At 49.8% G+C, this 133,418-nt stretch overlaps 11 protein-coding genes and 2 long non-coding RNA genes across 56 annotated transcripts in view; 7 read left to right on the top strand and 6 right to left on the bottom strand.

Moving 5' to 3' along the window:
- The first annotated feature begins 1,291 nt into the window (after positions 1-1,291).
- On the top strand, positions 1,292-12,134 carry PRICKLE4 (prickle planar cell polarity protein 4). The gene is made up of 9 exons (XM_071450130.1): positions 1,292-1,389; positions 1,667-1,787; positions 5,833-5,967; positions 6,062-6,157; positions 7,096-7,233; positions 7,324-7,524; positions 8,172-8,358; positions 9,044-9,340; positions 11,001-12,134. The coding sequence occupies exons 3-9, from the start codon at positions 5,836-5,838 to the stop codon at positions 11,471-11,473; spliced, it is 1,524 nt and encodes a 507-aa protein (XP_071306231.1). The 5' UTR covers positions 1,292-1,389; positions 1,667-1,787; positions 5,833-5,835; the 3' UTR covers positions 11,474-12,134.
- Positions 12,135-12,184: 50 nt separating this feature from the next.
- LOC139601256 (basic salivary proline-rich protein 1-like) lies at positions 12,185-20,762 on the bottom strand. Of its 8 annotated transcripts, none has more exons than XM_071450113.1 (13): positions 20,395-20,762; positions 19,760-19,834; positions 18,654-19,262; positions 16,723-16,890; positions 16,506-16,582; positions 16,254-16,375; positions 16,020-16,162; positions 15,837-15,935; positions 15,427-15,658; positions 14,341-14,544; positions 14,068-14,226; positions 13,377-13,484; positions 12,185-12,671 (listed from the first exon to the last, which is right to left on the bottom strand). In XM_071450113.1, the coding sequence occupies exons 1-13, from the start codon at positions 20,754-20,756 to the stop codon at positions 12,486-12,488; spliced, it is 2,544 nt and encodes an 847-aa protein (XP_071306214.1). In that variant the 5' UTR covers positions 20,757-20,762; the 3' UTR covers positions 12,185-12,485. The 8 variants fall into 8 exon arrangements, with proteins under 8 accessions (XP_071306214.1, XP_071306215.1, XP_071306218.1 ...); XM_071450114.1 differs by having other exon boundaries at positions 15,427-15,549; positions 19,760-20,020; positions 20,492-20,507; XM_071450117.1 differs by having other exon boundaries at positions 15,427-15,549; positions 15,837-16,162; positions 20,492-20,731.
- Positions 20,763-25,308: 4,546 nt separating this feature from the next.
- LOC139601259 (Fanconi anemia group E protein-like) lies at positions 25,309-34,170 on the top strand. Of its 4 annotated transcripts, none has more exons than XM_071450128.1 (12): positions 25,309-25,418; positions 26,424-26,673; positions 27,122-27,734; positions 27,817-27,861; positions 28,146-28,205; positions 28,285-28,428; positions 28,508-28,631; positions 29,129-29,204; positions 29,317-29,383; positions 29,479-29,604; positions 29,711-29,805; positions 29,957-34,170. In XM_071450128.1, exons 2-12 carry the CDS (start codon positions 26,450-26,452, stop codon positions 29,958-29,960), a joined length of 1,578 nt encoding a protein of 525 aa, XP_071306229.1. In that variant the 5' UTR covers positions 25,309-25,418; positions 26,424-26,449; the 3' UTR covers positions 29,961-34,170. The 4 variants fall into 4 exon arrangements, with proteins under 4 accessions (XP_071306229.1, XP_071306230.1, XP_071306227.1 ...); XM_071450126.1 differs by lacking the exon at positions 25,309-25,418 and adding an exon at positions 25,459-25,574 and having other exon boundaries at positions 28,128-28,205; XM_071450127.1 differs by lacking the exon at positions 25,309-25,418 and adding an exon at positions 25,494-25,623 and having other exon boundaries at positions 28,128-28,205.
- A 5,980-nt stretch (positions 34,171-40,150) lies between these two features.
- TOMM6 (translocase of outer mitochondrial membrane 6) lies at positions 40,151-42,178 on the top strand. Of its 4 annotated transcripts, XR_011682858.1 has the most exons (4): positions 40,152-40,321; positions 40,972-41,073; positions 41,733-41,819; positions 41,881-42,178. XR_011682858.1 is itself a non-coding variant. In XM_071450196.1 (3 exons), exons 1-2 carry the CDS (start codon positions 40,197-40,199, stop codon positions 41,066-41,068), a joined length of 222 nt encoding a protein of 73 aa, XP_071306297.1. In that variant the 5' UTR covers positions 40,151-40,196; the 3' UTR covers positions 41,069-41,073; positions 41,703-42,178. The 4 variants fall into 4 exon arrangements, 3 of the variants coding, with proteins under 3 accessions (XP_071306297.1, XP_071306296.1, XP_071306295.1); XM_071450196.1 differs by having other exon boundaries at positions 40,151-40,321; positions 41,703-42,178; XM_071450195.1 differs by having other exon boundaries at positions 40,151-40,321; positions 41,692-42,178.
- An 861-nt stretch (positions 42,179-43,039) lies between these two features.
- On the bottom strand, positions 43,040-67,873 carry USP49 (ubiquitin specific peptidase 49). Of its 4 annotated transcripts, none has more exons than XM_071450121.1 (7): positions 67,824-67,873; positions 52,875-53,002; positions 49,492-50,866; positions 48,336-48,540; positions 46,098-46,206; positions 44,335-44,540; positions 43,040-43,385 (listed from the first exon to the last, which is right to left on the bottom strand). In XM_071450121.1, the coding sequence occupies exons 3-7, from the start codon at positions 50,836-50,838 to the stop codon at positions 43,219-43,221; spliced, it is 2,034 nt and encodes a 677-aa protein (XP_071306222.1). In that variant the 5' UTR covers positions 50,839-50,866; positions 52,875-53,002; positions 67,824-67,873; the 3' UTR covers positions 43,040-43,218. The 4 variants fall into 4 exon arrangements, with proteins under 4 accessions (XP_071306222.1, XP_071306221.1, XP_071306224.1 ...); XM_071450120.1 differs by lacking the exon at positions 67,824-67,873 and adding an exon at positions 63,087-64,121; XM_071450124.1 differs by lacking the exon at positions 67,824-67,873 and adding an exon at positions 63,087-64,121 and having other exon boundaries at positions 43,212-43,385; positions 44,486-44,540.
- On the top strand, positions 64,553-64,978 carry LOC139601280 (uncharacterized). Its single transcript, XR_011682859.1, has 2 exons — positions 64,553-64,808; positions 64,847-64,978. It is a non-coding gene; the product is annotated as an uncharacterized lncRNA (long non-coding RNA).
- Positions 67,874-70,629: 2,756 nt separating the features above from the next.
- MED20 (mediator complex subunit 20) lies at positions 70,630-76,375 on the bottom strand. Of its 3 annotated transcripts, XR_011682857.1 has the most exons (5): positions 76,287-76,375; positions 75,438-75,589; positions 73,675-73,946; positions 71,309-72,389; positions 70,630-70,744 (listed from the first exon to the last, which is right to left on the bottom strand). XR_011682857.1 is itself a non-coding variant. In XM_071450186.1 (4 exons), exons 1-4 carry the CDS (start codon positions 76,298-76,300, stop codon positions 72,174-72,176), a joined length of 654 nt encoding a protein of 217 aa, XP_071306287.1. In that variant the 5' UTR covers positions 76,301-76,375; the 3' UTR covers positions 70,630-72,173. The 3 variants fall into 3 exon arrangements, 2 of the variants coding, with proteins under 2 accessions (XP_071306287.1, XP_071306286.1); XM_071450186.1 differs by having other exon boundaries at positions 70,630-72,389; XM_071450185.1 differs by having other exon boundaries at positions 70,630-72,389; positions 73,675-73,928.
- Positions 76,376-76,432: 57 nt separating this feature from the next.
- On the top strand, positions 76,433-81,361 carry BYSL (bystin like). The gene is made up of 7 exons (XM_071450136.1): positions 76,433-76,700; positions 77,427-77,583; positions 78,392-78,530; positions 78,645-78,778; positions 78,917-79,077; positions 79,620-79,722; positions 80,625-81,361. Exons 1-7 carry the CDS (start codon positions 76,433-76,435, stop codon positions 80,971-80,973), a joined length of 1,311 nt encoding a protein of 436 aa, XP_071306237.1. The 3' UTR covers positions 80,974-81,361.
- Positions 81,362-82,184: 823 nt separating this feature from the next.
- On the bottom strand, positions 82,185-93,390 carry CCND3 (cyclin D3). Its single transcript, XM_071450182.1, has 5 exons — positions 93,026-93,390; positions 91,399-91,614; positions 87,210-87,369; positions 86,249-86,382; positions 82,185-83,657 (listed from the first exon to the last, which is right to left on the bottom strand). The coding sequence occupies exons 1-5, from the start codon at positions 93,221-93,223 to the stop codon at positions 83,499-83,501; spliced, it is 867 nt and encodes a 288-aa protein (XP_071306283.1). The 5' UTR covers positions 93,224-93,390; the 3' UTR covers positions 82,185-83,498.
- Positions 93,391-97,467: 4,077 nt separating this feature from the next.
- Positions 97,468-100,348, top strand: LOC139601281 (uncharacterized). The gene is made up of 2 exons (XR_011682860.1): positions 97,468-98,981; positions 99,651-100,348. It is a non-coding gene; the product is annotated as an uncharacterized lncRNA (long non-coding RNA).
- Positions 100,349-110,302: 9,954 nt separating this feature from the next.
- TAF8 (TATA-box binding protein associated factor 8) lies at positions 110,303-120,712 on the top strand. 25 transcript variants are annotated; one of them, XM_071450174.1, is made up of 10 exons: positions 110,303-110,404; positions 111,493-111,646; positions 112,583-112,681; positions 113,735-113,797; positions 114,545-114,669; positions 116,311-116,458; positions 117,298-117,440; positions 118,520-118,922; positions 119,080-119,263; positions 119,318-120,712. In XM_071450174.1, the coding sequence occupies exons 1-8, from the start codon at positions 110,303-110,305 to the stop codon at positions 118,661-118,663; spliced, it is 978 nt and encodes a 325-aa protein (XP_071306275.1). In that variant the 3' UTR covers positions 118,664-118,922; positions 119,080-119,263; positions 119,318-120,712. The 25 variants fall into 25 exon arrangements, with proteins under 25 accessions (XP_071306275.1, XP_071306280.1, XP_071306273.1 ...); XM_071450179.1 differs by having other exon boundaries at positions 118,520-119,045; positions 119,238-119,263; positions 119,782-120,712; XM_071450172.1 differs by having other exon boundaries at positions 118,520-119,045; positions 119,238-119,263; positions 119,340-120,712.
- A 926-nt stretch (positions 120,713-121,638) lies between these two features.
- On the bottom strand, positions 121,639-129,126 carry CIMAP3 (ciliary microtubule associated protein 3). 2 transcript variants are annotated; one of them, XM_071450190.1, is made up of 6 exons: positions 129,014-129,126; positions 127,757-127,899; positions 126,272-126,370; positions 125,102-125,247; positions 123,429-123,555; positions 121,639-122,004 (listed from the first exon to the last, which is right to left on the bottom strand). In XM_071450190.1, exons 1-6 carry the CDS (start codon positions 129,036-129,038, stop codon positions 121,936-121,938), a joined length of 609 nt encoding a protein of 202 aa, XP_071306291.1. In that variant the 5' UTR covers positions 129,039-129,126; the 3' UTR covers positions 121,639-121,935. The 2 variants fall into 2 exon arrangements, with proteins under 2 accessions (XP_071306291.1, XP_071306292.1); XM_071450191.1 differs by having other exon boundaries at positions 123,429-123,498.
- A 1,941-nt stretch (positions 129,127-131,067) lies between these two features.
- The window catches only part of LOC139601264 (acidic mammalian chitinase-like), a 4,723-nt gene continuing 2,372 nt past the window's right edge, over positions 131,068-133,418 (bottom strand). Inside the window, exons 5-10 of the mRNA XM_071450137.1 lie at positions 133,196-133,361; positions 132,960-133,084; positions 132,721-132,826; positions 132,461-132,646; positions 131,284-131,403; positions 131,068-131,202 (exon numbers count right to left, since the gene is read on the bottom strand). Coding sequence (XP_071306238.1) covers positions 131,068-131,202; positions 131,284-131,403; positions 132,461-132,646; positions 132,721-132,826; positions 132,960-133,084; positions 133,196-133,361 — 838 coding nt within the window. The remainder of the gene's footprint in view (positions 131,203-131,283; positions 131,404-132,460; positions 132,647-132,720; positions 132,827-132,959; positions 133,085-133,195; positions 133,362-133,418) is intronic.

Genomic DNA, 133,418 nt, shown 5'->3' with positions numbered 1-133,418 from the left:
GGGACCTCACGGGGACCCCGGGCAGTGCCAGCCCCGCTGGGACCCCTGCACAGGGGGGAGAGCAGCATGGGGGTGCTCCCCCCTCCTCTTCCTCCTCCTGGTTCTCCCCCTGCTCAGGGGATTGTGCAGAGGATCCTCAAATGGTTTGGGTTGGAAGGGGACTTTAAAAATCCTTTTTAAAGGGACAATTTCCAATATCCCAGGTTGCTCCTTATCCCGGCTGCCTAAAAACAGAGATCAAATAAAATCGAGAAAATAAAGAGCAGTTTTATTTATTTATTTATTTATTTATTTATTTATTTATTGGAAGGCCTTCAGGTACATTTAGGGCAGATGAAGCCCACCCAAAAATGGAGCACGGGTCACGGGGTTTTCACACTTTTATAAGTTTGGGCCATTTGTATATTGGAGGTTAATTTCCCAATTACAGCTTCAGGTAATGAAGTCATTGACCCCAAGTTTGCTCCCCCTAAATAAATCACTTTTGTTGATCTCTCAGGGCCTGAGGCACTGAGGTGGTGTTGATTCCCAGGCCTGGAGAGAAATTGTTGTGTCAAAATGGGAAAGCAGCAGCTGACACTGTGCGAGGAGTTTAGAATTATACACTAAAGAATCACAGGATTATGAATGTATGGAAAAGATAAAAGCTAAAATCCTAAGAAAGCATCACAAACCCCATCCAACCTGACCTTGGGATGGGGCAACCTCTTCCATAAAGCAGCACCACAGCCTGTGCCCAGCACCGCCCTGCACGGCCTCACCCAGCAGTGCCACGGGCTTGTCACGGAGCCTGGCACCTCCTCTGCCAAATCACCACCCCTGTGAGTTCTGGCTGCACTCCCAGCCCTGATCCCAGCACCAACACAAGCCATCTGCACCCCTCAGGGCTCCCAAAACCAGCCACAGCTCCCAGGACCATGCAGGTGGCAGAGATCCAGCCTGGTCCCTGCAGACCTGGGGGGTTTTTGGGGGATGCTGTGTCAGTTCTCATCCCCAAAGCCACATCAGCAGGCAGGAAAATCTTACAGCGTGGTGAGAAATGCACAGGAACACCAGCAGGACGCCGTGCTCTGATCAATTTTCCCCTGACTCCTGCCTGGGTGGAATTGCTGCAGTCTGGAGGAGCCTCGTCAGGTGTGCAGGGCTTGTGGAAACTGGGACATCCTGACTTGCCGCTGGCTAACTCCTTTGTGAGAGCCCAGCCAAAGTTTCTCCACCTCTAAATTGGGGTGTAATGACACTTCCCCCTCTTTCATGAAGCTTCAACTCTTTCTGATCTCGGCAGGGAAATAAATCACCGCGCGGGATCATAAAAAGTCATCAAACGGCAACCTGGGGTGAACCGAGCCGCAGATGGAGGGAAGGGCGCGGGCGCTCGGAAAATGAGAGGTAGGAGCGAGCCAGATGTCATCGGCAGCTCTTTCCCCTGTAGGGTTAATGTCCCCCCCCCTTTTCCCCTCCCTGCCTGCCCTGGAATTCCAGCCATTGGCTGCCTCCCGAGGTTTAGGCTAAAAAGCCTCTAATTAGGACCCCGGCAGCCGCGGAGCCAGTGCCTGGGCAGGCAGGGGAAAAAAAAAAGAGAGAGAGAGAGGAAAGAAAGAGCAAAAAAAAAAAAAAAAAGCGTTTCCCTGGCTGAGCTTGGATGTTTTCCTTTCGCTTTGCGAAGTTTTCCCAGCCCAGGCTCCATTCCCTGGCGTGCTCCGGAGCAGGGCGGGACGGCGGGGCTGGAGCGGGCGGCCGAGCCCGGAGCGGCGGAGAGCGGGGCCCGGAGCGCCGGGAAAGGGCAGGTACGTGAGGCTGGAAGGGAGAGCCGGGCTCGGCTGTGCCAGCTCCGAGCGGAGATGGAGCTGGGGGAGAGGGGGATGGAGAGCAGGGGGCAGCGGGAGGGTCCTGCTGCGAGGGGAAGGGGGTGAGGCAGAGCAGGGGGATTTGGGCTGTTTGGAGATTTTTTTGGGGGGGTGGGGAGGAGATAATATCGCTGTCTTTGTTTTCGGGAAATGTCCCCTGAGAGCGGGAGGTGACGCGCGTTCCATCGTGCCAGGCTCTGCCAGGTGCGCGGGCAGCGCTGGTGCCACCATCCCTGGGATCGGCAGGGAATGGGAGCAGTCGGGAGCGGGGATGGAGCTGGACCCCTTGGACCTGCCGGGGTGGCCGCTGGGAGGGGTGGGGGGCTCCGTTCTGGTGGTCACAGGGAGAGGAGGGGTCGCGAATCTCCGTCCCCGTGGTCATGGGGAGAGGAGGGGGTCGCGAATCTTGGCCCCGGTGGCCTCAGGGAGAGGAGGGGCGGGGGTCTCGGTCCGTACCTGCGGGTGTACGAATGGGTGAGCCAGGGTGGGTTAATGGGTTAATGGATTACTGCTCCTGCCGTGCCCGCGGGAAAACACAGGAAAAGCCTTTGGCAGCGCTGGCACATCCCCTGGTGAGCCACCAGGCCACGGTCCCCTCTGGGGACACGGCGCTGAGGATGCTGAGACCCTTCCCCATCGTTTGGGGGGGCTGCAAAGGCGTTTTTAAAGCGAGGGCCACCACTCTGCTGTGCCCAGCAGTGGCACCAAGGCTGCTCCACCTGGTGCCACCCCAGCTCCAAAAGGCACCGAGGGCTCCTCGGTGGGACCGGCTCCAGGTCGGGCAGGACTTGCTGCTCCGGCTCTCCCGGCCAGACCTCAGCTTATCTCACCCCAAAAGATGCATCTTTATTGCTCTGCATCTTTGTTGTTATGCATCTTCATTTCTCTGCATCTTTTTGCTCTGCATCTTTGTTGTTATGAATCTTTGTTGCTCTGCATCTTTATTTCTCTGCATCTTTTTGCTCTGCATCTTTATTCTCTGCATCTTTATTTCTCTGCAAGTTTATTCTCTGCAACTTTATTCTCTGCATCTTTGTTGCTCTGCATCTTTATTCCTCTGCATCTTTATTCCTCTGCAGTTTATTTCTCTGCATCTTTGTTTCTCTGCATCTTTGTTGTTCTGCATCTTCATTTCTCTGCATCTCTGTTCCTGCCTCTGCAGCTGTGTTGACGGGAGCTCAAGCACAAACAGGTTATCCCGTGGGTGAGGCCAGCGTGGATCTGTGCCCCTGGGAGCTGCCAGCGCTGCTTTGAGGGGCTTTTTGGAGTTGTTGTGTCTCCCTGGGGACTCTGCAGAAGCGAAGTTGAGGCGGGGATGGATGGGATGCGGCTCCCTGGGCGGGCTGGGAACGGGGAGCCTGCGCTGAATTCCGAGCAGGCTGGGGTGGCTGAGCTCCAGGTTAATGTGTGACCTTGGCAGCAGAGCCCACACGGGCTCCCACAGCCAGCTGGAGACGGGGGCTGCTCCCGCCGAGCCAAATCCCATTAACATTCCCAGGAATTCCAGCCTCTTGTACCCAGGGAGCCGCGACGGCTTCCGATCCTTTGGGGAGAGCGAGAGAGGAGCTCGGGCAAAACGCATCCGGAGGAGCTCGCACAGGCAGGACGGAGGATTTGCAGCCAAGGCAAATGACAGCCGGTGCCACCCAGCCTGCCCGACGGGTCTGTCGCACGTCCCTTCTCGGGGACTCGCTGCCCCAAAGTGCCACCACGGTGCCACCTCCGCCGCGGGTCCGGGGCAAGGCTGGGAGCATCCCTGCATCCCTTGGCAGGGCAGGGCAGCGGCAGCAGAGCCCGGAGGCAGCGAGGGAGGGCAGGAAGGAAGAGGGGACAGGGCTGGCGAGCGGAGGAGCCAGACCTGTTGGGGCTGCCTGGCTCTTTAGCATGGGAGGCGCGTACCTCTGTCACCGTCTGGGGCTAATTACAGGGACTTGTTTACAGCCCAGACGGCTGCCAGCCGCTGTAATCACATCAAACTGGGCTGGGCTGGGCTCTCCGGCACATCCCCGCCCTGCCCAAGCCGCCCTCCCCACCCCAGGGTCACCCCCCCGTGCTGGTGGCCCTGCTTGGGGTCCCTGTGGCTCTCGGGGACGGGGCCAGGCTGGCACTGCCACCCCCCCGAGTCCCCCGAGCATCGCAGGGGTCTAATTAACAGCAAAGTTCCAAGAGATTACACAAATGCAGCTTTGGAGGCTTAATGAGCCCAGCACAGCCTGGGAATGCCCCCACCTCCCACGGGAGGGAGAAATGGGGACATTTTCCCAAACCAGGCAGCAGCAGAGCTGGGGCTGGACACGAGGGTCCCCACTCGGCATCCCTGGCCCGGCTGTGGTCCCTCACCAAGCCAGCAAGGCCAGGGCTCTTTTTGGGCAGCAAACACCCAGTCCAGCCAGATTATTTCATCCCTATCCCAAAGCACAGCTTTGAACAACACCCTAAAAAACCAGCCCTGCATCCCCCCAGGGTTCCAGACCCCCAATGGCAGGAAAAAGCCAGCAGCCCTTTTTGTTTTATCTCTCTGATTAGCCGGTGTGTTAATCATTGACCCGGCAGCAGGGCAGGGAAACCTGAGCTGATCCCACCTGCTCCGGGCCCCAGAGCTGCCCCTGCCACATCCCAGCAGCCCCAGGTGCTGCTCAGGAGGCGTTTGCTGGGAGCACTGGGGACACTGGGATGTCCCTGGCAGGGGGGACTCACCAGCCCCATCCCAGTGTGGAGCAGGGAACGGGGTCCTCGTGGTGGCAGAAGTGGAGGAGAACCAAAATTTCATGGTCTGGGGGTTCTCACCCCTCATCCCCGAGACTGTTTTATGCGTGGAACATTTTCCAGAGGGGTTGATCCACCCGTGGTGGGCGTTGCAGGGGTGAATCCCTGGGTGTGTTTGGGCACAGCTCCGTGATTTTCCCCTCCATCCCACCCTGGCTCCCCATGGCAGGGCAGGAAGTGTGGGCTGAGGGCGTCAGGCTCTGGGCTGGCATCCAGGGAACCCCAGGAGCCACCACCACAGCAGCATCTGGCCTTTGTTTTGGGAAGCCAGGGCAGGAAGGAAGCGCCGTGGTGGAAAGAGCCCACGTGGGGAGGAGGGGAGGGCTCCGGATGGGTTTCACTGCCTAACCCTGAGCCAGGCGTGTGCTGTGGGCTGGGACAGCCCTGGGCAGAACAATGGCAGCCTGAGGGGAAGGAATTATTTTCCACTGAGTTGGGCTCAACCTCGGTCTGTTCCCACTCAGGGATGGGCCACTAGACCTGGGATTAGCTGTGGCAGCTGGGGGAAAGCTCCTGCTGTGGGTGTTGCTGTTTTCCAAAACCTGTTCCAGCTTGAGCTTGGGCATTTGGGGTCTTCTCTGCCTGGCTTCATCCCCATCCCATCCCATCCCATCCCATCCCATCCCATCCCATCCCATCCCATCCCATCCCATCCCTTCCTGCTCAGCAGACAAACCCCCAGCCCTGCCAGGTGCCTGTATCTTCAGTGTGGGTTTGCTGTAAGAAAAAGAAAGAGAAAGGAGCCCCCCCAAGAATCCCTTGGATTCCTGCAGTGGTTCAGCCAAAGATCTCAAGGTTGTGGTGCCTTGGAGCATCAACCCAGCTGGATGTGCCCCAGGTCCCTGCAAGGGATGAGGAGCTGCTTGTCCTGCAGCCACAGGGACACAGGATCCGTGTCCAGGGATGGATCCCTGCTCCCTGCCCTGTGTCTGACACCTGTGGCTCTCTCTCTGTCCCCAGCTGATGTCCCTGCCGAGCCCTGCATGGCCCATGGTCCCTGCAAGGGACAAGGATCTGCTTGTCCTGCAGCCACAGGGACACAGGATCCGTGTCCAGGGATGGATCCCTGCTCCCTGCCCCATGTCTGACACTTGTGGCTCTCTCTCTGTCCCCAGCTGATGTCCCTGCCGAGCCCTGCATGACACAGGATCCGTGTCCAGGGATGGATCCCTGCTCCCTGCCCTGTGTCTGACACCTGTGGCTCTCTCTCTGTCCCCAGCTGATGTCCCTGCCGAGCCCTGCATGGCCCCAGCAGGACGAGCCCTCTCCCTGCGGCACCACCGGGGGCCTCCCCCCGGCCTCGTCCGACAGCGACTCCGGCTGTGCCCTGGAGGAGTACCTGGAGCCCCCCGAGGTGGGTGGTTCCCACCCCGTTTCTGGGCCTCAACGCACATTTCAGCCCCTTAGACACATTTCAATCCCCCTCTGAACTTGGTGTTTCTCCCCAGGTGCCGCCGTGCTCGCCCCAGCCGGGCTCTGCCTGTGAGCGGACGCGGCTCCGCGCCAGAGCGCTCCTGCAGCAGCTGCCTCCCCAGGACTGCGATGTGAGACCCCCCTTCCCCGGCTGCTGCTCCCCTCCCCGGCCTCACCTGCTCTCGAGAATCCCTAAAAACAGAGGCCAGGCCAAATTAAGGGAAAAAAAAGCGCTTTTATTTATTATTCAGCTGCCCTAAATGCAGCTGAAGTCCACACCAAAAACGGACCACGGGTCACGGGGTTTTCACGCTTTTATAAGTTTGGGCCATTTGCATATTGAGGGTTAATCTTCCAATTACAGCTGCAGGTAATGAAGACCCCAAATTTGCTCCCCCAACTCCCTTTTGTTCCCCTCTCTCAGGGCCTGACCAGTGAGGTGTTTGATTCCCAGGCCTGCAGAAGAATTGTGTAAAAATGTGAAAGCAGCAGCTGACACTGTGTGTGGAGTTTAGAGTTTACCACTAAAATTTAGAGTTTACCACTAAAGTTTAGAGTTTACCACTAAAGAATTACAGGATTATAAATGTCTGGAAAAGATAAAAGCTAAACTCCTAAGGAAGGATACGATTCCGACTCCTTCTCAGCCAATGAATAGGACAAATAGGTTGTTGGCCGTGATTAGGATGAGTACAGCGATTAGGAAGAATAGTAGGTAGGTGAAAAATTTTGTAATGTAGGGGTCTGAGGCCATATATCATGTTGCAAATTGTAGGATTGAGCATGATATGAATGGGAATAGTGCAATGGGGAGGAAGGTAAGGGAGTAGAAGTCTATTTTCAGGCTGATGGGAATTTGGGAGTTTATCATGAACTTCCATTCCCAGAAGGAGGTGAGGCTTTCTGCTCCAGAGTGGATGTAGATTGTTATCGGGATTAGGCTGATTAAGAAGGAGGTTTTGACTGTGTTTGTAATTGCGCTGGGAGCGTTCTTGAGGTTGTTGGACAGAAGAGGAAATGGGATGGGGGTGTCCCAGCAGAGCCCAGCCCTGACCCCCGTGCCCCACAGGAGCGCTACTGCCCCGACCTCGCCGAGGAGGAGCGGCGCCAGCTCCGCGCCTTCAGCGCCCGCCGCCGACAGGAGGCTCTGGGACAGGGCCTGGCGTGCCCCGTGCCCGGGCCCTGCCACGGCTGTCCCTGCAGGAAGGTGAGCTGTCCCTCCAGCTTCCCTCCCCTGGCAGGGAGCTGTCCCCAAAAGCCAGCCCTGCCCCAAACCTGGTGTCCCCCTGCCTTGCAGTGCGGCCGGAGGCTGAACAAAGGGGACCCGGGGGTTTCGGCGTCTCGCCTGGGCGACCAGTTCTGGCACCCATCCTGCTTCTCCTGCCACTTCTGCCACCAGCAGCTGGTGGATCTCATCTACTTCCAGCAGGATGGGAGGATCTACTGCGGCCGGCACCACGCCGAGCTCTTCCGACCCCGCTGTGCCTCCTGCGACCAGGTGGGTGCCTGTTGGGGAAGGTGAAACAGGAAAGCCTTATAAATATGATTGCCTGGCAAAAAAAAAGATTTTGAGAATATAGAAACTATAAGTGAGATTGAAATGAAAGCAAGCTTTGAGATCTCTCAGTTACTGAACAACTGGAAAACAATGGTGTGGCCACCGAAGGTGATCCCCTTATGCTTTTGCTCTCTTACCTTTCTACGCTCTTGCCCTTTTACTCTCATTCCCTCTCATCCTCTCTCCCCCTCTCTTCTCTCAGTCCTGCTCTGAGCTGTGCCTGGCAGCTCCCTGCACCCCAAAGTGCCAACATCACTGCAGAAAATGGAGACCAAGAAAAAGAAGAAGAAAGGCTGGACATGCCCAAGTTCCTCCATCTCGTCCCCATTCCAAAAATCCTAAAATCGACCTTTTCACCCTGTGATAATTTTATTATTATGCTATTTAAACTTCTGTGACTTTCAGGTCCTCATACAAAGCTGGTAACTCACTCCAGGGGTCACAATCAAATCCCCAGGTGCTCTGGGCTGCGTGCCAGGGTCTGGGGTCCTGGGTAACCCTGGCCACCCGGAGGGATGCGCTGAGTTCCCACACATCGCCACCCAGCGCAGCAAAGCACCGTGGGGTTTGTTTTTGTCCCATTCCAGCTGATCTTCATGGAGGAGTGCATCGAGGCCGAGGGCCGGCGCTGGCACCTGGAGCATTTCTGCTGCCTGGAATGCGACGAGCCCCTGCGGGGGCAGCGCTACGTGATGCGCAGCGGCCGCCCCTGCTGCCGGGGCTGCTTCGAGAGCCTCTTTGCCGAGCCGTGCCAGGCGTGCGGGGACCCCATCGGTACGGCCGCCACCCTGCAGGGCCCCCCCCACGCTTCAGAGCATGGATTTGGGGTTTTTTGGGGGGGTTTTTGGGGTTTTTTTTTGGAGTGCGGGGGGTTTTTTTTGGTTTTTTTGTTTGGTTGGTTTGGTTTGGTTTGGGTTTTTTGGGGTCTATTTTGGGTTTTTTTGTGGTTTGTCTTTTTGTTTTGTTTTGATTTTTGGGGTTTTTTTTAGTTTTGTGGGGTTTTTTGGGGGGTGTTGTTTTTTTGGGGGTTTTTTTTGTTTGGTTTGGGGGTTTTGGGGTTTATTTTGGGATGGGTTTTTTTGTGGTTTGGGTTTTTTTTGGTTTGTTTTGGTTTGGTTTTGGGGTTTTTTCTGGTGGGGGGTTGGGGTTTTTTTGGTTTTTTTTTTTGAGGGGGGTTGTTTTTGTTTTGTTTTGGGGGTTTTGGGGGTTTTTTTTTGGTTTTTTTTTTTGTCGTTTAGGTGGTTTTTTTTTTGTTGTTTGGTTTGGTTTTCTTTTTTTGGTTTTTGGAGGGGTTGGGGTTTTTTTTTCGGGTTTTTTTTTTGGGTTTTTTGAGGGTGTTGTTGGTTTGTTTGTCTGTTTTGTTGTTGTTGTTTTGGGGTAGTTTTTTGCTTTGGTTTGGTTTTTTTTGGTTTTCGTTTCGTTTCGAAGCACCTTTCCCTCAGCCGTGTCCGCCCCGCAGGTGCCGACAGCGAGCAGGTCACGCACCAGGGGCTGCACTGGCACGCCCGAGCCTCCTGCTTGTGCTGCAGCCTGTGCCGGGCCCCGCTGCGGGGACAGCCCCTCACCTGCCGCCGCGGCCGCCTCTTCTGCTCCGACACCTGCAGCCGCGGCCAGGACGCTTCTTCCACCGCCTCCGACTCCTCGGACTCCGCCTTCGCCTCCGCTCCGTCCCCCGAGTGCACGCCCGGGCCCCCGGCCGGAGCCGCCGGCAGGAGCTCGGCAGCGGCGGGCGGCGGGCAGGGAGGGGAAGGGGATGGTAGGAGCTGCTGCTGTGGGGGTGGGAGCAAATCCAGGGGATTTTGGGGATTTTGGGGATGGTAGGAGCCTCTGTCATGGAGTGGGAGCAAATCCAGGGGATTTTGGGGATGGTAGGAGCTGCTGCTGTGGGGGTGGGAGCAAATCCAGGGGATTTGGGGATGGTAGGATCTGATACTGTGGGGTGGGAGCAAATCCAGGGGATTTTGGGGATGGTAGGAGCTGCTGCCATGGGGTGGGAGCAAATCCAGGGGATTTTGGGGACTTTAGGGACTTTGGGGATGGTAGGAGCTGCTGCCATGGGGGGAGAGCAAATCCAGGGGATTTTGGGGATGGTGGGAGTCTCTGTCATGGGGGGAGAGCAAATCCAGGGGATTTTGGGGATGGTAGGAGCCTCTGCCATGGGGGTGGGAGCAAATCCAGGGATCCAGGGGATTTTGGGGATTTTGGGGATGGCAGGAGCCTCTGTCATGGGGTGGGAGCAAATCCAGGGGATTTTGGGGATGGTAGGAGGTGATGCTGTGGGGGGAGAGCAAATCCAGGGGATTAGGGGATGGTAGGACCTGATGCTGTGGGGTGGGAGCAAATCCAGGGGATTTTGGGGACTTCGGGGATGGTAGGAGCCTCTGTCATGGGTTGGGAGCAAATCCAGGGGATTTTGGGGATGGTAGGAGCCTCTGCCATGGGGTGGGAGCAAATCCAGGGGATTTTGGGGATGGCAGGAGCCTCTGTTATGGGGGGAGAGCAAATCCAGGGGATTTGGGGACGGTAGGAGCCTCTGCTACGGGGGGAGAGCAAATCCAGGGGATTTTGGGGACTTTGGGGACTTTGGGGATGGTAGGAGCCTCTGTCATGGGGTGGGAGCAAATCCAGGGGATTTTGGGGATGGTAGGAGGTGATGCTGTGGGGGGAGAGCAAATCCAGGGGATTTTGGGGACTTTGGGGATGGTGGGACCTGCTACCATGGGGGGAGAGCAAATCCAGGGGATTTGGGGGATTTGGGGGACTTTGGGGATGGTAGGAGCCTCTGCCATGGGGGGAGAGCAAATCCAGGGGATTTTGGGGATGGTAGGACCTGATGCTGTGGGGTGGGAGCAAATCCAGGGGATTTTGGGGACTTTGGGGATGGTAGGAGCCTCTGCCATGGAGTGGGAGCAAATCCAGGGATCCAGGGGATTTTGGGGATTTTGGGGATGGTAGGAGCCTCTGTCATGGGGTGGGAGCAAATCCAGGGGATTTTGGGGATGGTAGGAGGTGATGCTGTGGGGGGAGAGCAAATCCAGGGGATTTTGGGGATGGTAGGAGCCTCTGCCATGGGGGGAGAGCAAATCCAGGGGATTTTGGGGACTTTGGGGATGGTAGGAGCCTCTGCCATGGAGTGGGAGCAAATCCAGGGGATTTTGGGGATGGTAGGAGGTGATGCCGTGGGGGGAGAGCAAATCCAGGGGATTTGGGGACTTTGGGGATGGTAGGAGCTGCTGCCACGGGTGAGAGCAAATCCAGGCTCTGGGGACTTTCCTGTTAATGTCACACCAGTGACACGGTGGGAGCCGGGGGTGGGTGGCTGGGTGCCAGCCCGTTGTGTCCCTTGCTGTGGGAGGGCTGTGGGAGGACAGGCTCAGCTTCTCCTCCCTCCCTCACACCCCGCTCCCCTCTTGCAGAGGCGTTTTCAGAGCAGCCCCCAGTGCACCCCGCGTTCAGGAGCCCCGAGGATCTCGGAGCAGCCCCACGGGAGCGGAGCAGCGACACTGCCAAGGAGCACCCAGGGGTGCTGGGACCCCCACCCGGCCACCCCTCAGCCCCCCAGCCCGGCCCAGAGCCCCCCAACGAGCCCAGACCCCTTCTGGGGTCCCCTGAACCCCGAAGAGCTGCAGGCAATGGAAACCCAGAGCTCCAGGCGGGCACCTCCCGTCCCCGACACGGCGCCCGGGCAGGGGATGGCACAGAGGAGGAGGAGGAGGAGGAAGAGGAGGACTCCTGGTGCCCCACCTGCTCCTCATCTTCGGACTCAGACTCGGAGGAGGAGGGTTTCTTTTTCGGGAAGCCCATCCCCAAGCCCGGCATGGATTCCCTGGGCAGGGAGCCCCCGGGCCGGGGCAGGGGCAGGACGGCCAAGCACTGCAGCGTGTGCTAACAGCGGGCTGGGGTCCCGAGTGGCACTGCCAGCTCCTGCCATGGCCTCAGCGCGTTCCAATCACACCCTGGCGGCGGCCCAAGGCTGGTGGGAGAAGCGGCTGGGATCGCTGCCCCCGGCAGAGCAGAGCAGAGGCTGCCATTCCTGCCGGGCTCTGCCGCAATTAGGAACAGGTAAAGCAGGAAGGGAGCGGGGCCGGGCCGGCCCCCAGCACCTCCCACCAGGCGGCAGCTCCGGAGCGGGGCAGCTGCCAGCATCCCCCCACTGCTGGGGAACACGGGGGATCCTTCCCTGGACTGCCCCGTGCCACCTCTCTCCATCCCTGGGGCACCGTGTCCCCGCTGCCACCACGGGCAGGGGACAAAATCTGGCTGAAATCTGAACTCAGGCTCTGCCCCGTCCCTTCCCAGCCCATTGTGACACTGACAATGTCACCAGGGCCCCACTGCCACCTCTCTCCATCCCTGGTGGCACCGTGTCCCCATGGGGAGGGGACCAGGGGTGCAGCTCTGGTCTCAGGTGACAAATCTGCAATAAAATCTGGCTGAAATCTGAACTCAGGCTCTGCCCCGTCCCTTCCCACCCCATTGTGACACTGACAATGTCACCAGGGCTGGGAGGTCCCCAGGGGTGATCTGTGCCCTCTGCCACAGCCAGGGTTCACTGTGGGACCCCTCCCTTGCAGTAACATAACAATGGCACACCAAGGGCTGCAAAAAGAACACGCTTTATTTGCAGATTTAAACCCAAAAACACTCGCTGGGGTTTGGGGACACATTCCTGGCAATGAGGAAAGGAGGACAGGCACTGCTGCCCTCCCTCCAGGTAAACCAGTGACACTTTTGCTGCCCTCAGGGCTTTGGGCAGGGCTGAAACCAAACACATCCTGCTCCCCCTCCCTTCTCCAAGGGGGCTGCCAACACCTCCCAGCTCATCCTGCAGGCTCAGCACCCTCCTGAGCACCCCAGGGCGCTGTCCCAGCCCTGTCCCAGGGCAGGAGGGGTGGCTGCCATCAGAGGCTGGGGGAGCCCATGGAGTCCAGGCTGTCAATGAACTCCTCCAGCTGCTGCAGGTGGTGCAGGCAGCCCTGGCGCAGGTTGGCCCTGAGCGCCACCCCCAGCGCCGCCTCCATCGAGGGCTCCTTGTGCAGCAGCATCGTGGCCACCACGGCAATGCTCAGGCTGAACTGCTGGTACGACTGCAGGGCAGGGCCACGGCCTCAGCACCCCAAAACCAGCACCAAAACACCCCTATTTTAACCCACAAACTCATCTGAGGCCATGCAAACCCACAGCACCTCCCCCTGCAAGCTCCCCAAAACACCAAATTCACACCCTCACCACCCAGCATGGCTCCTAAAGCTCCTCAGGTGAGATACCCCATCCTGGAGCTGTTCCCAGACCCACAGGGCAGGGCCAAGGGCTCAGCACCCCAAAATCAGCACCAAAACACCCCTGATTTTAGCAATGCTCAGGCTGAACTGCTGGTACGACTGCAGGGCAGGGCCACGGGCTCAGCACCCCAAAACCAGCACCAAAACACCCCTATTTTAACCCACAAACCCACAAATACCATCCAAACCTCTGCAAGTCCCCCAGAATGCCGAATTCACCACCCAGCATGGCTCCCAAAGCTCCTCAGGTGAGATTCCCCATCCTGGAGCTGCTCCCAGACCCGCAGGGCAGGGCCATGGGCTCAGCAGCCCAAAACCAGCACCAAACCACCCCTGATTTTAGCCCACAAACCCCACAAATATCATCCAAACCCCTGCAAACCCACAGCAGCTCCCCCTGCAAGCCCCCCAAACACCAAATTCACCACCCAGCATGGCTCCCAAAGCTCCTCAGGTGAGATTCCCCATCCTGGAGCTCTCCCAGACCCTCGGGTGCTCTCCAGGACTCACCAGCTCGATCTTTGCCTTCCTCCTGAGGACAGCAGCCAAGCGGGAGTCGAGGTCAGCTGGGGATGGTGTGGGGGGCTCTGAGCAGAGCTGCTGCTGGCCACACACAGCCTGGCAGGTGGAAAAGGCAAAGGTTGAATCCTCCTTTGCAGCAGGATGCAATTCGGGTGAACCAGCTCAGATTTCACCCGACTGTGGAAATCAGCAGCAGTGCAGGGGGGGGATCAGGCTGCCAGCAGTGGTGGAGAACCCTGAGAGCAGCACTGGCTCAAAAATGCCAAGGAAAGCTCAGAGGGGAAAGGGACTGAGCCACACTGGGGCTGCCAGCGCTGGTCACCAGGCCAGGACCGGTCACCCTGTGGAAGGAGCCACTGGTTTGTCACCTTCCCTCGGGTGCCACCCCACTCCCCCTCTTTGCCCCAAGTTCTCTCCCTCATTAGCAGCAATTAAGCTGCTCTGGAGGGTTCTCCTTGGCTTCCTCAGAGCTCCATGCCAGGGCTGTTCACACCCCAGCAGCCCTGAGCCTCGGGTTCCTGCCCTGGCTCTTTTCCCAGCCGTGTCCCGGGGCCGACACGGGCTGTGCCTCCAGACAAAGCTGCCCCTTAACCCCAGATCCTGCAGCCACAGGGATCCCCCAGGCTAGGGCAGCGTCCCCAAGCCCAGGGGGACACCGGGGGGCACCCAGACCCCGTACCAGATTGGTGTCACCAGCCCCAGGTGGGTGCTGGGGCTGTGGGGAGGTCACTGGTGTGGTGCAGGTACCCAGAGAAGCTTGGCTGGGCTGAGCTTTGGGTTCTGCTGCAGATCCTGGAGGAAGCTGAGGGTTTTCAGGAGGCTGAAGGCTCTGCAGAGGCTGAGGGACAGAGAGTGGCTGTGCTGGGACAGGGGGACAGCACCGCCAGCACGTGGGGACAGTGCTGTCCCCCACGGGGTGGGGACACGGAGCTGCCCCACATCCCAGACTCACCCCAGCCTGGGCAGCCTCTGCCTCAGCTTCTCCAGCCCCACAGGGTGCTTGTTCCCAGGAGTGTGGGCTGAGCTCAGCCCCTGCCTCTCCAGAGCAGCTGGAGATTTCCAGGATTTCCCTCTTGGCAGGGTCTGGAGGGGCTGCTGGGCTCTGGGGATGGGACCCGTGACCGCTGCCAGCCTTGGGGACGCTGCACGGCTCCACCTGTGTGATACAAACAAACAAATTTGGTGAATTGTTGTTATTATTATAAATGGTAATTGCTTGTAAATTGTAACTGCTTTCAGGACAGAAGGCAAATTTGTAATGGGCTGTGGAACTGAAAATGTGCACGAAGCAAGGCCGTCACAGGAGATAACAAAATACAGAACCAAGATAGCACAGGCAGAGAACAAAACAGCACAAAAAGAGAATGCCAGGTCTAAAGTGGCATCAGGAGACCACCCTGGGGTGCCTGGATGGACCCTCAGACCCAGCAGCAACCCAGGGTGGAGCTGTGGCAAACTTGCCCTGAGAATGTGCCAAGAAATTTGAGGAAGTTGTGCAATTGCAGCAGCACAAAGGACTGAAAAGTGTGTGTGTGCCTCTGGCTACTAAATACTTATTTATAAATAAATAAATAATAATAATAACTTATTTAATAAGTAAATAATAATAATAATAATAATAATAATAATAATAATAATAATAATAATAAATACTTACAAATAATATAAATAATAAATAAATATTTATTTATTATCTCTAATTAAACTTAAATTTCAGAGTGGGATTAGGGGCATTGTGGAGTCCCACAGTGAGGGGACAAAGGGTTTGGGAAGGGGGCTGTGCCTCCCTGCAGGCTCTGCTTTAGGGTGGGAATAGAAAATAGAAAAAATAAAAAAATAGAAAAATAGAAAAAAAAATATATAGAAAAAATAGAAAAAAAATAGAAACAATAGAAATAATAGAAAAATATAGAAAAAATAATAGAAAAAAGAATAGAAAAAATAGAAAACATCCCCAGGGGAAGCTGTGTGTGCTGCTGGTGGGGAGGATTTGTGGAGCCTGGAGCTGATCCTGTGCCCCTCCCCAGCAGTCCCATACCTCAAGGTGCTCCTGGATCTCAGGATTCCTGGAGGTCTCCTCTGGAGGGGCTGGATCTGTTCCTGGAGCACAGGGATCCTGATCCTGGCTGCCCACAGGGCTCTGCCCAGCTTCCAGCTTCACCTGGGGACAGGCAAGGGAGTGGGATGAGATGGGATGGGATGGGATGGGATGGGATGGGATGGGATGGGATGGGATCCATGGGATGGGATGGGATGGGATGCACAGGGTGCTAAAACCCCCAGGAGAACATAGAGAAAAGCCTGGAAAAACTCCATGCCTGGCAAAAAGCGAGGTGGAGAGGGGAAAGGCCGGATCAGAGAGGAGGGAGATGTCCCAGCAGCCAAGGACACCCCTGAGCCAGGCAGCTCCAGAGCTGGGAGCACCCCTGGGACGGGGGAATCTCCTACCTGCAGCTCTGCAGCACCAGCATCAGCAGCTGGGCTCTCCAGAGGGCTCCTGGCTGGGCTGGGCGGCTCCAGAACATTCCCAGTCCCCACTGGCACATCCTGGAGGGAACCAGGGCAGCGTGCAGGGCTCGGGGTGAGCGCAGCCCTGCTGTGGGATGGGAGGGGACAGGTAAAACCCCTCACCTGCGGCTGTTCCCGCCTCTCTGCAGCTCCTGGGGGAGGAGCAGGGGCCTGGGGAGGCTCCGGGGGCTGCGGCTCCTTCCTGGCCCCGGGCTGGCTCCTCCTGGAGGGGGCAGGACAGGAGGGCTTGGAGCGTGGCTTGTGCCCTGCAGGGTGGGAAACAACGGCAGGAACTCCTCAGCCTGGCTCAGGAGAGGATGAAAAGCAGCGAGGAGCCGGCAAAGGGGCAGCACAGACCTCGGGAGGGTCGGGGACACCTCGCCCGGGGCACCAGGAGCAGCTGCCGGGGGTGGCTCCGTCGTGTCCCGGCCGGGTGGTGGCTCCAGGGCGGGCGGTGTTGGTGGAAATTCCCCGGATTCCTGCAGGAGCACAGCCCCAGGGTGCGGAGGGTTGGCTTGGGAGGGGTCTCTGTGCAATGCCAGCCCAGGCAGGGACAGCTCCCAGCGGTGCTGGTGTCGCTCATTGTCACCCCCCGGGCACGGCACCCACCCTGCAGGGCCGGAGGGGGGCCAGGGCTGGGGCTGCTCCTCCTCGGGGTACTCGGGCCAGGGGTCAGGAGGTGGATCCTGCAGGGATAAGCTGGATTTAGGGAATGGGACGGGCCAGAGGGTGCCCACACACTGTCCTTGTCGCCGGGCAGTGAGTGGCCCCTGCCCCATTTCAGCCACCGCGGCTGCCAGCATGGCCAGGTCAGCACCCCCCTCACCTGGTACCAGCACTCTCCAAAGTCACCCTCGGCTCCTGGCATGGCTGCTCTGTCATCCCAGGGGGGCGGCAGGGGACACTCGGGGGGTGCCCACCTCCTGTCCCGCTCCTCCTCCTTCCAGGAGATGTCCCCAGGGCCACGGAACGCTCTGGGCGCCCTGGGGCTGGGCTGCAAAGGGAAGGGCCACGGTGAGGACACAGCCACTGGGAATTTTGGGAGTTTTTTCCCCATGAGCCCACTGGGATTTTGGGATTTTTTTCCCATGAGCCCACTGGGAATTTTGGGAGTTTTTTCCCATGAGCCCACTGGGAATTTTGGGAGTTTTTTCCCATGAGCCCACTGGGAATTTTGGGATTTCTTGCTGCTCCCCCTCCCCACTGCGACCCTCAGCTCTTTGTGCCCCTCCTGCTCCCTGCTTTGGGGTTTGTGGGTGAATCCCCCTTTGCAGCAGGATGCAACCAGCTCAGATTTCACCCGACTGTGGAAATCAGCAGCAGTGAAGGGGGGATCAGGCTGCCAGCAGTGGTGGAGAACCCTGAGAGCAGCACTGACTCAAAAATCCGAAAATGAAACCCCACAAGGATGTGAAACCCTGAGAGCAATGGCAGGGAACAGGGGCAGATGCTTCCTGGGAGGAACCAGAGGGCAGAAATTTGATTTTTTAAGGAGAAATGCTCCACAACCCCCCCCCCCAGCATCTGTCATTCCATGCTGTAAAAGCTGAACCCCACTTTTGAACAGGGGAATTTCCAGCTCAACCCTCCCAGGAGTGAGCGTGGGTTCATTTCTGGAGCCCCTCAGGGTCACTCCTGGAGGCTGAGCCAGAGAGATTTGTGTGGGTCTGGGTGAGCAACATCAATCCAAGCTGTAATTGCTAATTAACAATGAAACTATTGATTTAATTAGCAGTGCCCTGGTGTAACCATCGTGATAAATGAATGTGACTTGTGCTAACAATTGTAAATATATTGTATTTGTAAATATATAAAATATTATATATTATAAATATATAATATAGTATATAGTATACAGTATATATAATATAGTATAATATATACAATATATACAATATAATATTATATATTATATTATATACAATATAAATATATATAATATAAATATATTGTAATTGTAAATATATTTATATTTTAGAAAATATTTGTTAAAAAGGAATAGAGGAAAAGGATATGTAATTAGTGCCACAAAAGAGATGTTTTCAGATGTTCATGAGAAAATAGGATACAGGATGTAGTTTGAGATAAGTAACATCCCAAAATAGAATAGGCCTTGGCATAATTAAGGAATCAGCCTTGAAATCACTGCCAAATTTACTTTTTACATGCTTACTTCATTTTATATAAAATTGCTGCTCAATTAAAACTGCTGCTAAGTTCTAATTTTGTGGTTTAATAAATTAAGACATATAGGGCCTTATTCATAACAGCATCCTCACTGCACTGTAGATAACTAGTGGAGATCCTGGCCATCCGTGGAAATAAATAAATTATTTATTTTTTTATATATGTATATATATAAATATATATATATAGTTATTTTTATATATATATATATATATATATATATATATATATATATAAATACATTTTAATATAAATATATTTACATAGATATATTACATATACCTATGTAAATGTATTTATTTTGCCACTCTTAATCCTGGTGGGGGTAAAGCTGTGAAATCCTTTAGACACAAACTGCTGGATCCTGACATTTCCAGACTCCTTTTTGGGATTTAGAAAGCCACAAACTCCTGTCTGTGCCTGGGGGACCACGAGTGCATGCAGACATCTCCACACCGATTTTGGGGTGGGGTTTGGTGAGCCAGGGGCTCCTTGCTGTGCCTTGGGAGGGTGTCCCTGACAAACTGTGACCCTTCCCTGGGACATGTCCCCCCAGCCCTGTCCCCTTACCGGGTGCCTCCTGCACTGGCGTCTGCTGGGCTGCTGCTCCCAGGCTGGCCCATCCCAGGCTGCTTCATCCCGAGGTGGCCCATGCCTGGGTGGCCCATCCTGAGGTGGCCCATGCCTAGGTGGCCCATGCCTGGGTGGTCCATGCCTGGGTGGCCCATCCCAGGCTGGCCCATGCCTGGGTGGTTCATCCCGGGCTGGCCCATCCCGGGCTGGTGCATCCCAGACTGGCCCATGCCTGGGTGGCCCATCCCGAGGTGGTTCATGCCTGGGTGGTCCATCCCAGGCTGGTTCATCCCGAGGTGGCCCATCCCGGGCTGGCCCATGCCTGGGTGGTTCATCCCAGGCTGGTTCATGCCAGGCTGGCCCATGCCTGGGTGGCCCATCCCGAGGTGGCCCATCCCGGGCTGGTGCATCCTGGACTGGCCCATGCCTGGGTGGCCCATCCGGAGGTGGTCCATCCCGAGGTGGCCCATCCCGAGGTGGTTCATCCCAGGCTGGTGCATCCCAGGTTGGCCCATCCTGAGGTGGCCCATCCCAAGGTGGTTCATCCCAGGTGTCCTCAGGGCCAGCAGGGGGATGTGGCCACGGTCCATCCCACCACGGGGCAGGCTGTGGAGAGATCAGAGCTGTGAGAGCCCCAGGAGCAGGCGGGGATGGGGAGCCAGGAGCACACCCAGCTGCCCAGGGAGAGCCCAGATGATCCAGGGTTCCTCCTCATCCTGACCTTCTCCTGGCTCCTCAGCATCCCCAGGGGTGGAGATGGGGTAGTGGGTACCCAGGGTGGCCCCGGGCGCTGCTGGGCTCCCACCCCAACCCAGGAGAGCCCCAGGGGAGCCCCAGGAGAGCCCCAGGGGAACCACAGGAGAGCCCCAGGAGAGCTCCAGGAAAGCCCCAGGAGAGCCCCAGGAGAGCCCCAACCCAGGGGAACTCCAGGAGAGCCCCAGGAGAGCTCCAGAGGAACCCCAGGAGAGCCCCAATGCAGGGGAGTTCCAGGAGAGCCCCAGGAGAGTCCCAGAGGAGCCCCGGGAGAGCTCCAGGGGGGAGGCCCAGGGGAGCCCCAGGAGATGCCCTGGAGAGCTCCAGGAGACCCTTCCAGCCGCACGTACCTCCCTGGGGAAGCTCCTCCTGCAGCCCGACCGGTGGAACATCCTTCCGGAGGAGCCCCGGAGCTGCGGGATCCGCTGGAGGGGGGGAGAGGCTGGCTCAGCCCGTCCCCCAGGGACGTCACTGCCGCCTTGGGGACGCTGCCAGCCAGGTGCCACCCGTGCTGCTGCTGCTGCTGCTGCCGCTGCTGCCAGCCCCGCGTCCGGAGCGCTGCCACAGCTCCAGGGACACCGGCATGGACACCGAGACCCGCTCGCTGTCCCCTGGAGGGGACACGGGGCTGGCAGTGCCTTGGCACCCCCTGTGCCTGCCCCAGGCTCGGTTTGTCCCTGCCACGTGTCCCTGCCAACCCCGCGGGTCACCCCGTGATGTCCCCAAGGGATCCGGGTTGGGACACGGGGGCTTGGGTGAGCTCCCCGCCAGCCCGAAATCCCATTTTTGTCCCTAAACTGCGGGGTGGCAGCACTGGAGCGTGGAGGGGTTGGAGAGCCCCGCACCCCAATCCCGAATCCCAGTCCTGAATCTGTGCACCCCAATCCCTCCCTGCACCCCAATCCTGCATCTCTGCAACCCAATCCTGAATCCCAGAGCCTCCCTGCACCCCAATCCTGCACCTCTGCACCCCAATCCTGAATACCTGAATCCCAATCCTGCACCTCTGCACCCCAATCCTGAATCCCAGTCCTTCCCCGCACCCCAATCCTCCCGTCCCGCAGCCCGGTCTCGTTCCACACCAATATCCAGCGGGAGCCGATCCCTCCTGAGGAGCCCTCCCGGAGCCCTCCCGGAGCTCTCCCCGAGCTCTCCCGGAGCCCTCCCGGAGCTCTCCCGGAGCTCTCCCGGAGCTCTCCGTCCCTCCCCCGGAGTTTCCCTTCCTCCTCCCATCCCGCTCTCGGCGCTGATTCCGCCCCCGAGCGGAACGGGAGCGTGCGGAGCCCGGGACGCGCCGCTTCCCGCATCCCCCGGGGATCCGAACTCCTCCGGGAACCTCGGATCCATCGGCGGGGTGGGAGAAAGATCCGCAAATTGCACCCCCAGGGCATGGAATATCCATGGGAGAGGGGTCCCTGCACCCCCAGGGTGTGGAATATCCATGGACAAGGGGATCCTGGTGTGATAAACGAGTTCACTGGATTCAAGGACCGTATAATTATCTTTATTATTATGCAAGCGAGAATAAGAAAAGTTCAGCGCTGGGCGGCCGGGAGTCTCCGCTCCTCTAGGCTCGCTTTTTCCAGCAATTAACAGGTCGTCTACATATTGAACAATGGTTATTCTTTGGTTCGGGGTATAGGATTTCATTATTTGCTCTAGTGCCTGCCCAAACAAATTCGGGGATTCTGTGAATCCCTGTGGGAGCACTGTCCACCTTAGTTGTTGCTTTCGGTGGGTATCGGGATCTTCCCATTCAAATGCAAAATAATCTCTACATTCTTCTTTCAAGGGGCATGCCCAAAAGGCGTCTTTCAAATCTATAACACTGTACCAGTGATCATCTGGTTTCAATTGACTGAGCAATGCATGGGGTGAGATGAGGGACTACATTCTGTTCGTCATGAGAAAGAGACCAGTGTGTTACAAGAGTTGTCTGCTGACTATTTCTGTACTACTTCATGAGATATGAGCCACAAGGAAACCAGGGAAGGGGTTGCAGGAGCCCACACATAGTCCCACCCAGTGGTACAAGCAGATAACTCACAGAAATAACGACCAGGGAAAAGCTGGGGAAGGGGCAGGGGCAGATAAACAGTCTGCAAGGCAGGATATTTGCTTGCTTAAGCTTGATAGGGCACAGTTTGCAAGGCAGGACATTTGCTTGCTTAAGCTTGATAGGGCACATACTGCGTTAATCATAAGATTTTGGTAATTTTCCACGGAGAAGTCACCAAATAAGGACATAGGGTGAAGAAGATGCCGCTGAGGAAGACTCCGCAGCCTTTATCACCAACCACCAGGAGACAGAAGGATGAACCCCTAGCAATAACCAGCGCAGGCGCAGAGAACTCCGAGATAACATGGACTCCTGAAGGATGGAGAGGATAAAAGGACTGAATCAGAAACTAGTTGGGGCGGCAGTAGGTGGAGCTGAGACTCCCCTGTCGCCCAGCGCTGAGCCTTTGCTTACGTAGTATAACTGCTTCAATAATTAATAAATTCTTTGATTGGAAATTACTCGTTTTGAGTCAATTTTATAACATGGGGGTTTGCTACTACAGGGAACGGGCAATGCTTCTCTTCTTTATTTCCCTTAGATCATGTACTAATCGGTATTTTCCGTCTGGTTTCTTTGCAGGTAAGATGGGGGTGTTGAAGGGAGACATGCAAGGTTCCAAGAGCCCTTGTTGTATTAACCGTTCAGCCTCTGGTTTTAGTCCCCTTCGCCCCTCATCTGACATCAGATATTGTTTTATCCTTACTGGGATTTCTGGGCTTTGAATGTTGACTGTGAAGGGCTCTATATTCAATCTTCCTGCTGTATCAGGGGTATACCAGACTTCTGGGTTGATTTTCTCTTCATCAGTGACCCGTAAGGGGCACAACCTGACTTTCAGCTGTTTTTCTTCAATATTTATGTTTATCCCTAATTCCACCATTAAATCTCTTCCTAATAAATTGTAATCAGCTTCAGGGACCAGTAGCAGTGATCCTACCGCTATTTTCTTCTCTGATTCTATTAAGACATCTTTAATTACAGGAACCTTGAAGGGTGTTCTCCTTTTGCCCCAATAACCTGTACTGTGGAAGGTGAAATCTCACATCCTGGGGACAAGATTGAACTGTTGATCTCTCAGCCCCTGTATCTACAAGGAAGGTTATGGGGGTTTGCTGGGGACCCACCTTAAGTTTTACCAAGGGCTCCAATGACATTTGGGTCCCCAATAGATGGAGCCCTTGACCCCCCCTAATCCTCTTTGAACATTTTCTCATCCCCAAGCCTCTTTCGGCATTCCCTCTTCATGTGTCCTTTTCCACCACAATAGTAGCACACTGTTCCTTCTCTCCCTCCATTGGGGGTCCTCCTAAATCCCGGGGACCTCTCCTCATGCCGCTTCTTTCTCGTGGTGGAGGGTTGTTTCACTGTCCCTCCCTGACTGCCGCCACCATCATCCGAACTTGTCTTTTGTGTGCCTCATCCTCCCGTCTAACATATACCTTCTGAGCCTCCCTGAGCAATTCATTAAGTCCTCTGTCCTGCCAATCCTCTAACTTTTCTAATTTCCTTCGAACATCCTCCCATGATTTGGCTACAAACTGTGTTTTAAGGAGTGCTTGCCCCATTGGCATCTCTGGGTCCACCCCTGAGTATAACTGAAAACTCTTCCTTAATCTTTCCAACCATTCAGTGGGGGTCTCATCTTTTCCTTCCCTCGCTTGCTCTATCAATCAATAAATTACATTTCATGTGGACTCACTTGTCGGTGGTTCCTCACCGCCACTTATAACAAGCAATACAGCGCTGGGTACAGTGGGGGAAGTTTTCCCTCCACACTGAAAGTTGAGGATTACAGGTATTTATAGGGGTACTCATCAGCTTTCTCAGCAGTTTCTATAAAATATATATATTATATAGAATAAATAGAGAATAGATATTCTATATATTCTATGTATTATACATAATATATAGAATATATATAATATATTCTATACAATATATATTCTATATATATTCTATATAATATAGAATATGTACTCTATATTCTATATATTATATAGAATATATAGAATAGATAGTATATATTCTATATAATATATAGAGAATATAGATAGAATATAATATATATTCTATATATATTCTATAGAATATATAATATATATATTCTATATAATATATATTCTATATATATTCTATAGAATATATAATATATATATTCTAAAGCTATAGTTTCAAAGTTTCTGTTCCCATTTTTTACTCATCAGCAGTTTCTATTCTCAATTTTTACTCATCAGCAGTTTCTATTCTCAATTTTTACGTCACATTTCTATGCACTACTGTGATTTATTTTTTCTCAGGATGTATCCCAGAAAGGAGTATCCCATATGTTGAGGTCCAGTTTCCGAAAGAAGGAAGAAGTCTCCCAGCTGGTGAGGTGCAGATTCCAGATGTGGGTCCACCTTTTGATTGCAAGGACTATAAATCTCATAACAGCGATGTCCAGCTTCCCTTGGTCGAAACTATAAATGCTTGAGTTGATGTTCATCTTCCTTTCTCAAGCTGCTTTTCACTGTTTTGTTAAGGTGTGAGATAAGCATGTTTCCTTTTTTATATATTCTAAAGCTATAGTTACAAAGATCCTTACTACAAGCAATATTCTAAAATTATACTTCAAAAGGTTATTACTGCAAAACTCTTTAAGGCTTACAAGCAGAAAGTTCCTGTCAAAAAGCAACATCTTTAAAGCTTTAATTCAAATGCTCCTAAATCAACTTAAAACTTATAAAGGTTAATTGTGAACAAAGGATAGGTTCAAAAGCCTTCTTCCATGCTTTTCTTCCTCAGTTATTTATTAGAATGGGGTTAAACCCTTCCAAAACCCCAAACAGGGTGTGGGGCCCGGGCAGCCCACGGGATTTGGCTGCTCCTGCTGGGGGGATAACGCCTGGATCTCCAGCTGGGCCCTTAATGAGAGTCATTAATTGCCATAAATCAATTTGGGTGGATCAATTAATGGGATTTGGGGACAAGGGGGGCTCCTCACCTGCCGCCCCAGCACGGCCTGCAGCACTGGCAGGAGCTTCTCTGACAAAGGCACCTCCAGTATTTTATCATTGGCTTTTCGCAAATATTGAAATGAATATTATATGTGTTGTGTTAGAAAGTAATGCTGTATTTGTTTTCTTAACTACTGTGTTAAATATAGTTTTAGGTTATAAAAATAGTTAAAATAGAAACGATGCTATGTAGGATACTTTGTTTTAAAAGGAAAGGACTCGCAGCGAGATAGCAGCCACAGGACACCTGAATCTTTCAGGCAATAAGAATTTATTGCCTTCTTATCAGAAGAAACGAACTTCTTCCCGCCTCGAAGGCGCTGTTAGGATTTGGAGGAAGAAGTTGACACTGACCAGACAGAATCCTGTGTTTGAATGGAATTTATGCATCACGTATGAAGTGGATGAATATGCAACAGGCTGTTGTTTTTAAGGGTTAATCCTCTGTTAACGTGGGTCCTTTTTTCGGGCTCGTGCTGCCCAGAAAAAGGTACCCGGACGTCCGTAACTCTTTGTATTTATTGTCTCATATTGTCCTAATTCAAATTGTCCAAATTGTTATTACTCTAATTGTATTGCTATTTTTCTAACCATTTTATTACTATTAAACTTTTTAAAATTTTGAAAACAAGCGATTGGCGTTTTTAACATTAGCCAAATCCGGGAATAACGAAAAAAAACGGGCTGTGTAACGCTACGCTTCCGGGTGCCTGTGACCTGTGGGCTGCGGGATCCACCCTCCGGGGCGAGGGGGGGAGGCGGTGTTTGGGTTGGAATTTAAGGGATATTTGCATAATGAGCTCGTTTGAGCGCGGTCCGGCTGCGCTTCCGGGCCGGGGCCGGAAGCGGCGCCTTGGGACCCGCGAGCAGCGGGCGGAGCGCGGCGGGGACGGGGGAACGGCGGCGGTGAGGGTGCGGGGCCGGCTCTGAGTGTGCCCGGGACAGCCACGGGTGAGGGTGCGGGGCCAGCTCTGAGTGTGCCCGGGACTGCCCCGAGTGTGCCCGGGACAGCGGCGGGTGGGTGTGCGGGGCCAGCTCTGAGTGTGCCCGGGACTGCCCCGAGTGTGCGGGGCCAGCTCTGAGTGAGCGTGCCCGGGACAGCCGCGGGTGAGTGTGTGGGGCCAGCTCTGAGTGAGCGTGCCCGGGACAGCCACGGGTGAGTGTGCGGGGCCAGCTCTGAGTGAGTGAGTGTGCCCGGGACTGCCCCGAGTGTGCCCGGGCCTGCCCCGAGTGTGCCCGGCACTGACCGAGGCGGTGCTCGGGGCCCGGGGGAGCCGCACCGGCAGCGCCCCCGGGAGGGGAGGGATCGGCGTTGGGCTGGGGGTGCGTGCGGGACTGCCAGCCAAGGGGTGATGGAGGGCACGGAGGGACTCCCGGTGCTCTCCCGCATCCTCGGCTGGGGAGAGGTAAAGGCAGCTGCCCGGGTTGATGCCGGGGTGGGCGCCGAGCATGGACAGGCAGGTCCTGATCGTCCCGTGCCTCCCGAGTGGGACCCGTGTCCGGTCAAGCTAGGGTCAACTATGTGATAAGGATGTGCTTGGTGTGCCATTGGGAGTTAGATATTTTCTTGTACGTACGAAAACATAGGCGTGGATTATTGCTACCGCTACTTCTAGAATAGTTATTAAGAAGAGCACTAGTAAGGTTAGGAGTGAGACCGCTGATATTGTGGAGAACAAGGCTGTGGTAGCTGTAGAGATGAGCTGGATGAGGAGGTGGCCTGCTGTGAGGTTGGCTGTTAGGGGCGCACCCAGTGCTAATGGGAGAATTAGTAGGGTTGTTTCGATGGGGATAAGGGCAGGGACTAATGGGGTGGGGGTGCCTTCTGGTAGGAGGTGTGACCCGTGTGTGGCTGTTCCCTTTGTTTGTCATCCGTGTCCGGCTGTCCCCGTGTGTGTGCCCCGTCTCCGGTGTCCCCGTGTGTGTGACCGTCTCCGGTGTCCCCGTGTCCCGCAGGCGGCTGTGCAGCCCCGGCCGCAGCGATGGAGCCGCGGTGCCCGCCCTGGCTGCCGCGGTGTCCCCGGCCGTGCCGCCTCCTGCTGCGCTCCCTGTGCTCCGGCCCCGCGGGGGCCATGGCCGCGCTGCGGGCGCTGCAGCGGAGCCGGCCCCGGGACGGAGCGGGGCTGGCGTTCCCCTGGCCGGCTCTCACCGCAGCCCTGTGCGCCGAGGAGCCCTCGCTGGAGGGGCCAGAGGACGCCCTGGCTGTGTGAGTTGGATACATTTCTAAAACTCGGTGTTTTGCGGGAGTTTTGGGTGCCAGGTGCACAATTTTGGGTGTCAGGTGCACAACCTACAACTAATAGCAACCCAAACTGCCACTGCCCTCCATTCCGGCCTAAACAAAGCCTGCTTAGGATCATTCACCCCATCCATTCTCATCATCCTCATATCTGCATGCAGAAACAACCAATGGCCCTCAATCTTCATAAAAATCCACAGAAACAACCAATGGCCCTCAATCTTTGTAAAAATCCACTTTCCTGGTCCATACATGAAGCTGATATCATAGCAGTCACCCACTGGTGTCCCAGCTCGTGTCTGCAAAAGCATCAGGTGCCTCCTCTTGCTCCCTGGTGCTGTGGGACTCTGCTCCACGGGGTGGGTTGGGCTCAGGACAGGGGATTTGCTCTGACCACTCACCTCTCCTTTTCCAGCAAGCCACGGCTGCTGCTGCTGCCCGTTTTGTGCCAGAGGAACCTCTTCTCCCTGCTCCTGGTGGTGCAGGATGCGGTGCCACGGGACTGCCTTCACCAGCTGCTCCAGGCCTTGGAGCAGCATTCCCGTGTGGATCCCTGGGTGCAGGCCCTGGGGGATCTGCTCCAGCAGGGACCAAGGGCACAGGAGAGCTCCCCACATCCCACTGCCCTTTCTGCTGCGTGCCAGCAGCAGCTTAGGGGCCTGTGCCAGAAAATTGCCCAGAAGAAACCAGAGGGACAAAGAAAATTGAGCTGGTGCTTCAGCAAGCAGGCTGGTGCCCCTGACTCTGTGCCTGAAGGTGGGAAATGTAAAGAAGTGTCTGAGGAGAGCCTGGAGTTGGACAGTGAGAGTGAGAGGAAGAGGTTGTTGCTGGAGGAGGTGGCATTTGAGCCCCAGGAATGTGGAGATGTGGCAGAGGTGGAAGAGGAGGTGCCTGAGGAGCCTTCAGGGGACACATCTGCTCAGAGCACAGATAAGGCTGCTCAGGACAGCTCCCAGCAGGATGCAGCTGGGGAGCCCAGGAGGATTTCCCAGACAGAGCTGGCAGCAGAGGTCCAGTCCTTTGTCCAGGTACTGGGTAGGGTTTGCTGTCCCCTCCCAGCCAGGGAGCCTTTACTGCCTGATTCCCATTCCTTCATCTCATTTCCCTCAGGTGCATGGACAGGGGCTGAAAATGCTGCTGCTGCAGGAGTCCAGTGTAAGTGGTGGCTTCTGTCCCTCTCCTGGAGCTGATGCTCTATACAGGCTGGTGCCAGGGCCTCGGGAGGGGTGGAAATGGAGCTGGATTTCGCAGATGGGGATAAAAAGCCCTGTTGGCACCTCCTCAGGGCTTGGGATACCAACACCTGCCTGCACCTTGCAGGTGTGAGGGGCTGCCTGTGGGCTCAGCCCTGACAGACACAGGGGAAGGGAGAAGCCCTGGAGCTGTATTTTGTATTCTGGTTTCTTTGGTGCTTTACTCAGGACAGTGTTTCTCTCCAGCACTCCGAGCTGCACACCCCTTCCAAGCTGAGCATCCTGAACACCTGCACCCCCAGCCAGGTGAGCCCCAGCACCCCTGCTGCAGCTGCTGCAGGGTCCTGCTGCTGTCCCTAATGCCCCATGCCCTGTGCCACCCCAGCTCGAGGGGCTGTGCTCCTTCCTGCAGCTCTCCACGTGCCCAGAGCCCTCCCTGGTGCGTTTCTGCAGCTGGCTGCTGCCTCTGAGCCCTGCCCTCAGCCACACCAGCGCAGCCATCCTGGCACAGCAGCTCTTCCTCAGGCGGGTACGTGTCATGGCAGCGGAGGTTCCTGCTCCCCATTCCCCTCTCCACTGTCCCCAGCTCCCGCCTTTTGTGTCCCCAGGTCCTGGCCCTCACCCAGCCGCCTTCCCGACACCTCATGGCTGCCCTGACTTCGTTTTGCTCCAAGTATTCCCATCCCCTGTGCCGTGTGCTGGTGGCTGCAGTGCTGCAGGGGCCAGGGGAAGGTGTGCAGGGCTGCTGGGAGCTGTGGCTGTTTGTGGGTGGCATTTGTCACATGTTAGGAACCATGGACGCCTGGGGTTGGTTTTTTCTGGGCAGGTGGACACTTGGGGGTTGGGATGGGAGATGGGTTTACAGATGAAGTGGGAGGGCTGGCTAGGCTGGCTTCTGGCTTATTTTTTCCCAAAGGACAGTTCCCATCCCTCCATGATTGGGGGTTCCTGGCAGCTCCTAATGCTCAGGGCAGAGCTCCCCTTGTGCTGCTGTGAGGAGAGGGGGGAACCCCTGCCACAGTGTCCCCTTTTCCCAGAGACTGGAGCTGTTTAAACCCTTGCTGCAGCTGGGCAAAGGAAGCAGGATTATCCTCAGCAGCAGGAGGAGGCACTGGGTGGTTTCTGTCTGTCCTGACTGGCACATACACCTGTGAAGAGGTGCCAGGAAGGGCCAGGCACCTCCCCATGGATTTGGCAGCCTCTGGAGGCTCTCCCTTGCTGCTTTGCAGGTGCTGAGCAGACCAAGCTGCTGTGTGAGCTGGTGGAGGAGTGCCTGGAGCCCCACTCTGTGCAGCTGGTGCTGAGGTGAGTGAGGGGTCACAGGGCTAGCAGCTCTGCTTTGGCCTCACTGTCCAGCCTGCCTGGGGGCACCAGCCAGGCCACAGAGCAGCACCTTTCCTCTTCACTGTCCTTACAGCCAAGTCCTGGAGGTGCCTTTGTCAGAGAAGCTCCTGCCAGTGCTGCAGGCCATGCTGGGGCGGCAGGTGAGGAGCCCCCCTTGTCCCACGGGTGTCCTTGGTGACTCCAGCAGTGCTGGAGCAAGGACCCATTCTCTTACCTGCCCCTGGGCCTTTTCCAGGAGGTGCTGCCCCCTGAGCTCCTGGATCTGCTGGTCCTGACTCTGTGCCAGCAGGCTCCAGCCTTTGCCACGTCACTGAACTTTGCCAGGCTGGTGACAGCCGTGCTCACGGTGTACCAGAGCCAGGTGAGCCCAGCCAGGGCTGCTCCTGCAGCTGCTGGGGCCCAGCCAAGAGCTCTCAGGTGAGCTCCTGGCAGGGCAGGGCCCTGAGCTGGTGCTGCCTCCGCCCCAGGTCAGCCCAGCTCACAGGAGCAGCCTGGCTGCTGTCCTGGACCGGAGCACTGCGGTGCTGAAGAAATCCCTGCAGGCTGTGCTGGAAGGGGCCAGGTGAGTGGGGACAGGTCCCTGTCATGGCAGCCTCTGCACCCTGGGCTGCCCCAGGGTGTGGAAGCAGAAGGTGCCACCCCTGCCATGCCAGAGCTGTGCAGAGCTGGGTATGGCAGTGACTTTCCTCATCCTGATTTTTGTCTTTCCTCAGGTGATCGCCCAAAGGAATCGTGAGGGGGCAGCTTCCTGGTGTGCACGAGCTCTGTGCACGTTCCTCCCCAACAGCCAGGCAGTGGTGCAGGCTGGGCTGCTGCTTTGTGTATCTGATCTGCTGGGATTTACAGATCTCTGGGTGCAGGAGAGCAGCATTTAACTGAATTCCAGCTGAATTTAGCTGGGAAATTTGAGTGTTCTGCTTTAAAGCCACCTTTCTTTCCTGTTTGCCTGGCCTGTGAGGGGCCCTGCTGTGTGTGACACGTTTCTGGTGATGATGACACTGCTCGTGGCCCTAATAGTGCTTGTGTGGCATGACTCTGCTCAAAGTTCTGTCCTGTATTTTTGAAAGTACCCACTGGAAACCTCATCCAGGCACCTCCTGGTCTGAGAACTGGGAAGAAAAGGTTGGGACAGAGAACTCAGGCAGGTAGAGCTGGGGTTTCAATGGAGGCTTTGAAGCATTGCATATTTCAGGAACTATTTAAAAATCCACAAACATCTACAAAGGGAGAAGGAGAATTAGAATATGCATGTGTGACTGCTCCAGGTTTGCTCAGTAATGTTCAGATCCCAGCCAGAGGAAGGAAAGTCTGAAGCATTAGGTGACACTCTTAAGGCTGAGAGCCAGGTTTCTTTACATAAGAATCACTTAAGCTATTTTAGGTGGCAGTGGACTGATGAGGCTTCAAAATCCACATTAGCTGGAGGATGGAAACCTCCAGGGAGCCAGATTGTTGATGTGTTTGCATTCCACTGAGTTAGTGGCTGAGTAAAGTGGAGCTATTGTAGGGCTGCCCAAAACATGACATAAATAGAAATTGTGCCATGATCATCAAAGGTCTAAACCTGCTCTTCTGGCTTTATTCGGCAGCAGGCTCTGATCTTTGCAGTTTCCCTGCAGAGCTTCTACCAAGTGACCTCAGTGTCATTGTCCCCAGTGCTCTGCCTGGCTGTGGCTGTTGGTCACATGGAGGTGACCACTGCCTTGTGGCAAGAGCTTTCTTGGCCCTGGTTTTGCCTTTGCCTAGTGACAAACAACCCAAAAGCTCTGTACTGCAGGGTGAACTCTCCTCCTTGCTGTGACACCTGGGCTGGCAGGGATGACACAGTGACCTCGGCCAGCCCATGCTGCCTGTGCCATCATCACCTGGCACTGACGTGTTTGATGAAAAGCCTTTTGCTGGGATTTTTCTCCTGAGAAGCCTCAGAACAGAAGTGGAACCAATAAGGATCTGCTGGCTGTGGAGTGTGGGCTGGAGGTGGTTTAGCAACAGGGGCATCTTGGATTGGTCTCCTGTGCATTGTTTCTACTCGATGACCAATCATGGTCCAGCTATGTCAGTCCCAGGTTTTTATTATTCATTCCTTTCCAGCTTTCTGATGTCTCCTTGCTCTTTTAGTATAGTTCTAATATCCCATTTTCTTTTAATATAATAGCGATAATAAAATAATAAATCAGGCTTCTATTAGGAGAAGTCAAGATTCTCATCTCTTCCCTTGTCCTGGGGACCGTCAAACACCACCACAATCACTGGCTTGAGCTGGTCCGGGCAGCACAAAATAAAATTTAAAAAAGCTTTAAAAATAGAAAAATTAAAAATAAAATTCAAAAAATAAAATTAATTAAAAAAAAAAAAGAAAAACAAAATAAAAACCCTAAAGTGCTGTAAAGTGCGACTGTTGTAAAACTGCCATAAAGCACCGGGCAGCACAAAATAAAATAAAAGCTTTAAAAATAGAAAAATTAAAAATAAAATTTAAAAAATAAAATTAATTTTAAAAAAATGAAAAACAAAATAAAAACCCTAAAGTGCCGTAAAGTGTGACTGTCATAAAACTGCCGTAAAGCACCGGGCAGCACAAAATAAAATAAAAAAAAAAAAACCTTTAAAAATAAAAAAACTAAAAATAAAATTTAAATTAAAAAATAAAATTAATTAAAAATAAGTGAAAAACAAAAAAAAAACCCTAAAGTGCGACTGTTGTAAAACTGCCGTAAAGCACCGGGCAGCACAAAATAAAATAAAAGCTTTAAAAATAGAAAAATTAAAAATAAAATTCAAAAAATAAAATTAATTTAAAAAAAAAAGAAAAACAAAATAAAAACCCTAAAGTGCCGTAAAGTGCGACTGTTGTAAAACTGCCGTAAAGCACCGGGCAGCACAAAATAAAATTAAAAAAAAAACCCTTTAAAAATAAAAAAAGTAAAAATAAAATTTAAATTAAAATATAAAATTAATTAAAAATAAATGAAAAACAAAAAAAAAACCCTAAAGTGCGACTGTTGTAAAACTGCCGTAAAGCACCGGGCAGCACAAAATAAAATAAAAGCTTTAAAAATAGAAAAATTAAAAATAAAATTCAAAAAATAAAATTAATTAAAAAAAAAAAAGAAAAACAAAATAAAAACCCTAAAGTGCTGTAAAGTGCGACTGTTGTAAAACTGCCATAAAGCACCGGGCAGCACAAAATAAAATAAAAGCTTTAAAAATAGAAAAATTAAAAATAAAATTTAAAAAATAAAATTAATTTTAAAAAAATGAAAAACAAAATAAAAACTCTAAAGTGCCGTAAAGTGTGACTGTCGTAAAACTGCCGTAAAGCACCAGGCAGCACAAAATAAAATTAAAAAAAAAACCCTTTAAAATAAAAAAAGTAAAAATAAAATTTAAATTAAAATATAAAATTAATTAAAAATAAATGAAAAACAAAAAAAAACCCCTAAAGTGCGACTGTTGTAAAACTGCCGTAAAGCACTGGGCAGCACAAAATAAAATAAAAGCTTTAAAAATAGAAAAATTAAAAATAAAATTCAAAAAATAAAATTAATTTTAAAAAAATGAAAAACAAAATAAAAACCCTAAAGTGCCGTAAAGTGTGACTGTCATAAAACTGCCGTAAAGCACCGGGCAGCACAAAATAAAATAAAAAAAAAAAACCTTTAAAAATAAAAAAACTAAAAATAAAATTTAAATTAAAAAATAAAATTAATTAAAAATAAGTGAAAAACAAAAAAAAAACCCTAAAGTGCGACTGTTGTAAAACTGCCGTAAAGCACCGGGCAGCACAAAATAAAATAAAAGCTTTAAAAATAGAAAAATTAAAAATAAAATTCAAAAAATAAAATTAATTAAAAAAAAAAAAGAAAAACAAAATAAAAACCCTAAAGTGCTGTAAAGTGCGACTGTTGTAAAACTGCCATAAAGCACCGGGCAGCACAAAATAAAATAAAAGCTTTAAAAATAGAAAAATTAAAAATAAAATTTAAAAAATAAAATTAATTTTAAAAAAATGAAAAACAAAATAAAAACTCTAAAGTGCCGTAAAGTGTGACTGTCGTAAAACTGCCGTAAAGCACCAGGCAGCACAAAATAAAATTAAAAAAAAAACCCTTTAAAATAAAAAAAGTAAAAATAAAATTTAAATTAAAATATAAAATTAATTAAAAATAAATGAAAAACAAAAAAAAACCCCTAAAGTGCGACTGTTGTAAAACTGCCGTAAAGCACTGGGCAGCACAAAATAAAATAAAAGCTTTAAAAATAGAAAAATTAAAAATAAAATTCAAAAAATAAAATTAATTTTAAAAAAATGAAAAACAAAATAAAAACCCTAAAGTGCCGTAAAGTGTGACTGTCATAAAACTGCCGTAAAGCACCGGGCAGCACAAAATAAAATAAAAAAAAAAAACCTTTAAAAATAAAAAAACTAAAAATAAAATTTAAATTAAAAAATAAAATTAATTAAAAATAAGTGAAAAACAAAAAAAAAACCCTAAAGTGCGACTGTTGTAAAACTGCCGTAAAGCACCGGGCAGCACAAAATAAAATAAAAGCTTTAAAAATAAAAAAATTAAAAATAAAATTCAAAAAATAGAATTAATTAAAAATAAATGAAAAACAAAATAAAAACACTAAAGTGCCGTAAAGTGCCACTGTCGTGAAACTGCCATAAAGCACTGGGCCGCACAAAATAAAATTTAAAAAACCCTTTAAAAATAAAAAAAATTCAAAATAAAATTTAAATTAAAAATAAAATTTAAAAAATAAAATTAATTAAAAATAAATGAAAAACAGAATAAAAACTCTAAACTGCATTAAAGCGCGACTGTTGCAAAAGGTGCCGTAAAGCACAGGGCAGCACAAAAAAAAAAAAAAAAAAAAAAAAAAATTAAAAATAAATTTTAAAATAATTAAAAAAAAAAAAAAAGCTTTAAAAATAGAAAAATTAAAAATAAAATTTAAATTAAAACCAAAAATTTTAAAATAACATTAATTAAAAATAAATGAAAAACAAAATAAAAACCCTAAAGTGCCGTAAAAGGTGCCGTAAAGCGCGACTGTCGTAAAAGGTCCCATAAACCAACACTGTCGCAAAAGGTGCAGCAAAGCAAAACTGTCGTGAACGCTGCCGTAAAGCGCGACTGCCGTAAACGGTGCCGTAAAGCAAAACTGTCGCAAAAGGTGCCGTAAAGCGCTACTGTCGTAAAAGGTGCCGTAAAGCGCGACTGTCGCAAAAGGTGCCGTAAAGCGCTACTGTCGTAAAAGGTGCCGTAAAGCGCTACTGTCGCAAAAGGTGCCGTAAAGCGCGACTGTCGCAAAAGGTGCCGTAAAGCAACACTGTCGTAAAAGGTGCCGTAAAGCGCTACTGTCGTAAACGGTGCCGTAAAGCGCGACTGTCGCAAATGGTGCCGTAAAGCGCGGATGTCGTAAAAGGTGCCGTAAAGCGCGGATGTCGTAAAAGGTGCCGTAAAGCGCGACTGTCGCAAAAGGTGCCGTAAAGCAACACTGTCGTAAAAGGTGCCGTAAAGCAAAACTGTCGCAAAGCTGCCGTAAAGCGCTACTGTCGTAAACGGTGCCGTAAAGCGCTACTGTCGTAAACGGTGCCGTAAAGCGCGACTGTCGCAAAAGGTGCCGTAAAGCGCCACTGTCGCAAAGCTGCCGTAAAGCGCGACTGTCGCAAAGCTGCCGTAAAGCGCGACTGTCGTAAATGGTGCCGTAAAGCGCGACTGTCGCAAAAGGTGCCGTAAAGCAACACTGTCGTAAAAGGTGCCGTAAAGCAAAACTGTCGCAAAGCTGCCGTAAAGCACTACTGTCGTAAACGGTGCCGTAAAGCGCGACTGTCGCAAAAGGTGCCGTAAAGCAACACTGTCGTAAACGGTGCCGTAAAGCGCTACTGTCGTAAACGGTGCCGTAAAGCGCGACTGTCGCAAAAGGTGCCGTAAAGCGCGACTGTCGCAAAAGGTGCCGTAAAGCAAAACTGTCGTAAACGGTGCCGTAAAGCGCGACTGTCGCAAAAGGTGCCGTAAAGCGCTACTGTCGTAAACGGTGCCGTAAAGCGCTACTGTCGCAAAAGGTGCCGTAAAGCGCTACTGTCGTAAACGGTGCCGTAAAGCGCTACTGTCGCAAAAGGTGCCGTAAAGCGCGACTGTCGTAAAAGGTGCCGTAAAGCGCCACTGTCGCAAAGCTGCCGTAAAGCGCGACTGTCGCAAAAGGTGCCGTAAAGCAACACTGTCGTAAAAGGTGCCGTAAAGCAAAACTGTCGCAAAGCTGCCGTAAAGCGCTACTGTCGTAAACGGTGCCGTAAAGCGCGACTGTCGCAAAAGGTGCCGTAAAGCGCGACTGTCGCAAAAGGTGCCGTAAAGCGCGACTGTCGCAAAAGGTGCCGTAAAGCGCGACTGTCGTAAAAGGTGCCGTAAAGCGCGACTGTCGCAAAAGGTGCCGTAAAGCGCGACTGTCGCAAAGGGTGCCGTAAAGCAACACTGTCGCAAAGCTGCCGTAAAGCGCGACTGTCGTGAAAGGGGACGTAAGGCGCTACTTTCGCAAAAACTGCCGTAAAGCGCGACTGTCGTGAAAGGTGCCATAACGCGTGACTGTCGTGAAAGGCGCCATAAAGCGCGATTGTCGTAAAGCTAAATTACTGCAACAGGAGTTATGAAAACCAAATGCTGACTGTTTGGCCGTGTTTACCAGAGACTTTTGGACACAGTTTGTATCAAGCACTTTATTAGTATCTCCCACCGGGAGGTGGCTGCCGCGGAGCCGGCCCCAGCTTGCCGGGCGCTGCTTGAGCTGTGTTTGCCGCAGGGGGGAAGCCCGCAGCAACCGCCCCGCCCCTCCTGCGACTCCGCCCCTCGCCGCCGCGAGTCTCCAGCGGGACACGCCCCCCACCTCCCCGTCGGACCGCACAGCTCCGGCACCCGCGGTGCCGCTCGCCCGTGCCGCCCCGCCCCCGCGGTCCCGATATCCGTCCCCCCGGCCCCTCCCACCGCTCCCGCCATCCCCGCCTTTGCCATCCCGTTGGTCCCTGCTGTCCCGGCTACCGCGGGCCCCGCCCCTCAGCGTCACCGCGGCCCCGCGCCCCCTCCCCCGCGCCTGCCGCTTTCCCCCCGCTACCCGCGGGTGCGGCCGCTCCTCCCGCCCCCAAGTCCCCCTCGCCCCCTTTGCCGACACAGCGCCGGTGGCGGCCCAAGTCCCGTCGCTGCTGCATCTTTGCAGCCTCCTGTGGCTCCCGGATCTGCGGTGCCGAGCGCGCCTGGCGCGGCCCCTCGTGCACGTTGCCTCTCCCGCGCCTGGCGCCGCCCCTGCCCGCCGGGCCAGCAGCCAGCCCAGCCCCCAGCGGCTGCGCGCCGCGCTCCAGCCGCCGACTCCCCCACCGTCCGCCATGGCCCCCCCGCGGCAGCCTCCCGCCGCCTCCACGCCGCTCCTCCCGCCGCCCCGGGATCATCTCCCGCTGACGCGGCCGCCCCGCCGCCGCCCGTGGTCGCCCTCCCGCTCCTGCCGCTGCTGCTCCACGGCGGGCCGAGCCGCGCCTTCCCCCACGCAGCCTCCCGCTTCAGAGCTGCCGGATGGCACGGCTCTGCCGCCTCCTGCAACCACGGCCGTCCCGTCGTTCCCTTCCGCAGCCGCAGCCCCGTCCCCCGTTTCCGCGGCTCCGCCGCTTCCCGCATCCCCCGGCCCGCCCGCCGCTGCCCGCCGCTGCCCGCCGCTGCCCGCCGCTGCCCGCCGCTGCCCGCCGCTGCCCGCCGCTGCCCGCCGCTGCCCGCCGCTGCCCGCCGCTGCCCGCCGCTGCCCGCCGCTGCCCGCGCAGTTGCCATAACCGCCGCACCAGCGATATCACTCCGCGCCGCCTCATCCAACCACAGCGCCCTTTCCGGGATCAGCCGCACGCATGCGCAGTTCTCCACGGCGCCGCCGCCGCCCCCCCACTGCTTTCGCCGCAGTTTTGGTACAGCCCGGTCCCGGTTCCGAGCCGCTGCGTGCCGCTGTCCGGCCACGGCCGGCATCCCCGTGCCCTGTCACGCCGCTTCCGCCGCCACCGGGTGTATACACGGCACCACAGCAGGCGGATACAGCAGCGCCCTGCATGTATCCTTCCGCGTCTCTGCCTCTGCCGGAGCTTGAGGAGCCGGGCACCGAGAGATCCCCCCCCCCCGCCGCAGCGCGATACCTGGGGCACCGAGAGATCCCCCACCGCCGCAGCGCGATAGCGGGGGCGCCGAGAGATCCCCCCCCGTCCCCCTCCGCAGCGCGATACCTGGGGCACCGAGAGATCCCCCCCCCTCCCCCGCCGCAGCGCGATACCGGGGGCACCGAGAGATCCCCCCCCCCCGCCGCCGCAGCGCGATAGCGGCGGCGCCTCCGCGTTTTCGCCTTCCGCCCTCCTAGCACCGAGTGGGACTACTTTGTGTCACGATTCCACAAACGAAGGAGGTTGGCAGCACAGAAAACTTCACTTTTGACTCCTCTTGACCCTTTCAAGAACTTTGGGATCCATCCTGAACAGCGCAGAGGGGTGGATGCAGCACAAAACATCAGTCAGATTTTACAGATCAGCAGAACCTTGGCCAAGGGTGGCGGGAGTGCCAGGACTGGCTCTGTCCTTGTCCTGATTTAGGAGCAGTGATGGGGAAGGGACTGGTCTGAAGCTTTGTCTGAGACCTTTCCTAGGCTGGAGGTAGCAGATAGTCTGTGATTTTCATCCAGTTTACTTGTGGTAATGGGCAGTGGTTCCTTACCTGCTTCCTCTTCTGTTTGTAGATTTTTACTTCACATTAAAGAGGGGAATTTAATTTTCCTGCTCCTGGCACATTCTTACCTTGCCTTCATCCTCTGTACCTGATGGGAATGTCAAAATCTGCTGCCTCCCTTGGATCCATTGGTTCTGTGGTTTTTTGGACACTGTTTGGTGCAGGGAAAATAGAAATTCCAGAAAGTTACAGACATCTCTTAAATTTCTATTTTTTTTATATCCATATCAGTGTTTTGTTGTATTTTATCCCAATAAAAGGTTGGGTTTTGGGGGGAGTTGTCCCTGCACAGTGAGGGCTGTGATGGTTTGTCCTGTAAATTTCCTCTTCCCTTGGATTTGTTTCAAGAACTCCCAAACATTTCCCTGTGAAAAAAAATCCAGGAATTCCCTAATTTTCCTCTTTCTGGCACTTTCTTACCTTGGCTTTATCATCTGTAGGTGATGGGAATGTCAAAATCTGCTGCCTCCCTTGGATCCATTAGTTCTGTGGTTCTTTGGACAGTGTTTGGCGCAGGGGAAAGAGAAATTCCAGAAAGTTACAGACATCTCTTAAATTTCTATCTTTTTTTATATCCATATCAGTGTTTTGTTGTATTTTATCCCAATAAAAGGCTGGCTTTTGGGAGGAGTTGTCCCTGCGCAGTGAGAGTTGTGTTGTGAATTTCCAGTCTTCCCTTGGATTTGCTTTATGCTCCCAAAGCAAACATCTCCCTGTGAAAAAAATCCAGGAATTCCCTAATTTTCCTCTTTCTGGCACTTTCTTACCTTGCCTTCATCCTCTGTAGCTGATGGGAATGTCAAAATCTGCTGCCTCCCTTGGATCCATTGGTTCTGTGGTTTTTTGGACAGTGTTTGGTGCAGGGAAAATCAAAATTCCAGAAAGTTACAGACATCTCTTAAAATTCTATATTTTTTTTATATCCACAGCAGTGTTTTGTTGTATTTCATCCCAATAAAAGGCTGGGTTTTGGGGGGAGTTGTCCCTGCACAGTGAGGGCTGTGCTGGTTTGTCCTGTAAATTTCCTCTTCCCTTGGATTTGCTTCAAGAACTCCCAAACATTTCCCTGTGAAAAAAAATCCAGGAATTCCCTAATTTTCCTCTTTCTGGCACTTACCTTGCCTTCATCCTCTGTACCTGATGGGAATGTCAAAATCTGCTGCCTCCCTTGGATCCATTGGTTCTGTGGTTTTTTGGACAGTGTTTGGCGCAGGGGAAAGAGAAATTCCAGAAAGTTACAGACATCTCTTAAATTTCTATCTTTTTTTATATCCATATCAGTGTTTTGTTGTATTTTATCCCAATAAAAGGCTGGCTTTTGGGAGGAGTTGTCCCTGCGCAGTGAGAGTTGTGTTGTAAATTTCCAGTCTTCCCTTGGATTTGCTTTATGCTCCCAAAGCAAACAATTCCCTGTGAAAAAAATCCAGGAATTCTCTAATATATTCTAAGCTATTCAATTAAAATTGCTGCTACCTTTAATATTGTTTGGGGTTTTTTAGGATGATGGGATGATTGGGCAAATATAACAGATGCATGGATGGATGGATGGAGGGATGGATGGATGGATGGAGGGATGGATGGACGGATAGATGGACGGACAGATGGACAGTGTGGCAGGATGTCCCCACGGATCCAAGCCTGGATTACCCAAGCCTGGCTTGGTCACCTGGGCGTCCCCAGAGAGGAGGAGGAGAGAAATGGGAAGAACAGGAAAACTCTGCTAATTCCAGAAATTCTGTGCAAGAATAAGTTATTTTATTGTTAAAATCATTCAATAATAATAATAAACCTCACTCTAACCGCAGTCCTCACCCCACCGAGGGCCCTTAAAGCCCCTCATTCCCATCGTGACACACCGAGCACCCCAAAACGTGCAGCTCTCGGCTTTGGGGCTCCACCCGAGCCTCCTCCCAGGCACAGGAGCTCGGGAGAACACAAAGGTCCCGGTGCCGATCCCGGTTCCGCTCTCGATCCCGGTGCCAGTCCTGGTGCAGATCCCAATCCCGGTGCCGATCCTGATCATCGATCCCAATCCCGACCCTGCTGCCAATCCCGGTCCCGCTCCCAATCCCGGTCCCTATCCCGATCCCTATCCCGATCCCGCTCCCGCTGCTGCCCTCACGCAGCGCCCCGCGCGCCGGCGGTGACGTCACGCCGCGCAGATGACATCACGCGCGGCAGTGACGCCGCGGCGCGGGCGGCAGCAATGGCGGCGGTGGCAGGAGCGGGAGCGGCGGGAGCGGCCGGGGCGGTGGCGGCCCCGCCGCGGGGCATCCGCGCCTGGCTGCGGAGCGCCTTCCGCTTCGCCACCGACCGCAACGACTTCCGCAGGTCGGCACCGGCTGCGGGACCGGGAACGGGGCGCGGATGGGGCCGGGATCGAGGCCGGGCCCGGAGCAGCGGTCGGGGTTGGGATCGGGAGCCCGGTGTCTGTCCCCGGCCTGGAGCAGGAGAGGGACAGGGATTGTCCCTCGGTCCCTGCGTCCAGTTCGGTCTCCTCGCCTCAGGGAGGACATTTTGGGGCTGGAGCGGGTCCGGGGAAGGGAGCGGAGCTGGAGGGGCCTGGAGAGTCCTGAGGGAGCTGGGAAGGGTTTGGAGAATCCTGAGGGAGCTGGGAAGGGTTTGGAGAATCCTGAGGGAGCTGGGAAGGGGCTCAGCCTGGAGCAAAGGAGGCTCAGGGGGAATTTCTGGCTCTGTCCCTGCCGGGAGGGGACAGCCGGGGGGATTTGGGATCTTATCCCAGGGAACAGGGACAGGAGGAGAGGGAACGGCCTCAGGCTGGGCTGGGGAGGCTCAGGTTGGACATCAGCAGGAATTTCCTCATGGAAAGGGCTGGAAGGGGCTGCCCGGGGGGGTTTGGAGCGCCCATCCCTGGAGGTGGCACTGAGTGCTCAGGGTGGGGATCGGGCACAGCCTGGGCTCGGATGAACTTTCCCAAAATCTTTTCCGAGCTCAGCGCTTCTGGGACTCTGTGATTGCAGGAACCTGCTGCTGAACCTGGGGCTGTTTGCCGCCGGCGTCTGGGTGGCCCGGAACCTGACCGACATCGACCTGATGGCCCCGCAGCCCGTGCCGTAGCTCCGGTCAGCGCGGGAGAGGGACCGGGGGGCGGGATCGGGAATATCCTGAGCTGGGAGGGACCCGCAGGGATCAAATCCAACCCCTGCCCTGCTCAGACACCTCAGAATCCCACCTGGGCATCCCTGAGAGCCCAAAATCCCACCTGGGTGTCCCTGAGAGCCCAAAATCCCACCTGGGCATCCCTGAGAGCCCAAAATCCCACCTGGGCATCCCTGAGAGCCTAAAATCCCACCTGGGTGTCCCTGAGAGCCCAAAATCCCACCTGGGCATCCCTGAGAGCCCAAAATCCCACCTGGGCGTCCCTGAGATCCCAAAATCCCACCCTGGGGAGCTCTGGCAGCCTCGGGGTTTTTCCCATTCCCTGGGGAGCCTGGGCAGTGCCCCAAACCCTCTGGGGGAGGAACCTTTCCCAAAATCCACCCTCAATCTCCCAAATCCAGCCCTTCCCTGGCTGCTGTCCCTGCTCACCAGAGTTTGGAGCTGCAGCCCCCCAAGGCTGAACAAACCCTCCAAACTCACCCTGTCCCCCTCAGGACAGCACTGTCACCACCCGAGGTGACACAAATCAGGGGTGAGCCCACCCCAAACCCCACAGAACCCCTTTTTTACCCACATTTTAGAGCAGAAGCAGCTCCCCTGATGGTGCTGACTCCTGTCCCAGGAAGGAGCCGGAGCTGCTGGGAGCTGAGCTCGCCCTCCCACCAGGACTGGAGCTGTGGAGCTGCTCTGATCCCACCTGGAGCTGCTCTCATCCCTTTGGAGCTGCTCAGATCCCACCTGGAGCTGCTCTGATCCCTTTAGAGCTGCTCAGATCCCACCTGGAGCTGCTGTGACCCCTCTGGAGTTGTTCTGATCCCACCTGGAGCTGATCTGATCCCACCTGGAGCTGCTCTGATCCCTTTGGAGCTGCTCTGACGCCTCTGGAGCTGCTCTGGTCCCCCCTGTCCTGCCTGGAGCAGTGACAAGGACAAGAGGTTTAATGCTGAGAGGAAGATTTGGTTTCCCATTCATTCCTTTGGGAATTGTTTCCTTGAGGATGTTCATGGAATTTCTTCCTGTACCCCCCACCCCCAGATGTTTATTAAATTTTATGGAATAACAACACAACCCACTGGAATTTCTTTCTTTTTTTTTTTTCTCTTTGTTTTTTCTTTCTTTTTTCTTAATAAGAAATTTCAGCTTACAAAAAAAAAACAAGGTGTAAAAAGAGTAAAGATTTACAAAATAACAACAAAAAAATCATAAAAACATGATTTCTGTTTCACACCCGAGAGAGAGACAGGGACGAGCCCAGCCCTGGGATCCAGCAGCTGCTGCTGCTGCCAGGGAAATCCAGCCTGGGATGGAATTCCAGGGAAAATCCAGCCTGGGATGGACCTGAAATCAGCCTGGGATAAAAATCCAGCCTGGGATGGACCTGAAATCAGCCTGGGATGAAATCCAGGCTGTGCTTTGATCCCATCCCTGCTCTCCCATTCCTGCTCTCATCTCTGACCCCATTCCTGCTCTGATCCCTGATCCCATTCCTGCCCTGACTCCATTCCAGCCCTGATCCCATCCCTGATCCCACTCCTGCCCCAATCCCATCCCTGTCCTGATCCATTCCTGACCTGATCCCAATTCCTGCCCAATCCCATTCCTGCCCTGATCCCATCCCTGCTGTGATCCCATCCCTGCCCTGATCCCTGATCCCATTCCTGCCCCATCCCGTCCCTGCTCTGATCCCACTCCTGCCCCATCCCATTCCTGCCCCATCCTTGCCCTGATCCCTGATCCCATCCCTGCCCTGATCCTGTTCCTGCCCTGATCCCTGATCCCACTCCTGTTCTGATCCCACTGCTGATCCCATCCCTGCTGATCCCATCCTTTCCCTGATCCCATCCCTGCCCTGACCCCATCCCTGCTCTGATCCCATTCCTGCCCCATCCCATTCCTGCCCCATCCCATCCCTGCTCTGATCCCATCCTTTCCCTGATCCCTGATCTCATCCCTGCTCTGATCCCATCCTTTCCCTGATCCCTGATCCCATCCCTGCCCTGACCCCATTCCTGCAGTTTCCCCCCAGATCAGGGGAAGTTGAACCCCAGAAGTTCCCCAAAGCAGCCGGGAGTGTTTCCCCTGGTGGCAATGTCACTTTTGTGTCCTTGTCACTGGTTTTGGGTGGCAAACACCTGAGTTTGGAGTTGTTTTTCTGGGATTCCTGCTTTGTCCTGCAGCGTTCTCTGAGTGTAGAAGAGGATGTAGGCCTGGGTCTTGCACACCTCCTCCACACTACATACATTCAGTTTGGAGTCATTGCAGTGCACCCAAAAACCTGGAAAAAAGGGGAAAAAAACCCTTTTAGCTGAGGCAGGATCCCTTTGGATTTTGGAACTGCTCACAGGAAACATCCACAGGAGAAAAGGCAACTCTGTATTTTCCTGTAAGCTGGAAAATGGTTTTAATATAATTTTTAATATAATTTTAATTTTTATATAATTTTAATATATTTTAATAAATATAATTTTAATATAATTTTAATAAATATACTTTTACTATAAATATAATTTTAATATGATTGTTTAAATATAGTATTATAAAAATAACTATATTATAAATATTATATTATTTAAATATGATTTCTATAAAAATTAAAATATAGTTTCTAATAGAATTTTTAAAATATAGTTTTAAATAGAATTTTTAAAATACAGTTTTAAAATAGGATTTTTAAAATATAATTTTAATACAATTTAAAAAATATATAAATTTTAATATAATTTTAAAATATAATTTTTGGGGGTGCTTTAGAAATATCAAAGCATCTTTTAATCAGCCCAAAAGCTGAATTAGGCAGCCCAAAATTCCCAATTTGTGCAGCCAGGAAGGCAGAGCCTGTCCTGATCCAGCTGCTGGGATCTCCCAGCCCCCTGCGGATGTTGCTCATGAATAGTTCCTGTTTTTTCCAGCTTCAAAACACTTTCTGTTCATCTCCTGAATCCCCAGGATCCTGGGCAAACCCAGCTGCAGCAGCTTTGGCAGAATGAAGAATTCCCACCATTCCCAGGAAAAAAAAAATATATAAAAAATAAAAAAGCGAAAATAAAAGACAAAAAAATATTTAAAAAAAAATAAAAATACAGCGGGGAAAACAAACTACTGAAGGGCAAGGAGTGGATCCCAAGGAACTGGAATCCTGGGGCAGGGATTCCAAAGGAGGGAAAAGCCAAGGAAGGTGAGGAAGGGGAGAGGGGTGGGAGGGGATTGGCCTGGGGCTCACGCACCTCCCTCCGTGTTGTAGCAATAGGCTGTGTAGTGTCCTGAGCCAAAGCCCTTCCCGTGATGCATCACCACAGCTGAGAGGTCATAGACACAGGAATCTGTGGCAAGGGAGGGCACAGAGTCCCTGCAGCAGTAAGGTTCCATGTTTAATACCTGCTCAAAGAGGACATGGACCCCGATCTTCTCGCGGTGATTGCGCTCAGACCACCTGCAAACACAGATCCCACGGTCAGGGTGCTCAGCAGAACCAAACCTGGGGGGTTTGAACAAAAATCCACTGCAAAAACCCCCCCAAACACACAGATCCCACAGTCAGGGTGCTCAGCAGAACCAAATCTGGGGGTTTGAACCAAAATCCACTGCAAAAACCCCCCCAAACAAACAGATCCTGTCCTCAGGGTGCTCAGCAGAACCAAACCTGGGGGGTTTGAACAAAAATCCACTGCAAAAACCCCCCCAAACACACAGATCCCACAGTCAGGGTGCTCAGCAGAACCAAACCTGGGGCTTTGAACCAAAATCCACTGCAAAAACCCCCCCAAACAAACAAATCCCACAGTCAGGGTGCTCAGCAGAACCAAACCTGGGGGGTTTGAATCAGAATTCCCTGCAGGAATGCCCCAAACAAACATCCCACAGTCAGGGTGCTCAGCAGAACCAAACCTGGGGGTTTGAATCAAAATCCACTGCAAAACCCCCCCCAAACAAACAGATCCTGTCCTCAGGGTGCTCAGCAGAACCAAACCTGGGGGGTTTCAATCAGAATTCCCTGCAGGAATGCCCCAAACACACAGATCCCACAGTCAGGGTGCTCAGCAGAACCAAACCTGGGGGTTTGAACCAAAATCTGCTGCAAAAACCCCCCCAAACACACAAAGGCCAAACTCAGGGTGCTCAGCAGAACCAAATCCAGGGCTTTCACCCCAAAATCTCCTACAGGAACCCCAAACACACAAAGCCCAAACTCAAGGTGTTCAGCAGAACCAAATCTGGGGGTTTTGAACCAAAATCCTCTGCAGGAGCCCCCCAAACACAAATCCCACATTCAAAGTGCTCAGCAGAACCAAATCCAGGGGTTTTGGTCCAAAATTCCCTGCAGGAAACCCCCAAATACATAAATCCCACACTCAAGGTGCTCAGTCCTGAGTTTCACCCCAAAATCCCCCCCAAGCACACAAATCCCATACTCAGGGGGCTCAGTAGAACCAAATCTGGGGGTTTTGAACCAAAATCTCCTACAGGAACCCCAAACACACAAACCCCATACTCGGGGTGCTCAGTGTCACCAAACCCAGGGGTTTCACCCCAAAACCTCCCTTTGCCATTGATATTTTTTATTGTAGCTGGGATATTTTTGAGCCAGATTTCTCCTCTGAACACCTGTGCTACCCATAAAACCCCCCTACACCCACCCTAACCACTTTTTCAGAGACTTTTCCTCATATTTTGAGCTTTTTCTGCTTTCTGTTCCACAGGTAAACAGCCAATCAATATTGGCCCTCAATTCTCTCCATCTCCCACTTTTCACTCTGACTTCTCCTTCCAAGCTGCCTGCAAACTTGATTAAAACCTGAAGAAATTAAGGATTAAATGCACAAAATATTAAATTGTGGCAGAAAAAAAAACCCTGCAAAGAGGCAACACCAGGGGGTTTCACAAATGTGATGGCTCAGAAGTTCCACAACTGATTTGAGCAGCGACTGAGGGTATTTAAAGGCCTATTTTTGGTCATTTTTTTCCCCCCAAAATGTCCTCAGAGCCTCACCTGAAGCGTTTAAGGTGCAGCCGGAGGACCTGAGGTAGTCTGTAGATCAGCAACTGCTTTTTAGCTTCACTCAGAACAAGAGGTTTGGGAGAAGATTTTCGCCGTTTACCTGCCAAAAAAAACCCCCAAAACCCCCCCCAAGGTAAAGATTATCAGGATCCTGTTAATTCTTAAAGAGAAAAACCAGCACAGGCTGAAATCTTTATTTTATTTTTTTTCCCAGCATGGGGATGGCCACAGGAATAAAAAAATTCAGAATTTCTTTCTCCTAATCGCACAAATATTTGTCACCTCTGAGTGAGAAATCAGAGTTTTTCCTGTTGGAATGTTGAGCCCAAGATTTCCTGGGCTGCAGAATTCCAACCAACAGGTGAATTCCAGCTCACAAATATTGGATATTTTATTCTCCCTGCTGCTTTGTGCTTCTCATAGAAGCATTTAAAAAATGCTCCCAGCAACAGCAAAGCTGGAAAAGAGGAAGAATTCCTCCCTCCTCCTCCTCCTCCTCCCAGGAAAGGCTGGAGCAGAAGGGGCCAGGTGGCTGTCAGAGATCCCAATTAGCACAGCACCTGTTAATTGGATTTGTGCAGCCCCAGCTCCTGCAGCAGCTCTGGCAGCAGTGCCCCCATTGCTCCTGGCACTTGGGGCCTTTTCCCTGGCTCCTCCAGCTGGAAAATGTTTCCTGAGCCACTCAGAATTCCTTAAAAGTCATTCAGAATTCCTTAAAAAGCCATTTAAAATCTCTTAGTGAGCTAGAATTTCTTACCCATTCAGAATTCCTTAAAAGTAGAATTCCTGACCCATTTAGAATCCCTTTAAAGCCATTCAGAATTCCTTACAAATCATTCAGAATCCCTTAAAAGCCATTCAGAATTCCTTAAAAGCCACTCAGAATTCCTTAAAAGCCACCCAAAATTCCTTAAAAGTAGAATTCCTGACCCATTTAGAATTCCCTTAAAGCCATTCAGAATTCCTTACAAATCATTCAGAATCCCTTAAAAGCCATTCAGAATTCCTTACAAATCATTCAGAATCCCTTAAAAGTCATTCAGAATTCCTTAAAAAGCATTTAAAATCTCTTAGTGAGCTAAAATTCCTGAGCCATTCAGAATTCCTGAGCCATTCAGAATTCCTTTAAAGCCATTCAGAATTCCTTAAAAGTCATTCAGAATTCCTTAAAAAGCCATTTAAAATCTCTTAGTGAGCTAGAATTCCTGAGCCATTCAGAATTCCTTAAAAGTCATTCAGAATTCCTTTAAAGCCATTTAGAATTCCTTTAAAGCCATTCAGAATTCCTTACAAATCATTCAGAATTCCTTAAAAGCCATTTAAAATCTCTTAGTGAGCAAGAATTCCTTTAAAGCCTTTTACGATTCCTTAAAAGCCATTTAGAATTCCTTAAAAGTAGAATTCCTGACCCATTTAGAATTCCTTTAAAGTCATTCAGAATTCCTTAAAAGTAGAATTCCTGACCCATTTAGAATCCCTTAAAAGCCCTTTAGGATTCCTTAAAAGTCTTTCAGAATTCCTTAAAAGCCATTTAAAATCTCTTAGTGAGCTACAGTTCCTGAGCCATTTAGAATTCCTTAAAAGCCACTCAGAATTCCTTAAAAGTCATTCAGAATTCCTTAAAAGCCACTCAGAATTCCTTAAAAGTAGAATTCCTCAGCCATTCAGAATTCCTTTAAAGCCATTTAGAATTCCTTACAAATCATTCAGAATTCCTTAAAAGCCATTTAAAATCTTAGTGAGCAAGAATTCCTTTAAAGCCATTTAGGATTCCTTAAAAGCCATTTAGAATTCCTTTAAAGCCATTCAGAATTCCTTAAAAGCCCTTTAGAATTCCTTAAAAGTCATTCAGAATTCCTTAAAAGTAGAATTCCTCAGCCATTTAGAATTCCTTTAAAGCCATTCAGAATTCCTTAAAAGCCACTCAGAATTCCTTAAAAGTAGAATTCCTCAAAAGCCATTCAGAACTCCTCAGAAGCCATTCAGAATTGCTCAGCCATTTCATTCCAATTTATGAACGAATAAATAATAAATACATTTTAGTTCTTTTTCCTCCCAAAGAATCAAAGCAAAGCGAGCTCAGAGGAAGCCGAACTCTCCCGGTGTGTGGGGCAGGATTGACTCCAGGCTCTGCTCCCAAGCACACCCACTCAGGAACGGCTCCCCAGCCCTGAGGCCACACTGCAGGGGTGTCCCTGGCAGGGGACAGTGCCAGGGGGTGGCACTCACTGTTGCACTGGTCACAGGCGTAGATCCTCCCCTCCAGGGCTTCAGTCTCGGTGAATTTGGCCAACATCTCCGTGAGCAGGCACTGGGCCTGGGGCACGGGCAGGATTCCCTTCTCCAGGGCGTGGTAGCGCTCTGGGAACTCCAGGGACAGGTCCCAGAAGGGCTCCACAGTGTTGGATTTGTAGTTGCACGTCCTGCAGGTGACCTGGGACAGGGACACAGGGACACACACAGAGCTGGCTTTGTGATGGAATTGAAATGCAGGAAATTCTCACAGCTTTGGGACTTTGGGCCTTCCCCAATTGGAAGGACAAAAGGGTCATCAAATCATCAAATCTGACTCCTGGCCCTGCACAGGACACCCCAAAGTCCCCACATTTGCATCCACCCATGTCCCACAGGAGGTGTCACTGCTCCAGCTTTGGGGGGAAAAAAACCACAAGGAAAAGGATTTTAGTGCTGGAACATTTGAAATCTCCTTGTAGGGTCATTGGAAGGGTTAGGACCATCAAATCTGGCTCCTGGCTCTGCACAGGACACCCCAAATTCCCCACACTTACATCCACCCATGTCCCACAGGAGGTGTCACTGCTCCAAATTTGGGGGAAAAAACCACAAGGAAAAGGGGCATAAAAAAATGCAAAGGCATCTTAAAAACACATTCAAACCCTAAAACCTCAGGACTAAACACATTCAAACCCTAAAACCTCAGGACTAAACACATTCAAACCCTAAAAGCAGGGGCAGGACTTCTGTGCTTGTACAGGTCTCATCCAGAAGTGGCACAACTGAAGTGAATTTGTGCTAAATGTGACAAGGATGGAAATGGTGGCAATTGAAAGGATTTGGGAATTCCTAAGAGACTCCTAAATGGGATCCTCAACGTGCAGAGCCTTTGTCTAAAACCTCAGGACTAAACACATTCAAATCCTAAAATGAGGGGCTCAGGACTTCTGTGCTTGTGCAGGTTTGATCCAGAAGTGGCACAACTGAAGTGAATTTGTGCTAAATTTGTGCATTTCCAAGGATGGAAATGGTGGCAATTCAAGGGATTTCTTCCTGGGGAATTCCTAAGAGACTCCTAAAGGGAATCCTCAAGGTGCAGAGCCTTTGCTCCTCGGTGTGAACAGCTCCAACTGCAAAAGCAATTCCATACCTGGCTGAGCAACTGCCCGTGGAAAATGGTGTTGACCACCTTGAGGACCTGCTTGGTGAGCTTCCTCTGCGAGAAGGGGATGAGGATCCTGCGCCTGCTGCCCTCAGACTCCAGCTCCTGCTGCACCTTGTCCAGGAGCTCGCACAGGAACTCCTGCGCGTCCTGCTGGTCGTAGCCGCGGAAGGCGGGGATCAGGCTCCACACGGAGTGCAGCATGGCAAAGGGGGACACCAGGGCCCACCTGCCAGACCACATCACCCTGAACAGGGTGTGCAGCTCGTGGCACAGGGAGATGTGCTTGGAGCTGGGCTCCTTGGGCTGGATCAGCTCCAAGCTGCGGCTGATGGAGGAGGCCCCGTTCAAGGCGGCCGGGGAGCTCTGGACCTTGTCAGGCTTCCCTGGCTCGCCGGCAGCGGCCCCGTTTGCCAGCTTGCCAGGCATCCTGGCCCTCCCATTCACAGTTTGAGCTAAAAGTTCTTCTGTTTCACAGAGATCAAGAGTCAAGAAACATTCTCTGAACTTCTGGAGGTGGCTGAGCACCTGCAGGATGGAGTTCATGTAACAAGTGTTGCCCAGGTTCCTCAGCCCCGTCACGCCGGGCGTCATCAGGGGCTGCCTCCGGATGGAGTAGAACTGCTTCAATCGGCTGCTCTGCACCTGCCTTGAGGTAGGGGAAGCTGTGGCCACCTCCCTGAACTTCCTTGGGATCAGGCTCTCCCTGTGCACGTGGGACAGCAGCCTGGCGCTCTTCCTGGGGGGAGTGCTGGCCAGCTCCTCCAGGAGCTGCCTCTTCATCTCCCGCCGCCGCTGCCGAGCCGCCTCCTTCTTCTTCTCCAGCTCCTCCATTTGTTTTTTCTCCTTTAATTTCAGCTGTCCCCGGGAGCTCTTGTGGAACCAGGTGCGCAGAGCCCTCGCCAGCAGGGCCTGGCGCCGGTGCCACAGCGCCGTGAGCATCTGGGACTGGCCCTGGGGGCTCCTCCTCCTCCAGGCGTCCTCGGCCAGCGCCGTGGAGCGCAGCGTCCTCCCGCTCCTCTGGCCCCTGATGGCCGACAGGGAGCTCCTCAGCAGCTTCAGGTCGCCCTCGGGGTTGTCATTGAGGACATAATCCTGGCAGAGGTAACAGAAGACGTAGAGCTCGTGCACCTCCATGGCCAAGGGGTGCCGGCTCTCCTGGAAGTGCCTCAGGGCGTGCTCCTCGATGTAGCGCCCGCAGGCCACGTGCGAGCACTTGAGGCAGGCCCAGAGGGACTCGGTGGTGTGGCAGTCCACGCACTGCCACTTCTGGGGGTTCAGGATCGAGTGGTCCTGGGCGAGTCGTAGCCGCCCCACATGTTTGCATCTATCCATGACTCACAGGAGGAGTCGCTGCTCCGACCTTGGGGGCAAAAGAAAACAAGGAAAAGAGCTGTGACAGATGTGAGATCTTGTTGTAGGGTCATTGGGAGGGTTAGGACCATCAAATCTGACTCCTAGTCCTGCACAAGACATCCCAAATTCTCCCTGTTTGGAGCTATCCATGACTCACAGGAGGAGTCGCTGCTCCGACCTCAGGGGAAGGAAAAGAAAAACCAAGGAAAAGAGCTGTGACACAGATTTGAGATCTTGTTGTAGGGTCATTGGGAGGGTTAGGACCATCAAATCTGATTCTTGGCCCTCACAGCACACCCTAAATTCCCCACATTTGCATCTACCCATGTTGCACAGGACACAGATGTGAGATCTTGTTGTAGGGTCATTGGGAGGGATAGGACCATCGAATCTGACTCCTAGTCCTGCACAAGACATCCCAAATTCTCCCTGTTTGCATCTATCCATGTCTCACAGGAGGAGTCGCTGCTCCAACCTTGGGGGCAAAAGAAACCAAGGAAAAGAGCTGTGACACAGATTTGAGATCTTGTTGTAGGGTCATTGGGAGGGTTAGGACCATCAAATCTGATTCCTGGCCCTCGCAGCACACCCTAAATTCCCCACATTTGCATCTATCCATGACTCATAGGAGGAGTCGCTGCTCCGACCTTGGGGGAAGGAAAAGAAACCAAGGAATAGAGCTGTGACAGATTTGAGATCTTGTTGTAGGGTCACTGGGAGGGTTAGGACCATCAAATCTGACTCCTAGTCCTGCACAAGACATCCCAAATTCTCCCTGTTTGGAGCTGTCCATGTCTCACAGGAGGAGTTGCTGCTCTAACCTTAGGGGGGGTAAAACACAAGGAAAAGGGTTTTAGAGCTGTGACACGGATTTGAGGTGTTTTTAAAGGGTCATTGGAGGGTTAGGATCATCTAATCTGGCTCCTGGCCCTGCACAGGACAGCCCAAATTCCCCACATTTGCATCCACCCATGTCACACAGGAGGTGTTGCTGCTCTGACCTTGGGGGCACAAAAGACAAGGGAAGGGTTTTAGAGCTGTGATGATTTATTAAAGTTTATGCCTCAGTGACACTGATTTGAAATGTCCTTGTAGGGTCATTGGGAGGGGGCCTAATTGGAAGGGTTAGGGTTGGGATCATCAAATCTGACTCCTAGTCCTGCACAGGACACCCCAATTTCCCCATATTTGCATCTTCATCTTCCAATTACAGCTTCAGGTAATGAAGTCACTGACCCCAAGTTTGCTCCCCCAAATCATTTTTGTTCACATCTCTCAGGGCCTGAGGTGTCCTTGACTCCCAGGCCTGGAGAGGAAATGGTTTTGTAAAAATGGGAAAGCAGCAGCTGACTCTGGATATGGAGTTTAGAGTTCTACACTAAAGAATTGCAGGATAATAAATGTATGAAAAGCTGGAATCCTAAGGCTTGATCAAAGATTGGTTTGATAGAAGATCCCCAGTGAATTTGGGATCCTTTTCCCAGTGCCCCAAGGCTCTGAGGGCTCAGCACTCACGGGGTGCAGCTCACACATCCTCTCCTTAGCCACATATTTACACAGGATTATAAATGTATAAAAAACTAAAATCTAAGTCTTTCTAAAAGATTGGTTTGATAGAAGATCCCCAGTGAATTTGGGATCCTTTTCCCAGTGCCCCAAGGCTCTGAGGGCTCAGCACTCACGGGGTGCAGCTCACACATCCTCTCCTTAGCCACATATTTATATGGGATTATAAATGTATAAAAATCTAAAATCCTAAGGCTTTCTAAAAGATTGGTTTGATAGAAGATCCCCAGTAATTGTGGATCCTTTTCCCAGTGCCCAAGGCTCTGAGGGCTCAGCACTCACGGGGTGCAGCTCACACATCCTCTCCTTGGCCACATATTTATATGGGATTATAAATGTATAAAAATCTAAAATCCTAAATCTTGCTAAATGATTGGTTTGATAGAAGATCCCCAGTGAATTTGGGACCCTTTTCCCAGTGCCCAAGGCTCTGAGGGCTCAGCACTCACGGGGTGCAGCTCACACATCCTCTCCTGGGCCCCGCCGTGTCCCGGGCGTGCAGCAGCCCCATCATCCTCCCACAGTCCTGGAGAATTTAATTATTGGGAAGTCCTCACTGCCAGGCAGCTTCAAAGCCCTGGAGAGAGAAGGGAAAACATCCTGGTGATGCACAGAAAACAAAGCCTGGAACCCTGGAAGGAGCAGCATTAACCCCTCAGTGCAGAACTCATTTATCCCAGAAATAATTCTGTGGAATTACCCCCAGATCCTGAATTCTCACACACAAAATTCCATTCCATTCCATTCCATTCCATTCCATTCCCAGCTTTCATTTTTTTTAATTTGAGCAGGCTGTAAAAAAATCTGCTGATCACATGGAGCCTCTTCATGGTGAGGCTTTTGTAGTGCATGACCCAACATATGGCAGAGGGGAAAAAATGGGAGTCAAAAAGGAAAAACAAACAGGAGGGAAAAAATGTGGCCCTCCTGTGATCACTTGGATTTTTTTTGGCTGCTTGGATTTGCCTGGTGAGAGACAGAAGGAGGAGAAGGGGGGAAAAGATCAAGAAAAGAAAAGCTGTGCTCAGTTAAATTTCAGTTCTAGGTGCTTTTTCAAACAATACAAAGGAAGCAGTGAGGGGATGGCAGGTGCAAAGTGCAACAAAATAATCACAGAGGAGAAAAAATGGGAAAAACGGAGGAAAAACCAGAGGTAGGAGAGAATGGAAAAGGGATCTGAATGAAGTTGGTTACACAGGGGCCTGGCACACAGAAAATGTGGTTAAAACATCATTTTATGAGGTGCAAAGCTGAACATTTGCCAAAGCTTTGAGGCAGGGACTGAGCCCTCACCTGCATGGGTGGGCAGGGAGCTGGCCAGGTGAAGGAAATGCATTTTTAGTGGCCTTAAATGGCACAAATTTGCTTTAATTACCACCTTTATCAGGATTATTGCTGTGGAGGATGGAATCTCTTCGGGAAATATCAAAGCTCCTCAGTTCTTTCTCCTGGACTCCACTGAAAGCTCAAGAGGCCACTTGAGCACCCAAAGAACCCCTGAGGTTTTTATTTAAAGCAGCTCAGAAATTCCCACATTTCCCTTGGGCTGGGCTCGTTCCCTCCCAAACCCCAAGATGTGGAAAGGATTTTGGAAATCTTCATTTAAACAAAGGATTGATTTGCTCTCTTTTTTCCCAAGTTGGAAAAATCCCTTCCTCACCTTTTTCCCTCCCTAAGCTTTTTTTCGTTTTTTTTTCTCCTTTTTCCTCTTTAATTTTCCTCCTCAGGTGTGGATATAAAAATCCTGGGATTTTATTTCGAATCCTGAAGCACAGGGAGAGCAAGTGGCAGAAATTCCAGCTTGCAGGAGTGCAGACACTGTGGTAACATTGACAGCCTTCATTTACATAAAAGAATACTAATTATGTTGTATCATCAACATCTGTGATTCTGCTCACTGCCATATGCGACAGTGTGGGGAAATTAACCCTTCAGCCTCCCCAGCACTGCAAATTTCTACTTTGGAACAAAAAAAATAGGCTTGAAAGACAGAATATTTTAGGGATTGATCAAACAGCTGGTTGCTCGTGGGCTCTGTGAAGTGTAATTTTCAAAAAAAAAAATTGAATTTCTTCTCAATTCCCAAAGAGGAACAGAGCTGCTGGGTTCTCCTAGGAAATCACTCCCACAGCAGATCCAGGGAATTAAAAATAAATAAATAAAAATAAAAATAAATAAAAGCAGAGTAAGGAATGCTGTGTGACAATGCAGGAGATAAATCAGCAGCCTTTTGTCAACTGCTTTGGCTTTTCCTGTGCTGGGCCAGGAGATTTCCTGCTTGGAGAAGGGAGGGGATTCCAAACACCTCTGGCATTTGACAAAGCAGCTTTGTTATCTCCAAATCCAGGAATTCTCTCTCAGCACAAAAGCACCTTTGATGCTGCATTTGATATTCCCCTCTTCCCTTCAGGTATCCAGGGATAATTCCCTTACAAATCCAGGCCATAATTGCACATCTGAAAGTCAGGAAGGAATTGTGGTTGTTCCACCCCAAAGCACTCCAATGAGAGGTTTTTCCTCGAAAGTGAAGCTTCTCCACCCACCAGAGTTCTTCACATTCAACATTTCTCCTGCTGACTCAGATTTTTTGACTCTTTCCATGAAAAAAAAACAAAAAAAACCCCCCAAAGATTGGAATAAATTCTGAATTCTCACACGTTCCAAAGGCAGCTGGAGCAGCTGCAGGTCCAGCTCTGCACCCCCCACACATCAGAGTGAAAAAAATCCCTGGAAAAGCTGGCACAGGACTAAGGAGAGAAGTTTTGCTCTCTTTTCCACATGCACCCAAACATTTTGGGACAATTCTCCTCCTGGCAACAGAGAGCTGCAGCTCCCAGTGGGAATTCCAAGGCTGGGATTAAAGGGGAAGAGGATTTGTGAGTCAGGAGCTGTAAACACAGGAAAAACAAAGCTCAAACCAAAGCTGGCAGAGATCACAGGGCTGGAGCTGCCCCAGAAATCCCAAATTGGATGGGACAAGCCATGAGCAGCACCAGGATTGGAGGATGGGGAATGAACACCTTGGATTGAAAAACTCTGGAAGGAAACACTCAGAGCTCTGCTCTTTGTAATTATCAGCTTTAACTCTTGGCTTTGCTCTTTTTTCTTTCCATAAAAGCTGAATTGAAGGAATCTCTATGAAATCTTCCTACTTAGGTCTGTTCCAGAGAAGGGATGGGGAGGGAAAAGAGGGAGAAGGGGAAAGAAAAAGGGAGGAAAAAGAGGGAGAAGAGAAAAGAAAAAGGGAGGAAAATGAGGGAGAAGAGAAAAGAAAAAGGGAGGAAAAAAGAGGGAGAAGGGAAAAAGAGGGAGAAGGGAAAAGAAAAAGGGAGGAAAAAGAGGGAGAAGGGAAAAAGAGAAAGGAAAAAGAGGGAGAAGGAAAAAAGAGGGAGAAGGAAAAAAGAGGGAGAAGGAAAAAAGAGGGAGAAGGAAAAAAGAGGGAGAAGGAAAAAAGAGGGAGAAGGAAAAAGAAAGAGGAAAAAGAGAAAAGGAGGAAGAAGGGAAAAGAAAAAGGGAGGAAAATGAGAGAGAAGAGAAAAAGAGGGAGAAGGGAAAAGAAAAAGGGAGGAAAATGAGGGAGAAGGGAAAAGAAAAAGGGAGAAGGGAAAAAGAGGGAGAAGGAAAAAGAGGGAGAAGGGGAAAGAGGGAGGAAGAAGGGAAAAAGAGGAAGAAGGGAAAAAGAGGAAGGAGGGAAAAAGAGGAAGGAGGGAAAAAGAGGAAGGAGGGAAAAAGAGGAAGGAGGGAAAAAGAGGGAGAAAGGACAAGAAAAAGGGAGGAAAAAGAGAGAAGGAACCACTTGGAGCACTGCAATCCATTAAAGATGAGTAAAGCTGAATAAAGCCCGCAGGGAATAAAAGCCAAAGAGGGGTATTAGTTCAGCTAATAACATTTTAGAGGCCATTTGAAAACTTCTCACCTTGTAAATCGCTGAAACACTGGGGCAAACCCCACTTCCCTGCCTTGCATGGCTCAGAATCCTGGAAAAAATCTCCCACTGAGCTCCTGTAACAGCTCCCAGAAGCAAAAGCAGCAGAAACAATTCGGCTGCTGCCCCTAAAAGAGAATTACAAGAACCCACCCCAGCTCGTTCTGCTCCTTTGTTGCACGTTTGGAACCTGATTAAAGCCATCTGCAGGCATCTGGTGACAGCAGCCACTTGCTTTTTCGAAAGAAATCTGCAAAAAAAGCCAAAAAAAACCCCAAAAATCCCAGTGCAGGGGCCAGGAGAGGTGCTGGGTGTTCAAGCCTGGAACGATGCTGCTTTCATTTGTCCCAAAGGGGATTCCAGAATAAAGAAAAGAGCACAAACTGCTGGCAATCGTCTGCCAGGACAGGTGGGAAGCTCGGATTTTTTCACTCATTCCTTCATTTCCCTCCTGGGAACGGCAGAAGTGAAGCACAGAACCCTCGGGGATTGGTGTCACATGAAATAAAGCACATTTAGGGAGGGGTTTTAAGCATTTTTTTTGCAACACTGTAGGAAAATATGGGTAAAATAACCCAAATCCTGCCCTTTTTGTTTGCTGTTTCTGGTGGAAAAATTCACCTCCCTCTGCTTTTCCTGGTGAATTCCAACAAGTGGGAGAAGGCACCAAACTCTTTTTTTGGGTTGGTTGGGAGGGAAATTTATGATTCCACCAAAAGCCTTGGCCTCTTGCAAGGGCTGGAATTCCAAACTCCACACAAAGGGCTGCACATGTGTCTTCCATTGACATTCCTGAAAATCCTGGGAATGGAGCAGGGTTTGGAAATAATCATGGAAAAGGCAAAGAGGAGGTGAAACCCTTCAGTCCACAAAGGGAGGAGTTGGGGGCTTGCACTGCCATGACAGTTTGAAATTTTTAAAATTTAAAGTATTGAGTTGGAAGTTTTTAAAAAAGTATTGAGTTGAAAGTTTTAAAAATTTGAGTTGAAAGTTTTAAAGTTTAAAGTATTGAGTTTAAAGTTTTTAAATTTTAAGTGTTGAGTTGAAAGTTTTTAAAATTTTAAGTATTGAGTTGAAAGTTTTAAAATTTGAGTTGAAAGTTTTAAAAATTTAAAGTACTGAGTTGAAAGTTTTTAAAGTATTGAGTTGAAAGTTTTTAAAATTTTAAGTACTGAGTTTAAAGATTTAAAAATTTAAAGTATTGAGTTGCAAGTTTTTAAAATTTGAAGTATTGAGTTGAAAGTTTTAAAAATTTTAAGCATTGAGTTGAAAGTTTTAAAAATTTGAAGTATTGAGTTGAAAGTTTTTAAAATTTGAAGTATTGAGTTGAAAGTTTTAAAATTCAAAGTATTGAGTTGGAAGTTTTTAAAGTTTAAAGTATTGAGTTGAAAGTTTTTAAAATTTAAAGTATTGAAAGTTTTTAAAATTTGAAGTATTGAGTTGAAAGTTTTTAAGATTTGAAGTATTGAGTTGAAAGTTTTAAAATTTAAAGTATTGAGTTGAAAGTTTTTAAAGTATTGAGTATTGAGTTGAAAGTTTTTAAAGTATTGAGTTTAAAGTTTTAAAAATTTGAACTATTGAGTTTAAAGTTTTTAAGATTTGAAGTATTGAGTTGAAAGTTTGTAAAATTTGAAGTATTGAGTTGAAAGTTTTAAAAATTTTAAGTATTGAGTTGAAAGTTTTTAAAATTTGAGTTTAAAGTTTTTAAAGTATTGAGTTGAAAGTTTTAAAAATTTAAAGTATTGAGTTGGAAGTTTTTAAAGTATTGAGTTGAAAGTTTTTAAAATTTGAAGTATTGAGTTGAAAGTTTTTAAAATTTAAAGTATTGAGTTGAAAGTTTTTAAAATTTGAAGTATTGAGTTGAAAGTTTTTAAAGTTTGAAGTATTGAGTTGAAAGTTTTAAAATTTGAAGTATTGAGTTGAAAGTTTTTAAAATTTAAAGTATTGAAAGTTTTTAAAATTTGAAGTATTGAGTTGAAAGTTTTAAAAATTTGAAGTATTGAGTTGAAAATCCACATCCTGCAGATGCCTGAAAATATGGGAATTCCTATTTAATCATCCAGGATGTTAAAAAGAATTGTTAAAATGTTATTTATGTCATAGTTCACAGCTTTCTAAAACTGAATTTCTCATTCATCCCAGCACATAAAACCCCTTCTCCCCTTTCTTTCCATCCAGGTTTTATTTTTGGGATGGCTTTTGGAAGGGAAACAGGAGCTGAAGGATGATGTGGGCATTAAAAGAATTCCCAGCATTCCTGAACAACTCCAGGGCTCCTGGAGCAGCCAAAAGGGAGAGAATTCCCAGCAATTCCCTGCTTTAATTCCCAGCAATTCCCTGCTTTAATTCCCAGCAATTCCCTGCTGGAATTCCCAGCAATTCCCAGCATTTCCCTGCTGGAATTCCCTGCTGGAATTCCCTACTGGAATTCCCAGAAATTCCCTGCTTTAATTCCCAGCAATTCCCTGCTGGAATTCCCAGACATTCCCAGCATTTCCCTGCTTTAATTCCCAGCAATTCCCTGCTTTAATTCCCAGCAATTCCCAGCAATTCCCTGCTGGAATTCCCAGCAATTCCCTGCTGGAATTCCCTGCTGGAATTCCCAGCAATTCCCTGCTTTAATTCCCAGCAATTCCCAGAAATTCCCTGCTGGAATTCCCAGAAATTCCCTGCTGGAATTCCCAGCAATTCCCAGCATTTCCCTGCCTCTTCCATCTGGAGAAGCCTGAAGCAATCACAGCAAAACCCCACATTTTGAATTATATATATAAAAATATCAACCTGGAGCAGGAATTAGAACAGGCTGAGAGCTGATTCTGACTGATAAAAACTTCGAATTTCACTTCAGAAAGTTCCAATTTCACTTCAGAAAGTTCCAATTTCACCTCAGAAAGTTCCAATTTCACTTCACAACCACCTTGGCACAACCCAGGATTCCCACAGAACTCTGTGTCCACAGGGGTGACAAGAGCAGAGGGTGGTGTCCCAAATCCTGAGGTTTTCCACCCAAATTTCCCTCCTGACCAGAGCAGGTAGGAGAGGAGATTTAAGGACACCAAATCAGCAGAACTGACTCCAAATCTGATGGAAATTCACTTTTTTTTTGTGCCTCCCATCCCCAAACTGTTGGGATTCACCCCAAATCTTTGCTTCCTTTCACTCTTCCCCCTGCCCAGGCAATAATGAACCAGGGACAGGTGAGACCAAATCACCCCCAGGTGACAAAGCAGGAGCAGAGATCAGCACTCAAATTCCTTCTTTCCTTCCCTCAGATTCCCATTTTTTTATCATCATTCCTTTAAATCACAGCCAGCCACACAAATCCCAAATTTTCCAGCCTGCTGGAAGCATTTTTGCTTTTCCCCACATTATCCCATTTATCAGGAAAACAACACATCCAGAGTTGAGCTTCCCAGCTGATGGATTCCAAATACCAAAACTCAGCTTTTTCACAGAGAAAATCCCATCCAGCTTCCCAATAACAACAAAACCCAGCATCAATTTGGGTTTGTTCACCTTCAAAGTCTTTCCCAGTTCCAACCATTCTGGGATTGAGTGCAGAGCTGGTGATGCTCTGACCTCCAGCACCTCCAGCATCCCCAAATTCTGTCCCAAAAAGAGGAATTTCAGTGAGATGAACCCTGTGGCACAGGGAGGAGAGGAACTTTGGCAGCTGCAGCACCTGTGGCAGCACTGGGATCCCTTTGTGGCACACACAGAGAGGGATCACAGCACTTGCTGACTTCTGGAGACTCCTCTGCTGCTCTTTTTGGAAGCAAACTCAGCTCCACGCTGGGGAAATCCCTGCTGGAGTAGCAAGGAGCCCATCCTGGCAGCAGATCTGGTCCCAGAGAGGTGGCAGAGGCCACAAAACCCCAGCAGGCCGGGCCTGATCCTCCCCTCAGGAAAAAGAAAAGAGCATTAAAGAAAGAGGAGAGCACAACGGGGGCTGTGGGCAGGGAAGGAGCCTCTGATCCCTTCAGGATCCCAGACTAAAATAACACCAGGATTTCACAGCCCCCTCCATCATTTGCTTTGCCAATCAATTATTTGGGGGTTTGGAACCTAAATGAGTGAGGCAGAAGAGCAGAAATTTTTTCTGTGGGGTTTTGTAACAGCAGAAAATTTTTCTCTGGATTTTACAACAGCAGAAAATTTTTCTCTGGGTTTTACAACAGCAGAAATTTTTCTCTGGGTTTTACAACAGCAGAAATTTTTCTCTGGGTTTTACAACAGCAGAAATTTTTCTCTGGGTTTTCTAAATGGGTAAAAATGAGGAAATCACAGCCGTTTATCCAATTGATGCCAGCACAATGAGGGGTTTGGTGTTTGATTTGTCTGCCCAGCCAAGCCCAAGGTGCTCAGTGGGATTTCTGTTCAGGATCCATAGGAATTCCCACATTCCCATGTGGAGGGAGCTGCTGTGTGCCCAGCTCTGGAAATAGAAAATCTCTGAGCCCTCCACTTGGAGCCTATGGCTCCACCAAGGGCCTCTGTGTTTTCTTGCCAACAAAGAATTAAGGGATTTACACATCCCCTGCTCAGCTGCTGGGCCTGGTTTGTGCTGGGAAAAGCCAATCCATGCTCTTCTTCAATGTCCAGAGATCTGAGGTAAAAACTAAAAAAAAACTAAAGCTAAATGTGTTAAAAATAAAATAAAACTAAAATTTATCTTTTCAGCCCCAGCCTGACCCGAGGTTTGTGCCTCAAAAAGGAAAAACATCACTTGTTGAAATCTGTATTTCCCTGATGGATATTCCTGGTTTTCATATTAGGCTGAAATCCCTTTTTTCTTCATGAATTTCAGGATGTGAGGGGTGCCTGTGTGCTGCCCCCAGGCCGAGGTGATTTGTGAACTCTCAGGTTGTTAATCTTCCTTAAGAGCTGCAGATCCTGCAGCATCTGTTCTTTGGATAAATTATCCTCCTAAGAGGTTCAAGTTCATCCCTTCAATTTGTCCTCACATGAAACAACAGCAGGACAAGGAGAGAAAAGAGGGAGAGGTGAATTTGGGTTTGATGCCACAAAAAGCTGTTCCTAAACCCTTCTAATTTTAGGATAAACAGGATATTTCCTTCCTTATATTCTGATTTATTTCCACATTACCCAAACCAGGAGGTCCAACCATCCTGGGAAGTGCAGGAAAAGAGCAGAACAAATTCCAAAGGAGATTTTTCTTTTTCTCCCCTTTGCTGTTTCCACTTTCCATCATTGAATATTTTATTTCCTCCAAACAAACTCTGCTGGGCAGGATCTCCATCCCTGCTCAGGTGAATTAACTATTCTTAGTTCAATAGATTTGCTTCTAGTCTTAGTCTGATGCCAGATTAACTCCTGACTGCTGGGATTATGGATTTACCTCTGCAACTAAATCACTTTGCAATCTCACTTCTGGCTATTGGTTCTTTCCAGCTCAGCTCAACAGCTTTTAGTGCCTCCTTTGTGGTTTTGAAAGAATGATTAAACATCATTAAACCCAAGCTCAGGGCTCTTTCTCCCAACTCCAGGGAATAAACAGCTGATTTCAGGGGTTTTTTTTAAAGAATAACAGAGTTTTACATGGATTTTTTTTTTCCCCAGCATAATTAATGCCAGTCTAATAATGGCATTTTTCATAATTAATGCCATTTTCTTTGAAATCTAGAATATTTTTATAGTATATTTTTATATACAATTATAGTATATACTATATATATTATAGTCTATATTATATTATATATTACTATTATAGTATATGTTATATTTTATATACTATTATAGTCTATATTATATTATATATTATAGTATATATTACATTATATATAATATATATTACTATTATAGTCTATATTATATATATTATATATATTACTATTATAGTATATGTTATATTTTTATATACTCTTATAGTCTATTTTATATTATATATATTATAGTATATATATTATATATATTACTATTATAGTCTATATTATATTATATATATTATAGTATATATTATAGTATATATATTACTATTATAGTATATGTTATATTTTTATATACTAGTATAGTCTATATTATATTATATATATTATATATATTACTATTATAGTATATATTATATTATATATATTATAGTATATATTACTATTACAGTATATATTATATATATTATGGTCTATATTATATTTTTATATACTATTATAATATATATTATATTATATATATTATAGTGTATATTATAGTATATATATTATATTATATATATTATATATATATTATATTTTATATATATATATTATATATATTACTATTATAGTATATATTATATTTTTATATACTATTACAGCATATTTTTATATATATTTTAAAATCCAAGTTATTTAGAGATTCCAGCCTTCTTGGGGGGGGATTCCTAAGGATGTGCTTTTTTTCCCCTTTGGCATTTCAGGCAGCAAACTCCTTCAAACTGCTGCAAAACCACCTCCTCAGTCAGAACCTCCCTTTAAACCTCCATTTGTCACCACTGCCACGTTCCACGAGCCACATTTCAGAGGAACTCGGAGCTGTCACATCCCTGGACTGCAGCTCTCTGTCTCCATTTGGAAAAGCAGCTGAAATCTGAATTCCAGAGCCCAGCAGAGAGATGAGAGAAGTGTAAGCATCATGGGGAGGAACAAGAAAAAGCTCCTGGTTTTCAGGTATTTTTTATTCCCTCAGCAAAGCCAGACTTCTCAGTGAATTACAGCATAATTAGCTAATTAAAGGCACTCACCTAGCCAGTGTTCTTGCAGAAATCTCAAGGTAGGGCCCAACAATTTGCTGGAATTTCAGCTGATTTGTCACCAGCTGGAGGTGTAACAGCTCACGTGCTCCTCATTATCATCTTGCAAGCTAAAAGCTCATTAACAACAATTAGGAAAAATATATAAACTTGGCAGCTTTGTGCTCTTTCCTGCCTGCTACAATCACTCCTTAATGCTGTTGCAAAAAGGGAATTTTTTTTTTTTTTTCCTTTCACAGCCAGCAGAACAGTGGGGTTTAATCTGAATTTTCCTCAGTGCACCAGGATATCAATTACAGCAAAGAGATAAATAATCAGCTTTAGTTCACCCAAAATTCCATCCCAGAGACACTGGCAAAGGGCAGAACCTCACCTCCAGTTTTATCTCCTCTCCTTTTGAATCTGGTTTGTTATCATGGGGGGCTCTGGCTGCTCTGTGCTGGAATTCCTGAGCCACAAAAGCCTCACCTGATCCATCTTGGAGCTAAAACCTCCAAAAACCCCAAAGTGAAGAGCACCCAGGGGAACATCAACCAACAACTGAGGCTTCCTCAGCTCTGAATGGGATTTTGAAATCATTTCTGTTCAACAATTTGGATTTGCTCAGCTTCATTAGGAGCAAAGGCTCATTAAGGGTTTGGCACTAATGAGGGACCTCTTCCTTTCACTGCAATTCAAGGGGGGCTTTTTTCCAGAGAAGAGTCTGGGGTGGAAGGGTTTGGGAAAGGGTGGAGGGGTTTGGGAAAGGGTGGAGGGGTTTGGGAAAGGGTGAAGGGGTTTGGGAAAGGGTGGAGGGGTTTGGGAAAGGGTGGAGAGGTTTGGGAAAAGCGAAGATTTTGGGAGAGGAGAAGATTTTGGGAAAGGGTGAAAGGGGTTTGGGAAAGGGTCAAGAGGTTTGGGAAAAGGTGAAGAGGGTTTGGGAAAGGGGAAGATTTTGGGAAAGGGTCAAGGGGTTTGGGAAAGGAGAAGATTTTGGGAAAAGTGAAGGGGTTTGGGAAAGGGTGAAGGGGATTTGGGAAGGGTGGAGAGGTTTGGGAAAAGTGAAGATTTTAGGAGAGGTGAAGATTTTGGAAAAGGGGAAGGGGTTTGGGAAAGAGTGAAGGGTTTTGGAAATCATGAAGATTTTGGGAAAGGGTGAAGGGGTTTGGGAAGGGTGGAGAGGTTTGGGGAAAGTGAAGATTTTGGGAGAGGTGAAGATTTTGGGAAAGGGTGAAGGGGGTTTGGGAAAGGGGAAGATTTTGGGAATGGTGAAGGGATTTGGGAAAGGGTCAAGAGGTTTGGGAAAAGGTGAAGAGGGTTTGGGAAAGGGGAAGATTTTGGGAAAGGGTGGAGGGGTTTGGGAAAGGGTGAAGGGGGTTTGGGAAAGGGGAAGGGGTTTGGGAATGGTGGAGGGATTTGGGAAAGAGTGAAGATTTTGGGAAAGGGTGAAGATTTTGGGAAAAGTGAAGGGGTTTGGGAAAGGGTGAAGATTTTGGAAAAGGTGGAGGGGTTTGGGAAAGGGTGAAGATTTTGGAAAAGGTGGAGGGGTTTGGGAAAGGTGAAGTTTTTGGGAAAGGGTGAAAGGGATTGGGAAAAGTGGAGGAGGTTTGGGAAAGGGTGAAGATTTTGGGAAAAGTGAAGGGTTTGGGAAAGGGTGAAGAGTTTTGGAAACCATGAAGATTTTGGGAAAGGGTGAAGGGGCTTGGGAAGGGAAAGTTTGGGAAAGGTGAAGGGGTTTGAGGAAGGGTGAAGATTTTGGGAAAGGTGAAGAGTTTGGGAGAAGTGAAGGTGTGGTGAAAGGTGAAGATTTATGAATATCAAGCTGCTGAGATAAAAACACCTCCCAAGGTTTCATTCCCCAAAGGGGAAAAAAAACAAAATAAAAACCCCAGCAACAAACCCAAGGTTGATGAAATATTCAAGCTGAAAACCACAAATGTTGTTAAACAAAGTGAGAAAAGTTCTCATTCTCACCAGAGAGGATTCCTGCACAAAATAAAGAGTTGGAGGAGCTGAAACCTTTGAAACAACCCCATCTCCTGACCTCAACCACTGCTCCCACTTACAGGCAAAGTTGTCTGACAACTTCTTTATTATTTCTCTGTTTATTTATAACAATTTCAAACCAAACCCCTCGGTTTTGTTTTGCCTCACAGCTAGGGTCAACTTCAGAAAACCTTTCAGGCTTCCCTAAAGCTAAAACCACTCAGGAAGGAATCCACACTTCCACACCAGCAGCTGAGTTTTGTAGGATTTTTTTAGAATTTCGTATTATTTTGAATTATTTCCATTTGTTAACTATTCTAAATCAATCCATTAACATCCTCTGAGGGCTGAGGAAACACTAAATTTCATTTTACGAGTCCCAGCACGTCCCTGTGACATTTCAGTATAAAAACAGTTAAGGAAGGGGGGAAAAAAAAAAAAAAAGGCCAAGAAAAACAGGATCTAAAAGGCATTTTCAGTCCTTTAGACTGAATCAACCACTTTTGGTGCTGAGCAAGTGCTTCTTGTCACGTGTTCAGAGGTGCTGAGACAACACAGGGCTGCTTAAAAATAATAATTAACAAGTGAGTGTGTTTAGAGCACTGAGGAAAACGACCTGCAGGCTGTGATGTGGGCAGAGCTGCAGCAGCCACAAGAAATCCTCTGCTAAAAAGGACACCCAGAACCTGAATGTGCTTTTTTTCTGTCCCCACTGAGCAATTGTCACCGCTCCCTTCCCAACCCCAGCACACCAAGCTGATCCCAAATTCCTCCATCCTCACAAGCCTTGGACCACACGGAGCCGGAATCTCGGCAGGAATTGCAGCAAGAGATTCCTTCCTAACAATCCTTGGCCACACAACAGCCAAAAAAAAATAATAAATCCCCAGTTTGGGCTTTTTTGGCTCTTTTCTAAGCCCCTAACCCGTTGCATGTGTGACTATTGTCCAAGCCTTGCTCCTGAACAAGCAAAATTCTCTTGTAACCAACCCAGCCTGCACAAATTCCACGCTGGGAAAAAAAAATCTGCCAACTTCAAAACACCCTTTTCCACTTGGAGTCAGCTCGTATTCCCTGGGAGAATGGTCAGGGGAGGAATAAATGCACATTTATGGTTTGCTGGAAGCACAGAGACATCAAATGCTGCTCACACTTGGCACATCACTCCCAAATATCTGCACCCAGCCCGTTCTCAAGGCAGTTACAAACACCAAATAAAACACCAAATGCTTTTCTTGCCTTCTCCTTTTTGGGTTTTTAAACATCACCCAACCTCTCTGACCCTACATAAACCACAGGAGCCCCCCAAGGCAGAGCAGCCAAATTTTGGTGGAAATTCCACACGGGGCAGCTCCCAACACTTTACAGCAACACTCATTTAATCCAAATTTAATCCACGCTGCTTGCATCCACAGGGAGTTTTTTATTCACAATTCCACTAGTTTATCCCCTCTCATCCTCCAGCTCTTTCTCCCATCCTCATTCCCACATTCCCAGCCACATTTCCTCAGCTCTCAGCCCCCTCCACAACACTTCATTTTTTTTGCTTCCAGCCCTACAAATCATCCCTTTTAATCCGCTGCTTTCTGCATTTCTTCCTCACAAAAAATGCCTGAAAACTCCAGGAAAAAACCCCGCTGAAATCCATCGGTTTTCCCTGGAATCTCCACCTCCATCCCTGGGCTCCAGGAGCATCATCCCCGAGGCAGCAGAGCGTCAAAGGACCAAATTTCGCCTCGTTTCACACCAGACGAGCCCAGCCACTCCAGGCATCTCTGCCTGACTAAAAGCTACAGCAAAAAAAACTCTGCAAAGTAAAAGATAACTTCCCACTTTCCCAGCTCCAGCATTTCGGGATAACGGGGATGCTTTCCCCACGCCGTTCCACCCGCAGCTGCTCTGACACAAGGATCAGGCTCGTTCCCTACGTGTAAAGCGCTTAACGGGGGATTTTTTTTCCTAAAATTACGCTGGATTCCCGTTTTTAAGGGCTCGGTTATCCCTGATCTGTGATCGTGGCAAAGGGGGATCCCCTCGGAGGTTTAAAAAGGGGGATTTTGGAGCAGTTTTGCTGCCAAAGCCTCCCCCGGATTAAGTTCAGCTCTTCCCCCCTCTTGGGGACACAAACGCACGGCTTTTTAGGCTTGTTTTTTTCCTAAATAAACACAAACCCGCACCGAATTTCCCCGTTTTCGTGCCCTTTTCCCGTTCCAGCTCAGCACGGAGGTTTAAAGGGAGTTTTTTAAGGGTTTTTTTTTCCCCCCTTCCCGCAAAGCCACGACCCCCAGCACCCCCTCACGGTCCCGGCGAAGAGAAGGGGAGAAGGTCCCGGCAAGGAGGAGCTGGAAGGCGATTTGGGGGATTTTAGGGAAAGGAGAATAAAGGGGGAGCCTGGGGAGGTGGGAGTGGATCCCGAGAATGAGGGGGGGAACGTGGAGAGCGGAGGATGTTCCCTCAACAAAGGCAAAGTTGCGGAGCCGCCGAGCCCGGCGCGGGGGTCCCGCCCGCACACAAAGGCGGCGACCCCTGTGAGGGATGAGGGGGGAGCGGAGCGGGGTCCGCTCAGCCCCACCACAGAGGACGGCGGGGGGGTCCTTTTGAGGGGGGCAGCGCCGAAGACCCCTCCTCTCCTCCTCCTCCTCCTCCTCCTCATCCCCCATATCCCCCCAGCCCCCTGTCCCTCTCTGCCCTCAGGAGGGGTCGCGTCCCGTGTGTCCCCCCCCACCTCCCCTCGCCCCCCCCCCCCGCGTCCCCTTTATTTACCGCCATCACCAGCACGCGCGAGCTGTCACCCAGCGCGAGACGCCCGGGCCGGTCACGCCCCCTCCCCGCCCATTGGCCGCCGCGCCCCGCCCCGCCCTCCCATTGGATGGAGCGCGCGTCGCTCAACGCCAACACCCGCCTCCCTCTCCGCCGCTTACGCCTATTGCGTAGCGCGGCACACAGGCGAAGACCGCGGGTGTTTACGCTATTTGCGTAGCGTACGCACCCCGCTGGCGTAGCGTACGCTGCGGCGGGCAGAGCGGTGTCGGGGCGTACGCAGTCTGCGCAGCCGGCAGGGGGCGCTGTTCAATGGGCGCCGGGGGGGGCGGGCCGCCGCGGGTTCGAGTCCCGCCCCCGCCCGTGACGTACCGGGCTTTGTGAATCGCGGGGCCGAAGTTCGGTTGAGGCTCGGGAGGGTAAATAAGGGTGTCTCGGAGACAAAGAGGCTCTTAAAGGGGCGGCGCGGGGGCCCCCGAGGGGGTGGCGTGGGGTGGGAGGTACCCCACGGCGGCCCTGAGGTGATGGGGTTGCTGAGGGGATGGCGGGGGCGCGCCCCACGGGGGTCCCTGAGGTGAGGGGGGGCACAAGGGGGAGGCTGTGAGGGCTTTGAGGTGATGGATGCCTTGAGATGGAGATCCTGAGGCAATGAGGGGGAACCCCGGCGGGGAGCAAGGGAGTTCTGAGTGATGAAGACCCTGAGGGGGAACCCCAAAGGGTCCCTGAGGTGATGGGGAGACCATGGAGGGGGGGGGGGTGGGGGCTCTGAGGTGATGGTGACCCCCAGGTGATGGGGGGATACCACAAAGGGTCTCTGAAGTGGTGAGGGGACACCCCAAAGTGTCCATGAGGTGATGAGGGGACACCCCAAAGTGCCCATGAGGTGATGAGGGGACACCCCAAAGGGTCCCCACAGACCCCCTTGGACCCTTCCCATCATCTCAGGGACCCTGAGGTGATGAAGAACCTGGGGTGGGGGCTCTGAGAAAATGGGGTCACACCCCACACGGCCCTTGAGGTGACAGGGACCCCAAGGTGATGGTGGCACCAGTGCCTGGCCCATTTTGACCCTGTACCTGCACACAAATCCACGCTGGCACAGCTGCAATGAGCCTACAACCTCTAAAAATTAAAACTGAAGAGTAACAATCCTCACTCTCTTTGTGAGATTAAAAAAATGCCACAGCACAAGAACAAAAGCCCCAAAAATCCTCTGGTGGCAGCGAGACTTGGGGCTGGCTCTGCCACTGAAGCACTCATGACCCTGATGACATGACCTGTATAAATAAACAAATATAAATAATAAACAATGGGTGAGGCCTCCATTGCCAAAATCCCTCTCGGGAATGAATTTCATTCCCAATTTAGGGAACGAAACAACACTGGCAGAGGTTTTGAGAGGTGCAGAAGCAGGAAAAAAAAGGATCCACGATGGAGCAGGATCTCAGCATGGCCACCTCTACCTCAACCAACCTTCCAAACTGGGATTTGACAGCCAAAATGAGGAATTTTTTCCAGGGAAAAAGAGTAATTTTGGCCATCAAGGGAGTGAAAGGAGCAGCTGATTCCTCGTTTCTAGAAAGCAGCAACAAGATTTGCTGGGACATAAAGGACCAAATCCTCCTCATCCTCATTCTCTGGAAACCCACTGACGTCAAGGGGTTAATTAAAGGCAGAACGTGGCTCCAGGGGTCCCTTTCTGGAGCTCCAGGAACAGCACAATGAATTCAGAAAATCCCAGGAATCCCCAGGGATTCCAGCACACACTTCCATGGTTTTTAGGCACACGAGCAGAGTTTTGACATCTCTGGTTACGGAATTAACAAAGCATTCCCGACATTCACCATGACTAATCTGCTCATTAACTGGTTTTTTTTGGTTTTTTTTTTTTAAACTTTAAGGCTTGTAATGGGAAACAGGACAGGGATAACCATCCCTATAAATCCCAGTTTGTTCCTTAAAGTTTTCCCAGTTTAGCTACATGGAAGGACAGTGAATTTTCACCACTGAACAGTCATGAACTTGGGGCTAAGAGCTGCAAAAAATTCAGTGTATTTTTACCTCACTTAGGGGACATTGAGCCATTTCTTATGGCTCATGAACCATCTCTTTCTGGGCCCTGTGCTGATTAAATTTATTAAATCTTCACAACTAAGAGCTCTGAGCACTCTAACAGTTAATTAGGTTTGCAAGTATAAACAATAGAGTGTTACATTTATAAAATACAACAAAACAGTTCTCAGCCAGAAAATCAAGCCACAAATCAGCTTTTTTTTTTTTCCTTTTTGCTTCATATAAAAGCCTGTTTAAGACAAATTATTTCTGTTTTCTTTGCTCTTCAGACATGCATGGGCAAGGAACCAACAATATTTTTTCTGGAATGTTGGTGCCTTCCCAGGAACATGAAGGAAAAAAAATACATTGAAGTGATATCATTATGTCATACAATGAATTTTTGGCTTTTATTGCCCAAATCCTTCCTTATTCCATTGAATCTGAAGCCATCAGGAATTCTCAAATGGTGTGCAGGGACAGGATATTTATTATCTACCTTAAAAACAATGGGATAAAACAGCTGGAATTCTCTCAGTGCCAGACAAAGCTCCTGCCAGGCTTATTTATTTTATTTTTTAATTTATCCAGAGCCTTCAACTGGGAGGCAGCAGATTTTGACATTCCCATCAGCTACAGAGGATGAAGGCAAGGTAAGAACGTGCCAGGAACAGGAAAAGTGGGGAATTCCTGGATTTTTTTCACAGGGAAATGTTTGCTTTGGGAGCATAGAGCAAATCCAAATGAAGGCTGGAAATTTACAACACAAACCACCAAACCCTATCCTTTTATTGGGATAAAATACAACAAAACATTGATGTGGACATAAAAAAAATAGAAATTTAAGAGATGTCTGTAACTTTCTGGAATTTCTATTTTCCCTGTGGATAAACAGCAATTCCCTGCACCAAACACTGTCCAAAAAACAACAGAACCAATGGATCCAAGGGAGGCAGCCTATCCTTTTATTGGGATAAAATACAACAAAACATTGATGTGGACATAAAAAAATAGAAATTTAAGAGATGTCTGTAACTTTCTGGAATTTCGATTTTCCCTGTACCAAACACTGTCCAAAAAACCACAGAACCAATGGATCCAAGGGAGGCAGCAGATTTTGACATTCCCATCAGGTACAGAGGATGAAGGCAAGGTAAGAACGTGCCAGGGACAGGAAAATTAGGGAATTAGGGATTCCCTTAAAAAATCCCTTAGGGAATTCCTGGATTTTTTTCACAGGGAAATGTTTGCTTTGGGAGCATAAAGCAGATCCAAGTGAAGGCTGGAAGTTCACAACACAACTCTCACTGCAGGGACACAAAACCCAGCCTTTTATTGGGATGAAATACAACAAAACACTGCTGTGGACATAAAAAAATAGAAATTGAAGAGATGTCTGTAACTTTCTGGAATTTCTCTTTTCCCTGTGGATAAACAGCAATTCCCTGCATGAAACATTGTCCAAAAAACCACAGAACCAATGGATCCAAGGGAGGCAGCAGATTTTGACATTCCCATCAGCTACTGATGATGAAGGCAAGGTAAGAATGTGCCAGAACAGGAAAATTAGGGAATTCCTGGATTTTTTTCCAGGGAATTGTTTGCTTTGGGAGCATAAAGCAGATCCAAGTGAAGGCTGGAAGTTCACAACACAACTCTCACTGCAGGGACACAAAACCCAGCCTTTTATTGGGATGAAATACAACAAAACACTACTGTGGATATATAAAAAAAAAATAGAAATTGAAGAGATGTCTGTAACTTTCTGGAATTTCGATTTTCCCTGCATGAAACATTGTCCAAAAAACCACAGAACCAATGGATCCAAGGGAGGCAGCAGATTTTGACATTCCCATCAGCTACAGAGGATAAAGGCAAGGTAAGAACGTGCCAGAACAGGAAAATTAGGGAATTCCTGGATTTCTTTCACAGGGAAATGTTTGCTTTGGGAGCATAAAGCAGATCCAAGTGAAGGCTGGAAGTTCACAACACAACTCTCACTGCAGGGACACAAAACCCAGCCTTTTATTGGGATGAAATACAACAAAACACTGCTGTGGATATATAAAAAAAAAATAGAAATTGAAGAGATGTCTGTATTTTCCTGGAATTTCTCCTTTCAATGTCCAAACAGAACCAATGGATCCAATAATCCCAAACCATGGAGGGCTCCCAGAATTACACCCGGCACAGCTTCGAAACGGGGAAATCTCCGGAAGGAAAAGCTCCTGTGGCTCCTTTTGGGGGAGCTGCTGGTGCAGGCAGGCTGAGGATGCAGTCAGGAGCTGCAGGGGCTGCTCCTCACCTGATGCCAGCCACGGGCACCTGCTGCTGCTTGCGGATCTTGTTGAAGAGCTCCATGTACTGCACCATGGTGTCCCCGGGGCTGTAGGTGCTGTCGTGCTTGGAGCCGAACACCGACGGGAGCCCGGGCGTGTGGCTGCCCATGAAGCTCTGCATGAACTCCATCAGCAGGTTCCAGCAGTCGTTGGCGATCACACAGGGGCAGTATTCCACCTGGGAACACATCCCAGAGCTCTGGAATGGCTCAAAGGGGCAGAATTCCACCTGGGAACTCAGCCCAGAGTTCTAGAGCTGCTCACAGGGACAGTATTCCACCTGGGAACTCATCCCCACAGGCTTGGAGCTGCTCACAGGGGCAGAATTCCACCTGGGAACACATCCCCACAGGCTTGGAGATGGTGTCAGGGGCACAATTCCACCTGGGAACACAGCCCAGAGCTCTGGAGCTGCTCATAGGGACAAAATTCCACCTGGGAACACATCCCCACAGGCTTGGAGCTGCTCAGAGGGGCAGAATTCCACCTGGGAACACAGCCCAGAGCTCTGGAGATGGTGGCAGGGGCAGAATTCCACTGGGGAACTCATCCCCACAGGCTTGGAGCTGCTCACAGGGGCAGAATTCCACCTGGGAACACATCCCCACAGGCTTGGAGCTGCTCACAGGGGCAGAATTCCACCTGGGAACACAGCCCAGAGCCCTGGAGCCTCCCTGCAGGGAAGGCTTTTCATGGAAACATCTCAAAATATTCAGCACCTAACAAGGATGGGTAAATGTAAACAGGACAGGAGATGCTGGGAACATGCCAGAGACCCTTTCCAAAGGGAAGGGAAGGTAAAATGCAAAGGGAAGGACAGCAAGCCCCAGCTCAGCATGGAATTAGCACTGGAGAGGTTGTTTTATCCATTATTACCATGATGGTTAACCTGAGGGATGGTGTTTGTGCTGTGCAGCTGGAATTTCATCAGCTTTTTATCTGGATGGAATTCCTGCAGGGATTCCCACTGCAGGGACAGCCCTGCAGCACCAAGGATTAAACCTCAGGAGAGGAGATCCAAACCTGCCTGCTGCACCAGCAACACAGCTGAGACACAGACAGGACAGGGAATTCCAGAATCGTGGAATGGTTTGGGGAAGGGACCTTAAAGCTCATCCAGGGCACGGACACCTCCCACTGTCCCAGGCTGCTCCAAGTCCCCTGCTCTTGGACACTTCCAGGGATCTGGGGGCAGCCACAGCTGCTCTGGGACATCTATTCCAGGGTGTTCCCACCCTCCCAGGGAAGAATTTCTTCCCACTATCCCATCCATCCCTGCCCTCTGGCAGTGTGAAGCTTTTCCTGCAACTCCAAGCCCTTGTCACTAAATCTCCTCTCTCCACCTTCCCCGCTGGCTCGCTTCAGACACCCTCAATTCCACCACCCCTAAACCTTCTCCAGCTTCTCCCACAGCATCCCCCTGCCCATCCATGAATTCCCCACCCTTCCCACAGGGCTCTCACCTCCACGGAGATGCCCCTGGCGCTGGGGCCCATGGTGACCGTGCCCAGCTTCACCAGGAAGTCGCAGTACTGGTAGCGGGTGCCGCGGCTCTCGATCTTGTTGGCCTTGGCGTTCTGGAAGAAGCCCTTGAGCTTCACCATGAGGGTGTCAAAGTTGGCATCGGCCACCAGGCAGGGCCCGTTCTCGAAGAGGGCGAAGCAGCTCAGGGGGTACTCGGAGTTGTGCATGACGTACATCAGCTTCCCTGTCTGCCCTGCAATCACAGCCAGGGCTGCAAAAACAAATTCTCTCGGATTCTCTGCTGCTCAGAACGACCCCAAGATGCATCTTTTACCCCGGTGCTGCCCAGGATTTCTTTTCCCCTATAAATTTCCATAAGAAAACCCAAGCTGTTCCCTGAATGGACGCCATAACAAACACGTGAGGATCCAGAATTAAAGCAAGGATGAGAGGCAGGAAGAGGAGCTGCTTTAAGGCAGGAATTTTGTGGGAACCCTTTTCCCAGCCCAGCGCTCAAAGAAGAAGTCAGAGCTCTTCAGTTCTTGGTCTCAAGGTTGTTTATTGTTCCCCATCTATAAAATTTTTTCTCTTATCTAGCTGAGGTCTGCTCAGCAGGACAGACAGAAGCACTCTGCCTGCCCCTGGGGCAGTGCTATGTCTTTATAATAAAAACTACATATACAATATAAAAACTACATCTACAATATTTACAATTACTTTCCAACACCCATCACCAATGTCAGACAGTGAGCTTCTACTCTAAACCAATCTAAAAGTGCCAACATCACCCAGAAGATGGAAGCCAAGAAGAAGAAGGAGAAAGGCTGGACATGCCCTAATTCCTCCATCTTGCCCCCTGAACCTCCATTCTAAAAACCCCCAAAAATCTATTTTTCACCCTGTAATAAATTCACTAGCATTCTACTTAAACTTTGTGGCTTGTAATCTTTCATATAAAGGTTGGTAATTGTTTTTTCCAAGGGTTAAATCAAAGGCACAGGGGTCCAGGGCTCTGTGCCAAGGTCTCTGAGCCCCCTGGGTAGGGTCTCGAGCCCTCCAAGGCAGCCAGAGGAATCTCCTGGGTTCCCACAAAATTCCTGCCTTAAAGCAGGAATTCCTCTTCCTGCCTCTCCTCCTCCTTGCTTTAATTCTGGATCCTCATGTGTTTATTATAGTATCCATTCAGGGAAGAGTTTGGATTTTCTTATGGAAATTTATAGGGGAAAAAAAGAAATCCTCAGCAGCACCGGGATAAAAAATCAGCACAGCTCGGGGTGAGGTGAGAGGAGAACCCCAGGAGCACCCACCTCCCACCCACTGCCCGGAGGGAGCCTGGGCTTGGCCTCTGCTCCATGTTCCAGCTGCCAAAAAAGCAGGAAAAAGCTGCTCTGGAACATTCCAATGGGTCTGGCTGGGAACAAGGGCTCAACAGAGCCAGGGCTGTGAACACATCAGTGCCTGGAAGGGATGGGGGGAGCCAGGGGAGGAAGGAGAAAGGAAAAGGAAAGGGAAAAAAGGAGGGAAAGAGGGAACGGGAAAAGGGGGGAAAAGGGAAAAAGGAATTGTAGAATCATCGACTAATGAAAGTTGGAAGAGACCCTCAAGATCAGCCAGTCCAGCACTGCCACTGTAACCCCTAAACCCCATCAAGCAGCATCAGATCCAGGCGCGCTCCAGGGAAGGTGGGGAAGGAGAAGGAGAGAAGGAGGAAAAGGACGGCAAGGAAAAGGCAAAGAGGAGCTTGGAGAAGGGCTCTGCTGACCCTGCGTGCCGAGGGCGGCCGCGGTGTGATAGGTCTCGCAGTCCACGCCGAACGTGCCCTGCTTGTCCGCGCCCAGCGCCTCCAGCCGCCGCGCCAGCAGCTCCACCGTCTGCTGCACGCTCTTGCCCTCGGCCACCGGCACCTGCGACACGCTGCGACACGGGCCGGGGCTCGGGGACCCACCGGGACACCGCCCGCGTCCCCGGCTCTGCTCCGCATCCCCCGCCCGGAGATTCTCCCCGCGCCCCCGGGGCTGCCCGCGCCGGGAGCCCGCTCGGCTCCGTCCCCCCATGCCAGGAGTCTATCCCGGTTCTGCCCCCCTATTCCAGGAGCCCTTCCCGGTTCTGCCCCCCTATTCCAGGAGTCTATCCCGGTTCTGCCCCCCTATTCCAGGAGCCTTTCCCGGTTCTGCCCCCTATTCCAGGAGCCTTTCCCGGTTCTGCCCCCCTATTCCAGGAGCCTTTCCTGGTTCTGCCCCCCCATTCCAGGAGCCCTTCCCGGTTCTGCCCCCCTATTCCAGGAGCCTTTCCCGGTTCTGCCCCCTATTCCAGGAGCCCTTCCCGGTGCCGCCCCCCTATTCCAGGAGCCTTTACCGGTGCCGCCCCCCATTCCAGGAGTCTATCCCGGTTCTGCCCCCCCATTCCAGGAGTCTATCCCGGTTCCATCCCTATTCCAGGAGCCCTTCCAGGTTCTGCCCTCCCATTCCAGGAGTCTATCCCGGTGCCACCCCCCTATTCCAGGAGTCTATCCTGGTTCCACCCCGCCATTCCAGGAATCTATCCCGGTTCCATCTCCATTCCAGGAGCCCTTTCCGGTGCTTTCCCCCCGTTCCGGATCCCCCGCTCTCACCAGGTGACCCCCATGGTGCCGGTGCCGCCGCCGGAACGGGCGGGGCCAGTGGCACCGGGAAGAGGCGGATCCGCGCCGGAAGAGGCGGGGGCAGATCCCGCGTGTCGCTGCCCGGTGCCGCTGCGCTGTCCCCCGGTTCCGCCGCGATGCCCAAGGCCCGGCGGGCGCGGGGCTCCGGCCCGGCCCCGGCGCTGCCCTTGGCCGAGCAGATCCTGCAGGACGCGGCCCCGCGGCTCCGGGCGCGGGAGAAGCGCGGGGCGGAGGAGCCGGGCGGGGACGGCGGCGGGGACGGGTTCGTGGACGCGCGGCTGTCCCGGCGCATCCTGGAGCAGGCGCGGCGGCAGCAGGAGGAGCTGGAGGCCGAGCACGGCCCCGGAGCGCCCGCAGCCCCCCGGCAGCGCAGCGCGGTTCTCGGTGAGCCAAAAAAACCCCAAATGCCAATCGCTTGTTTTTAAAAAATTTAAAAGTTTATTAGTAATAAAATGGTTATAAAAGTAGTAATACAATTAGAGTAATAATAATTTGGGCAACTTGAATTAGGACAATATGAGACAATAGAGACGAAGAGTTACGGGCTTTTTGGGTATCTTTTGGGTACGGGTACCTCTCTCTGGGCAGCACGAGCACGAAAAAGGACCCACGTTAAACAGAGGATTAACCCTTAAAAGCAACAGCCTCTTGCATGTTCATACACTTCATCCATGATGCATAAATTCCATTCAAACACAGGATTCTGTCTGGGCAGTGTCAGCTTCTTCCTCTGAATCCTGACAGCCCCTTCGAGGCAGGAAGAAGTTAGTTTCTTCTGATAAGAGGGCAATAAATTCTCTTTCTCTGAAAGATTCAGGTGTCCTGTGGCTGCTATTTCACTGCAAGTCCTTTCTTTTTTAAAAAAAAAAAGTATCTTACGTAGCATAGTTTCTATTTTAACTTTTTTTATAACCCAAAACTATATTTAACACAGTACTTAAGACAATTAATGCAGCATCACTTTCTAACACAACACGTATATAATCTTCATTTTAATATTTGTGAAAAGCCAATCATAAAATACATGCATGGTAAACCTGGTGACCCTTGGTAAACCCCCGAGGGTGTGTGGCACCCCGAGGGTGGCTGAGCCAGCGCCGCTCCCCGCAGGTCCCGGCTCGGACTCGGAGGATGATGAGGAGTGGCCTTCGCTGGAGAAGGCAGCGGCGGCCGCGGGACGGAGCGGGGACTACGGCGGGGAGGTGGAGGTGGACCCCGAGGACGAGAAAGCCATCGAGATGTTCATGAACAAGAACCCGCCCCTGAGGTGAGAGCACCGGGCAGGGGCCGCCTCCCTGCACCGGCTGTGCCCTGTCCGGTATCAGCCCCTGCGGCCCCCGAGTCACCCCTGGTCCTGTCTCAGTCCCTGTCCCGTGGCAGCCCCCAGGTCACCCCCATCCCATGTGATGTGATCCCCTCGTGTCATCCCCCTGTGACCCCCTGGTCCATGCACAGACCCCAGCTCGCCCCCCTCCCTGGGCAGCCCCTGGCTCACCCCTGTCCCTGCCATCCCCCTGATTCCCCACTGCCCCTGTCCCTGCCAGCCCTCTCATGTCCCTTAGATGCTGTCCCCTGCCAGCCCTCCCATGTCCCCCCTGTCCCCTGCCAGCCCTCCATGTCGCCCCTGACGCTGTCCCCTGCCAGCCCTCCATGTCCCCCTGGTCCCTGCCAGCCCTCCCATGTCCCCCCTGTCCCCTGCCAGCCCTCCATGTCCCCCCTGTCCTTGCCAGCCCTCCATGTCCCCCCTGTCCCCTGCCAGCCCTCCATGTCCCCCCGGTCCCTGCCAGCCCTCCATGTTCCCCCTGATGCTGTCCCCTGCCAGCCCTCCCATGTCCCCCCTGTCCCTGCCAGCCCTCCATGTCCCCACTGCCCCTGTCCCTGCCAGCCCTCCCATGTCCCCCTGACTGTCCCTGCCAGCCCCCCTGATTCCCCACTGCCCCTGTCCCTGCCAGCCCTCCAATGTCCCCACTGTCCCTGCCAGCCCTCCATGTTCCCCCTGATGCTGTCCCCTGCCAGCCCTCCATGTCCCCCCTGTCCCTGCCAGCCCTCCATGTCCCCCCTGCCGCTGTCCCCAGGCGCACGCTGGCCGATATCATCATGGAGAAGATCACGGAGAAGCAGACGGAGGTGGAGACGGCGCTGTCGGAGCTCTCGGGCTGCCCCATGCCCCAGCTCGACCCCCGTGTCCTGGAGGTCTACAGGGGCGTCAGGGAGGTGAGGATGGAACATCCAAACCCACAGCCACCACCACCCTGAGGTGACAACGCTCTCTTGTCCCTGCTGTCACTTGCCCCAGTCACAGCCTGGTCCCTGTCCCTGTCTCTGAAGGTGCTGTCCAAGTACAGGAGTGGGAAGCTCCCCAAGGCGTTCAAAATCATCCCTGCCTTGTCCAACTGGGAGCAGATCCTCTACATCACTGAGCCAGAGACGTGGACAGCTGCTGCCATGTACCAGGCCACCAGGTAAGGTCACCTCAGGGATCCTCTGGCATGGCATTTTTGGGGTTTTTATTCCCATAACCAGAATCAGATTTACAAAACACCAACCTGCCCATTTGGCCTCCTTTCCTCATCCATCCCTTCATGCTTTGCTGATCCCAGGATATTTTCCTCCAACCTGAAGGAGAGGATGGCCCAGAGGTTCTACAACCTGGTGCTGCTGCCGCGGATCCGGGACGACATCGCCGAGTACAAGAGGCTCAACTTCCACCTGTACATGGCTCTGAAGAAGGCCCTGTTCAAACCAGCAGCCTGGTTCAAGGGTAGGGGTCCTCAGGGTCTCCTCTGGGGCTTGGCTGGCTCCTGAGGGGCTGGTGCATGGCAGGGGTGTCCAGGTGCTCCTGCAGGAGTGGGGGTTTCTAGGGGGAAGGGGCTGAGCCTGTGCATGGAGGTGGTTGGTGCCTGACTGTGGTGGTGTTCACAGGGGTCCCAGGACAAGGGAAGGGATGAGAATCTTGACTACCTCATGTTCAGAAGGCTGGTTTATTATTTTATGATATATATTATATTAAAAGTAACTGATCTATTCAAACTATACTAAAAGAATAGAAGAAAGGATTTCATCAGAAGTTAGCAAGCAAGAATGGAAACAAAAGTTTGTGTCTGACCAAGAGTCTGAGCCAGCTGGACTGTGATTGGCCATTAATTAAAAACAACCCCATGAGACCAATCCCAGATGCACCTGTTGCATTCCACAGCAGCAGACAACCATTGTTTGCATTTTGTTCCTGAGGCCTCAGCTTCTCAGGAGAAAAAATCCTAATGAAAGGCTTTTTCATGAAATGTGTGACTGTTGCCATTGCAGGGATCCTCATCCCGCTGTGCGAGTCTGGCACCTGCACGCTCAGGGAGGCCATCATCATCGGCAGCATCCTCAGCAAGTGCTCCATCCCCGTCCTGCACTCCAGGTGAGGCCCTGAGGGGCTGGGGGGGAAGAGCTTTTCCTCCAGGGACCCTGGGAAGCTCCTTGGATCCAGCCCTCAGCCTCTCCAGCCCTCGGAGGTGATGAGCGGTCACTCAGCTCCCTCTGGGGTTGAGCTCCAAGGCTCAGCTTTGTGCCTGAGTGCTCCATGGTCCAGTCCAGTTCCCCCTGAACCCTGTGGTCCCTCCTCTGTCCCCATGGCTCCAGCCCCTGTGACTCTGGGCTCCAGCCTTGGTCACTGTGGCTCCACCCTGGCCCCTCTTTTGTCCATTCCTTGGTCCCCGTGACTTCAACCCAGCATCCCCTGACCTGTGCCCATTCTTCTGTCCCCATGGCTCTGTCCCCTGACCCTGAGCCCTCTGTGTCTGTTCCCCATGGCTCCATGCCCTGATCCCTCGCCTCTCCTGTGTCCCTGTGGCTCTGTCCCCTGACCCCTCACCACTCCTGTGTCCCTGTGTCCCTGTTCCCTCACCACTCCTGTGTTCCCGTGGCTCCATCCCCTGACCCTTGACTGCTCCCATGTCCCCATGTCCCTGTCCCCTGACCTCTCACTTTTCCTGTGTCCCCACGTCCCTGTCCCATAACTCCTCAACTGTCCTGTGTCCCCATGTCCCTGTGTCCCCATCCCCTGACCTCTCACACCTCCTGTGTCCCTGTGACTCTGTCCTGACTCTGAGCCCTTCCCTGGACCCCATGTCCCACCCTCTGAGCTGTCCCCTGACCTTTCCCCTGTCCCCATGTCCCATCCCCTGAGCTGTCCCCTCACCTTTCCCCTGTCCCCATGTCCCATCCCCTGAGCTTTCCCCTGTCCCCATGTCCCATCCCCTGAGCTTTCCCCTGTCCCCATGCCCCACCCCCTGAGCTGTCCCCATGCTGTCCCTCCCTCAGTGCAGCCCTGCTGAAGCTGGCAGAGATGCAGTACAGCGGTGCCAACAGCATCTTCCTGCGCCTGCTCATCGACAAGAAATACGCGCTGCCCTTCCGCGTGCTGGACGCCCTGGTGTTCCACTTCCTGGCCTTCCGCTCGGAGCAGCGGCTCCTGCCCGTGCTGTGGCACCAGAGCCTGCTGGCCCTGGCGCAGCGCTACAAGGAGGACCTGTCCTCAGAGCAGAAGGAGGCTCTGCTGGAGCTGCTCAAGTTCCACAGCCACCCCCAGATCTCGCCCGAGATCCGCCGGGAGCTGATGAACTCCGGGACCAGGGACGTGGAGGGGGAGCAGGTGCTGGCCATGGAGTGAGCGAGCAGGGAAGGGCTGGAGCCTGGCCTGGGCCTGGGGTGCTGCTGGGAGCCTGGAGCTGGAGCATCCCTGCTGGATCCTGCTGCTCTGAGCAGTCCCTGGCACAGGCTGTGCCCTCAGAGCTGGACTGTGCTGCTGTCACTGCCACCCAGGAGCCCGGTGCTGCCAGCACGGGGACACTCTGGCCCGTTCCTGGTCACTCTGGCCCGTTCCTGGTCACTCTGGCCCGTTCCTGGGCACTCTGGCCCGTTCCTGGACACTCTGGCCCGTTCCTGGTCACTCTGGCCCGTTCCTGGGCACTCTGGCCCGTTCCTGGACACTCTGGCCCGTTCCTGGGCACTCTGGCTTGTTCCTGTACTCTGAAATAAAACCAGAGCCGTGTCAGTCAGTCAGGGCTGGCTCTGCCCCGTGTGCTCCCAGCCTGTCCCTGTCCCCACCAGCTTCTGGAGCTCCTTGCCCATGGATTTTCCCCAACAAAGCCCCCCAAGGTTTGTTTCCTGAAGCCACAGGGCCACCGTCCTCACCTGCCATGAGGCCACCTGCCCGGCCTGCTCCTGGCACTGTGCCCGAGTGGTGCCACCTCTGCTTGCTGGAAAACCCAGGGGGGACTTTTCCACCAGGCTGCACTTCCCTGTGCCCTGCTGCCACTGTCACTGCCAGGGCTGTGCCCTGCAGCTTTGGGCCACAGAGAGGAGCCCCTGCTGCACCCTGAGCTGTGCCCAGGGCAGCTGCCCCCTGTTGTCACCTCCGAGGTCCCCACACCCCTCAGCCGTTTCTGTGACTTGCTGATTTTATCTGATTTGAAAGAAGCCAGAGCTGATGAGCACAGGAGGGAGCCCGGGCTGGCACAGAGCTCCTGGCACTGTCCTGGCACCCCCTGAGCTGCTGCAGTGCCCCTCAGCCTCCGGCCTGCCAGGGAGGAGGTGCTGCCTCTGCTCCAGGAAGGTTTCAGCTCCACCACCACCCCTGAGCTGCCCTGGCTGTCCCTCAGGGTCCTCTCCCCACTCCATCCTGGGAAAAGCAAGGCTGGAGCTCCCAAGGGATCCCCAGAACCAGGACAAGATCCAAGAACAGCACAGGGAAACCCTCAAGCCACTGGTTTTTTTTTGTTTTTTTTTGTTTAAAATATTTTATTGCAACATCACAGGGTTCTCTGGCTCTCCCAGCAGCGAGACTCGTGCGAGTGAACACCAAACCAGTTTACTCTTAAATTAATAATTCACTTTTACATATATATATTTATATATTTAAAAAAAAAAAAAAGAAAAAAAAAAAAAGAAAGAAACAAACACATTTCCTTTTGCACAGGCAGGCTCTGTCCCAGCCCTCCTGCTCGCAGGAGGCAGCGGCTCCGGGGGTTTCCGGACCAGGCAGGCTCAGGGAGGAGCAGCAGCCCCACCTTTTTCCGCCGGATTTTTGTGGGGTTGGTGCCATCCAAAAGGAAGATTTCGACCTCCTTTTCCACATCCCCCACGGGAGGACAACAGCCACGTGTCCAGATGTTCCTAGGGAGCAGCAGATTCTGCCTCCCATCCCTGTGGAGTCTCTGGTTTCTCCTGGTTAATTCCACTCTGGATTTCTTATAGAAAAGCAGCATTATTTTTTTTTCTTTTTTTTTGGCTTTTTTTTTTTCTGTTTTACAACAATTTTTATAAAAAACCTAACAAGGATCAACAACAACAATACAAAAATGCAATAATTGCTTTTTTTCCAACTCAAGTGCGCAGCAAAGTTTTCCACCCTCTCAGGAGGCAGCTCAGATCCGCGTGGATTTGAACACGGCTCCCTCCTGAGCACGATCTGAAATCCCTGCCTTGGAAGAGTGGAGATGCATCCCAGACTATAGCAGCACATTTAAAGGTTTTTCCTTAAATCCTAGTCTGATGCCTAAGCTACCAAAGGGCCCACTCTGAGGAGAGTCTGCCACTGCCCAGGGAGCCAGGGAAGGGGCAAAGGGGGAAGGCACTTTTTTGGGAAGGAGGGGAGAGCAGCCTCCAGGCCCCACCTGAGGGATTCCAGCTCTCCTCCCTCCCCTTTCCCAGCAGTGAACAATAAATTAAGCAGCTGAGGGGACCCTGAACTCCTCCCAAGGCACGGACGGGGAGCGCGTCCCCAAAATTCCCACATCCAACAGCAAAAACCAAACAAGGCCCCACGGCTCCTCTCCAAGCAGAAGCAGCTGCACGACTTCCCCTGGAGCTGTGGGAACGTGGCACGAAGCAATCAGGACCAAAGGGGCCACCAAGCAGCTGCTCCACGAGCCCCACGGGAGCTGGGGGTGACGAGGATTTGGCTCTGTGATTTTTGTCCCTCACGGGGCTGGAAGCGGCCACGAGCAGCCCGGAGAGCCAGGGGACACCAACACAGAAACGATTCCAACTTCATCCAGGCTCCTGCTCCCCGTGCCCTGGCACCACCTGCAGCAGCTCCAGGTGCCCAGCCTGGGAGGAGCTGGGTGGGCAGGGGGGATGCAGCGAGCTGGGGGTGTCCACGGAGGGGCTGGAGCTCTGGCCAAGGGCTCTTGGTCACAGGTTGACGTCGGTGACATCCGTGGGGGTGCTGGTGGGCTGGCTGCCCGCGTACGGCACCGCCTTGGAGCTGAACTCCTGCTGGGACTGGGATGCCTGCTTCAGGCTCTCGGCTAAGGCAGCCTCAATCTGCTCCTGACAGGCCTTCAGGCAGTCCTGGAACAGGGAAACACAACGGCAGCCATCAGACCTGTGCTCCTCCTCCTCCTTTAGGAACAGCTCAGCTGCACCTCTGACCCCCCAGAGCATGACCAGGAGATTTTCTCCATCTTTGTCCCTCCCCAGGGAAAGCCCCACGATGGTTGTCCTCTCTCCTCCCTGCTGACCCCCCTGTTCTGCAGGAATGTTGTGTCCAGCAGAGCTTCCCAAAGTCCTGGAGCCAGGGTATGGCTCCAGCTGTGTGACCAGAGCAGGACAAACGTCCCAGATGCCACAGATGTGGCTGTCCTTGGGACATGGGTCCCCCTCCAGCCCACAGGAATTCTGCTGGGTGCCCCTGGGGCAGCAGGACCCTCCCTGACCCCAAACCCACCCTACAGCACCTCCCATCCACGCTGGGAGAACCACGCTGAGGCCACCGAGCTTCTCACGAGGTTTCCACCCTCCTGTCCCCTCTGTGACACCCCCAGGGGACCCAGAGCTGGGGGACACGCACAGGAACCTTGCCAGAAACGCAAACCCTGCTCTGGTTTTTCCCCCACGAGCTGTAAAGCAGGAGGAAACTCCCACTCGGACACCCTGGGGGCACAGCCCAGCCCGGTGACAGTTTGCACCTCAGGGACATTGTCACACCCTGAAATCTCTTACCAGGAATCCGCCGGCAGTTCTTAGAAACCGACAGAGGATGTGGCGAGCGAAAATAGCAACGCCCAGCTCCCCTTCCCCGGCTCCCCTTCCCCGGCTTCCCGTCAGTGCAGCCTCCTCCTGCCCAGCCCTGCCCGGCCCTCAGTGCCAGGGGCACCTGGGCATGGGCTGGGCATCCCCTGGGCATGGGCTGGGCATCCCTGGGGCACCTGGGCAGGGGCTGGGCATCCCCTGGGCATGGGCTGGGCATCCCCTGGGCATGGGCTGGGCATCTCCATGGGCACCTGGGCAGGGGCTGGGCATCCTCATGGGCACCTGGGCATCCTCATGGGCACCTGGGCATCCTCATGGGCACCTGGGCAGGCTCAGGGAGAAGCAGCAGCACCAGTGGGGGAGGCTGAGCCCAGGTGCTCTCCCAGGAACCCAAAATTCTGTGTTGACATCCCAGGAGGAGCTGCCCCAGCCCTGCCCGGGCTGGAGCTGTTTGTGAGGCACCGCACACCTGGGCAGGGGGCACAGCAGATGCTGGGGAGGGACAGGAGGGGACAGGAGGGTGCTGGGCTCCATTTCAGCTCCTCTCCCTCCACAGAGCCCTCCCTGCTTCCCACCTGTTCCCTGCAGAGCCCTGACCTCCCGGAGCAGGTTGGGAGCAGGTGGCTGCACTGATTCTCTCTTTAAAAAGGCCCCAGAGAACAAAAAAATTCCATCTGCACAAACAGAGCAGGAGCCTCCCCCTGGACAAAGCCACCCCAGGTCCTGGCAGGGGACTGTAACTGACCTGGGCAGGGGAGGAGATCAAAGGGGAGAGGGAAAGCTCAGATTGGAGCCCCACAGGATCCCTGTGCCCCCTCTGCAAGGGCACTGAGGGGCTGGAGAACCCCCCCAAAGCTGGAAGGTTTCATGTCCCAGCCCCTCCTTTCCCCCCCAGCTGCAACCAGACACTGAGGGGAGCAGATGCTGAGCCTGGCGTGTCCCTGTCCCCATCCCAGCCCGAGAACCCGATCCTGCCAACACCTGCCCGGGCAGGGAACAGATCCTGCCCTTTGTGTGCCATTTCAAAGGCTCTGAGCCCACCCTGCCCTGCCCAGGCTGTGCTTGGGATCATCCCACAGCCCTTGGTTCTCCTCAAACCGGGGCAGCACTGGCTGAACAGCAAAATTCCACAGAATCCCAGAGCAGCTGGGGCTGGAAGGGCATCCCTGCATCCTGGGCTGACCATCTCCATGGCCAGTCCATCCCAGGCTGACCCTCACCATGGCCAATCCATCCTGGGCTGACCATCACCATGGCCAATCCATCCTGGGCTGACCATCACCATGGCCAATCCATCCTGGGCTGACCATCACCATGGCCAGTCCACCACCATGGCCAGTCCATCCCGGGCTGACCATCTCCATGGCCAGTCCATCCCAGTCTCTCCCTCACCACCTTCACCAGGACCAGGTGACAGAGGTGTCACAGGTGCCACATCCAGGTGGGTCTGGAACTTCTCCAGAGGCACAGAGCCAACACCCTCCCCATGTCCCACCCTGATGGAGAACCCCTCCTCTGAGTGGCAGCAAGGCTCCCACAGCCGTGCCAGCCCCAGTGCCCACTCACAGCTCAGTGCCAGCCCCAGTGCCAGGCCCAGTGCCCACTCACAGCTCAGTGCCAGGCCCAGTGCCAGCCCCAGTGCCAGGCCCAGTGCCACTCACAGCTCTGCCAGCCCCAGTGCCACTCACAGCTCTGACAGCCCCAGTGCCAGCCCCAGTACCCACTCACAGCTGTGACAGCCCCACTACCCACTCCTCAGCTCGGTGCCAGCCCCAGTGCCACTCCCCAGCTTGGTACCAGCCCCAGTGCCACTCCCCAGTTGGGTGCCAGCCCCAATGGCACTCAGCACAGCTGTGCCAGCCCCTGTGGCACTCAGCACAGCTGTGCCAGCCCTAGTGGCCCTCACTCACCAGCTCGGTGCCCGTGGTCCTGGCCAGCAGCTCGGTGAGGGCCTCTCCGCTGCCGGGCAGCCCCAGGCCGTGGGCGGCGGCGCCGATGCTGCCGGTGGCGATCATGGACGGCGGGTACATCACAAAGGTGCAGTCTGCAGCCAGCACGGGCGACAGGAGATGTTAGGGAGGGTCCAGATGGGGTTTGGGGTCGGGGTTTGCCCTGCAGGGCCCCACAGAGGGGTCTGTGCAGGGTGGGGTGGAGGGGAACAATGCTGCGGGATGTGGCAGGTGCATCTTTGATTGGTCTCGTGTGGTTGTTTTTAATTAATGGCCAATCACAGCCTGACTGTGTCGGGACTCTGAGCAGTCACAAGATTTTATTATCATTCCTTCCTTCCTCTATTCTTTAGTGTAGTTTTAGTATAGCATAATGTAATATAGTGTAGTATAATATAGTAATAAGTACAATATAGTATAATATTGTATAACATAATATAGTATAATATGATATAGTATGATATGATATAATATGACATAATATGATATTATTAATGTAATGTAATATAATGTAATATAATACAGTATTATGTAATGTAATGTAATATAATAATATAATATAACATAATATAGAATGTAATATAATGTATAATATAATGTATAATATAATGTATAATGTAATGTATAATGTAAAACATAATATAAAATATATGAAAGATTATTATATCATATTACATTACATTCTATTACAATACATTATTATATTATATTATATTATATTATATTATATTATATTACAATACATTACATTCTATTACAACACAATATTATATTATATTATATTATATTATATTATATTATATTATATTATATTATATTATATTACATTATATTACATTACATTACATTATATTATATTATAATAAAATAATGAATCAGCCCTCCAAGAGCACGCAGTCAGAGTCTCAGGGCCTGCACCCACCTGTGGCACAGAGGGCGATGAAGGTCTGCGCGTGTTTCTTCACCAGCTCCACCTTGTCCGCAGGCAGCGGCAGCCGCTGCAGGATGTGGGGCAGGAAATCGTTGGCAATCACCGACACCAGGTCCCACTTGAGCTTCTCCAGCACCAGCAGCTCCCAGTGCTGTGGGGAGAGCAAGGACAGCATGTTAGGGGGGGCTCGGGAGGCTCCAGGGCCAGGGCAGGACAGGGAAGGGCACAGGGGCTGTCACTGGGGCACAGGGGCTGTCCCCAGCTGTCCCCAGCTGTCACTGGGGCACAATTCCAGCCCAGGAGGCCCCAGGGCCAGGGCAGGACAGGGAAGGGCACAGGGGCTGTCACTGGGGCACAGGGGCTGTCCCCAGGGCACAATTCCAGCCCTGGAAGCCCCAGGGCCAGGGCAGGACAGGGAAGGGCACAGGAGCTGTCCCCAGCTGTCCCCAGGGCACAATTCCAGCCCAGGAGGCTCTGAGACCAGGGAAGGGCACAGGGACTGTCCCCAGGCTGTCCCACAATTCCAGCCCTGGGCTGTGTCCCTGCTGGGACAGGGGATCCCCCCCAGGAGCTGGAGCTGAGGCTCCAGGGCTGCCTCAGGTTCATTTCTGCTCCCTCAGCCCAGCACAAATCTCCCTTTTTCCCCCCAAAATTCAGGATTCAGCGCTGCCCAAGAGCTCCAGCTTGGAGGAAGTGACAATTCTTTCCCAAGCTCAGATCTTCACTTTCCCCTTTTTTTGGTTCTGGTTGTTGCCTCCCTTCCCTCCTTCCCCTTGCACAACAAACCCACCCTGGGTTGCTCAAAGGGGCAGAATTGCTCAACCTGTCCCAAAACCCACCCTGGGCACCATTTGTCACCCTCAGGACCCATTCCTGCCCCAAAGGCCACCCTGGGCCCAGTTTGTCACTCTCCAGGCTGGTGGTTCCTGGGTTTTCTTTCAGGGAATTCCTGGTCCTGGGCAAACTGAGGCTGAGGATTTCCCAGGTGATTTCCAGCTGTTGTCCCCAAGCTCTGAGCAGCTGAACCCCCTCTCAGCCAGGCCAGAAAAGTCTTTAAAAAATGAAATTAAATGAAATAAAATATAAAATAAAATAAAATAAAATAATAAAATAAAATAAAATAACATAAAATAAAATAATAACATAAAATAAAATGGAACAAAATGAAATAAAATAAAATGAAATAAAATAAAATAAAATAAAATAAAATAACATAAAATAAAATGGAATGAAATAAAATAAAATGAAATAAAATAACATAAAATAACAAAATAAAATGGAATGAAATAAAATGAAATAAAATAACAAAATAAAATAATATAAAATAACATAAAATAAAATAAAATAAAGAAAATAAAGAATTAAATTTAAAAATTTAATTTAAATCATTAAATTTAAAAATATATTAAAATTTAAAATTAAAATTGAAAAAAAAATTAATTTAAATAATTAAATTTAAAAAAAAAACCAACCCCAAGGTGGGTTAGAGAAGGGCCTGGCCGGAAACCCAACTTCCTCCAAATGGACAAATCCCTCCTTGCATCATTTCCTTCTCCCCCAGAATAACTCCAGAGAGGTTCTGTGTCCTTTCTGAAGGGCTGAGCTGCTGCCAAGCACCCCTGCCCGAGGAGGAGGAGGAGGAGGAGGAGGAAGAAGCAGAGCCCCGGGAATGTGAGCCAGCTTCCTGCTGGGATGGCCCCGGGCCACCAGGATGTCCCATTGTCCCCAGGCTGCTGAAGAAGCTCCCCTGGCCCTGCTCTCCCCTCCCTCTTCTTGCAGGGCGTTGGGAAAGAGCAGGGGATGAGCACAGAGGGGGAAGGAGCAGCTCTGGGGTGGGGAAATTCAGATTTAACTCCCTCAGGTCCCTCGGCCAGGGCGAATCCTTCACAGATCCCTGGGTGTCCCCTCCATTCTCCTCTTGCCTGGGGCAGGATGGCAGCAAAAAGGGTTAAAATCCATGGAAATCCAGGGAAGGGGACTCTCCATGGACAATTCAGATTTAACTCCCTCAGCCAGGGTGAATCCTTCAGATCCCTGGATGTTCCCTCCGTTCCCTCTTTATTGGAGCAGGATGAGCTCCAAAAAGGGTTTAAAGTCCATAGAAATCCAGTAAATTGGATTTAACTCCCTCAGGTCCCTCAGCCAGGGTGAATCCTTCACAGATCCCTGGGGTTTTTCTCTACACTGGAGCAGGATGAGCTCCAAAAAGGGGTGAAATCCATGGAAATCCAATAACCTGGGTTTAAATCCCACAGCCAGGGTGAATCCTTCAAAGATCCCTGGGTATTTTCTCTACACTGGAGCAGGATGAGCCCCAAAAAGGGTTGAAATCCATGGAAATTCAGGGAGGAGGACTCTCCATGGACAATTCAGATTTAACTCCCTCAGCCAGGGTGAATCCTTCACAGACCCCTGGATATTCTCTCTTTACTGGAGCAGGATGAGCTCCAGAAAAGGTTAAGGAAATAAACTCATTTATTTTATATCTCCTTCCTGTGTGGAAGGAGAATTCCCAGCAGGAATGAGGCCCTGGAGCCTGGGAATGAGGGGGAACCTCCAGGGATGCTCTGCCTGCTCCTCACCTGCTCCAGGCTGAGCTGGGGACAGCAAATCCTCACCAAAAATCAGATTTAAACCTGCAGGGGTGACCAGGAGTGGCTGCGGTGTCCCTCGGGGATGGGACACCCTGTGGCCATCCCCATCCCTCACCAGCTAATTATGAGGGTTAATTAAGGCAATCACCACCCACTAATGGATTTTCCCCAGCCTTGGGAAAAACCAGGTTGAGCTCAGAGCTCTGCAGTTCCCAGCAGGGCCCTGGGGTCACACCTGAGAGTTCTGGGGCTCAGATCCCACCCCAAAACCACCAGAGCTGCTCAGGGGGGTGATGAGGAACCCCAAAAAGCCCTCGGGGTGCCCGGGGATGCTGTGTCCCCAAGGGGAGGTCACTGCTCCCTCCCGAGCCCCCAAACAAAGGGTTTTCCTCCCATTTCCTCCCTCGTGGCTGAGGCTGAGCTCAAAGGTTTGGATCTCAGGAGTTTTCATCAGACACCACCAGAAACTTTTGGCCTTTCAGAGCCTCAGAATGGAACTTTGTGGATGCAGGATGAGAAATGCAGGGGGCAGAGCAGGAATTCCACCCATCCCCGCCAGCCCCGAGCACCCACTGAGCTCACAGAGCCCTCACAGCCATTTCGCTGCTTCACTCTGCACCTAAAATCTGATTTTTCCTGCTGCTGTGGAAGTGAAATCACCCACATTCCCCCAGGTTCCCACATTCCCCCAGTTTCCCACATTCCCCCAAATTCCCACATTCCCCCAAATTCCCACATTCCCCCAGTTTCCCACATTCTCCCAGTTTCTGCAGCTGGGGAGAGGCAGAGCTGCCTGACCCTGAACTTGGAGATGTCACAGAAGTGACAGCCCAGAGCTGGGACAGGAAACTTCCTCCACAACCAGGAGGGGACAATTCGATGCTGCCCATCATGGTGAGGATGGAAAAACCTTCACCAGGGAGGGGGGGAAATGCAGAGGGATGGGATCAGGGGATGCCAGGGAGGAGCTGGGCACTGGGAGGGGGCACTGGGATGTTCCCAGAGCTGTGAGTCTTGGAGTGACAACTCAGAGTGACAGCCCAGAGTGAAAGCCCAGAGTTGGGACAGGAAACTTCCTGCATAGCCAGGAGGGGACAATTCTGCTGCCCATCATGGGGAAGATGGAAAAACCTCCACCAGAGAGGAAGGAAATGCAGAGGGATCAGGAGAGCAGGAACAGGAGATGCCAACCAGAGCTGTGAGTCTTGGAGATGTCACTGGAGTGACAGCCCAGAGTGACAGCCCAGAGTGACAGCTCAGTGGTGGCACAGGAAACTTCCATCCACAACCAGGAGGGGACAATTCTGCTGCCCAGCACAGGGAGGATGGAAAAACCTTCACCAGGGAGGGGGGGAAATGCAGAGGGATCAGGAGAGCAGGAACAGGAGATGCCACTGGAGTGGACAGCCCAGAGTGACAGCTCAGTGGTGGCACAGGAAACTTCCTCCACAACCAGGAGGGGACAATTCTGCTGCCCAGCACAGGGAGGATGGAAAATCCTTCACCAGGGAGGAGGGGAATGCAGAGGGATGGGATCAGGGGATGCCAGGCAGGAGCTGGGCACTGGGAGGGGGCGCAGGGGTTACCAGCAGCTCCTGGGGGGTGATGGAGTTGTCTGTGTAGATGCAGAGCTTCTCCACGGTCAGGGGCATGGTTTCCCTCAGCTTGGAGGCCAGCAGCATGCACACAGCCCCCAGCAGCTGCAGGTGGTTCTTCTGCACGGCCACCGAGGCCAGGAACCGATCCACGTAGTTCATGGCCAGGGGGAACACCTCCTCCTCACACTTCTGCTCCTCACACACCTGCCAGAGACACAGCACAGAGAGAAAAAAAAATGAAGTTTTGGTGAGAGGAGAGAGCTCAGCACAGCTCCGGAGCTGCTGTTTCACACTTGCCACAAGGAGCTGCAGGCATCGCCCCCGTGGTGTCACCCTGAGGCTTCACCTTCCTGTGGGGAGCAGCTGCAGCTCCAAAGAGCACGTGGAGAAACCTGAATTTGTGCCATTTGGCCCCATTTCTGCTGTGCCCTGCTGGGAATGGCTCCTGCCACCTGCCACCCCTGCCCTGGGCAGCTCTGGAGGGTGGAGAGAAGGATCCAGGGCTGCCAATTCCACCTGGAGCATGTGGAGAAATCTGAATTTGCCCCATTTCTGCTGTGCCCTGCTGGGGATGCCCCTGCCAGCTGCCACCCCTGCCCTGGGCAGCTCTGGATGGGACAGCAGCTGATCCAGGTGGGTGGAGGAGAAAAGGATCCAGGGCTGCCAATTCCACCTGGAGCACGTGGATAAATCAGAATTTGCCCCATTTTTGCTGTGCTCTGCTGGGGATGCCCCTACCAGCTGCTGTCCCTGCCTTGGGAAGCTCAGGAGCAAAGCAGCAGCTCCAGCTGGGTGGTGGAGAAAAGGATCCAGGGCTGCCAATTCCACCTTGGAGCTCTCCAGGGACACGAGGAGAATCAATGGCAGCACCCAAACCAGTCCCCGAAGTCCCCAAAGTCCCCTCCCTCAGCCACCAGCGGAGTCCAGCAGCTCCAAATTTCAGCTCCTCCGCTCTTATCTGCCCCCAGCACCGCAGCACTTGTCACCCTGAACTTCCTTCTTTCGACACAACCATCAAAATCTACTGCGGTTCCTGCTCCTTCTGCAGCGAACGCCACCCTGCCCCTGCTGCCAGCAGCGCTGGGGACAATGACACGCAGGTCGTGACATCCTCCGGTGCCACCTCGCTGCTTTTCGGGCTGCACAGGAGCCGCTCCCAAAGCGGGGTTTAGCTACAGACCCTTCTCCAAAAGGGGATTGCGGGAACAATGACAGCAGGGGGGAAAAAAACCCGTTTAAAATGGAAATATTCTTCATTTCTTTGGAAGCGCTGCCCGCAGCACCGGCTGGGACAGGCAGGACCGATCCGTGCGGAATTGTCATTTATTGGGACAGCACCAGGAGATCCCCCCTGCCCCGAACTCCACCCGCTGATTCATTTTTAATTTAGGGAACTCGACTGCAGCGTTATTATTTCCCCCCGGGGGCTGAGCTGAGCCCTGCCCGGAGCTTTTGGGGGGCCTGATTTTGGGGAAAATCCCAATTTTAGCACAGGAGAGCGAGTTTCACCCTCCATCCCCACCGGCATCACCGCTGTGCCCGACACCCTTCAGCGCTGACTCGTCCCCCGCTTGTCCCCCGGGTTTTCGGTGCAAACCCCGCAGCATTCCGGTACCTCCAGCATCCAGAAGGCCAACATCTTCCGCATGTAGGGCTGGATGTCTCTCTGCACGCACTGGAAGTAGGACACGCGGGGGCTGTAGCGCTCCTCCAGGCTCAGCAGGTTCTGCAGCACCCGCCGGTCCCCCAGCAGATGCGGGTCCCGCCCGGCGCGGGGGGCGCGGGCCGCGGATTCCACGCACAGCAGCTCCATGGGGGGCGGGCAGGGGCCGTGGGGACGCTGCGGGGACACGGAGGGGACACAAGGAGGAGGCACCGCCGGCTCCGCCGCGGGACGCCGGGAACTGGCGCAGCTCCCGCCCCGGCCCCGGGCCTCAGCGCCGCCGCGCGCCGGGGGGGGGCGTGCCCGCGCCGCGCCGCAGCCAATCACCGAGCGGCACTGCCGCGCTGCAGCCAATCACCGAGAGGCATCCCGCGCCCGCCGGGTTGGGGCGTGGCTATAAGCGGTATTCACCAATCACAGCGCTGAGCGCCGCGGAGGGGGCGGGGCCAGGGGTGCTCTGGCGGGACGGGCGCACGTGGGGCGCTGCTGCCATCTTGGGGGGGGCACACGGGGACAGACACGGGGACAGACAGGGGGACACTGCGCCACCCCCCGCGCGCTTCCGCCACGTCCCCTTCATCTCCGCCGCTGCGAGGCGTCTGGCAACCCCTGACACTTGAATTTTTTCTCCTATAACTTTTTTCTCTTTTTTTTCCTTTTTTTTCTTTTTTTTTTCCTTTTTTTTATCTTTTCCCCCCATTTTTTTCCTCTTTTTTTCTCCTTTTTTTAGCACATTTTTTTCAAGGCTGTGGAAATAATCAGCCGTGCACGTTTGCAGCCTCTTGGCTTCCAAAATTCACCCTGGTGCGGCTCCACGGGAGATAACCGCGGGGGGAGCTGCCCAGATAAGCGTCAGAAAGCGGGAAAGCGTCAGAAATCGGCATATAAAATTTGTATTTTACATATAAATTTAATATCGTATATGTAAAATTTATATATTTATATCTATATAATTTTTTATATTTTATATATAAAATTATATAAAATTAAATTTTAATATGAATATTTCTTATATATAAAATATATAAAATATTTATATATAAAATATATAAAAACAATATATAAATAAAATATAATATTTATATATGAAATTATATATTTTATATATAAAAAATAAAAATATATAAAATAAAAGATATAAAAATAAAAATTTAAAATAAAAATATATATTAAAATCTATAACTGTATTAAAATATAAATAACAATAAAATTATTATTAAATAAAAATATAGATGATAAAAATACATAAAAGAAAACATTTAATAAAACAAAAATATTTAATAAAATAAAAATATTTAAAACAAAAGAAAATAAAATATTGTCCACACAAAACTCAGGAATGGAGCAAAAATTTCTGGGAGCTGCAGAAATCCCAGAGCAAAGCCAGGATCCCAAAGTGGACACCCCTGGCTGATCCTGCTGGGATATTCCTCTGGAAATAAACTCATTTTTAGGCTAAGGAACAAAAATGTCACACAAGTGACACTTCAGCCACTTCCACCTGTGCCTTTTGGACACATTTGGTGCTAAAAAATGCACCAAAAAAAGCAAATTTGGTGCTTTGTCATCTAAAGAATCTTTCAGTGACAAACAAACACCCCAAATTAATAAATGCAATTAAGACAAGGCCAAAGGCTTTGTTCTGTCAGCTCAGGAAATTTTTTTGGGGAGTTGTTAGAAATAAAAATCATCTTTGTGAGAAGAAGTTTAGGGGCTCAAAATGCCCCTGGTGACAGCAAACACCGAGGTCACATCCACAACACCCTGGCTTCATTTATGCCATTCAATTATTGGCATTTATTCCATTTAATTATTGCAATTTATGGCATTTAATTATTGCAATTTATGGCATAGATGGTAAATTTTTACTGATGTCATCAGCGTGGATTTGCTGTGCTGAGAAGCCCCAGAAGTGAAGGGAAAGAAAAGGGCAGAGAATTCCATCAGTGACAAAAAAAGGAATTTTTTGGGGTGACATCAAAACTCCCAAAAATCTCCCTTTTCCCCCCAATTTTCTCTCATCTCACAAAGAAATATTCCAGTGGAGTGGGCTGGAATTTGAGGGAATATTTGAGGAATCCATGGGAGGAATCCAGGGTTTTAATCCAGGGCCCCAGATCCCACATTTTGAAGAAAAATAACAAAAAAAGGAAAATAACAAAAAAACCCAAAACTTAAAAAAACAAAAAGTAACAGAAATAACAAAAAAATAACAGAAATAACAAAACTTAAATAATAAAAATAACAAAACTTTTGACTCCAGCAAAGGGGAAACCACAGTGGTTCCTTTTGGGCCTTCTGGTTTTGGGGCTCTTTGGAAATTGAAAGTTTCAGGGTGGTTTTTTTTTAATTTTTTTGTCCCAAACTTGCAGGGTTTGCTCCCGTTCTGGTGTTTGTGGGGTGGTGGTGGCCCCAAAAAAAGGGGGAAGGGAACATTGCACAAGCTGCTGTTCCCTCCAGATGATGACTGGGCAGAAGTGGAGCCTCTGCAAGCCACAGGGGCAGGCTGGAAATGCAAAAAAAAATTAAAGTGCAGGATCCTAAAAAGCCAAAAATGTGTGGGTGTGGGGAGGGAAATGGGGGGAAAATTCCAGGAAAACCAAATTTTGGTCACTGCTGGCCGTAGATAGGCGGCTTTCTGGCTTGGGCAAGGGTAAAAAAGGAAATTCCTTGGGAGCGAAAATGACAAAAAAACCCCTCAGAGGCTTCCAGGGTGAGGTTGGTCTTGGATGAATGATAAAATTGGGATTTTTTGGGATGTTGGTGATGAAAAGTGGGAGTTTTCCAAGGGATGTGGGGCTGGAGGAGCCTGGGGTCATTTCTCTGTTCCTGGAATTGCTGGGGCTGGAAAATCCCTCCAGGATCTCCCAGGCCAGCCTGGGAATGATCCCCAGTTTGTCACCAGCTCTGTCACATCCAGGAATTCCTCGGATATCTCTGGGAATGAGGACTGGAAATTCCTCCTGATCCCATGAGGAAATTCCTCCTGATCTTGTAGGAAAATTCCTCCTGATCCCATGGGGAAATTCCTCCTGATTCTAGGAAGAATTTCCTGATGATTTCAGAGGAAAATTCCTCCTTATCCCATAGCAAATTCCTGATTCCATGAGGAAATTCCTGCTGATCCCATAGGGAAATTCCTCCTGATTCTATAAGGAAATTTCTCCTGATTCCATGAGGAAATTCCCGCTGATCCCATGGGGAAATTCCTCCTGATTCTATAAGGAAATTTCTCCTGATTCCACAGGGAAATTCCTGCTGATTCTGTGAAGAAATTCCTCCTGATTCCATGAGGAAATTCCTCCTGATTTGATGAAGAAATTTCTCTTGATCCCTTAGGAAAATTCCTCCTGGTTCCATGGGGAATTCCTCCTGATCCTATAGGAAAATTCTCCTGATTCCATAGGGAAATGTGTCCTGATCCTGTAGGAAAATTCCTCCTGATTCCATGGGGAAAATCCTTCTGATCCTATAAGGAAATTCCTCCTGGTTCTTTGAAGAAATTCCTGCTGATTCCATGAGGAAATTCCTCCTGATCCTGTAGGCAATTCCTCCTGATTCCATGAAGAAATTCCTGATTCCATGAGGAAAATCCTGCTGATTCCATGGGGAAATTCCTTCTGATCCTATAGAAAACTCCTCCTGACTCCATAGGAAATTCCTCCTGATTCAGTGGGGAAATTTCTCCTGATCCCATAGTAAAATTCCTCCTGATTCTATGAAGAAATTCCTGCTGATCCCATAGGAAATTCCTCCTGATTCCATGAGGAAAATCCTGCTGATTCCATGGGGAAATTCCTTCTGATCCTATAGAAAACTCCTCCTGATTCCATGAGGAAATTCCTCCTGATTCCAAAGGAAATTCCTGATCCCACAGGGAATTTTCTCCTGATTCCATGAGGAAATTCCTGTGGAAATTCCTTCCATGAGGAAATTTCCCATAGGAAAATCCCTCCTGATTCCATGAAGAGATTCCTGCTGATCCCACGCTTCATTTTCCCTGATTCTTCAGAGCATTTTTTGCCTTCCTTTGTATTTTTCCCAGCTGTTTGGTGCCTCAGTTCCCTTTTCCCCAGGAAATCTCCAATGAAATCTCATTTTCCTTGACTCAGGCTCGGAACCAGAGCGAGGCAGCCCCAAGTGAAATCTCATTTTTGCTCCCAAAATCAGCATTTTAGAATCAGAATTCACCAGCAGAGAGAGAGAGAGAAAGAAAGAAAGAAAGAAAGAAAGAAAAGAAAGAAAGAAAGAATAATAAAATTAAAAATAAAAAAAAAAAAAAGAAGAAAAAAGCAAAGGTGAAACCAGAATTTCAGAAAACAACCTGGGCTTGGAAAGCCCCCGGATGGGTTAAATTTAGGTCATTTCAGGGGATTATCTGTGGTCACCAATTATGCAAACATTGAAAAAAAAAACCACCATTGCTCTAATGTTTTACATCTAAAATTCAGCTTTTTTTTTTAATATTTTTTCCACGCCCCTGCCTTGTCCATCCTTCCTGCCCTGATCTCACTGCTGAGGGAGATTCCATGGGTTTGGGGTTTTTTGAATATTTTAACTATTATTTTATATATTTAAATAATTTTAAAATATAAAAAAGAAGAAATTGGAGTTGCAGGTTATTTTTTATGTTGTTTTTTAGGATATATATATATATATATATTTAATATTTTTTAGTTGATGTTGGGAGCTCAGGGCTCTTCAGAGGAGCAGCACAAATGGAATTTCCTGGGATTTCATAATGATTTTTTTATTCTGGAAGAATAATTTTTTTTATTCTGGGATAATAATCCTGTGAAGTTTTGGGGTTTTGGAGATGAGCATTTGGTAAAGTTGGGGGTTCTGGGAGATGAACATTTGGTGAAATTTGGGGTTTTGGGAGACAAACACCCTGTGAAATTCAGGACTTTGGGAGATGAACTCTCTGTGAAGTTTGGGGTTCTGGAGATCAACACCCAGTGAAATTTAGGGTTTGGAGATGAACACCCTGTGAAATTTGGGGTTTTGGGAGGCAAACATCTGGAGAAGTTTGGGGTTTTGGGAGACAAATATCCTGTGAAGTTTTGGGGTTCTGGGAGACGAATATCCTGTGAAGTTTTGGGGTTCTGGGATATGAACACCCTGTGAAGTTTTGGGAGATGAATATCCAGTGAAATTTGGGGTTCTGGGAGACAAATATCCCGTGAAGTTTGGGGTTCTGGGATATGAATATCCTGTGAAGTTTTGGGTTCTGGGAGATGAACATCTGGTGAAATTTGGGGTTTTGGGAGGAAAACATCCCGTGAAGTTTTTGGATGCTGGGAGATGAACATTTGGTGAAATTTGGGGTTCTGGAGATGAACACCCTGTGGAATTTGAGGTTCTGGAGATGAACATTTGGTGAATTTTGGGGTTCTGGAGATGAACATTTGGTGAATTTTGGGGTTCTGGAGATGAACACCCTGTGGAATTTGGGGTTCTGGAGATGAACACCCGGTGAATTTTGGGGTTCTGGAGATGAACACCCTGTGGAATTTGGGGATCTGGAGATGAACATTTGGTGAATTTTGGGGTTCTGGAGATGAACACCCTGTGGAATTTGGGGTTCTGGAGATGAACCTGGTGAATTTTGGGGTTTCTCCAGGACAGGTCCCCAGCTCAGACGCTGACAGCCCCACCCTGCCCAGTGCCACATCCTGGGGAGCTCGGGGACAGCAGGGGTGGAGTCTCTGTTATCTTTGGAGGTTAATTTTTATTTTTTTCCCACCAGTTTCGTTTTCGCTCACCCAATATTTAGGCAGCTCTGATCTCCTTTTTAATTAATTGCAGGAATCTCACTTTGAGTGTTTCTTCTACAAATGAACACTTCCTTATTCCTGTTTTTATTTTTATTTTTATTTTTAGCTACATTATACTTATATTTATATGTGTAGGTATATTTACATTTATATTTATAGGTATATTTATAGGAATATTTTGTTTATGTTTATACTTATATTTTTTATTTTTATTTTTATTTTTAGGTACGTTATATTTATATGTATAGGTATATTTACTTTTATATTTATAGGTATATTTATATTTATAGGAATATTTTGCTTATGTTTATACTTAGATTTTTTTTAAATTTTAATTTTAATTTTAATTTTTAGGTACATTATACTTATATTTATATGTATAGCTATATTTACATTTATATTTATAGGTATATTTATAGGAATATTTTGCTTATGTTTATACTTAGATTTTTTTTAATTTTAATTTTAATTTTTAGGTACATTATACTTATATTTATATGTATAGCTATATTTACATTTATATTTATAGGTATATTTATAGGAATATTTTGCTTATGTTTATACTTATATTTTTTTAATTTTAATTTTTATTTTAATTTTAATTTTTAGGTATGTTACACTTATATTTATATGTATAGCTATATTTACATTTATATTTATAGGTATATTTATAGGAATATTTTGCTTATGTTTATACTTATATTTTTTAATTTTAATTTTAATTTTAATTTTAATTTTAATTTTAATTTTAATTTTAATTTTAATTTTAATTTTTATTTTTATTTTTATTCCATGTGTAGGAACCTCAGGAATCACTGCTTGCTGAGCTGGAGGAGCTTTATTCACCCCTGAGATGTTTTTACACAAATTTAGCCTCACTTTACATCAAAGCCCGTTTATTTTACATTTCTGCTGATTTAAATACAGTCACACCGAGCCGGTTTCACCACCACAACATCCTTTGCTGGCTGCTGGAAGGAGCAAAGCTCTGATCTGCCCGGATCCCACCTGATTTGGAGGCGAATTCTCCCCTAAATCCCTTTTCCCATCAGCTGTGCCACGCTGCGGAGCCAGCCAGGTCCTGCCCTTGTCACCGGGCAGCTCAAACCCCTTGGCAGCTTCTCCCAGGAAACCAAATCCCACATTTCCCCCTCTGCCCTGCGCTCTCAGGCAGCTCCTTTGTCCTCCTTATCTCGAGGTTGGCACCTCCTGCGTGTGACAGTGCCCAAAAAAAATCCACATTTTGGCTTGGGGGTGCTTTTAGAATGATAATATTCCCAAATCTTGGATTGCCACCCCTTGGAGCATGCAGGACTTCAAAGTCCCCCTGGGTTTTGTCACTACAAAAGGCAGCTCTGAGCTCTGAGAGTCCCTAAATCCTGTGTGAAGCTGATTAATTTACACCCTGTTAATTACCAGGTGCCTTTCCAAGGGGCTGCTCCAGCCATTTCAGTGCACAATGTCATTTTCAAGGGGAATTAAAGCCTTTGTTTCTGTGTTTGTGGAGTTGTTTTGAAAGGCATCATCTCCCACCTGGGAATTTTCTCCCATCCTGAAGGCCTTTATTACCTTTAATAACAGAAAACTATTAATAATTAATCACCTAAATACAAATGGGCTCCATGGCCTGGAATGCAGAACAAATATGGTGAATTTTAGAGTTCCATGAGGGTATTTCAGAGTACCTGGAGCGTCTGAATGCTGTGATCTCACCTGGCTGGAGGGAAACTGAGGCCAGGAGCAGCTGAATGCTCTGAGCAGAGCAAAAAAGGAAATCAGTCCTCAGTCCCTGGCTCTTCCCAGGGTGAATTTCCACCCTGAATATCAAATTTCACAATCCCCAATCCCTGGCTCTTCCCACTATGAATTTTCACCCTAAATATTGACCCCATATTTTTATTACACACCCCATTAGCGGAAAAACTCTCATTTTTCTCTCGACAAAACTCGTTTAGGAAACTAAAATAAATAGGAAATCGCTTTTTTTTTTCTTTTTGCTGAAAGTGTGAGAGCTGAGCCAGGGACCTGCCTGGGGATGATTTGCAAGAACCGTTGTGGTTTCAGCTCTGAGAAGCCCCAGGCCCAGGGACAGGGGACAGCACCAGGCTGAGTGTCCCTGTCCCCTGGGAACCCCCAGGCTGATGTCCCTGTCCTTTGAGAGCCCCCCAGGCTGATGTCCCTGTCCCTCAGAGACCCCCAGGCTCTGTGTCCCTGTCCCTGATTCCCCTCCCAGGGGACACCCCTCAGACTCTGTGTGTCCCTGTCCCCCGAGTCACCCCCAGGCTGATGTCCCTGTCCCTCAGAACCCCTCAGATTCTGTGTCCCTGTCCCCTGAATCCCCCCAGATTCCGTGTCCCTGTCCCCTGAGTCCCCCCCAGATTCTGTGTCCCTGTCCCCTGAATCCCCCCAGATTCCGTGTCCCTGTCCCCTGAGTCCCCCCCAGATTCTGTGTCCCTGTCCCCTGAATCCCCCCCAGATTCCGTGTCCCTGTCCCCTGGGAGCCCCCCAGATTCCGTGTCCCTGTCCCCTGAATCCCCCCCAGATTCCGTGTCCCTGTCCCTTGAATCCCCCCCAGATTCTGTGTCCCTGTCCCCTGAATCCCCTCCAGATTCCATGTCCCTGTCCCCTGAATCCCCCCCAGATTCTGTGTCCCTGTCCCTTGAATCCCCCACAGATTCTGTGTCCCTGTTCCCTGAGTCCCCCCCAGATTCAGTGTCCCTGTCCCCTAAGTCCCCCCCAGGCTGGTGTCCCTGTCCCCTGATTCCCCCCGGGCTGGTGTCCCTGTCCCCGTGCCAGCAGCTGGCAGGGCACACAGCAGCAGGAGGAAGTGGCAGGGCCGGCTCTGCTGCCAGCCCTGGGGACAGTGCCCAGGCAGGGTCAGGCATTGCCAGGGCTGTGCTGGTGTCTCCAGGAAACCTCTCCAGGCTCCCAGCCCGGCTCAGCAGCCCCAGATCTCCTTCCTGCCAGCACCAGGGGGGCTTGGGGGGCTTTGGGGGGTTTGGAGGCTTTGGGGGCTTTGGGGGGTTTGGAGGCTTTGGGGGGTTTGGAGGCTTTGGGGGGTTTGGGGGCTCTGAGGACTTTGAGGGCTTTGGGGGCTTTGGGGGGTTTGGAGGCTTTGGGGGCTTTGGGGGGTTTGGAGGCTTTGGGAGGTTTGGAGGCTTTGGGGGCTTTGGGGGATTTGGGGGGTTTGGAGGCTTTGGAGGTTTTGGGGGCTCTGGGGGGTTTGGAGGCTTTGGGGCTTTGGGGGTTTGGGGGGTTTGGGGTGTTTGCAGCAGGATTTGCTCCCAGCTCTGCTGGAGCTGCAGCTTTTGTTGGTGATTTCAGCCCTCCCACATCCTGCCCAGGGCTGGGGGAGATCCCCAGGACCCCAAACCCGAGTGGGGGCAGCAAAATGCTCCTCATCCTCCTGCCCTGGGGCTGCTCCAGCGTTTCCCAAGGATTTCCCAGCCAAAACCCCAAACTTTACCAGATGTTCATCTCCCAGAACCCCAAACTTCACTGGGTGTTCATCTCCAGAACCCCAAATTTCACTGGATATTTGTCTCCCCAAACCTCAAACTTCAGAGGATGTTTGCCTCCAGAACCCCAAACTTCACAGAGAGTTCATCTCCAAAACCCCAAACTTCTCCAGATATTTTGCCTCCCAAACCCCCAAACTTCACTGGGTGCTTGTCCCCCAAAATCCTGTGAGGAGCTGGGTTTTCTACCTGAAATAAATCCCTGATTTTGTGCTGGTGACTCCCTCTGTCCCTGTTTTCCCTGTGCTCTGTGGAGGAGCAGGGTTTGGCTGTGATGCCTTAAAGGGCAATTTTGGGCTGCAGGACTCAGACCCTCCCTGTGGCTTCCTCACTCTGGGTGAACAGGGAAAATCCCTCCCACCCCACAAAAATCTCCCTGCTGGCCATCAGGATGGACCCAAAGCTTTTCAGAACTCCTGGCCTCGTTTGCTACAGAAAAACCCAGCTAAACCCACCACCCTGGCCTCCCTTTTATATAAATTCTTCCTCCCTTGGTTGATTTCTGCCTGGCCTGACCACGGGTGGGACAATCCCACCAAATGTCCCCAAAATAAAAAAGGGCACTCAGGAGGGGCTCAGACCCCACTGAGGAGTGGCTGCAGCTTGAATAATGATGAATAATCCCCTCAGTTTTGTGGGAGAGCAGCTGGGGAGGGTGTTTGGGAAGCTGTGCCACATCTGGATGTCCCCAGAGCCTCGCAGGTGCCACCTCGGTGTCTAATCCTGCCAGCCCAGCCTGGGCTTATCAAGGCCCTGTGGGGGCAGAAAGGGCAGAGATAAAGCAAAAACTCCTTTTATTTTTTTGGTGTTCCTGCAGCTCCAGGCAGAGATAAAACAAAAACTCCATTTTTTTTTGGTGTTCCTGCAGCTCCAGGCAGAGATAAAGCAAAAAGTCCTTTTTGTTTTGGGTGCTCCTGCAGCTCCAGGCTTGGGTTTCTCAGAATGCAGCTGCCCTCAAAGGAGAAATGAGACAAACAAATGTGTGGGGACGGGGACAGGGAGTGATAGAAGTGCTGGCCCTGGCCCTGGCCCTGTCCCCAGGCACAGGGAGAGGCTGCCCTGGGCTATCAGCACCCTACAGAGGAAGGGGGAAGAGCTGCCTGCACTTCCAGAGGCAGCTGTGCCATCAAACTGCAGGGTTTCAATGGAAATCCCACAATTTTCCTCAGCCCTGCAAGGCTTTGGAATGGAAATCCCAAATTTTTCCTCACCCCTGCAAGGTTTGGAATGGAAATCCCAATTTTTGGAATGGAAATCCCAAATTTTTCCTCAGCCCTGCAAGGTTTGGAATGGAAATCCCAAATTTTTCCTCAGCTCTGCAGGGTTTCAATGGAAATCCCAAATTTCTCCTCGGCCCTGCAAGGTTTGGAATGGAAATCCCAAATTTTTGAATGGAAATCCCAAATTTTTCCTCAGCCCTGCAAGGTTTGGAATAGAAATCCCATTTTTTTCCTCAGATCTTCAGGGTTTGGAATGGAAATCCCAAATTTTTGAATGGAAATCCCAAATTTTTCCTCAGCCCCCTCCAGGAAATCCATCCTGCCTCATTCTCTGTGTGTGAGAGACTTGAAATCACCTCAAATACTGAAATTTGCATTTTTTTCTGCTCAGCCCCCAGCCAGGGCAGCTCCTGGGCTGCTGGGAAGTGATGCCACGTTTGGGATTGGGATTGGGATTGGGATTGGGATGGGATTGGGATGGGATTGGGATGGGATTGGGATTGGGATCTGTCTGAAGGAGGGGACACATCCAAGTGGCCCAAGCAGGGACCAAAAACGAGCCCTGGGAAATCCTGCTTGGCTCAGGAGTTCAATTTTCCATCCAGGGAAACAGAAAAATCCATTTTTTTTTCCAGGGATCCTCTGCTTGAGATGAATATTTTTCCTAATTAATAAACTGGAAATAAGGGATAAATTCTATCCTAAGTAATAAATTATATCCTAAACGATAAATTCTATCCTAAATGATGAATTATATCCCAAGGAATAAACCAAAACCAGGGACTGCACATTTGGCCTGAACCTCACAGGGCCCTCCTGTGAAATTGGGTTGGGAAATGATGCAAGAAACCTCAAATTCCTGTGAAATTTCCTGTGAAATAGGGTTGGGAAATGCTGCAAAACACCCCAAAATCCCAATTTTTGCACCTCTGAGCACCAAAATCCTGTTTGATTCCTGCCCTGATGGAGCCCTCAGGGCCTTTCTCCCTCAGGGCCTTTCCCCTGATGGTGTCAGGGACACAACAAAAACCAAAAAATCTTCAAAACCACAAGGCTGCCTTTGCCCCCACAGATTTCAGGGGGTCCCCACAAACCCGTTGTGCCCCACAAATTTATTTTTACCTGCCAGACACAAGTGTGAGCACTCAAAAGTGTTTCTGTACTTCCTGCAGGGTGAAAAATCGAGCGGGAAAACAACAAAAAAATAAAATAAAAGCTGCTGAGCAACAATTCCTGCTCACCTGCAGGGCTGGGAAATCCCAATTTTTGCACCTCTAAGCACCAAAATCCTGTTTGATTCCTGCCCTGATGGAACCAGGAGAGCCCTCAGGGCCTTTCTCCCTCAGGGCCTTTCTCCCTCAGGGCCTTTCTCCCTCAGGGCCTTTCCCCTGATGCTGTCAGGGACACAACAAAAAACAAAAAAAAAATCTTCAAAACCACAAGGCTGCCTTTGCCCCAAAGATTTCAGGGGTCCCCACAAACCCGTTGTGCCCCACAAATTTATTTTTACCTGCCAGACACAAGTGTGAGCACTCAAAAGTGCTTCTGTACTTCCTGCAGGGTGAAAAATCGAGCGGGAAAACAAAAAGAAAAATAAAATAAAAGCTGCTGAGCAACGATTTCTGCTCACCTGCAGGGCTGGGAAATCCCAATGTTTGCACCTCTGAGCACCAAAATCCTGTTTGATTCCTGCCCTGATGGAACCAGGAGAGCCCTCAGGGCCTTTCTCCCTCAGGGCCTTTCCCCTGATGGTGTCAGGGACACAACAAAAACCAAAAAATCTTCAAAACCACAAAGCTGCCTTTGCCCCCACAGATTTCAGGGGGTCCTCACAAACCCGTTGTGCCCCACAAATTTATTTTTACCTGCCAGACACAAGTGTGAGCACTCAAAAGTGTTTCTGTACTTCCTGCAGGGTGAAAAATCGAGCGGGAAAACAAAAAGAAAAATAAAAGCTGCTGAGCAACGATTTCTGCTCACCTGCAGGGCTGGGTGCACAGCTGAGAGCTCCAGAGCAGTTTTTGCACCCCTAAATCTCCTCTGAACCCCACAGCTGCAGCCCAGGCTGGTTCTGATGTGTTTTGGGGGAGATTTGAGCTCAGCCTGCAAAGCCAGCACAGCTCAGGGGTTCTGCTGGGGGCTCCTGAGCTCAGGGCTGAGCTTTGCAAAGCTCGGCTTAAAATGGTTTAAATGGGTTGGACGGGGCTTGATAAAGGGTTTGGAGCATCCCAAACATTGGGATTTCTTTCCCTGCCTCAATAAAGGGTTTGGGGCACCCCAAAGATTGGGGTTGCGTTTTTCCCCGCCTTGATAAAGGCTTTAGAGCATCCCAAATATTGGGGTTGTATCTTTCCCTGCCTTTGTAAAAGATTTGGAGCATCCCAAACATTGGGATTTCTTTCCCTGCCTCCATAAAGGGTTTGGAGCATCCCAAGTATTGGGGTTGTATCTGGAGCATCCCAAATACTGGGATTGCATTTTCTCAAATATTGGGGTTGCATTTTCCCTGCCTCTATAAAAGGTTTGGAGCATCCCAAATATTGGGATTTCTTTCCCTGCCTCAGTGAAGGGTTTGGAGTATCCCAAATACTGGGGTTGCATTTTCCCTGCCTTGATAAAGGGTTTGGGATAAAATCCCAAAGATTGGGATTGTGTCTTTCCCTGCCTCTATAAAAGATTTGGAGCATCCCAAATGTTGGGATTCCTTTCCCTGCTTTGATAAAGGGTTTGGAGCATCCCAAATCTTGGGATTGCTTCTGGAGCATCCCAAAGACTGGGATTGTGTTTTTCCCTTCCTCTACAAAGGGTTTGGAGCATCCCAAAGATTGGGGTCGCATCTGGAGCATCCCAAATATTGGGATTGTGTTTTTCCCTTCCTCTACAAAGGGTTTGGAGCATCCCAAAGATTGGGATTGCTTCTGGAGCATCCCAAATATTGGGATTGCATTTTCCCCTTCCTCTACAAAGGGTTTGGAGCATCCCAAAGATTGGGGTTGCTTCTGGAGCATCCCAAATCTTGGGATTGCTTCTGGAGCATCCCAAATATTGGGATTGTGTTTTTCCCTTCCTCTACAAAGGGTTTGGAGCATCCCAAAGATTGGGGTCGCATCTGGAGCAACCCAAATATTGGGATTGCATTTTCCCAAATATTGAGATTTCTTTCCCTGTCTCAATAAAGGGTTTGAAGCATCCCAATGCCACTAAATGGGGCGATTTTGGTTGTTTTTTTTTTCCCCCCATTTCCTGCTTGTCACCCTGTCTGTCCCCCCCCTGTCTGTCTGTCCCTGTCCCCCCTCCTTAAATCCCCCCCCAGGTTCCAACGGCCGCCCCAGCTGTGGCAGCTCCTCTGTCACACAAGAGAGGCAGCAGCCCCCAAGTGACAGCAGGTGACAGTTGTGTGCACGTGAAGCGTGGCCTGCCACCCTCCCCAGGGCACCCCCGAGCCTTGCAGGGCCCCTGGGAAATGGTTTCATCAACATCTGAATATTTGGAGTTCATTCAACGTTTGAATATTTGAATTTTATCCACGTTTGAATATTTGAATTTCATTCAACGTTTGAATATTTGAATTTCATTCAACGTTTGAGTATTTGAATTTCATTCAACGTTTGAATATTTGAATTTCATTCAATGTTTGAGTATTTGAATTTCATCAATATTTTGATGAAATTTATATATATTTCATCAATTTTTTGAAATTTCCCCCCAAAACAGCCCTGGCTGTGCCGGTGAGGATGAGGAAGGTCCCTTTCTCCATCATTCCTGCTGAAATCAGGGAAAAGTTCTGAATTCTTGAGGCTTTTCATGTTAAAACCCCTCTGCTCTTCCTCAAATCTAAAATCCTCGAAAAATGGAAAAAACAAACAAACAAACAAAAAAAACCCAAAACCCAAAAAACTCAACAAAAACCAAAACAACTACAACAAAAAAACCCCTGAATTAAAAAATCCCCCAAAAAACAACAACAACAACAACAAAAAACCAAACAAAAAACCAAAAAACAAGGCAAAAAAAAACCCCAAAAAACCCCCCAAAAAAACCCCAACACCCCCCCAAAAAAAAACCCCAAAAAACCAAAAAAATGGGGATATAAACCCTCTTTCCCTTTCTGCCCAGCTGGAACATGGAAAACCTGCTCAGATAATTTTTTGGGGTGCAAAAAATGCTGGAATTCCTCACACCCAACCCCAGGGACACGTCCTAAGGGGGATTTTGCCCAGGGATGTGATGCAGGATGAAGATTTTAGCCCCAAATGTTTCCTTTTCCCTCTTCAAAATTGCATTTCCTGCCAGAGGAGGATCCCCCAAAGTGCCCCACAGGAGGGACAAGGAGCGGAGCCAGGGCAGAACCTTCCAGAAGGAATCATGGGGACAGCTCCAGCTGAGAGAGGAGGAGCTGGGGCTGGCAGGGACAGGGCCACTGTCCCCATGGCACAGGGAGGGGACATGGCCACTGTCCCCATGGCACAGGGAGGGGACAGCACGGGAGCTATCGTGGCCTTCCAGCTGCTGCTGCAGCTCCAGCTGAGCCTCTGGGGCTGCCATCCCTGGGGACTTTATCAGGGATTGTCCCCTTCTCTGGGGCTGCCATCCCTGGGGACTTTATCAGGGATTGTCCCTTGGTGTCCCCTCCTTTTGGGCTGCCATCCATGGGGACTTTATCAGGGATTGTCTCCTTCTCTGGGGCTGCCATCCCTGGGGACTTTATCAGGGATTGTCCCTTGGTGTCCCCTCCTTTTGGGTTGCCATCCATGGGGACTTTATCAGGGATTGCCCCCCCTTTTGTGGCTGCCATCCCTGGGGACTTTATCAAGGATTGTCCCCATTTAGAGCTGCCATTCTTAGGGACTTTACTGAGGCTGTGTCACCTCCTTTTGGGCTGCCATCCATGGGGACTTTATCAGGGATTGTCCCTTTGTGTCCTCTCCTTTTGGTGCTGCCATCCATGGGGACTTTATTTGGGCTGTGTCCCTTTTTGGAGCTGCCATTCTTGGGGACTTTATCAGGGATTGTGTCCCCCATTTTTGGGGCTGCCATCCATGGGGAGTTTATTGGGACTGTGTCCCCTCCTTTTGGGACTGCCATCCCTGGGGACTTTATCAAGGATTGTCCCCATTTAGGGCTGCCATTCTTGGGGACTTTATCAGGGATTGTCCCCTCCTTTTGGTGCTGCCATCCATGGGGACTTTATTGGGGACTGTCCTCTCCTCTGGGGCTGCCAGGCTTTGTTCTTATCAAGGATCTTTTATCAGCTCCTTGCCCGGATAGCCTCAATTTTCATTTCATCTGCAAATGGGGACAGGGGAACTGATCAGATCAAACAAGAACCAGCCCAAAGCCCAGCTCTGAACTCAGCTTGAGCTCTAAACTCAGCTTGAGCTGCTGAGAGGCTCCAGTGAGTTCACACAACTTCCTGCATTTCACCCACCCTTATTCCTGCTGGAATGCCAGGATCCCACTGGGAAGGGAAAAAAGGGATTTTTCATCAACCTCCAGGCTCAGATTTAGGGATTTTCTCCAAGTGACAGCTGAAAATGAGAGATTTAATGAGCAGGAGAAGGTGACAAGAGTTGCTGTCACCCATCCTGTCACACCAAGGAGCTGCTCAGTTCTGGCAGCCAAACCTTGCTGGTTCTTCAGCTCCTTGCCCTAAAACCATTTAAAATGTTTTTGTTTTTGTTTTTTTTAAACCATTTAAAGCTCATTTTTTAAACAATTAAGCTCATTTCAGGTCCAAAAAATCCCAAAGTTCTGGGAATCCCAAGAGCAGAGTTTGTCCCTGAGGACAGGATTGGGATCCAAGGATTGGGGAGTACAGAGAGCAAAACCTGCAGAGCGCCTCTGTTCCCTCAGCAACCCAAAATCTGATTTTCTACAGAAAATAAGTGAGTTTGTATCATCTGAGCGGCACAAAAAGGGGGGAAAAAAGGCAAAAATTCCCAGCTTGGATCCATCTCCTCCTCCCTTGGGATCCCAGAACTCCAGGCAGGGATGGGAGGGAGCAGAAATTTCTGAGTGCCCGGGACCAGCCTGGAGCAGGGCGGATTTTTTGGGTGGATTTTTTGGGGGGGGGGGGGGGGGGGGATTTTCACAGCAGAGAGGTGGGAAAATCGCCATGAATTCATTCAGTGCGGCTGATTTGGTTTGTGAATGAAGAAATAATCAGAATTTCTCGGTGCCAACATGCCCTCTGCTGGCAGCGGGGCTCCTTGCAAAACGGGGGATAAATCACGATGAAAATGTGGGATAAATCACAATAAATCACGATCAAAATGTGGAATAAATCACAATAAATCACTATTAAAATGTGGGATAAATCACCATTATTTCAAATCAGGATGGTCTTTGTGCACTTTCCAGCCTACTTAGCAAGAAAGGAGAATTAATGAGTGGAGCAGGCAAAGTTTCATCCTGGCTCAAGGACAGCCTGGAATTAAGGAGCTCCAGGGATGTCATAAATCAGGATATCATAAATTGGGATGTGATAAATCAGATTTTAATGGAGACTTTGCTGACTCAACAAAATCCTCGCGGTCCTTTTGTCCTGTCCGCTTTGGGATGGGCGGGACCATCAATCCCACCTCGTTCCACCCCCTCGGGATCTCCAGATGTGCGGGGGGAGGGAGGGTGGGCGCATCCAGATGTTGCCCCCCGTCCGCACTACAACTCCCACGATGCTCCGCGCGTCGCCCCGCCTGCACTACAACTCCCACAATGCCCCGCGCGCCCGCCCACCGCCACGCCCGCACCTGGCGCATGCGCACAGCTCCATATGGCTCCAAGATGGCTGACACAGCGTCCGGGGGCTCCGGCACGGTAACGGCGCCTGATCCCCGGGGCGCGGGGCCGTGGGGCCGGGTTCCCGGCGGGTCCCCGGTGGGGCCGGGCGGGGCGGCAGCGCTCGATCCCTCCGGGGCGCGGAGGCGGCCGCGGCCAGGCCGCGGAGCGTGGAGGCGGCGGGTGGAGGGAGGGAGGCGCTGATTGGCTGGAAGGCCCGAGGGGAGGCAAGGTTTGATTGGCTGAGGATGGCGCGCTCCAATTGGCTGGCGGGGAACAGGGCGGGGCTTGTGGCGGGGGGTGTCCTTAAAGAGGCCGCGTCGCAAAAAGTCAAAAAGTGTCTGGGAGGTTCTGTAAGGACACGTGTGTAAATATATGTACTTATATAAATATTTTTATATATATATATATATATATATATATATATGCACATATATATACCCATGTGCCCCTGTGAGTGTATACAACACATGTGTGTGTATACCTGTGTCCTGCTGTCACCCTTCCCATTACCTGCTCCCGAACTTTTTCCAATCCTTGTTCCATGTTCCTTCCCATGGAGTCCCTGCTTCATGGTCCTTCCACCTGATCTGTGACCCTTCCCTGCTCCCAAGTTCCTGCTCCCAAGCCCTTCCATTCCCTGCTCCCTGCCCCATCCCTTACCATGGATCCCATGCCATGGATCCCATTCAATCCCATCCTATCCCATGCCATGGATCTCATCCCACGCCATGGATCCCATCCCATGCCATGGATCCCATCCCATCCAATGGATCCCCTCCCATCCCATGGATCCCATCCCACCCTAACTCCCCATCCCTAACTCCATTCCTCCATCCCAGTGGGTGCCCCTGCAGACAATTACCATGGATCCCATCCCATCTCATGGATCCCATCCCATGGATCCCTTCCCATTCCCTAACTCCATTCCCCCTGGCAGAGGGTGGGCAGCAAGCAGGCTGGCACCCCTGCAGACAATTACCATGGATCTAACAGATCCCATTGCATGGATAACTCTGTGTTTTTTCCCTGGCAGAGGGGCAGCAAGCAGGCTGGCACCCCAGCTGACAATTACCATGGATCCAACGGATCCCATTGCATGGATAACTCTGTTTTTTCCCTGGCAGAGGGGCAGCAAGCAGGCTGGCACCCCAGCTGACAATTACCAGCTGGCGCGGCGCCGCACGCTGCAGGTGGTGGTGAGCTCGCTGCTGACCGAGGCCGGCTTCGAGAGCGCCGAGAAGGCGGCGGTGGAGACGCTCACCGAGATGATCCAGAGCTGTGAGTGCCCCCTGGCCAGCCCACACAGCAGTGCCTCTGCTCACACAGGGCTGGCACCCTGCTTTTCACACAGTCACGGGGTGGGGAGAGAGCAGCCCAGCTCTGATGCTGCAGATAAATCCCAAAAATCGGCCCTCAGCGCGAGGCATCGATCCCAAAAATCAGCCCCAGTTCGTGGCACCAATCCCAAAAATCAGCCCCAGTTCATGGCACCAATCCCAAAAATCAGCCCCAGTTCGTGGCACCAATCCCAAAAATCAGCCCCAGTTCATGGCACAAATCCCAAAAATCAGTCCCAGTCCGTGGCACAAATCCCAAAAATCAGCCCTCAGCGCGAGGCACCAATCCCAAAAATCAGCCCCAGTTCGTGGCACCAATCCCAAAATCAGCCCTCACTGTGAGGCACCAATCCCAAAAATCAGCCCCCAGTTCCTGCAATCAGCCCCAATCCGTGGCGCAAATCCCAAAAATCAGCCCCAATTCCAAAGGCGCAAATTCCTGTAATCAGCCCCAATGCATGGCACCAATCCCAAAAATCAGCCCTAATCCATGGCACCAGTCCCTGGAATCAGCCCCCAATCCAAGGCACAAATCCCAAAAATCAGCCCCAATTCCAAAGGCACAAATTCCTGGAATCAGCCCCAATCCATGGCACAAATCCCAAAAATCAGCCCCAATCCAAGGCACAATTCCTGGAATCAGCCCCCAGTCCAAGGCACAAATCCCAAAAATCAGCCCCTAATCCAAGGCACAAATTCCTGGAATCAGCCCCAATCCATGGCACAAATCCCAAAAATCAGCCCCAATTCCAAAGGCACAAATTCCTGGAATCAGCCCCAGTCCAAGGCACCAATCCCTGGATTCAGCCCCCAATTCCTGCAGTCCTGGAGCTGCCCCAGCTGTGAGAATTGAACCCCTGGTGGTTTTATCCTGCAGATATTTCAGAAATTGGGAGGAGTGCCAAATCCTACTGCGAGCACACAGCCAGGACCCAGCCCACGCTCTCAGACATCGTGGTGACCCTCGTGGAGATGGGTGAGCAGCTCCCTCTTCCCACCCCTTCCGCCTCTGGATTGGGAAATTTCCCCCCAAAATCTGGGATTTGGGGGGTGCCTGTGGTGGTGTTCAAAGGGGTCCCAGGACGAGGGAAGAGATGAGGATCTGACTCCATGTTTCAGAAGGCTGATTTATTATTCTGTGATTGTCACAGACACATTTTATGAAAAATCCTTTCTTTAGGATTTTTTCTCCTGAGAAGCCTCAGGAACAAAATGTAAACAAGAATTATCTGCTGCTGTGGAATGCAGCAGGTGGATCTGTGATTGGTTTTGTGTGGTTGTTTTTAATTAATGACCAATCACAGTCCAGCTGTCTCAGACTCTCTGAGAGTCATGAGATTTTATCTTTCCTTTCCTTTCCTTTCCTTTCCTTTCCTTTCCTTTCCTTTCCTTTCCTTTCCTTTCCTTTCCTTTCCTTTCCTTTCCTTTCCTTCTTCCCTTCCCTTCCCTTCTGATGAAATCCTTTCTTCTATTCTTTGAGTACAGTTTTAATATAAAATATATATAATAAAATAATAAATCAGCCTTCTGAAACACGGAGTCAGATCCTCGTCTCTTCCCTCAGCCTGGGACCCCTGTGAACACCACCACTGATGATATAAATTGTATTCAAACTGTACTAAAAGAATAGGAGAAGGGATTTCATCAGAAGGCTTGAAAGGAAAGGAATGGAATGATAATAAAATCTTGTGACTGACCAGAGAGTCTGAGCCAGCTGGGCTGTGATTGGCCATTAATTAGAAACAACCACATGAGCCCAATCCCAGATGCACCTGTTGCATTCCACAGCAGCAGATAACCATTGTTTCCATTTTGTTCCTGAGGCCTCTCAGCCTCTCAGGAGAAAAAAAAAATCCCAGCAAAAAGATTTTTCATAAAATGTGTCCCTGACAGGTGCCCACACACAGCTGATTCCTTTCCCTGACCCCATGATCTGCTCCCCTCGCCCATTCCTTTCTTGTTTAATTTGGAAAAATTTAATCCTGGATTTTGACCGGGTAAATTCCCCTTTTCCTCTTTGGTGTTCCAGGTTTCAACGTGGAAACCCTTCCTGCCTACGCCAAGCGCTCCCAGAGGATGGTGATCACTGCCCGTACGTGGGACACCTCTCCTGGGCTGGGGACAGCCTGCAGCTCCTGGAGCTCCCCTCTGCTGCCTTCCAGGGAGCTCCTGAGGAGCTTTCTCTGGGATAATCCAGGATTTGGGGCTCCTGTGTTGGGGTGAAGGGACCTGGGTCGCTTGGGAGGGGATTTGTCTGAAGGGTCAAGGGATCCTTTTCCCCTCTGGGATCCAATCCCCGGGTCAGGGATGGGGTCAGGGATGGGGTCAGAGCTTTGGGGGGACCCTGGGAAGGAGGATTCCTGTGTTTTCCCTGATTCCTGTGGGGTTTTCCCTGATTCCTGTGGTGTTTTCCCTGATTCCTGTGGTGTTTTCCCTGATTCCTGTGTTTTCCCTGATTGCTGTGTTCTTTTCCCTAATTCCTGTGTTGTTTCCCCTATTCCTGTGCTGTTTTCCCTCATTCCTGTGTTTGTTTTCCCTAATTTCTGTGTTTTCCCTGATCCCTGGGGGTTTTTTCCCTGACCCCCGTGTTTGTTTCCCTCATTCCTGTATTTGTTTTCCCTCATTCCTGTATTTGTTTTCCCTCATTCCTGTATTTGTTTTCCCTCATTCCTGTGTTTGTTTTCCCTGATTCCTGTGGTGTTTTCTCTGATTCCTGTGGTGTTTTCCCTGATTCCTGTGTTTGTTTTCTCTGAATCCTGTGCTGTTTTCTGATTCCTGTGCTGTTTTCCCTCATTCCTGTGCTGTTTTCCCTGATTCCTGTGCTGTTTTCCCCCTGCAGCTCCAGTGACAAACCAGCCTGTGACCCCCAAAGCCCTGACAGCTGGGCAGAACAAACCTCACCCACCCCACATTCCTGGCCATTTCCCAGAGTTCCCAGATCCTCACACCTACATCAAGACACCAGTGAGTGAAAACAACATTTTTGTGCTGTTTGGGGTCTCCGAATTCCAGGAGTTGGGGTGGTTTTACTGCAGTGCTGCTGCCTTTTATCCAAAATGTTCCTGCTGACCTGATACATTCCTGCTTTGTGGGTTGTGGGCATCCCTTGCCATCCAAAAATCAGCCAGAATCCCTGGAATTCTCATTTTTGTGCTGGCTGGGGTCTGTTTGATGTCCAGAACCCCAGAAGTGTTGTTTTTTTTTTACTGCAGCACTGGTGTTATTTATCCAAAGTATTGTTTTTCCTGGCTTTGAATATTCCTTGTTTGTGGGTTTTGGACATTCCTTGGGATGGGATCCTTCCCCTTGCCTGCTCCCAGACCATTCCCAATGCAGAATCCCTGGATTTCTGCCTGCTGGACCCCTCTAACTGTCCAAAACCTCATGGATGCTGAAGAGCAGAACCTGCAGCTGCTCCATCCCCGTGAAGTTTGGAAGTGGAGCTGCTCCATAACTCCTCCATCCCTGGGATGTTGGTTTGGAGGTGGAGCTGCTCCATCCCTGGGATGTTTGGGAGTGAAGCTGCTCCATAACTCCTCCATCCCTGTGAAATTTGGGAGTGGAGCTGCTCCATCCCTGTGATGTTTGGAAGTGGAGCTGCTCTATAACTCCTCCATCCCTGAGAAGTGTGGAGGTGGAACTGCTCCACAACTCCTCCATCCCTGTGAAGTTTGAAAGTGGAGGAGCTGCTCCATCCCTGGGATGTTGGTTTGGAGGTGGAGCTGCTCAATTCCTGTGATATTTGGAGGTGGAGCTGCTCAATTCCTGTGAAGTTTGGAGGTGGAGCTGCTCTGTCCCTGGGATGTTTGTTTGGAGGTGGAACTCCTCCATCCATGTGAAGTTTGGAGGTGGAGCTGCTCCATCCCTGGCATGTTGGTTTGGAAGTGAAGCGGCTCCATCCCTGGGATGTTTGTTTGGAGGTGGAGCTGCTCAATTCCTGTGAAGTTTGGAGGTGGAGCTGCTCCATCCCTGGGATGTTGGTTTGGAGGTGGAGCTGCTCAATTCCTGTGAAGTTTGGAGGTGGAGCTGCTCCATCCCTGTGAAGTTTGGAGGTGGAGCTGCTCCATCCCTGGGATGTTGGTTTGGAAGTGAAGCTGCTCCATCCCTGGGATGTTTGTTTGGAGGTGGAACTCCTCCATCCCTGGGATGTTTGTTTGGAGGTGGAACTCCTCCATCCATGTGAAGTTTGGAGGTGGAGGAGCTGCTCCATCCCTGTGAAGTTTGGAGGTGGAGCTGCTCCATCCCTGGGATGTTTGTTTGGAGGTGGAGCTGCTCAATTCCTGTGAAGTTTGGAGGTGGAGCTGCTCCATCCCTGTGAAGTTTGGAGGTGGAGCAGCTCCGTCTCTGGGACGTTTGGAGGTGGAGCTGCCCCAACCCTGGGATGTTTGTTTGGAAGTGAAACTGCTCCATCCCTGGGATGTTTGTATGGAGGTGGAACTCCTCCATCCCTGTGACGTTTGGAGGTGGAGCTGTCCCAATCCTGGGATGTTTGTTTGGAAGTGAAGCTGCTCCATCCCTGTGATATTTGGAGGTGGAACTCCTCCATCCCTGTGACGTTTGGAGGTGGAGCTCTCCCCAGCTCCTGCGTGCTGTCCCTCCCTGCAGACGTACCGCGAGCCCGTGTCCGATTACCAGGTGCTGCGGGAGAAGGCGGCGTCGCAGCGCAGGGACGTGGAGAGGGCCCTCACCCGCTTCATGGCCAAGACTGGCGAGACCCAGAGCCTCTTCAAGGACGATGTCAGCACCTTCCCACGTCAGTCACTCCATGGTTTCACCTCCCTGCAGGGTTTGGGAGTCATCCCGCGGTGCTGTCTGCACTGCTGAGGTGCTGGGTGTGGGAATCCTCGAAATCAGAGGGTTTGGGGGAAGGATTTAAGGATTGCCACAATGGAAGGTTGGGAAAGGAGGGATTTTGGGGTTAAAATGGGGAGGAAAAGCAGAAAGCAGCTCCTCAAGGTTTCCTTTTTTCTCCTGGTGGAGAAGTTAAATCCAAATCTCATCCCAAATCCAAATCTCATCCCAAATCCAAATCTCATCCCAAATCCAAATCTCATCCCAAATTCAACTCTCATCCCAATCCTGGCTCCATCCCTGTAACCTCCCCCAGGAATTTCTTCTCCCTGACATTTTCCTGCTGCTGGAAATTTTCCTGTCTCTGCCTGCAGAGCAGAGATGAGAATTCCCACTTTCCCAAGGCTTGCTGGCCCCACAGCTTCATTTAAGAGGAGCCCAAATTTCCCAGATCATTGGGAATTTATGGTGGAGCTCAGGGAGGATTTTCTGTGTTGGAACGCTGCTGGAAACATGAAGAGATTCAGAAAATTGGGAAGTAGAGAGTGCCATCTTTTAGGGGTCAGAAAATTGGGAAATAGAGGCTGCCATCTTTTAGGGAGCAGAAAATTGGGAAATAGAGAGTGCCATCTTTCAGGGATCAAGATTTCCTTCCTTATCCTTAGGAAATGTAAGGAAAAGGAAATGCATCCAAACCCAGAACCAGCGAAATGTTTGATCTCCGTAACTTTGCCCCTAATTTCTGAGGGCAGGAATTTCTCCCAGCTTCCTGACTGTGTCTCCCCTTTTCCCTGCTGCCAGTGATTGCTGCCAGGCCTTTCACTGTGCCCTACCTGACAGCTCTGCTGCCCTCTGAGCTGGAGATGCAGCAGATGGAGGAGACGGATTCCTCAGAGCAGGACGAGCAGACGGACACCGAGAACCTCCCGCTGCACATGAGCACGGTGGGGCCACCCTGGGGCCATTCCTGCACCTTGGAAAACCTGGCTATGCCTCCTGGGAAATGGGAAATGGGAAATGGAACTGAGCAGTGCCAGGGTTCTCCAGTTTGGAATTCTGACTTTGTTTCCTGGGAAATGGGGAATGGAACTGAGCAGTGCCAGGGTTCCCCAGTTTGGAAAACCTGGCTCTGTTTCCTGGGGAAATGGGAAATAATGGAACTGAGCAGTGTCAGGATTCTTGGAACTTGGAATTCTGGCTTTGTCTCTTGGGAAATGGGAAATGGGAAATGGAACTGAGCAGTGTCAGGGTTCCCCAGTTTGGAAAACCTGGCTTTGTTTCCTGGGAAAATGGGAAATGGAACTGAGCAGTGTCAGTGTTCTTCAGCTTGGAATTCTGGCTCTGTCTCCTGGGAAATGGGGAATGGGAAATGGAACTGAACATTGCCAGGGTTCTCCAGCTTGGAATTCTGACTCAGTCCCTTGGGAAATGGGAAATGGAACTGAGCAGTGTCAGGGTTCCCCAGTTTGGAATTCTGGCTCTGTCTCCTGGGAAATGGGGAATGGAACTGAACACTGTCCTGGTTCTTAAGCTTGGAAAACCCGGCTCTGTTTCCTGGGAAATGGAACTGAACATTGTCAGGGTTCTCCAGCTTGGAATTCTGGCTTTGTTTCCTGGGAAGTGGGAACTGAACACTGTCCTGGTTCTCCAGCTCCCTGCAGAGTCCAGTGCAGAGTGAGGCTGAGCAGGAGCTTTCAGGACATCCCAAATTTTCATTTTCCCAAGGGATTTTCCTGTCTCACAGCCCAGGAGGCCTGGCCCCTGCTGCAGCTCCTTGTGTGCTTGGTTGTTGATTGTCCCTCCTGCCCACACGTTCTGGGCTTAGAATTTGGAATCCTGGAATAGTTTGGGTTGAGAGGGACCATAAAAATCTTATCCCATGGGCAGGGACACCTTCCCCTACCCCAGGATTGCTCCAGCCTGGCTTTGGACACTTCCAGAGTTGGAGCATCCGTGGATTCTGTGAGCAGAAAGATTTCCAAGCCTGACTTTTGATTTTTTACTGTTTTTTCCTCCATGGCAGGATGATGCAGGACCCGAGAAGGAGAACACCTCAGTGCTGCAGCAGAGCAGCTCCCTGGCAGGCAGCAGGAACGGGGAGGAGAACGTCATCGACAACCCCTACCTGAGGCCCGTCAAGAAACCCAAAATCCGCAGGAAGAAGTGAGGGGGGGCGGGGGGAAATTCCCAAAATTCCCCTGGGAACCTCACCCAGGGCTCAGGAGAGGCAGCCCAGCTGAGGAGGGGTCTCTGAGCCTGGTGAGCCCCACGCCCACCCTGCAGCGCTCCAGGAGAACACCTGGGAATTGTCTGGGGGGCTTTGGCTTCCGCTCTGGGGGGGATTGAATTTCTGAGGAGCTGAGAGAGCCAGGGCTTGGAGGGGCTGGGCTTGGAGAACCCAGGGGTTGGATTTGGAGAACCCAGGGGTTGGATTTGGATTTGGATTTGGAGGACCAAGAGGTGGATTTGGATTTAGAGAACCCAGGGGTTGGATTTGGATTTGGAGAACCCAGGGGGTGGATTTGGATTTGGATTTGGAGAACCCAGAGGTTGGATTTGGATTTGGATTTGGAGGACCAAGAGGTTGGATTCGGATTTGGAGAACCCAGGGGTTGGATTTGGATTTGGATTTAGAGAACCCAGGGGTTGGATTTGGATTTGGATTTGGAGGACCCAGGGGTTGGATTTGGATTTGGATTTAGAGAACCCAGGGGTTGGATTTGTATTTGGAGAACCCAGAGGTTGGATTTGGATTTGGAGGACACGGGTTGGATTTGGAGGGCACAGGGGTTGGATTTGGATTTGGATTTGGAGGACCAAGAGGCTGGATTTGGAGGACACAGGTTGGATTTGGAGGGCATGGGGACTGGATTTGGATTTGAAGGACACAGGGGTTGGATTTGGATTTGGAGAATCCAGAGGTTGGATTTGGATTTGGATTTGAAGGACACAGGGGTTGGATTTGGAGGACCCAGGTGTTGGATGTGGGGACCCAAGGACTGGATTTGGAGGAACAAGGGATTGGATTTGGAGGGACACAGGGGTTGGGGTTGGATTTGGAGGGACACAGGGGTTGGATTTGGATTTAGAGGACACAAGGTTGGATTTAGAGGACCCAGGGTTGGATTTGGAGGAACACAGGGGTTGGATGTGGGGACACAGGGGTTGGATTTGGATTTAGAGGACACAGGGGTTGGATTTGGAGCACCCAAGGGTTGGATTTGGAGGGACACAGGGGTTGGGGTTGGATTTTGAGGATGCGGGGTTGGATTTGGAGGGACACAGGAGCTGGAGCTGAGGGATCCAGGGGTTGGATTTGGATTTGAAGGACCAAGGGATTGGATTTGGAGGGACACAGGGGTTGGATTTGGATTTAGAGGACACAGGGGTTGGATTTGGAGGACCCAAGGGCTGGATTTGGAGGACACAAAGTCTGGAGCTGTGGGACCCAGGGATTGAGATTGGGTTTGGAGGACCCAGCCTTTATTCCCTTTATTTCCTCCTTTATTCCCTCCTTTATTCCCTTTATTTCCTCCTTCACTCCCTTTATTCCCTCCTTCATTCCCTTTATTCCCTCCTTCATTCCCTTTATTTCCTCCTTCATTCCCTTTATTTCCATGTCACTGTTGTCATTATTGGCTCTGCTTCTGGAGGGCTTTGCTTTCATTTTCCTTCAGCATTTTCTTGGGTGAAATAAAGAAGGAAAATCTTCTCTTTTTTTGGGTTAAAGAAAACCAAAATAAGGTTTTCTTTGATTTCTTTGGAAAACCCATTTGGGTTTTCTTTGACCCAAAATCTGGGTTCAGTTTCCATCAGAAAAAGCTCCTGAGGTTTGGTCCAAAATCTTCCAAAAAATTCCAGCTTCACCTCCATGAAGTTAAAAGGATCCCCCCTCTTTCCCCAGGACAAAAATTTTAAAGAAAAGGTTTTTTTTCAATGATTTCCTGCCAAAAAAAATCTGAAATTAAATCTCAAAGCCCCCACCCTGTGTGTTCCACTGTCCCTTCTGCTGGTGCCTTGCTTGTACAGAATGAAAAATGTACAGAACACCTGTAAATGTTTGTATATATCCAAAAATTTTATCTTTTTTTAACTTTTCTTTTTTTTTTGTTTTCTGCAAGGAGAAAAATCCCTTGCTGGGTAGGGGAAAAAGAAAAAAAGGTGGAATGAAAATTGTAGTTTTTATGTTCATAATAAAAGAAATTTTATGTCCTTATGAGCAAATTGTGATTTTTGTGTTCATCAGAAAGGAATAATAATAATTATTTAGTAAAGGTATTTAGAATTATTTAATAAAGGTATTTAGTAAAGGTATTTAGTATTATTATGTTCCTGTATCAATTTAATACAAATTAATAAATTTAAATTAAATTTATATAAATTTAATAATGGAATATAATAATAATTCATGATGTTCATAATTAAAGGAATTTTATCTCTTATGAGATACATTTTAATCGTTATTTAAATTACTTTCAATTCAATTATTTATTTAATTTAATTTAAATTAGCAATTGGGTTTGGAAACACAGAAATTAAAGGTTTGAGGGGAAACAGCTGCCCCAACACCAGGAACTTTCTGTTTCAGGCCACATTTATTTTTGTGATTCTCAGTTTCAAGCAATTTTTATTTTTTTGTTTTAAATTAAGAATATTTTCATTTCAGCAAGGAAGGAGCCAAAATGCAAAAAAAATTCCTCCTGTCCCAACCTGGCCTCTTTCCCTCAGATGTTTTCAGGGTGATATTTTGGGCAAAAAACATAAAAACCCTCTGAGTGTTAGAACTTGAAATGTAGGGAATTCTTGGAAAATTATTTGGTTTATAAAATTATTTAGCATATAAAATTATTTGGGATATGAAAATATTTGATATATGAAATTATTTTGTATATGAAATTATTTGGTATATAAAATTCTGTGGGTTTATAATCTAAAGTTTAGAATTTAATGTAAGATTTAATTTGAGGCTTTAAAAAAACTTCTAAGTACTAAAAGTGAGAATATAAATTTATAGTTTAGAGACATGTTAAACTAAGTAAAAGAAAGTTTAGAACTTGAATTTTTACTTTCATTTTGATTTTATACTTTTATTTTTTATATTATTATTTCATTTCAGTTCATTACCATAATTTTTTTTAAAAAAATATCTCCAACATATTTAAAACACATGAAAATATTTTAAAACACCTTCAAATATTTTAAAACACCTCCAAATTATTTTAAAACAAATTCTGGATTTCAATTTCTTCCCAAGGGGGTGGAATGGGGCTGAGAAGATTGAGCTGAGCAGAGTGAATTAAAAACATTAAAAACAAACATTAAAAACATTAAAAACCCATTAAGAACATTAAAAACCATTTAAAATATTTGATTTATTCGGCCTGGAGCTGCAGGTGCTATAAAATAAAGATATTTTTCCTGAAATAAAGATATTTTTCCTCAGCCGTGGTACAGCTTCAGGTAGGCCTCTCTGCCCTGGTTCTTCTGGAATTTTTTATCCACAGTCATCTAAAAAAAAAACCACCCAAATTTGCATTAAAAACAACAAAAATGTGCCAGAAAATGAAGGGGGTGAGAGCTAAAATTGGGATTTAAATCAGATTTTTGTACCAGCGGAGCCCCACGAGGCAGTGGAGGCCCCACGTTGCTCATTTTGGGGTGGAAATCGGAGAGAAATTCTGAGTAAAAGAAGATTTTTGGAAGGGTTTTGCCAACAGGGATTGTTTGAGAGAAAATCATTTTGTGTTTGGTGCTCTGGGCGGGGAAAAATCCAAAAGAATTGTGGAAATGTGAAGGAAAAAAAGGAAATTTCCTCTCTCAGAAGCAGGAAAAAAATAACGAAACGGGGAAAATGGGAGTTGAAAAGGGAATTTTTATCTGTCAGAAGATTTGAGGCAGGGAAGGATAAAAAAGGTGGAGGAAATGGGAAATAAAAAGGGAATTTTCTGTCTCAGGAAAGGAAAGAACAACAAAACAGGGAAAATACGAAGAAAAAGGGAAATTTCTTGTCTTAAAAGAAGGAGAGGACAATAAAAAGGTGAAAATATGGAGTAAAAAGGAAATTAGGAAATTTCCTCTCTCAGAACATTGGGACAAAAAAAAAAGGGTAACAAAACAGTGAAAATATGAAGGGAAAAGGAAATTTCCTCTCTCAAAAGCAGGGAAGGGAAATAAAACTGAAAATATGAAGTGAAAAGGAAATTTCCTGTCTCAAAAGCAGGAGAGGACAAGAAAAAAGTGAAAATATGAAGAAAAAAGGAAATTTCTTGTCTCAAAAGCAGAAAAGGAAAATAAACCAGTGAAAATATGGAGTGAAAAGGAAATTTCCTCTCTCCAAAGCAGGAAAGGACAACAAAACAGTGAAAATGGGAACTTAAAAGGGAATTTCCTGTCTCGGAAGCACTGGGGTAGGAAAGGATTATAAAATAGAGAAAATATGAAGCAAAAAGGAAATTTCTTGTCTCAGAAGGAGGAGAGAACAATAAAATGGTGGAAATATGAAGCGAAAAGGAAATTTCCTCTCTCAGAAACTTTGAGGCAGAAAAAGGACGACAAAACATAGCAAAAATGGGAACTTAAATTTCCTCTTTCAGAAAGATTAAAGACGGACAAAACAGTGAAAATGTGAAGAAAAGAGGACATTTCCTGTCTCAGAAGCAGGAAAGAACAGCAAACCCTAATAAAAATATGAAGCAAAAAGGAAATTTCCTCTCTCAAAAGCAGGAGGGGGACAGGGGAAATAAAGGTGAAAACGGGAAGCGGAAAAAGGAAATTTCCTCTCTCAAAAGCAGGAGGGGACAGGGGAAAAAAGGTGAAAACGAGAAGCAGAAAAAGGAAATTTCCTCTCTCAAAAGCAGGAGAGGACAGGGAAAAAAAAATTAAAATAGGAAGGAAAAAAAGGGGGAGTTTCCCTGTCCCTGAGCCTTCCTCACCTTCTGCACCTGCATCTTCACCATCCTCGGGGCCGGCTGGGGCAGCGCTGCCCGGTCGGGAGCCCCAAACCTGGAGGGCCACGAGATTTTCTTGGTGAAAGGCTCCTGGATGTCGTAGGTGCCCGGCCTGGGGGCAAGAGGAGCCCTTTGTTGATTTATTTGCATCGTTTATTGATTTAAATGCATTTTATCTGCGTTTTGGGGTTTGGTTTTACTAAAATGTCGCGGTGTTGGGCAAAGCGTCACAGTGTTGGGCAAAATATTCCAGTGTTAACTTAAATATTCCAGTGTTAACCTAAATATTCCAGTGTTAATCAAAATATCCTAATGCTAACCAAAATATCCTTGGTATTATCCAAAATATCCCAGTGTTAACCAAAATACCGTAATGTTAGCCTAAATATTCCAATGTTAACCTAAATACTCCAATATTATCCAAAATATCCCGATGTTAACCAAAATACTCTAATATTGATCAAAACGTCCCAATATTAACCAAAATATTCTAAGATTAACCAAAATATTCTAATATTATCCAATGTTAAATTACAATATTCCAGTGTTAACCTAAATATTCCAATGTTAATCAAAATATCCTAATGCTAACCAAAATATCCCCGGTATTATTCAAAATATCCCAGTGTTAACCAAAATATGCCAGTATTATCCAAAATGTCCCAGCATTAACAAAATATTCAAATATTATATAAATATCCCAGTATTGTCCAAAATACCGTAATGTTAACCTAAATATTCCAATGTTAACCTAAATACTCCAATATTATCCAAAATATCCCGATGTTAACCAAAATACTCTAATATTGATCAAAACTTCCCAATATTAACCAAAGTATTCTAAGATTAACCAAAATATTCTAATATTATCCAATGTTAATTAAAATATCCCAGTGTTAACCAAAATATGCCAGTATTATCCAAAATGTCCGAATATTAAACAAAATATCCCAATGTTAACCAAAATATTCTAAGATTAACCTAAATATTCTAATATTATCCAGTGTTAATTAAAATATCCCAATGTTAACCTAAATATCCTAATATTAACCACAATGTCCCAATGTTAACCAAAATATTCCAATGTTAATCAAAATATTCCAATATTAACCAAAATATTCCAATGTTAATCAAAATATTCCAATATTAACCAAAATATTCCAATGTTAATCAAAATATTCCAATATTATCCAAAATGTCCCAATATTAACCAAAATATCCCAATGTTAATCAAAATATCCCAGTATTATCCAAAATATCCCAATGCTAACCTAAATATTCCAGTATTATCCAAAACATCCCAGTGCTAACCAGAATGTCCCAATATTAACCAAAATATCCCAATATTAACCAAAACATCCCAATGTTAACCAAAATATTCCAACATGCAGCAAAATACCCTCATATTAAACAAAACGCCCCAATATTAACCCATATTTTTCGAGATACAAAGCTTGTTTTTGGCAGATAAAAAACCCTTATATTTGGAGATTAAAAAACTTCTTTTTTTAGGACGTAAAATTTTTTTTTTCAGAGATTAAAAAAAAATACTTATTTTTTGAGACATTAAAAAAAATTAATTTTGGAGCTAAAAATCATCCTTTTTGGAGCTAAAACCAATTTTTATTTGTAATTGAACGGGCGCAGGGTTCCCTTACCCGGGGTAGCGCTCCCTGTCCAGGAGGCGCTCCGGGAACCGGGGGCTGCTGGAGCAGAACGGGGCCGGGGCCGGGGCCGGGCCGGGCCGGGCCGGGCGGGGCTCAGCCGGGAAGGGCCCGTAGGCGGCGGGGCCGGGGCTCACGGTCTGCGGAAAGCAGCGGAAAAGGGGGAAAAGGCAGCAAAAAGCAGGGAAATCATGGAGAATTCACCCCCAAGATTCCGCCACGTTCCCGCCCAGAATTCCGCCACGTTCCCGCCCTAAATTCCACCACGTTCCCGCCCAGAATTCCACCACATTCCCGCCCAAAATTCCACCACGTTCCCGCCCAAAATTCCACCATGTTCCTGCCCAAAATTGCACCACGTTCCCGCCCAAAATTCCGCCACATTCCCGCCGAAAATTCCACCACATTCCCATCCAAAATTGCAAATTGCCACCCAAAATTGCACGTTCCCACACAAAATTCCACATTGCCGCTACAATTCCACATTCCCACACAAAATTCCACATTGCCACTAAAATTCCACATTCCTGCCCAAAATTCCACCACATTTCCCCCCCAAAATTGCACATTCCCATCCAAAATTCCACATTGCCACTAAAATTCCACATTCCCACACAAAATTCCGCCACATTCCCGCCCAAAATTGCACATTGCCACCCAAAATTGCACATTCCCTCCCAAAATTCCACCCCATTGCCACCTAAAACTCTGAATTCCCGCCCAAAATTGCACATTCCCACCCAAAATTCCACGTTGCCACTAAAATTCCACATTCCCACCCAAAATCCCACATTCCCACGGCAGCAGCCAGGGCATGGCACATCCGGGCTGGGGAATATTTTGGCCGCTTTTCCCATCTTTTCTTTTGCTCATTTTCCCCTGTTTTTTCCTGCTTTCCCCCTCTTTTTGGCTGCTTTTTCCCTCCTTTTTTTTTTTCTTTTGCCACCTTTTTACTGCTTTCCCCCTGTTTTTTGCCACCTTTTCATTCTTTTTGGCTGCTTTTCCCCTGGTTTTTGGCTGCTCTTTTCCTCTTTTTCTCTCTTTCTTTTTGCTGCTTTTACCTGTTTGTTTTATATTTTTTTTTCTGCTTTTCCCCTCTTTTTTTGGCTGTTTTCCCCTGTTTTTTTTTCCTGCTTTTCCCCTCTTTTTGGCATCCCCCCTCACCTGAGCCTTCTGCTGGAAGCGCGGGGCTGTCCTGGCTCCCATCACGTAGCCCAGGGTGCTCATGGGCCGGGTGCTCAGGGAGGACTGCAGGGCGCTGTTCTGGAGAGCCAAAATCATTTATTTGACATTATTAAAGGCACCTCTGGCCGGGCAGAGCCATCTGAGCAGCAGATGTCATTCCTAATAGAGTTATTCCTAATTATTCCCTTAATTTCTTACTGCTGCAGAGCCTCGAGGGTCAGGTGGGAAAGGAGATAATTCCTTTTTTCCGGGAAAATTTCCTTTTTCCATCCTGCAGTGGGTTTGCATGAGCAGCAGATACTTTTCCTATTAAACTTATTCTTAATAATTCCTTTAATTTCTGACTATCCCAGGACCTCGAGGATCAGGTGGGAAAGGAGAAAATTCCTTTTTCCAGGAGGGTGCGGGACACCTTGCAGTGGGTTTGCAGGGCAGGAGTGCATGGTACTATTCCTGTTAAACTTATTCCTAATTATTCCCTTAATTTCTGACAATTCCTAATTATTTCCTTATTTTTATTCCCTTAATTATCCCTTAATTTCTCACTATTCCAGGACCTCAAGGATTGGTTGGGAAAAGAGATAATTCCTTTTTCCAGGTGGATATGGGACATCTTGCAGTGGATTTACAGGGCAGGAGTGCAGCATGAAAAGCAGATACTTTTCCTATTAAACTTATTAAACTTATTCCTAATAATCCCCTTAATTTCTCACTACTGCAGAGCCTGAAGCAAGGGAGATAATTCTCCTTTTCCAGGAGGATTTGGGACATCTCCCAGTGGGTTTGCAGGGCAGGAGTGCATGGTACTATCCCTGTTAAACTTATTCCTAACACCTCCTTTAAATTCTGACTATTCCAGAACCTCAAGGATCGGTTGGGAAAAGAGATAATTCCTTTTTCCAGGTGGATATGGGACATCTTACAGTGGGTTTTCAGGGCATTAGTGCAGCATGAAAAGCAGATACTATTCCTATTAAACTTATTAAACTTATCCCTAATAATTCCCTTAATTTCTCACTACTGCAGAGCCTGAAGCAAGGGAGATAATTCTCTTTTTCCAGGAGGATTTGGGACATCTTCCAGCGGGTTTGCAGGGCAGGAGTGCATGGTACTATCCCTGTTAAACTTATTCCTAACACCTCCTTTAAATTCTGACTATTCCAGAACCTCAAGGATCGGTTGGGAAAAGAGATAATTCCTTTTTCCAGGTGGATGTGGGACATCTTGCAGTGGGTTTTCAGGGCATTAGTGCAGCATGAAAAGCAGATACTATTCCTATTAAACTTATTAAACTTATTCCTAATGATCCCCTTAATTTCTCACTACTGCAGAGCCTGAAGCAAGGGAGACAATTCCCTTTTTCCAGGAGGATTTAGGACATCTCCCAGCGGGTTTTCAGGGCAGGAGTGACCCTATAACCCCTGTGCCTCCTGTAGAAAACCCCAGAATGAAGGAGGAGCTCACCTCCGGCCCCAGGTAGGAGCCTGGCCCCAGGGAGGGGCTGCCCCTCAGCCCCAGCGCCTCGATGCCCAGCCTGTCTGGGGCGTAGCTGTAGGGGAACATTTTCCGCTCCTGAGTGGTCCCAAAGGAGATGAGCTTGGCCACGGCTGGGGGACAGGCACAGGGAAACGCCAGCAGTGGGATAAACAAGGAAAAAAAAGAGAGAAAAGAGAAAAAAGGGTGACCACGAGCTGCTCTCTGCCTTCATCCCCCTGGTCCTGGGTGTTTGGGAGGGATTTGCTCTTTTGCCTCAAAGCCAGGAGGGGCTGAGAGGAATGAGGGATTTGTCTTTCCAAAGAGGTTTGTTTTTCACAAGGAATGACAGATTTGTCTTTGTCCTGGATATCTGTGAGGGGTCTGCCCTTTGCCTCATTCCTCTCAGACCTTTCTTCAAAGCCACGAGGGGCTGAGAGGAATGAGGGATTTGTCTTTCCAAAGAGGTTTGTTTTCCACAAACAATGACAGATTTGTCTCTCCAAACATGCTGTGGGTCTGCTGGTAGATAAATCCAGCACTGAGAGAGAGAAGAAACGATGGGAAGGATTCCCATGAATGGAAATCCAGCCATGGATTGGATTCAATCCATTCCCATGGCTGACGAATGGGAAAAGAAGATATTTGCCTTTACAAGTGAGCTGTAGGTTTGCTGATAAATGAAACTGGACATTGAAAGGTGAAAGAAACAATGGGGAAAACCCTAAATTCCGTAAGAATTAAAAATGAAAAGGGAGGGTTGTACGTTAGAGGGGACTCTTTTGGATCAGGCGTTTTGGGAAGTCTGAACCTCTCAGGTACCTCAGAAATGGGGAAAACCCTCTAAATTCTGTAAGAATTAAAAATGAAAAGGGAGGGTTGTACATTAGAGGGGAATCTTTGGCATCAGGTGTTTTGGGAAGTCTGAACCTCTCAGGTACCTCAGAAATGAGGAAAGAGAGAAGGAAATTGGGATAAAAAGGAGCCTGATCCTCCAAAGGTTGGAGAGACCCCAGGGGAACACCCCATGGCCTCTCCCTTTACTGGAATAAAGTCAAAAGACTCCGTCTCTGTTTTGGACACAAACCTCTGATATTTGTTGATTAATTTTCCCGACAGGGCAGGTTTTTCCCATTCTGAGCGGGGCTCTGGGATCTGAGAAGATCCTGGAGCAGCCGATGGCAGCAGGAGGGGGCGAAGAGCAGGAATCCCAGCCCCTCCGGGCGCCCCCACCTCTCCAGCTCTCACCTTTGGGGTCGTGCCTCGCCGCCATCCCGGCCTGGCACCGCTGCGGGTGCTACGGGCACCGGGGAGCCGGGGAAAAGCCAGGATTGGGCATTTCCCCCTGCAATGGGCTGGGCTGGCTCCGGGCAGCAGCCCCTGCTTGTGAGGTCACAGCCCTGGCGATGGGACAGCAGCTCCTGCCTCGGTTTCCACGGCACTGCCAGGGTGGGGCTGGGAAAAATCCCCGGCCGGGATGAGATCCAAAACCTTCCCCGAGCACCAGGGTGAGTGCCAGAGACGCGTATTGTGTGCTGGCTTTTTGCAAGAATTAAAATGTGTTTGTACGTGCAGTGTTAAAGTAACTTTGTTATGAAAGGATAGTTTTCATTTGTGTTGTTAATTAAGCTTGGACATAGTAGTGAAATGGCTGGTGTGTGTTATTGATACATGTTGTAATAGTGGCTTTTTGCAAGTATTAAAATGGGTTTTTTATGTGTGGTGCTAAGGTAACTTTGTTATAAAAATACAGCTTTCATTTCTGTTGTTACTTAAACTTAGACATATAGTGAAATAGGTAAGTGTGTGTTATAGATGCATAATACTGGCTTTTTACAAATATATGTGTGGAGTTAAAGTAACTTTGTTATAAAGATATAGTTTTTATTTCTGTTGTTAATCAAGCTTAGACATAGTAGTGAAATAGATGAAAAAAGTGATATAAGTATGTGTCAGAGATACATATTATAATATTGGCTTTTTGCAAGTATTAAAATGGATTTTATAAGTCTGGTGCTAAAGTAACTTTGTTAGAGAGATATAATTTTTATTTCTGTTGTTAATTAAGCTTGGACATAGTAGTGAAATAGCAAATAATGAATTTTGTGTTAAAATGCCTGCTTGGATGGGATAACATCCCAAAAGCACAGCCAAAAAACACACAGGCTCCAAAAAGGCAGAGCAAGGAGGGGCCATGTAAAATAGCTCCTGAATATGTAAATTAGTTTATGGATATGCATAAGGATCTATGAATATTCAACAGGATGATGTAATTAAAAGGTATTTAAGGAGAATCCCGAGGATAACAGGGTGCTCTTGGCTGACCCAATAACCTTTGTCCTTGTTTCCTACTGTCCTTCATTAAACTGTTTAACCTGTTTTTCACACCTTTGCTCTATGGTCCTTGTCTCCTATTGTCCTTTATAAAACTTTTTAACCTGTTTTTCACACCTTTGCTCTATGGTCCTTGTCTCCTATTGTCCTTCATTAAACTGTTTACATTTCCACGGAAGAGTGAACCTGTTTTTCACACGAACATCCTGAGAGAATCAGGAAGTGACAGAATACAAAGGAAGAAACGAGTCAAAACAGGAAGTTGTTGGTTTTGGGTAAAGGTTTATTGAATCATTGTCCTTGTGTGCAATGGGATCAGAGGGATCTTTGGTCTGGATCGGGATCAGGATTGGGATCAGGATCTGTCACTGCAGCTCCTCCTGCACCTCCAGCAGCTGCAGGGATGTGAGGGCTGTGCTGTGAAAAGAAAGCAGAATTTTCCTTGCTGTGACCAATGAGTAATGCCATGGCTGACTCTCACAATTAAACTGAATATCAATTAAATTAAAGTAAATATCATGTATATCTGTTAGGAGAAGTTTTATAGATTTATAGTTTTGTTTTGTCCTCCCCTTGTGTTGTTATTATGGGGTGGCCTGTTGGGACATTTGGGAGGGTGGGATTGTTACTATGGCAACAGCTGATCTCCAATCAAGATTTAAGGAAGAGATCTCCACTGGATAGGGAAGGAGAAGTAACGGACAAAACTTTGGGAAGGGCTAAGGATTAAAAGGCAAAACCTCCATTGTGTACACGAGCACACGCTGTGGAAAAAAATCCTTTAAATTTTCTCTATTCAGTCTTCTGTTCTATTTTTGATAAGGTTTTAATAAACCTTTAAAATTTTTTGGAAGTGAGTATTGTTTTTCACACGGGGGAAGGGATGATGTTTGCAATGCCCCCTTCCCCACCCCTCTGTGTCCTTTGGGGCACACAGCCCATGTCCCTCCCCGTCACTCACTGCACGCTCACAGCCCCAGGCCCTTCTTCAGGGTGGAGATCAGGGGGTATTTGCCCTGGTGGCAGAAGGTGCCAGTGAAGTCATCCAGGTCGATGGTCCACACCATGGCCCCTCCAAAGTTGTTCTTCTTCAGCCAGTCCACCTGTGGGGAGGAAAATCCCGGTGAGCCCCAGGAATTGATCCCACGGGAGAATCCAGCCCCATCCCAGCACTGCCCCCAGACCTTGAGGCCAAAGCTCCTCTCGTTGTCGTAGCCGACCCATTCGCTGCCCTTGTAGGCGTAGGGGACATCCTCAGGGGCATCCCAAGCCTGGGTGGCTCCAGAGCTCAGGAAGGTGCAGATCTGGGAGGAAGAGCAGTGGAGAAGTGTTGCGGTGTGATGCCATGGTTTGCCTCAGATACCCCTTCAGGTTTCTCCCTGAAGATTCCCTCCCCAGGTGTGTCAGTCACCTCTCCTTTCCCCTCCCAGCACTGAAATCCTGGAATTCCAGAAGGGATTGGCAGATCCAAAGGATGCCCTCTACCCCTGGGGGGCATTGGGCCATCCAGGTGTCCTTTGTCCCTTTGTCCCTCCCCTCCTGTCCCTGCTTGGTGCCTCCCTGCCCCTTCCCTGCCCTCTCCCCGGGGTTAAAGGAGCAGCAGCCACGGGCTCAGGGAGTTCTGTTGGAGCTGGTGCTGCATTCAGAGGCCTGAGGGCCAGAATAAAGCTCTGGATCCAAACCCTCCATCAGAACCGACTCCTTTCCTTCACCATTGCCTTAAAGCTTCTCCACAGAGGGAAACCTGAGGAGCAGCCCCTGTTATGGGGGGAAGCTCCATCCCAGCACCACCAGAGCTCCTGCAGGCCTGGACTCATCTGCAGTGCCCAGCTGCAGCACCCAGGCAGGCAAAAGTGTCTGTGGGGTGAAACACCACACACCCAGCCAGCCAAAAGTGTCTGTGGGGTGAAACACCACACACCCAGCCAGGCAAAAGTGTCTGTGGGGTGAAACACCACACACCCAGCCAGCCAAAAGTGTCTGTGGGGTGAAACACCACACACCCAGCCAGGCAAAAGTGTCTGTGGGGTGAAACACCACACACCCAGCCAGCCAAAAATGTCTCTGGAGCAAACCCTCTTAAGGGAGGAAGCTCCATCCCACCACCAGAGTTCCTGCAGGCCTGGACTTGTCTCCACACGCCCAGCTGCAGAACCCAGCCAGCCCAAAGTGTCTGTGGGGTGAAACACCACAGTGGCCGCTGTTTGGTTCAGCAGCAGGGCCAGACAAGCTCAGGCACGTCCTGTCTGGCCATATTGGTGATATTCCAATAGGAATGTGGGCCAGGTAAGGAATTCTGTGCTGGGAAGTGCCAGCAGTGTCTGGGCTGTCCTTGCAGTCCAGGATGAGTCCCTCACACACCTCGTAGTAAGCCAGGAGCCCGGCCTCCTTGGTGTAGGGCCCAGCGGGGCCAGGCCCGGAGCTGGGGGCTCCGATGGCCGTGTTGGATGGGTTCTGCAGGGTGAAGCTCTTTCCATAGGTTGGGAATCCCACCAGCAGCTTCTGGGCTGGGGCGCCGTTGTTCTTCCAGTAGTTCATGGCGTATTCCTGGAAAAGGCAGCAGGGTTCAGGCTGAGCTGTGGCAAGGGGAGCCCCGGGCCAGAGGCCCCAAAGGCACTCACAACACTGAGGGTGCTGCCGCTGCTGAACAGGGGGCTGTTCTCGCCCGTGGAGCCGTCCCAGGGCCCGTGGAAGTCGTAGGTCATGACGTGGATGTAATCCAGGTACCTGCAGGGAGCAGGGCTCTGTCCTCACCTGGGGCTGCATCACCCCACAGCCCCTGAACTTGGGGGTCCCTCAGGGGCTTTCACTGCTGGGAACCCATCCCAGAGCCACCACAGATCCCAGGTTGGTCACTCACTTGCCCAGCTCAGCGATCTCGTAGCCAGACTGGATGGTGGAAAGTCCTCCAGCAACAGCAGCAGTGACCATGAGCCGGGGCCTGTTGGTCTGCTTGGCTTCCTGCTCGAAGGCTGCCACCATTTCCTGAGGGATCCAAGGCACAGGAATCACCTGGTGGCTCTCAGATGGGGCTTTGCAGCCACTCAGGGCTCACAGGCCAGAGCTGTGGCCAGCAGAGCCTGGAGCCAAGCCCACCTTAACCAGGACGGTGAAGAGAGACTTGTCCTGGGCAGGGCTGCCCCTGGAGCCGGGGTATTCCCAGTCCAGGTCCAGCCCATCGAATCCATACTGGCGCAGGAACCTGACCACGGAGTTGATGAAGGTCTGGCGGTTCTGGGGCGTGGAGACCATGGTGGAGAACCTGGGCAAGCAGAGCAGGAGAGAGGTGGGGTTGGAATCCGGCCTTTTCCTGCTTTCC

Source organism: Agelaius tricolor, unplaced genomic scaffold (genome assembly GCF_023055355.1).
Source record: "Agelaius tricolor isolate 1412-34295 unplaced genomic scaffold, bAgeTri1.0.p SCAF_30, whole genome shotgun sequence".
NCBI lineage: Eukaryota > Metazoa > Chordata > Aves > Passeriformes > Icteridae > Agelaius > Agelaius tricolor.
Note: the sequence above shows the minus strand (reverse complement) of the source record. Positions and strands in the feature narration are given on the sequence as shown.

Bases quoted from the DNA above. Each gene is read 5' to 3' on its own strand.
- PRICKLE4 (XM_071450130.1), top strand. From the start codon at position 5,836: ATGTCCCTGCCGAGCCCTGCATGGCCCCAGCAGGACGAGCCCTCTCCC. The intron at 5,968-6,061 runs GTGGGTGGTTCC...GTTTCTCCCCAG, and splicing joins AGTACCTGGAGCCCCCCGAG to GTGCCGCCGTGCTCGCCCCA. The intron at 7,234-7,323 runs GTGAGCTGTCCC...CCTGCCTTGCAG, and splicing joins ACGGCTGTCCCTGCAGGAAG to TGCGGCCGGAGGCTGAACAA.
- LOC139601256 (XM_071450113.1), bottom strand. From the start codon at position 20,756: ATGGATCCGAGGTTCCCGGAGGAGTTCGGATCCCCGGGGGATGCGGGA. The intron at 19,263-19,759 runs GTACGTGCGGCT...ATCTCTCCACAG, and splicing joins GGAGGAGCTTCCCCAGGGAG to CCTGCCCCGTGGTGGGATGG. The intron at 14,227-14,340 runs GTGAGTCTGGGA...TCTGTCCCTCAG, and splicing joins CAGAGGCTGCCCAGGCTGGG to CCTCTGCAGAGCCTTCAGCC.
- LOC139601259 (XM_071450126.1), top strand. From the start codon at position 26,450: ATGGAGCCGCGGTGCCCGCCCTGGCTGCCGCGGTGTCCCCGGCCGTGC. The intron at 26,674-27,121 runs GTGAGTTGGATA...CTCCTTTTCCAG, and splicing joins CCAGAGGACGCCCTGGCTGT to CAAGCCACGGCTGCTGCTGC. The intron at 27,735-27,816 runs GTACTGGGTAGG...CATTTCCCTCAG, and splicing joins AGGTCCAGTCCTTTGTCCAG to GTGCATGGACAGGGGCTGAA.
- TOMM6 (XM_071450196.1), top strand. From the start codon at position 40,197: ATGGCGGCGGTGGCAGGAGCGGGAGCGGCGGGAGCGGCCGGGGCGGTG. The intron at 40,322-40,971 runs GTCGGCACCGGC...CTGTGATTGCAG, and splicing joins GACCGCAACGACTTCCGCAG to GAACCTGCTGCTGAACCTGG.
- USP49 (XM_071450121.1), bottom strand. From the start codon at position 50,838: ATGGATAGATGCAAACATGTGGGGCGGCTACGACTCGCCCAGGACCAC. The intron at 48,541-49,491 runs GTATGGAATTGC...TCCCTGTCCCAG, and splicing joins ACGGGCAGTTGCTCAGCCAG to GTCACCTGCAGGACGTGCAA. The intron at 43,386-44,334 runs GTGCGTGAGCCC...CCTTTTTTCCAG, and splicing joins TTGCTACAACACGGAGGGAG to GTTTTTGGGTGCACTGCAAT.
- MED20 (XM_071450186.1), bottom strand. The intron at 73,947-75,437 runs GTCAGCAGAGCC...TTGTTTTTGCAG, and splicing joins GGCCGCCCTCGGCACGCAGG to CCCTGGCTGTGATTGCAGGG. The intron at 72,390-73,674 runs GTGAGAGCCCTG...ATGTGTTCCCAG, and splicing joins CCAGGGGCATCTCCGTGGAG to GTGGAATACTGCCCCTGTGT.
- BYSL (XM_071450136.1), top strand. From the start codon at position 76,433: ATGCCCAAGGCCCGGCGGGCGCGGGGCTCCGGCCCGGCCCCGGCGCTG. The intron at 77,584-78,391 runs GTGAGAGCACCG...CGCTGTCCCCAG, and splicing joins AACAAGAACCCGCCCCTGAG to GCGCACGCTGGCCGATATCA. The intron at 78,531-78,644 runs GTGAGGATGGAA...CTGTCTCTGAAG, and splicing joins TCTACAGGGGCGTCAGGGAG to GTGCTGTCCAAGTACAGGAG.
- CCND3 (XM_071450182.1), bottom strand. From the start codon at position 93,223: ATGGAGCTGCTGTGCGTGGAATCCGCGGCCCGCGCCCCCCGCGCCGGG. The intron at 87,370-91,398 runs GTAACCCCTGCG...CTCTCCCCACAG, and splicing joins TCACCCCCCAGGAGCTGCTG to CACTGGGAGCTGCTGGTGCT. The intron at 83,658-86,248 runs GTGAGTGAGGGC...TCCCTGTTCCAG, and splicing joins GGACCACGGGCACCGAGCTG to GACTGCCTGAAGGCCTGTCA.
- TAF8 (XM_071450174.1), top strand. From the start codon at position 110,303: ATGCCCCGCGCGCCCGCCCACCGCCACGCCCGCACCTGGCGCATGCGC. The intron at 112,682-113,734 runs GTGAGCAGCTCC...TTGGTGTTCCAG, and splicing joins GGTGACCCTCGTGGAGATGG to GTTTCAACGTGGAAACCCTT. The intron at 114,670-116,310 runs GTGAGTGAAAAC...CCCTCCCTGCAG, and splicing joins ACACCTACATCAAGACACCA to ACGTACCGCGAGCCCGTGTC.
- CIMAP3 (XM_071450190.1), bottom strand. From the start codon at position 129,038: ATGGCGGCGAGGCACGACCCCAAAG. The intron at 125,248-126,271 runs GTGAGGGGGGAT...TGCTTTCCGCAG, and splicing joins GCTTCCAGCAGAAGGCTCAG to ACCGTGAGCCCCGGCCCCGC. The intron at 122,005-123,428 runs GTGAGGAAGGCT...TTTTTTTTTTAG, and splicing joins TGAAGATGCAGGTGCAGAAG to ATGACTGTGGATAAAAAATT.